The sequence below is a fragment of the Panthera pardus genome, unplaced genomic scaffold (genome assembly GCF_024362965.1).
Source record: "Panthera pardus isolate Hobbes unplaced genomic scaffold, ASM2436296v1 HiC_scaffold_26, whole genome shotgun sequence".
Classification (NCBI taxonomy): Eukaryota; Metazoa; Chordata; class Mammalia; order Carnivora; family Felidae; genus Panthera; species Panthera pardus.
Window position 1 is genome coordinate 25693593 of NW_026526832.1, and position 142870 is coordinate 25836462.

The window sequence follows — 142870 nt, forward strand, 5'->3', positions numbered from 1 at the left end:
CACCCAGTTCAGAGCTGTGCAGGCTGGATGCTGAGCTGCTGAATGTAGTTCCCAGGGGAGGAGCTTGGTAAGGCCCCTCCCGCTGCTTGGGGTGTGCTCGGCCTCTACAACAGCTTGCTGCAATGCAAACACTGGATGCCATTTTTGCTTCTCCCCTTTTTAATTTGCCGGCATCAATAGCAAATATTTGAGTGCTTACTGTATCCTTCCCTCTATTCAAGGCAAATTATTGGTGAATGGTGTAGATACAAACATAAACATAACTTCCTCTCTCTCTCGAGGAGCAGACGTGAATTGGGGGAGTTAAGACATGAAGATGTTATCTGTGTTAATGAACTATAACTGTTACACAGCATTCAGTGAGGAGCTTAGATTAGTGCCCTGTGATGGAGGGGTAGGGAATCCTCTGGGTTGGAGTAAGGTCTGCAAGGAGGTGTGAAGTCCAGATAAATGGAAGTTCATTTCAAAAATGCTGTCGTTAGGAATTTTCTCCCGACTTGGCAGATATCCTGCCTATTGTATCTTGTGTACCACCAAATTTCTTCATTCAGAAAACATTTGGTGGTTGCTGCTTCTGTGCAAGGCATTCTGCTAGGTTCTTGGGATACATCAGTAGAACTCATTTGCTAGTAAAGGGATTGGAAAATTAATTGACAATTACTGCAGTAAAACTGTGAAGGAAAAGTATTGGCTGCGTGAGTGGATATCATACCGATGTCAGACTTGGGCTGGGAAGTGAGACTTGAACTGTGCTCAGGAGTCTAGTAGGAATTAAGATAGGGAAAGTACAGGAGCAAATGTCCCAGGTCAGAGACCCCTTGAGGCAGGAAGGAACATGGTATAGTCAGAAGACTACAAGGGGACCATGGTGGCTGCCACATAGAGAAAGGGAGGGAAGCAGCTTGCTGCAATGCAAACACTGGATGCCATTTTTGCTTCTCCGCTTTTTCTCCCTAGCACGTGATGAGCTAGAGAGAAGGGGTTGGGGGCAGGGCCTGGTGTTCTGGTTGGCCGTGGTCAGAAACTTCCTCATTCTAGATCTCTTGTCATGTCATGTCCTGTCTGGCTGAAAGATTTCAAGCTTTCTGAAAAAAATCTGTAGCGTTCCCCATGAGCTGGTCTCATTCAATTTTTGTCCTTTTATTTATAATAAAGGTTTAAAGAACAGTTTTGTCCCAAGGAGACAGCTGTGTTTGGAGTTGTTGTGTGTGGATGCTTTTTTCTTTTTCAGTCCTTTGGGATTTTTACATGCTGCTTATTTTTGAAAATTATTTGGGCCTTTGTATTTACATTTCTGTTAAAAACAGATATGTTTTTAAAAATTAAATGAGTTTTATAGGAAAACTTTAGGGTGAATTTTTTTTTTACTATTCCTTTTATAGACCCCAGTGGTTTCTCCATTCTGTCGTTATATTCACTTGGTCTCTCAGAGTGGCAATACTTTCTTTTTTGGCCAGCTTATAAATCCTAAATTATTCCTTTGTAGTACCCTTCTCCTGGAACCTAGCTTAATGAGTAAATAAAGTTGAACCCTTCACAATGGAACATAGTAAGTCTGCAGTAAGCCACAGAATCTTACCTGCCTTTATAACCAGGGGCATGCCTTCTTTTTGCCCCTTTCTGATGAGCATTGAGACTGACAGTTGGCTCTTAGAAAAATTAATTTCCCCACGTAGGACTAAATGACCCCTGAAACTTAGGTAAGCCTTAGCACTTCGTAACTTAGCAACTCAGGGACAAGTCTGCAGTCGCATACAGGAGATCATCTTTTTCCAAAGGCCAGAAAAATGTAAAACAGGGAAGAGGAAAGATGAGCTCAGCTCATACAGCAGAATTCAAATGCATTTTAGGTGTTCAGTAGCATGCATTCATGATGATGAGGCTTAAAGGTACAGTGAGTTCAATTCTGTTTACTAGTTTTTATTAGAATATCAGTTCTGACTTTGGTGCCTTTCTGTTTGTATTTTTAAGATGCTCTCTAGACTGTCACAACGTGCAGCTGCCATAGCTGAATTATGAGTGAATGTGTATGTGTTTGGTTAATAAACTTAATGGTTTTGAGCAGTTTTAGGTTAACAGCAAAATCGAATAGAAAGCGCGCCCTTCCCTCCCTCACTGTCCACATCCCAGACCGTAGTGGTGCATTTGTTACAATTGATGGACCTACACTGACACATCGTTATCACCGAGAGTTCCTAGTTTACACTGGGTTCACTTCTTACATTCTGCAGATTTGGAAAAGTGTGTAATGATGTGTATTCATCACTGTGCTATCCTAGAGGGTAATGTCCCTGCCCTAAATATCTTCTTTCCTCTGCCTGTTCACCTCTCCACCCCCTTTTTTTATAGCCTGATTTTCCCTACAAAGATGACCTCTTGGCATTGGACTCCAGCTGCCTCCTCTTCATTGTTCTTGTGTTCTTTGCCTTATTCATCATTTTTAAGGTGAGTTGCTGACTAAATATTTGGGCTTTGACACTGTTCATCTAAACCTTTTTGTTGTCTTTTCTCCTCATAGTTCCAACGGTTAAGTGATAGTGTTTATTCGGACATAGTAGTAAAGATAACACCTAGGTGATGTCCTTCTCATTTCCAGAGAGTGATTGGAAATACCAGGATCCTTCCTAAGTGTAAAGAACATCATTATGTTTTTAGAAGTAGCTCATGATTTAATTGAAAATCTGTTCACATTCCAAAGGTTCAGAGACAGAATTTCCTTGGCAGCACAATGGTTATCAGACCTGAATTGAAACCCCAGTTCTGGTTTCTCTGTAAAATGATATTAATAAAACTTGGGATATTTAAGTGGGGGCAAGTAGGCAGAGGGCCTGGCTTCTGCTAGGTCCAAATGGATGTCCATTCCCTTTTCCAGGGAGAAAGTACACGGAAAAGCATTAGCAGTCACCTTAATTTTAGAGCAGGTAGTCTGCTGAGTCTCTGGCATGTATAAATTTTGTTTGCGTTCTTTTAGGCATATCTAATCAACTGTGTTTGGAACTGCTATAAATACATCAACAACAGGAACATGCCGGAGATTGCTGTGTACCCTGCCTTCGAAGCACCTCCACAGGTGAACGATCTTTTAATACATTAAATCTTCAGTAGTTGTTATTGATCATTCTTAATGAGCCTAGGTCTTGACTGCCTCTTCAATGCCATGTATGTGGTTTAGGACACAAATAGCTTAAATCCACAAGATGTAACATTTCCCAGTTGGAAACCTGGCTACATGGGTGAGAGACACCCTGCACTGCTCATTCAATTTGACTGTTAGGTTGGACTCGTAGGTAGTCTTGAAAAGGGTTGCATTTTGCAGAGGAGATCAGACAGGAAACAGCCGTGTGAGCCATGCCAGGCTTGTGGCTTCTGGAACCTCTAAGGATGGGATACTGTCATTTACAGCTTGTGTTGCTTTTAAAAAAACACCCACACGATCAAAAGGGGGAGCTGAATTTTCTGTGGGGAGATGAATGCAATGGGTTCCAGGAGTCTGTGGGGAGGCCTCCTTCCTGGGACCCTTTAGTTGCTGCTGTATTATCTTTCCAGGTTTTCAACATGTGGAATACATGTGGCCCATGTAGGGCCCGCCTCTCACACTTGAGTCACTTAGGTTGGAATGCCACTCTTACATAGATGTGCCCTTTACCCTAGAAGAAATGATACAAAAGTACCTGGCCCTTGAATTACAGATTCTGATGAAATTCAGGATCCAGCATCTTAATGGAGGCTTCCTTTAGCATGGGTCAGTGGTGCCCTTAACTTGGATTTGCAGCCCCTGAGGCACTGGTTCTGTCAGTCACACTGTAGGGAAGAGGGGAGAACGGTGCGACCTACTTCCTGTCAAGATGCCCTGGTGGCCTCCGGTCAGTTCAGAAGCAAAACTCCATCTTCCCTTCCTTTGCCCCTCCCTCTTTAGCAGTCTTGGATCACCTCAGTTACGCTCAGGAACTTTTTAGCTAATAGTTTCTTCAGCTAAACTCGGAAAGCATTTGAATTATTCCAGACAGGAATTTTTCAAGGTGATTTAAGTCTGATACAATTTTTTTCTCTCTTCAGTATGTTTTGCCAACCTATGAAATGGCAGTGAAGATGCCTGAGAAAGAGCCACCGCCTCCTTACATACCTGCCTGAAGAAGTTCTGCCTTTGTCAATAAACCCTATACCAGCTTGTCGTCTTGTTTATTTTACAGAATGCTGCAATACAGGGCTCTTCAAACTTGTTTGATATAAAATACACTTTCCTTTGTTTCAGCATTTATTTTCAAACACTAACAAGCTTTTTTGACATCTATTCAAAGTCAGTTTTATTTTGTTGTTTTTTTTTTATCGTTATGTCTATTACATTTTAATAGTGTTTTTGAAGACAATCTAGGTTAAGCAAGAGCAAAGTGCCATTGTTTGCCTTGAATGGGGGGAGGGATGGGGCTGTTCTCTACACATTTTCTTTTGTAACTTTGCACTTTCTTTATATAATAGTTTGCATTTTGGTTATTTGCTGCCCTGGATACTTTCAGGAAGAATGACTAAAATATTCAGGGTGAGTAAGTTGGGTATAAGATCTGAAGTTTTCGGCTATGAAAACAGGAAAAATCTATACCATTTTAACTTGACTGTGGAAGATGACGGTTGCACGTTTCTAATTTGTATGTGTTTCCATCTTTGTGATAAGATGCTTTAATAAATCTCTTAAATATTTACTGTTGTCATTTTTAAAAAAAAGATTTGTTACCCTGTTTTGGTAGCTAGAACCTCACATTTTCCTTTACAATAAAGTCAAGACTATTGGGATCTTTTGGTACTTTGAGAACACAATGCTAGATTTCACTTGAAAGCATTTCTTTAGTTCAGTAACACAAATATTATTTAAAGTTAATATATTACTGGACTCACTGGCCAGGAATTAATATTATGGCTTGTTAGAAAAGTTATATGATGAGGGTAGCAAGCTGTGGGGTTTTTTTTAATGTTAAGAATTTTTTTCATTTTGGTGTATTTTTGAGAGAAAGCGTGAGTGGGGGAAGGGCAGAGAGGGAGACACAGAATCCAAAGCAGGTTCCTGACTCTTGAGTTGTCAGCACGGAGTCAGACGCACAGGCCTTGAACCCACCAACTGCGAGATCATGACCTGAGCCAAAGTCAGACGCTTAACCGACTGAGCCACCCAGGTGCCCTGCAAGCTCTGTTTTTTTTTGTTTTTAATTTTTTTTTTTTTAACGTTTATTTTTGAGACAGAGACAGAGCATGAACGGGGGAGGGGCAGAGAGAGAGGGAGACACAGAATCGGAAGCAGGCTCCAGGCTCTGAGCCATCAGCCCAGAGCCCGACGCGGGGCTCGAACTCACGAATGGCAAGATCGTGACCTGAGCTGAAGTCGGACGCTTAACCGACTGCGCCACCCAGGCGCCCCCCTGCAAGGTCTGTTTTTATGTAAAGATCATTTAGTAGTTCAGTAATGAGTTCATCAAGAATAATTCATAGGGGAGGGGGAGAAAAAGAATAATTCAAGGTAAGATGTGTCTGTTGACCTTCGGAGGGGAACCAAAGAGCACATAAACCACACGGCTTATAAACCACATGACTAAAAATTTTCTCCTGAAAATACACCACTCTGCATCTTGCTGAGAATGTAGCAGTAGTGACCATGTACACATACATCATATAGACCTAACAACCAAAAAACATACTTTACACGTTTTTTAAAGGGAGAACAATTGTTTGGTTGCAATCTCACTTATAAACACCCACCACCAAAATAAAGCGTAAACTAGGAAAGTACAGTTGTGTTTGGGGTATGCCCAGTTTGGGGTAGTAGAGGGTATTTTACTGATATCTTTATCGTTTTAGAAGATTTCCAAATCAAGGATAACTTCTCTGAGCTAGGCCTCACTTTGTTTCTGTATAAAAACTGAAATAGAGGGCCACCTGGGTGGCTCAGTTAAGCATCCCACTTCAACTCAGGTCGTGATCTTGCGTTTGTGAGTTCTAGCCCTGCACCAGGCTCCGTGCTGACAACTCAGAGCTGGAGCCTACTTCAGTTTCTGCGACTCCCTCTCTCTCTGCCCCTGCCCTGCTCACACTCTGTCTCTCTCTCTGTCTCTCAAAAAATAAATGTTAAAAAATAAATAGAGGGGTGCCTGGGTGGCCCAGTTGGTTAAGCATCCAACTCCTGATTTTGGCTCAGGTCATGATCTCATGGTTCCTGGGATCAAGCTTCGTGTCAGGCTCTGTGACAGCATGGAGGCTGCTGGGGATTCTCTTTGCCTCTCCCCTAGCTTGTGTGCGCACTTGCCTGCGCGCGCTCTCTCTCTCTCTCTCAAACTTAAAAAAAAAATTGAACTTTTGCAAGAGAGCCATTGTTTCCTTAGTTGGTTTAATTCTGTTCTCTGTTGAAGGTCATGCTAAGGTGTATTTAGATATTAACCAAACTTAATAGCTATTTTTCAGTAGTGAGATTACATCAAAATGTGAACACATTAGGTCCCTGACTTGGTGGGGCCCATTTTAGGGGTGGGGGTGGTGTTTGCCTGCAATCCACAGCCAAGCTTTGTGGGCCCGACTGGGCATTGTTCCTCCTGGAGTGGAAATGGGCCATAATGACCTTTAATCACAACTTCATTTGAAGCAGCTTTATCTTGTGGAAAAGGACACTGGCCTTGGAGTTTATAGAGAACAGTAACAATGTGTTAATCCCAATCATTTCCCCTAAGGAAGGGGAAAAAAGATTGTTAAGGGGTCATGTTTCCAGTAAAGGGAAATCTGTTGTCACAGAACAGTTAAATATCCTAGTGAATATATGCTAAAATTGTTTGCCTTAAAAGGTAATTTTTTTTTTCTTCTGTCTGCTAGTTCTGGAGAAAAACAGTAGTAGTTTAGTATATTTGATTCTAAAATTCAGGTAGAGATAAATTTGAAGATAAACGTTTAAACATTTGGCCTTGTTTTTTTTTTTTTCTAAATAGGAAGCAACTTTGCCTTAATTAAGTAGCTCATAAATGTCAGCATTCTGACTTATAAGTTTGGCACTCCCTCTGAAATTCCCACAAAAAAGTCTCTTGAGATCCTGATGCTGGCCTAAATCCCAAAGTCCTGTTATGCTTTTTAACTTCAGTTTTGGTTTTTGTCATCCAACATTGTTGACTACCCAACCTCTTGGCTTTCACAACTTTTTGTGGGGGTTCACCTGTCTTCATCATCTGCAATTTGCTTCTATCGCTTTTCCACTTCCATCTGCTTCTGTCCACTCTGCTCTGGTTTTGGCCTTCTACACATTCTCAGCACTTACTGCTATGAATGTGGCTGTAGAAGCTCCATAAAGTTCCAAGTGTTTCTGAGGCCTATCAAACAAAATTCAGGTCCTGTGAGGCCCTTGTTCCCAAAACCGAGCTCACTGGAACATGTGTTTTCCTGGCATCATTAGCACGTTTTATGCAATGGAAAGAGCATGGTCTTAGGGATCATCTGCTGAGTTCAGTACCCAGTTCACACTCTGTGGCCTTGAGCAAATGTTTAATTCAACCGATAAATTTTGAGTGTATATTTTGTCCCAGGTACAAGAGACATAGAGATGGGCATAGTAGTAAAAATCCCCTGGTCTCCTTTGAGTGGGGAAAGGCAATTTAAAAGTACATAGTAAATTAGTGATAGAACTATGGGGTGGGTACAATTTTTGTGGATGTCATGAAAGGCCACACTTAGAATAATGTGATATGTGAATGAAACCTGAAGGAGGAACAACATCTTAGAGGGACCTGCAGGAGAACCCTTGGAGTGTTCAAGGAATAGCCAGCTTGAGTGAAGAGAGTAGAAAGGGAGCAGCACGGAGAGCAGTGGGCCGTGAGCTCAGGGAGGTTTTGGGTTGGCCGCTGTATGTAGTTCATCATGAAGACTTAGTAGGAGGGGAGCCTACTGGAGGGTTCCAAACAGATGAGAGTCCTAAAATGACATGTGGTATAGCTTCTCTGAATCTTCTCTAGGAAAAGTCTCTGATGGCTCAGATTTGTAAATAATAAGTGATACAATTCATGTGCAGAATCTAGAGTGCCTGGCACATAAAAAAATCAGTAGTTCTTATAAAACAGGTTGGGTTACATACAGGAGTTGTTGAGAAATCAGATACTGGATTCAGACAGGCTTGGTTTTCAATTTCAGTTCTGCCACTGATACACCGTGAGTCTGGCCAAGTCACTTAGCCTCTGTGAGCTTGAGTAGCACCATATGACTTCATAAGAGAAGGCAGTGTGTACAGTGCTTAGCACAACAGCAGACTTACAGCAAGTCCTCAATACATCCATATATGTTGAAAAATTTTTAAATATTAGACGGTTTTAGTAAATTAGGTAGATTTTGTAAACTGGCCATTCTCTCTTCCAATCATTTGGCAAATGGGCTGCCAATGAATTAGCTTTGAAAAATGATTTGTTGGGAGGTTCGTTCAATCCCACAACCCTGGGATCATAACCTGAGCTGAAATGAGGAGTCAGACCCTCAACTGACTGAGCATTTCCATCTGGTATCATTTTTTCACACTGAGTGGAGCCTGCTTAAGATTCTCTCTCTCTAGGGAAAATGGGTGATGGGCATTGAGAAGGGCACTTGTTGTGATGAGCCCTGGGTGTTTTATGTAAGTAATGAATCACGGGAATCTACCCCCAAGACCAAGAGCACACTGTACTTACTGTATGTTAGTCAACTTGACAATAAATTATATATATATTTAAAAAAAAAAAAAAGGATTCTCTCTCTCTCTCCTGCTCCATGCTCTGCGTAGAGACTTCTTGAGATTCTCTCTCTCTAAAACAACATTGAAAAACATTATCTTTTTTAAAAGATAATTAACTGTTAACCAAAAATAAGTGTCACAGAGAGTCGACACAAGGAATCTAGTCAGCCACTTACGTGCAAGTGAGTTACTTAACCGTCATTCATCTGGCAGGAGGGCCAGGGAATATAAATCAGGTTTCCTGATGCCTTGTCCAGATTTTGCGCTACCTAACTGAATGACAACAGACACAAAACTCCGTTCAAACAGACCGGAAACTCTTACTCTTTCTGGTTTCCAGGTCAGAAACTCTTCTTCCTTTTCAGTCCTTCCTCTCCCCGTTCCTTGCTCACACACCCCCTCGTGACAATATTTACACAGCGCTCTATAGCTGCCAACTCTTCCGTGTCTGTTACCTCACTTGATCCTAAGAACAACTCCAAGAAATGCCTAGGTCAGGGGTTTGCATCTTCTTGATTTTATGGATGCAGAAACTGAATCTCGGACCGGAGTTAAATTCCCCGGGATGAGGGATTCATAGCTTGGTGAAGGCAGGGCTGATCTAGCGTGTGTGCTCATTCCATCAGCCCTAAGTTGCATCTCTCGTGTGCCTGAATCCCATGTTGCTTGGGCATTCATTTACTTCTCAATTATTTTCTCACACAGGTCGATTTTGTCCCTCAATATAGAATTCTAGATTGTCAGGTTTTTGTTTTTCATTCAGTACCTTGAAGATGTTGCTGCACTGTCTTTTTGTACACGTCTCTACTGAGAAATTTTCTGTCATCCTTAACTTTTTTTTTTTTTTTTTTTTTTTGAGGGGTGGGGAGGGTCAGAGGAAGAGAGTGAATCTTTTTTTTTTTTTTTAAAGTTTTTCTTTTTTAATGTTTATTTTTGAGACAGAGCATGAATGGGGGAGGGGCAGAGAGAGAGGGAGACACAGAATAGGAAGCAGGCTCCAGGCTCCGAGCCATCAGCCCAGAGCCCGACGCGGGGCTCAAACTCACAAACGTGAGTTCGTGACCTGAGCTGAAGTCGGACGCTCAACCGACTGAGCCACCCAGGCGCCCCAAGAGAGAGTGAATCTTAAGTAGGCTCCACACCCAGCATGGAGCCCAACATCAACACGGGGCTCAAATTCACAAACCATGAGATCATGACCTGAGCCGAAATCAAGAGTTGGACGCTTAACCGACTGAGCCACCCAGGTACCTCTTGTTCATTTTTTTTTTTTTTTAACTTTTGGTGATTAAAAGTTTTGCTCTGTCACTGGTTTCAAGCAATTTTTAAATAATGTTCCTTGATTTTTTTAAAATGTACAATGTACATTAAAAAATGTAAGGTTTTACGTGTGTGTGTTTCTTGTGCTTGAAGCTCATTGGGCTTATAGGTTTCATCAAGTTTCAATTTTTTTTCGGCCATTATTTCTTCACATATTACTTCTGTCTTCTCCTTCTCCTTCAGGGATTATGTACATCTGGAAAGATAAGGATAAGCTTCCTATAATGAAGTGATTTGAGATAGGCTTTGAGAATTGGCCAGGATTTGAACTGGTGGAGATGTGGGTAGAACACTTGATAACTTATTATTTTGAGAGACAGCAGAGCAAGCACGAAGTGGGGAGAGGAAGAGATTCCCAAGCAGGCTCTGCACTGCCCCATGTGGAGCTTGAACCCAGGAACCATAAGACTGTGACCTGAGCTGAAGTCAAGAGTCAGACGCTTAACCGACTGAGCCAGCCAGGTGCCCCTTGATAACGCATTTAATACAAGGGGATCAAGAGAGGAAAGAGGACACCAATCTCAGCCCGTGTGGCTGGGAGAATACTGTTTCCACAGGCAGAAATGAGGACTAACGGAGTTTATTAAAGAGGAAGATGTTGAGGGGCGCCTGGCTGGCTCAGTCGGTAGAGCATGTGACTCTTAATCTCAGGGTTATGAGTTCAACCCCCATGTTGGGTGTAGAGATTACTTAAAAATAATTCTTTTTTAAAAAGGAGGAAGTTGAGTTCATTCTATGGTTGAGCCTGAGGTGCTTTTGTGACCTGTGACTAGAGAGTACAGCAGGCAGAGTTATTAATGTAAATCTATTGCTCAGGAACAGGATTGGGAAAAGAGACCCGGATTTGGGAATTACCAGTAGAGACGTGGCAGCTGAAACCATAATGGGTGGAATTCTTAACATGATGGCCAAAGAAGAGGCCAAAGAAGGCCTGGTCATTGAGACATTCTACTTCTAGCAATTTATTATGGGAAAAGATTAATAGTTCACAACAATTCATAAAAGGAGATTCATTGAAGCACTCTTTATAATCAAAAACAAACTAGAAATGACATGTCCCCCAACGGAGAATTGCTTAAATAAGTGGAATATACGATAGGATACAATATACCCATTAAAAATGATGCATTAGAAGAATATAACAAAAAAAGTTCACTTTACAAACAAAAAGCAAGTAAGAAGATCGCAATATACAGTGTGATGCCATTTTTAATAAAAAATATATGGCTATACAAGCAGAGAAAAAGAGACAATACCACATAGCTTATCTTTGGACGGTAGTGTTACCTATGGTCTTTATTTTCTTTTTGCTTATCTACATTTGCTAACCTCTCCACAGTAAGTAGCATGACTTCTACAGCTAGGAAAAAATCTATGACAGTTTCTTAAAAACTGACCTAGAAGAGCTCTTGTGGATTTCGAGACTGTGTAGAGGATGGCCAGCAGGAAAGGGAGCGGGAAAGGAAGCAGACAATTCATGGAGAATCAGGATTACATACCAGCTTGGCCAGAGGGGCTGACACTGGGACACTTACCAAAGTAGAGCTGTCTGAACTCCTGGAAGAGGTTTTGGATTTGGTGCTCTGAGTTTTTGTGACTGCTCTTAAGAAGTGTGATGGAGAGAGTGGTCACTCCCTGGCCCAAGAGGTCTTATGATCATACAGTCAGTCCCTCAGAGGCCTGTCTTGCATGGGGATCTGGCCTCACCATGCACCTTCTGGGCTGGGTGGCCACTTCCTTGCACTTGCCCTTGCATTGGATTCCTGTCCAGGCCTGTTGTCGAGACCATTAGAACCAGGGTGTTGCAAAGCCCCTCAGGTAGCAGTTTCCTACAGAGGTTGTTAAATGCATATTCCTAGGCCCAGTCCCGAACCATCTGAATAAGAGTATCTGGCTATCTGCCTTGTGAATCCTGAGTATTAGGAATCTGCCTTTTAATAAGCCTCTTAGGGATTCAAGTTGCAGAACCTCTGCATTCAGGCCTGTGCAATAAACCTCCTTCCCTTAGGTTTCTGGCACACAGAGTCAGAGAGAACTGAATCTGGACGTTTCTGTAAATTAGCACAACTAAGTCTTTTGGTCACGCATCAGAAATTCCAGGATATGAGAAAATATCTTTTTGAATTCAACAGACACCATGGCCTTGCATATGTCCTAGGAGCCTTTTGGAGCTGGGCCTCAGTACACAACCGGAAGGGAAGAATGGGCGTGGCTCTCCCTGGTGACAACTTGTCAGGAGAGGCTTTCAGAGACTTTTCCCAATCGGTCTGAGCTGAGAGCTAGTGCAGCTCCGTTCTCAAAGGCCTAAGCAGCCAGAACACAGAAATCAATCCACTGAGGCACTCCACCTGTGAAGCTGGAAAGCTGTTAGATAGTGGTCAGGAGTAGGGGTGCCTGGCTGTCCCAGTCGGTGGAGCGTGTGCCTCTTGATCTCGGGGTTGAGTGTAGAGATTACCTGAAAATAAAATCCTAAAAAAAAAAAAAAAAAAAGGTCAGAGTTAGATGGGCCAAAGGGAGGGGCCTCTGACAAAAAGCTGATCAGGATTCAGAGGCCTAAGATTATTCCCGAATCTAGACAGGAGACCTCAGGGGGCACCCATCCATCCCATTATAAAAGGTATATAAAAGGTATATGCTAGATTGTATTATGGTTTCCAAGGATTTGATGTAAAATCCTATTCCTCACACGCTGACACTGGCTTGCCCACATGACTTGCTTTGGCCAAGCACATGTGAGCGGGATTGATGTAAGCCACTTACTTGCAGCAACATTAAGATCTGTCATCTGGTTCTGCCATCTCCCATTTCCTTCCTTTGCCGCAAGACCAGCATGTTTCAGATCGGGTCTGCCTCTTGTCTGGGTGCCAGAATGAAGAAGAAATGGAGAGGGTGCCTGGGTGGCTCAGTCAGTTAAACCAGCCAACTCTTGATTTTGGCTCAGGTCATGATCCCAGGGTGGTGGGATCATGCCCCAGGTAGGGCTCTGTGCTGAGCATGGAGCCGGCTTAAGATTCTCTCTCTCTCTCTCTCTCTCTCTCTCTCCCACTTGCATGTGATCTCTCCCTAAAAAAAAAAGAAAGAAAGAAAAGAAAAGAGGTGGAGAAGAATTGCAGTCAACCTCTGAAGGACACATAACAGAGCAAGAAATGAACCCCTGAGATTTTGGGGTCATTATTACCATAGCCCAACCTAGTCAGAGTTGACCAGTAAAGAAATAGTTTTTTTAGGGTTGTGAAAACAAAACAGTAGTATTCCAATGAATTTTTAAGGAAAACTACCCATATTTATTCCTTAGCCTAACCAAATAGTTTTAATGTTTACATATGCCTACATGGAAATGTGCTGAAACAGACCATTGCACTTATGTTGCTTGTACACTTGGATTTCTTCAGAGAAGGAGCCTGGTGGTGGAGGAGGATCAACTCCCCACTAGAGGAGGCCAGAGGAAAGGGCTGTCCGTGGAGCCAGTGACCAGCACAGAGCCATCTGTTGTGAGGCAGGGAAGTGAAACTGAGCAAATCTATTTCCTTGGCATCGTTAGACCGCTGGAGAAAGTAATGCCAAGTTCTTTCTTTTCTTACAGTCTGTCGTGCCTGTTTACTGTCCTGCCAAGGCAGGGGTGGATTTCAGCCCTGTTCTCTGATCTTCCATTTCCTAAAGCCTCAGTCCCACCACAGGCTGGGACCCTGCAGGCCGTAAGGTGGAGTTTACAGAATTCAGCACCGAACAATGCGGGCATCAGCTCTGCCCTCCTGGGGCCTACAGTCTGATGGCATAGAGAAATAAACTTTTTTTTTTAAAGTTTATTTATTTATTTTGAGAGAGACAGAGACAGCCTGAGGGGAGGGGCAGAGATAGAGGGAGACAGAAAGTCCCCAGCAGGCTCTGCACTGTCAGCACAGACCCTGACAAGGGGCTTGAACTCACGAAACCGTGAGATCATGACCTGAGCCGAAACCGAGAGTCGGATGCTTAATCGACTGAGTCACCCAGATACCCCCAGAAATAAATAAATTTATTATGTATCGAATAATTACAAATTGGGTAAGTCCTCCAAATGAGACACAGAGGATGCTGTGATGGATTGGAAAAGTAGTGATGGTAAGCAAGAATCTATTTAAAACAGAATTTTAAAACTGCCAACTGGGGAACATTAGTCAATCACGAACTCTATTTAGATGTTCATGATCACATCTTTAAAAAAAATGAGACAGAACTGAATGTGGAGGTGAATAAAATAGCATCACATGTGGTAAGTGTAAATATTGTTTCATGCAACTGTCATTTTTGTTGTGTGTATATTATCTATGTAGTTCTTGGCTCATAATCTAAAATGTAGTTGTTACAATGGATGGTGGTAAAAATAAATTTGAAAAACTAATTAAGATATGGCCTCAGGGAAGGCTGCTTTTTTTTTTTTTTAATTTTTTTTAACATTTATTTATTTTTGAGACAGAGAGAGACAGAGCATGAACAGGGGAGGGTCAGAGAGAGGGAGACACAGAATCGGAAGCAGGCTCCAGGCTCTAAGCTGTCAGCACAGAGCCCGATGCGGGGCTCGAACCCACGGACCGTGAGATCACGAACTGAGCCGAAGTCAGACGCTTAACTGACTGAGCCACCCAGGCGCCCCGGGGAAGGCTGCTTTAAGGAAGACATCGTGCTGATAAGCAAGGTGGGAACATGCTTGGCGTCCTCCAGGACAGGGGGAAGGTTGGCTTGTTTGAAGCATGGAGAACAGGAATACAGTTCTGGATATGGTCAGTGCTGCAGAGGAGGAGGGACTGAATCCCTCTTTTTGCCATGAAAAAGAATTTGGATTTTTCTTTTCATAAGTTCATTTATTCGAGAGGTGAGGGAGGGGCAGAGAGAGAGAAAGGGAGAGAGAGAATCCTAAGTGCTATCATTGCAGAGCCCTACTGCGTGCGTGTGTGTGTGTGTGTGTGTGTGTGTGTGTGAGTGTGCACTCCATCTCACCAACCCAAACCATGAGATCTGACCTGAGCTAAAACCAAGGGTCCAGCACTTAAGGGACTGAGTCACCAAGGCACCAGCCACCCCCACCCCACCCCACCTCCAATTTGGATTTTTCTAGAAGCGAAGTTGCAAGGTTTAAGAAAAGAAGTGATTTAGGGGCACCTGGATGGCTCCCACTTTGGCTCAGGTCATGACCTCACAGTTAGTGAGTTCGTGCCCCACATGGGGCTCTGTGCTGACAGCTTAGAGCCTGGGGCCTGCTTGGGATTCTGTGTCTCCCTCTCCTCCCCCCTACTCCCTCCCTCTCTCTCTCTCTCAAAAATAAATAAATAATAAAAATTACAAAAAGAAAAGAAGTGATTTTAAGGTTACTGCGCAGAGTGTGGATTTTAGAGGGCTAATAGTCTGGAAGCAGGAAGACCAGATAGGATCTGCTGGAATTCATGTTCATTGTTTCATTTTAGGATCCAGCTCAAATCTCACCTGTTTTTAGAAGCCTGTCTGGTTCCTTCAGGGATATTCAGTCTCTTTTTCCTAAATTCACCATGTTCCTTTAGACAGGTAGACCATTTATGCCTTTTTTCTTCCAGGAGACTGAGTTCCTGGAGGGTCCCCTGGGTGGCCTCCAGCCCTGCACCGCCACCATCTCCCTTCCGGAGAGGAAATGCGATATAGGAGCGCCTTCGAAGCTTCTGTGGGTACAGGCGGTCCTTCCAAGCGGGCAGGGGGCTCCCTGGGGAATGTATGTTTGACTTTCTATTCCTGGTAATATAAGTTCAAATGTTTATGGATGTTTGAAGCTGGGATGAAAGCATTTCTATTCATGCTGCTAGAATCTGAGGCTTTTTTTTTTCTTTTTACCGAGAGTCCATAGCAAAAACTTGGGTTACTTGGCTGGGGAAAGGAATGCAGTGTGAGGAGCGAGATGAAACCTCGCCGCAGGCACCCCTGGCCGGAGCGGGAAGGCAGAGCCCTGGGCCTCCTGGGCTGGGGCCGAGGGTCAGGCCTTGCAGGGGCGGGAGGAGGGCGCAGGGCGGCGGGGCTGCGGCGGGGAGGGGGTTCGCAGGCCAGGACCCAGGTTTCAGGAGAGGCGGGGCGCGGGCAGGAGGCGCCCGGACGAGCCCACCCAGACGAGGCCCGGCGGGGGCCTCCGCGGGCCGGGCTCCAGGCACCGCGCCGCCGCCGGCTCGCCCAGACATTCCGTTTCTGCCGCCGGAATGCGCGCACAGGCTCCCGCGGCGCCCGGCCGCTCCTCCCGGGCGCGGCGCCCGGTGGCGGCCCGGCAGGCGGAGTGGGCGGGGCCACGGGGTGGGCGGGGCGCGGGGCGGCGGGACCTTTAAATTGGCCTCCTTGGCGCGGGGCTCAGGCCCGCAGCTGCAGGAACGAGCGAGCCCTCGACGACAGACCCCTGCAGGAGTACAGAGCCCGCCATGCTGCGCCACCTCCCGGGACTGCTCCTGCTGCTCTGGCCGCTGCTGCTGCTGCCGCCGCCGACCCCCGCCGCCCCCGGCCCCCTGGCCCGCCCGGGCTCGCGGAGGCTGGGGATGCGCGGCCCAGCGGGCAGCCCCGGGCGCCGCCCTGCCCCCGCTGCCCCCACCGGCGCGCCCTATTCCGGGACCGGCCAGCCCGGCGGGGCCCGCGGCGCAGGTACGGGGGCGGCAGTGGGACCCCGGCTCGGGAGGGACGCGAGCGGCCACCAGGGAGGGACAGCCGGCAGAAGGGAGGGAGGGAAGGAGGGAGGCCCAGGCGGGAAGGATGAGTGGTAAGGGAAGCGGAGCATCGACCTGGAGAAGCCCCGTGCAGCCGCCAAGTGTTCCGTCCATCCCAGCCTGAGCCAGACTGCGATGCGAGACAAAGAATCCCGTTTCCCGATGAAGCCTGTGGGGAAACCGGTCCAGAAAGGGGAAGGGCGATGCCCAAAGTCACTCCTAGTGGGGACTAGAATTTGGGTCACCTGAAGCTCAAAGTCCAGGCCCTTCCGTCTGCAATTTGGGCCTGGAGGATGGGGCAGCGCGGGAACGCCTCTCAGCGTTCTGGTGCCAGTCCCTACCTCTGAACAAACCTTTTCTTCCTGAGATTCTGCCTTTAGTTCTCTGGAAATCACTTCATCGATAGCCCCACTTCTGTGTGTGTGAACCTTCCTCCCCTGGCCACAGCCTTCAGGCTGTCTTGGTCCAGTCTAAGATCTGGACCAGAATTCAAACTGGACTTCACACGGGGTGGAGGCAGGGGAGGGGGGGATATCGGGGGTGGGGGTGGGGTGGGGGTGTGAGTCTAAGAAGGAAACCTGAGAGGCCCCCTGGATGGCCCCAGACCTGTCTTGTAACCATCCTGGTCTCCATGTCTTCTGCCAAGACCAGGTGTCATGCTCCAACTGACTGGGTCCCAATCCCAACCTTTACTCACTTAGATCCTCAAACACCAGGACGCTGGGTCTTTGGCGAACAATTCCGTTTCCCTGATTGGTCAGTAGTTGGTTCCTCTGGCAGAGGTTCCTAGTACAGCAGAGCTGGAAGAGCATCTGACACAACCTCTAAAAGCACATAAACAGAGGTTTATCAAATGGCTGAGCAAATCAGTGTCAGAGCCCAGAATAAAACTCCTGAGGGCTCTAAAATCCTACACAAGGGTCTTTCCACTGCTACAGCCTACCAAGCTCTTAAAATGGTTTACATACAACTTTATCTTCATTACCAAAATGTCCAGTTTCAGTCTTGCTGAAGATGGGCTGCATCAAACCATTTTCTGGGTCTCCAGTCTCATTCACCCAGTGACGCTTTATGCCTCAGGTTGATTTGTTTCATCTCTCCCCTTCTGCACCTTTCTGGATAATGTTGAGAAGGAGCCAAAGGACTCATTCCTGCATCAGCCCCAGTGGGCTGGATTTGAAATGGTGACAGCATTGGAACCAGGGAGTACCAGGGTTCACAAAGGTTAATTTCAGTGGTAACCTACTGGTTGCTCCAGGATGGGAGGAAGGGTGGGGTTGGGAGTGTAGGGAAGCCTTTCTTCTAAAAGGTAACCTTACCTCTTGGTCCTGACCCACCTCCCTTGGGGATGGGACTGGGAGAGGGAGGAGGGATTCTGCATGGGGTGTTCATGTTCCTCCAAAGCAGCACTGGTCCTGCATTACTTGAAATCCAAACTGATCTTGAATGCAAAGCCTTTAATAAACATTACATGTCACCCTTTTTCAAATTGCCTTCTTTCTGCACCCAGAAATTGCTACGCTTTGCTATAGGCTTTTATTTCTAGCAGGACTATCAGAAATCAGCAAAATTGGAAGTATGGAAATCTTTTAGGAAATTCGGATTCTCACTTTCTTGGTTTCTGAGAATCAAAGCGCTGCCATCTATCTAGTAAAGGGGAGTGAGATTCAAAACCAGTGATATTGCAGAGGGCGTCCAATCAGGAAGTAACCAGATGTTCACAGAATGTCTTGCCATCGACGTTGAGTCTCCCTGTATTAGTTTTCTATTGATACTGTTATGAATTAGCACAAACTTAGTGACTTAAAAACAGCACATATGTATTAAGTAAGTGTTCTGTAGATCAGAAGTCTCACACTAGTCTCAAAGGGCTAAAATTGTGTCAGCAGGGCTGTTTCCCTTTGGGGAAGGTCTAGGGGAGACTGTTTCCTTGCCCGGTTCAGCATGTAGAGGCTGCCTTCACTCTTTGGCTCATGGCCTTTTCCCTATTTTCAAAGCCACCAAAGGCAGGCTGAGTCTCCTCTCCTGCCTCTCTTCCACTTTTAGGGGCCTCTGTAATTACATCAGACCCATCCCAATAGTTCAGGATGAACTCCCTTCTTAAGGTCATTAACTTAATCACATCTGCAAAGTCTTTCTCCCAGATAAAGTAACATACTTATAGGTTCCGGGGATTAGGGCATAGACATCTTTGGGGGGAGGGAGCATGATTCTGTCCACCATATCCCTCTGACACAGGATTCCATGTGAGAAGGAAGGAATCATGCATATTTACTAAAAGAACACAACCTTGGCGTTAGTAAGGACACCATTTGGGTGTTAGTGAAATCATTGTCAAATATGGGCTCACCATGTATTTATCCTTTTACTCCAGTTATGCAGAAATACCTATATCTATGTCCATGGAGGATTTTCAGTATGATTCTTCTTCCTTGTTCCTGATGCATGGTAATCAAGGGATGAAATGAAATTCTGGGGTTTTTTGTTTTTTTTTTAAAAGAATTAATTCCTTTTGACTTAACTAAATATATGACATACAGCATATTTCAGGGTGGTGACTCAGAGACAACAAGCAGGATGTTTACTAGGTACATGAGATAATGTTGATTTTTTTGTGGTGGAAAATACTGCCTCAGAAAGAGAAAGCCATGCAGTGAAAAGCCCCTTTAGGCTGGGAGTCAGGAAACTTGGAATCTAGTCCATGATCTGCTGTTTTCTGACTCCTACACCTCCCTGAACCTCAGTCGTCTCACCTGTAAAATGGGTATAAAAACAACTTCTGCACCTCTGAAGGTTGTTCACAGAGTTACTGTGTTGGTACAATAACTGTGATCTCTAAGATGTTATTGAAATAAGGTATGGTTTATTTTTTTAATTGAATACCTCCAGGAAGCTGGGTAAAACCAAGAGGATAATTTTCAGTTTTTATTTATTTATTTAAAAAAATTTTTTTAACGTTTATTTATTTTTGAGATAGAGAGAGAGACAGAGCATGAATGGGGGAGGGTCAGAGAGAGGGAGACACAGAATCCGAAACAGGCTCCAGGCTCTGAGCTGTCAGCACAGAGCCTGACGCGGGGCTCGAACTCACAGATCGCGAGACCATGACCTGAGCTGAAGTCGGCCCCCCAACCAACTGAGCCACCCAAGAGCCCCGATAATTTTCAGTTTTTAAAGAAAACTATATAAAGGCATCAATCCTGTTCCAGATTGGGCTTTTTCTGTCACAACCTGTCTTGCCTAGGAGTTTGTTTTGAATCCATCTTTTCCCCTGGATCACTGTGTAAATTGCCTTCTTTTTTTTTTACATTTTTTTTTTTTACGTTTATTTATTTTTGAGACAGAGAGAGACAGAGCGTGAACAGGGGAGGGGCAGAGAGAGAGGGAGACAGAGAATCCGAAACAGGCTCCAGGCTCTGAGCTGTCAGCACAGAGCCCGACGTGGGGCTCGAACTCACAGACCGCGAGATCATGACCTGAGCCGAAGTCGGACACTTAACCGACCGAGCCACCCAGGCGCCCCTAAATTGCCTTCTTACAGTAGCATCACCTTCCAGCCCCCTGCTAAGAAAGGCAAGAACCCTGGTTGATGCTTCATGCTCAAGCATCAGTTACATTTCCATTTAGGACTTGGTGTGTATGATGAGTGGTGTGTGTGTGTGTGTGTGTGTGTGTGTAGAGGAGGAGGAGGAGGAATGAATTGAAAAAGATGTTTAATACCTGGCTTTTCTCTCAGCCAGTCCTGACTTTATGACTTGATTTTGGTGGCTGGGAGAGGGAGGAGTGTAGAATGAGATTGGGGGAGAAGGAGAAGAAGGCAGAGACGGAAACAAAGCTTTGCGGTGTTACTGCAACTTGCTTGGTACTTTTAAGTAGGAAAGATACAAGCTCCTTTGCTTCTGTAGCCCCAGGGCTTAATATGTGGGAGGCCCTCAAGAAAGTATCTGGTGGATGAAAAAAGTGAAAAGGGGGTGACCATGAGAGGTTGGTGGGGGCAGAGGGTGGGCACCAGTGGACGTCTCTGCTTCTGAAAACCAGACACATGCACAGAGTTGGAAGCACAGCGGACGTGGGTCAGATTTAAAAAAAATTTTTTTTATGTTTATTTATTTTTGAGAGAGAGAGAGAGAGAGAGAGAGAGAGAGACCGAGCGAGCAGGGGAAGGGCAGAGAGGGAGGGAGACAGAATCCCAAGTAGTCTCCGTACCATCAGCACAGAGCCCAATGCAGGGCTTGAACCCATGAACCGTGAGATCATGACCCGAGCTGAAACCAAGAGTTGGACACTTACCCGACTGAGCCACCCAGGCATCCCACACGGGTCAGATTAAGTTGTTGTCATTCTTCTTCCCACTCTCAGGCTTGTGGGGCCCCAGAGTTCGCTAAACCTGATGAATGATGAGAAGGAGGGGGCATTTAGGGCTTCCCTTGGGTCAGTTTTTCCTTAGCACTGGAGTAGGAGAAGGAAATCTCCAGAAAAGCAGTAGTGTGCTTGCCTTGAACTGCAACATTGCCTGAGGTGTCTGTGAGGCCTGGACAGTGTGCAGGTAGGCTGTCCTGAGCTCACCTTTCACACCATTTGGGGACACTGTCCCATTGGCTCATGGCCAAGGTGCCTGAGAAAGATCTGGAATCCATTCATTCCTGGGAGTCAAGAGGAATCTTGGGAACAAAACTTGAAGCAGAGGGATGAGGTTCTAGGTGAAATTTTGGGGTTCAGCCAGCCTGTAGGTGAGATATTTGGAGAAACTTCACCCCCCGATGTGAATTCTTAGTAAGGAATTTGGACGGCCTTGGAGTTTTCAACATCTAAAGGGAGGATGGTCTTGGGGGAAGATAACAGACAGTGGGGTCTCCAACACCAGGGCTCTCTGGGTGTGAGGATGACTCCATTGCTGATTGGGATCAGATTATTGGTTAGTCATGCCTGTTTTCCCACACCCTCCTTTGCAGGTGTTTGCAAGAGCAAGCCCTTGGACTTGGTGTTCATCATTGATAGCTCTCGCAGTGTGCGGCCCCTGGAGTTCACCAAGGTGAAAACCTTTGTCTCCCAGATAATCGACACTCTGGACATTGGGGCAGCGGACACACGGGTGGCGGTGGTGAACTATGCTAGCACCGTGAAGATTGAGTTCCATCTCCAGACCCACTCGGATAAGCAGTCGCTGAAGCGGGCTGTGGCCAGGATCACACCCTTGTCTACAGGCACCATGTCGGGTCTGGCTATCCAGACAGCGATGGATGAGGCCTTCACGGTGGAGGCAGGAGCCCGGGGGCCCACATCCAACATCCCTAAGGTGGCCATCATTGTGACAGACGGAAGACCTCAGGACCAGGTGAATGAGGTGGCCGCTCGGGCCCGGGCATCTGGTATTGAGCTCTATGCCGTGGGCGTGGACCGGGCAGACATGGAGTCCCTCAAGATGATCGCCAGTGAGCCCCTAGATGAGCATGTTTTCTATGTGGAGACCTATGGGGTCATCGAGAAACTTTCCTCTAGATTCCAGGAGACCTTTTGTGGTAAGTCTTTGCTCCCAAATAGAAAAGATGTTGTATTCAGACACTGTGTATCCAAAGAAAAAGAAATAAAAGATTTATTCTTTTTTTTTGGGGGGGGGGGTGGAAACTGGAAAACCAAAATATAAGCAGTGCTTTTCTTGTTTTTTTTTTTTTTTTTTTTTTTACCAACATAAACACACTTTGTTGGTTGAGGAATATAGAGTTGCTTTATATGTAACTTGGTTTGCTCATAAAATCTTCATGTTTGCATTAGAAAAGTGAAGGTCTAGAAATATCCAGGATAAATGATCCTGCTGTTCCCTGACTGGGTCAGAGAAAAATAAAAATAAAAAACTCAAGACACCTCTTTTCTCCCCTCTGCCCACAACTCCATTTTCCCCAGATATTTTCTTTAGCTTTACCATCTCTGAATGTCACAGAATTCTACCTGTTTTCCTGCAGAAAACAAGGAGCAGCAGCTGTCTGTCTGTCCATGGAAGGATCAGCTGGCCTGTTTTCCAGTGTAACTGGCAGTCAGGGTTCTGCTTATTCCCTAGATACACTAGTTTTCAGATTTTGTTCTTCCTCTGACTATTCTTCATGGAGGGATGGGATTAGGAATTAGGGAGGTTGGGATTTCAGCTCACTTGTGAGGTAGCAAGAAGCAGATTAAAAAAAATCATTGTTACTGTCCTTCTGTCTTTTTCCCTTTAGGATGGAGTTTGAATATGAGTATGTTAATTAAAAAAATTTTTTAAAATGTTTATTTATTTATTTTTGAGAGAGAGACACAGAGACAGAGCATGAGCAGGGGAGGGGCAGAGAGAGACGAAGACACAGAATCTGAAGCAGGCTCCAGGCTCCGAGCTGTCAGCACAGAGCCTGCCTGACCCAGGGCTCAAACTCACGAACCGGGAGATCATGACCTGAGCCAAAGTTGGATGCTCAACAGACTGAGCCACCCAGGCACCCCTGAGCATGCTAATTTAATTGGAACTTTTAGCAGTCAAATCCATGAATATGAATTTACTTAAGGCTGGGCTTTATTTTTAGTCACTGATCAGAGTTATGGATGTGTGAGACTCATACTTTTTTAAGTTTCTTTTTTCTACTATCTATCCATCTGCCTGTCTGTCTATCTTTCTCTATCTATATTCATGCTTTAGTTTTTAAAATCATTTAGAGGTATAGTCTTTCAAAGCCCTCCATGGAGTTATCCAAACAGGTATGGGCAAATTTTTAGTTCAGGTGAATTTTATTATTTTTATTTTTTATTTTTAGTTTTTTAATTTATTTTGAGAGAACGAGTGCATGCATGTATGTGTGTGCGTGCGTGCACATGAACAGAGGGGGTGGTGTAGAGAGAGGGAGAGAGAGAATCCCAAGCAGACTCCGTGCTGTCAGAACAGAGCCCCACATGGGACTCGATCTCACAAACCATGAGATCATGACCTGAGCCGAAATCAAGAGTTGAATGTTTAACCAACTGAGCCACCCAGGTGCCCCTGGTTCAGGTGAATTTTAAAATGTAGATACCGTTTGCTATGTAATCTATTCCCCATCTCTTTATTTGATGTATATTAATTAATCACTGATGATATGAAGATAAAGATATTCCTTCCCTACTATCAAGCAATAAAAATAGTTTGGGGGTGGTGATGAGACAAACAAGTGAATCAATAATTACAATTGCAAATTTTAAGGAGTCTTTATATCAGAATTAATGTGGAACTCAGCAATCACCAGTTTGTCAGGAAATGGGAGATGAAGTCTTGGTCTGGAGCTAAGTTTGGCCTCATCTCAACCAGACCTGGCTGGTGGCCCCTTGTCTTTCCTGTCCCAAGACACTGGGCCTTCACAAGCTATCCTTGGCTTTGGTGGCATCTACTTAGTATTCATTGGTTTCTCAAAAGAACATGGCTTTCTTTCTCCCAGGAAAACCCCTTATGCTTGTGGGTGAGAGCTTTTCCATAAAGATGCTGGTCTGTGGCAGAGTTGGGTCTCACAGCTAGCACCTGGGTTTGGGCTTGAAGGCCATAAAGTAGCAAGTGGTGAGTGGCAATCTTTTCCTTCTGGTACAAAAGGCCTGCTTGTTCTGGGGGAAAAAATCCCCTCTCTATGGAAAAAAGACTGAGGGCCAGCTTGTTGTAGTCAACGGGTTGGAAAGATCATCCCATGAAAAGGCCCTTCTTGGGCAAATATTAGCCTTGACCTGTTGCCAAAGCAGTCGAGGCTGGGTTACCTGCCCAGGGATGCCAGCCTCCTCCAACAGTCCTCCTTGGTTTCTCAGAAATGACTAAATTCATTGATTCTTCTTCAAGGTGTGTCACTAGGGGAAAAAAAAAAATCCAATGAGATATTAACAACTCCGGGAGCGAAACGATGGGTATGCAGTTTAGCTAACATAATCTCATTTATTCTGGTCTTCCTTTTCTTTTCACCTGCTTGCATCAAGCATGTGAGTTTATTCTCCTTGCAGATATTAGAGGCCCTGAAGTTTCATACATAAACATTTGGGCTCAAGCGCCATGCTGCACATTCAGGCATTGCCCTCCACCATTTGCATGTTCAAATATGTATTGCCGCCCAAGAGTGAGAGAGTTCCAGGCCCAGAGGGATGCCTGCCTGTGACTTCTGTTTTGACACAAATGATAGAGCCCTTGGAAACCAGATCTCTGGCTGCAATAGGCCAGCTAGCTCGTAGACCTTCAAGAAGTACATTGTAGTTCTCCCCATGTCTTGCAGTTGGGAAGTAAAAAGTCTTTTTTCCTGAACAGGTGGATAAATTGAAGACCTGACCCATGTAAGTGCTTGGCTTTGGTTCCCAATTCAAAATTTCCTTTCTCTTTGAGAGAGTTGACAATAAAATCTGTAATTTTAAATTCATAACATTATTAGTTGAAGAGTGGTATTTCTAATAAGCCAGAGGCCAAAAACAAATACCCAGTGTTTATAGTGAACTATAATTGGAGAGGAACCCAGAGAGTGATGTCTCTCTGACATGGAAGAGAGTTATCTGGAATGTGTCTTATGTGTCGATACTGACTATTGTAAACTTCCTGTGCACAGCCCTGGACCCGTGTGCACTTGGCACACACCAGTGCCAGCACGTGTGCATCAGTGATGGGGAAGGCAGATACCACTGTGAGTGTAGCCAAGGATATTCCCTGAACGCCGATATGAAGACATGCTCAGGTGAGGCTTGCTCAGGGATGGTGTCTGACTGCTACTTACCTGGGGACCTACTCTCTAGGGTTTGGACTGGCCGTATGCTTTTCTCCTGACTGCCTTTTGGTTGGCTTATTCTTGCTTATCCACGTTTTTCCTCCAAAATTGTTGCAGAAAAGTGAGAGGAGAAAAGTGAGGTAATATCTAAATCAGCTTATTTATAGTACTTATTATTAGTTTTAGAGAAAAGGGTTAGTAGGGAAATGGGTTAGGAAGGAAGGGGGCCAACACTTTTGGTCCTTTTGAGGATTTGGAACTTTTCCTGGATTTTACTTAATTAAATACAAGCTTCCCCTTTGTCCCTGTGACCAAAGCTGCTTATTGAATTTAGACACAGAAGAAACTTTAGGGAGCTTCTCACTCATCTAGTATATGAATACTCACATATAATCAATAAAGATGGGAATTAGGTGTATTTTTTTTTTAATCCTAGAAAAAAGTTTTTGAGAGGAAGGAAACTTAGAGATTATTTAATTCAACATACTCATTTTATAGACGATGAAATGGAGACACAACAGAGGAAGAAGACTTACCCATGTCATAGGGTCTGTTAGTGAAAGAGCTAACACAGGACTTTAGTTCCCAACCTCCTGTCCTGTAGTCTTCCTGTTGTGCTGAGCTGCCTTGTTTCAGTAGCAGTGTGTGTGTGTGTGTGTGTGTGTGTGTGTGTGTGTGTGTGTGTAGTGGCTCAATTAATTTACCACGTTTTCTGTGTGTTTACATTTGTCCCGATCATCTTTTGATAGCTACCAATAAGTGTGCTCTTAACACTCATGGATGTGAACACATCTGTGTGAATGATAGAACTGGCTCTTATCACTGTGAGTGCTATGAAGGTTACACCTTGAATGAAGACAAGAAAACATGTTCAGGTAAGTGGGAGAGGAGGGTTTACTTTTGCTACCTCCCTATCTATATGCCTCCCTAGCTGGTGTTGGAGGCATAGGTCATGCTGACAAGACACTTGGTTGGTTTTTCTCTCTTGGGGTTTTCCCATTTCTGACTTGTCTAGTAAGTCAGACCAGTCTTATTAGACAAGTCAGAAATGGCAGGATGTATGTATCATGGGCCACACGCATGAGTGTGTTGTTCATTTCCATCTCTGTACCAAGCCCTTTCAGTGCTTTCCAGATGCTGAAGACAGTTTAGTAGGTTAAAATCAAAGAACGCTCCACAAGGTATTTATTACCTACCATGGGAAAAACAGTTACTTCATAGCGGAGAAACCTGGCAGGCATTACTTGAACCAAGTGGTCAGAGTGAACACCTCCAGTAATGCCCTGCGGTGACATCATGCATCTCCTGACATGATGTCCTGAGGGCACCATAGTACTTCTGTTGTATTCTTGCTAAACATCCAGAATCATGAGGAAACTTCAAACAAACCTAAACTTGGAGACATTCTACAAAGTGATTTTCCACCGTTTCTCGGAAGTGTCAAGGTCATGAAAGATAAAGACTGAGCTAGGGACATGTGACAATGAAATGCAATGTGGGTCCTAGATCGGATCCTGGACCAGGAAAAGGACATTAGTGGCGGAACAAATGGCAAAATTTGAATGAGGGTCTGTAGATTAGTTAATAGTACTGTGTCAGCGTTAATTTCCCAGTTTTGATAATTGTACCATGGTTGTGTGGGATGCTAACATTTGGGGAGATGGGTGAGTACAGGAATTTTTGTACTATTTTTGGAACTTTTTCATATGCCTTGCGATGATTTCAAAGTGAAAAGTTTAAAGATAAAAAGTAGTTGAAAAGTATCCTGTCTGCATACAGAAAAGTGCGCTGAGTTTGGGTCTTGAGTTCTGATGCTGCTCTGAGTCAGTTGGTTTCCTTTGGATTCAGCTTCCTCACTTATTTATTTATTTATTTTTACTGTTTATTTATTGTTGAGAGAGAGACAGAGTGTAAGCGGGGGAGGGGCAGAGAGAGAGGGAGACACAGAATACGAAGCAGGCTCCAGGCTCTGAGCTGTCAGCACAGAGCCTGACATGGGGCTCAAACCCACGAATCGTGAGATCATGACCTGAGCTGAAGTCAGACGCTTAACTGACTGAGCCACCCAGGCGCCCCTCAGCTTCCTCACTTATAACAGGAGAGGGCTGAATTACACTTTCTTCAGATTCAAATTTGATGTCTTTCTAAATCTAGTGTAATTAGCCACATATTTGCTGGTATCCCTCTGATTCAGCGTAAATACAATAAGTCCTGAAGGAATGCTTTAGAAAGTATTTATGAGATACTTAGATTATAAAAACTCCTTCTTGGTGATTTTGAAGATCAGTTGGGGAAAGATGAAGAATAAGCACTGTGTGTGCAGGATTTTGTTTAACTCAGCCAACGTCCAGTATGAGCCAATAGTACGGATGGCTGTGGAAAGTTTGTAATAGGAAAGTTTGCCTCTTATATATTTCTAGCTGCAAGTAAGAAGATTGTTATATACGGGTAATACAAAAATTTTCTACTTTTCATTTCTCTTCTCCTGGACTTCTGTTTGGCAGCTCAAGATCAATGTGCTTTTGGTACACATGGCTGTCAGCACATTTGTGTGAATGACAGAGGTGGGTCTCATCACTGTGAATGCTACGAAGGCTACACTCTGAACGCAGATAATAAAACGTGTTCCGGTAAGGTCCACTGAACAAATTCTTTCGTTGTTGGCTCTTTGTATGGCAGGAAACCAAGTTCCAATTCACGTAGTGAGCGGTTCTTAAAGACAGTTTAAAGAGTCGGACTTTAGACCGTCCACGGTACTTATAGACAAAGACACACATAGCTCAGACAGCAGTGAGCTCGCTTCATTTTGCAAATACAGCTCACTTCAGAAATGGGTAGGGAGCGGGGGAGATGAGAAGAGCTAATTGAATGTAGGGTCTTGATCCAGGAAAATTTTATAGCTCTGTATACTGGGGACTTGTAAAGCAAATGGGAACTTTAAAGGAAGTCAGTTGGACAGTAACTATTTGGTGTGATAGGCTGAACTGATCTTTTTCCAATTAAAACTTGGCCAGGAACTTTTCTGTAGCGTTAATCTTAAAGCTGGATCCTTTTAGTAAAGGAGACTTTGTCAATGACTAAATTAGACCCACACAGATCTTCCAGTAAGTTTGAAGTAAGTTGTTCCCTGACAGTTTCTAGATGATCAATCTTCAGTGAATCTGAGCCTTATGACTTGGCCAATCCTCATTAATTTGATTTAAACTCACTGGCAGAACAGGGTGGCATTTATAATGTAAAAACACTTTCTAAGAGAAATTTGTGCCTCTCAAGGCGGTGTTTAATTTTGGCATATTCAAACTTTTAAATAAGATTTTTATGTATATGTTCCTATCCCTTGAGGAGAGATATTATGTGACCTTTTGAAGAGAGAATAAGGGAAATGGCAAATCACCAATTCCCTTTAAAAAAAAAAAAAAAGAGGGGCGCCTGGGTGGCTGAGTTGGTTAAGCATTCGACTTCAGCTCAGGTCATAATCTCCCTGCTCGTGAGTTCGAGCTCTGCATCGGGCTCTTTGCTGTCAGCCTGGAGCCTGATTCGGATCTTCTGTCCCCCTCTCTCTGCCCCTCTCTGGTTCTCTCTCTTTCTCTCTCTCAAAATAAATAAATAAACTTAAAAAAAATAAGAAAAATAGGGGTGCCTGGGTGGCTCAGTCAGTTAAGCGTCTGATTCTTGATCTCAGCTCAGGTCTTGAGATCAGCGTCCTGAGTTCAAGCCCCATGTTGGTCTCCACACTGGGCATCCAGCCTACTTAAAAAAAAAAAAATAAAAGAAAAAGAAAACAAAACAAATCAATTAAAGAATACTGAGTACCTATTTTTTTTCCAGGACTGTGCAAAATGCTGTGGGGATGTAAAGAAATGCATTTTGTGTCTCTGAGCAACTTCTAGACTGGGTGCAAAGAGAACCAACACCTTGAGAAAGCAGAGACTAGCCAGGAAGAGGGGTAGACAGTAACCGAGGGCTGTGGATGCTGGGGAGGTGGGCTGCCTGGAGAAGGGTATGGAGTGGGTAGGGCAGTAGGTGAGCCGTGAGGATGGTGAAGGTTTAGACAGAGGACTGGAGAGCCAGATGGCCAAGGGGAGTGGCTTGTGTTGGTTTGCTCAGTGATAGGACTAAGTCCATTGGGGTGGAGAAGCCTCATGGCTGTACTTCTCAAACTGGTTACAAATATCCCACTTGGTACCTTAAGCCACCAGGAACACTGAAGACCTCGAAAAAGGAAACTAAAACAAATGTACACTTAAATTAACAGATATTATGGAATAAAGTAGAACATTTTATTTTGAAAAAATCAAAGAAAGTGTTCAGTTAGGGCAGACTACCCCAGGCAATACTCGCAGGTCACAATATCCAACATTCTTCAGTGCCTGCTGTATGCTGTGCATGGTTCTAGGCATTTGCTGTGAGCAACTTTATGAGGAAACAAGGCACAGACAGGTTGAATAACTTGGCCCTGGTCACTCAGCTAGTGAGTAGCAGAGTGAGGATTTGAACCCAGGCCCTTACTCTGGTGGTTACACATGCTCTCAAACACCAAGCCATACTGTTTCATGGTTGCAAAGGTAGCTAGAAGAGCAAGGCCAGGTTATGGAAAGTTAGTGTTTATATATTTTAAAGTAATGATGGATACTGTTCTAAAGCTGGGGTACGTAACCTGGGTCACATCCCCTCCAATGGCCTGCTTTCCCCTGCTGGCCGGTAGCAAGGCTTGTAGATTAAATGTGGAGCCCCGGATTGGGGGGGTTGGGGGTGGAGGCATGGCCCGTTGTTGTCGGTAGAGCCGTTGGTAGCCTGGGATGAGGGGAAAAACGAAACATTCTGCTATTTGGCATTTTGCTAGAAAAATCTGAAGTAATGAAGGGGAATATCAATGTTAAAGCTGGAAAGATGATCTATGAATAAATTATGTAGAGACTTGCATTTCACTCAAAGCTCTTTTATTAAAAAAATTGTTTTTAATGTTCATTTATTTTTGAGAGAGAGAGACAGAGACAGAGTGTGAGTGGGGGAGGAGCAGAGAGAAAGGGAGGAAGACACAGAATCGGAAGCAGGCTCCAGGCTCTGAGCTGTCAGCACAGAGCCGGATGCAGGGCTTGAACTCATGAACGGTGAGATCATGATCTGAGCTGAAGTCGGACGCTTAACCAACTGAGCCACCCAGGTGCCCCAAAGCTCTTTTATAGGCAATAGTGAGCCATGGAAGTTTCCTGAGTGTGGAGGAACACTTAAGAGTTAGAGGGGGACAAACCAGTTAGGTTGGTCTCCTGTGATGTTGGACGAAGAACCTGTGTTTCCATGAAAGACTTTCTGGGTTTATTAAGGGAGACCTGCTGTTTTCATTTGTCCTGGGCCAGTGTGGACATGGGACCAGACAAGCACAGCACTTTTGTCTGCTCTCCACTCAAATCTGGGCAAACCATCTACCTCCTTGTAATATATTTACTGTGACAGATAATAAACGCCTCACTATCCAAACATACACATCTCCTCACCATCATCACTGTTATTGCTATCTCTTTGTGTATATGTGCATATGTGCTCAGGCTCGTGTTTTCTCTCCCACTTTGTACACTTTTTTTTTTTTAATGTTTATTTTTTGAAAGAGAGAGTGCAAGCCAGGGAGAGGCAGAGAGAGAGAGAGAGAGGGAGAGAGAAATCGCAGATTCCATACTGTCCATGCAGAGCCTGTCGCGGGGCTCGAACACACAAACTATGAGATCATGACCTGAGCCGAAACCCAGAACTGGACGCTTAACTGACTGAGCCACCCAGGCACCCTTTTCCCACTTTGTACACCCTTAAGGCCAGGCCGTTGGTCAACACAGCATCAAATTTAGCTCCATGCGCAAGTGGGTCTCTAATACCTTATTTTTGGTGATGGTGATGATGATCCACGTGTGGCTGGAGATGTTGGAGGCATTCGTGGTCATCACGAAAAGCCAAAGGTAAGGTCTGATCCATATAATCAAAGTCAGAACTGGCCAGGAGCAAGGCAGGAAAGAAAGAGAAGGCACCCCCTAGATATCTGCAAGAAATGAAAGGGAAAAGGGGGGAGCCAGGAAAAGGCGAGGCTAGAGGCATGTAAGATGTAGAACAGGAAAACAGGCTTTCTCCTGAAAAGTGGGAGATTTGTTGCTGACAACTGAAGGGTTCATCCTCAGCATCTGTTGCCTCCATACCGAAGCTTTTCTTACCCAGAAATCTGCATTTGGTTTCCTGCTGTAACTTGGGAATATTTTCTTTCCTGCCGCGCTCCCGGCCAGTTCTCAGCAAGTGTGCTCTGGGCTCTCACGGCTGCCAGCACATCTGTGTGGACGACGGGGCAGCGGCCTATCACTGCGAGTGTTATGCCGGCTACACCTTGAATGAAGACAGGAAGACGTGCTCAGGTAAAGACTGGACTTCAAGCCTATGTCATTTGGAAGGACAATCTTCCAGGAGGAAGCCTTCCTCTCCAAGTCTGAAGCACAGTCGTGATTGTTCCTCCCAGTCCGAATCCTCCAGTGGCTCTCAGTTGTCTTCAGAATGAAACCATTCTGCCCACGGCCATTCGTCCCTCGTGGGTCCTTCCTCTGTCTTTGTTTCTCTTTCTAATCAAAGTCCTGTCCTAAGTTAGAGTTTCTGTTGTGGTGGTGGTAAGACACATAACGTACAACTTCACATTTTAAACATTTTTAAGATGTTTTAAAAGCATAGTTAAGTGGAGTGCATTCCTATTGTGCAACCATCCCACACTCCATCCATAGCATTTGATCATTGCAAACTGAAGCTCTGTACCTGTCCCCTCTCTCCCTGCCCCTGGTGACCTCTCTTCTTCACCCGGTCACTCCCTTTATCCCCAGATTCGTTCCTTTCCACGTCCTGTGCTCCACCACGTGGATGTTCCGGAAACATGCCCTGCCCGTTTCCACCCTCTGCTGGGATCCCCTTCCCTTGCCACTTTTGCTCGTCAAAATCCAAGAACTGCATCCTTGCCAACATTTGGTTTTGTTGCATTAATTTTTTGCCAGTCTCATCGATGCAAAAAAGTATCTCCCCGTGGTCTTTATTTCTTTCATTTCCTGGTTGCTAGAGAGGTTAAGCACCTCTTCCTGTATTTTTTGGTCATTTCAGTTTCTTATTGGGAAATGCTATTTATGCCCTTATTTTTCTATCTGGTTATTTGTATTTTTCTTACTGACTCAAAGGAACTTTTCACATCTCTGGATATAAATTTTTGTGTGTGTGTGTGTTGGAAATATCTTCTAGACTGTGTTTATATTTTTACTAAAGGATGTGTCTACAGCAGTATTCATAATATTTTCATTAGTGCAGTAACTTTATTAGTGTTTATTTTCAATATGCTTCATTACCTGCATAAGTGTTCTCTAAATTACCTTGTGTGAATCGAATACTGCAAAAGAGTGTTTGTTTGTTTCTTTAATTTCCAGGCCTAGTTTTAATTTTATCCCCTCTACCAGGGTTCCCCTTCTACTTCTGTTGAGCTCTGCCCTCTTTCAACGCAGGATGCCTTGTGTTGTGGTTACTTGTGTGTTCCTTCAACCATTCCTTCATCCATTCGGCAAATAGAGTGCCTACTATGTGCTAGGCACTAGGTATATAATTGTGAACAAAGTAAGTATGGTCTTCGATAATAGTCTAAGGGGAAAAGACAAGGAAGTGACAATTTATAAATGAAATAAGAGCCAGGGGTAAAGAACAGGGTCCTCAGACAGTGTGGGTTGGGGGAGTGCCTGGATGAGGAAGTGACATCTGAGACCCGAGCATCAGCCATAGTTAGGTTGGGATTGGGGGGCTGGCAGATGGAGGGAGAGCAATGCCACAGTCTGTGCTTGTGCGGTGGTGGCTTTGGTGGGAGAGGAGGGGAGAAAAGCCAGTGTGAGGGAAGCATGACCAGCCAGAAGAAGCGTGGTATTAGATAGCTGGGAGAGTGAGGCAGGGGCCAAGTCCTGCTGATCTACTGGGGTGAGGGCAAGGAGTTTATATTTTATTCTATGGGAAATGGGAAGTCACTGGAGAGTTTTAAGCAGCAGAGGCATTCTGTTTATATTTTCACAAGTCACCCTACCTGCTGTGTGGATTGCAGGGGATGAAAAGCAGAAGACGGGACCAGTCGGAGGCTGTTGCAGTGGTCCCAGTTTGGGCGAGGAGGGTGGCAGTGGTGACAGAAGCAAGATGATTTCAGATACTTTTCAGAGGCAGAATGAACAGGAACCAGGGAATAGGGCAGGAGAGGAATAAGGATGATTTTCCTATTTCAGCCTTGAGCAGCTGGGAGGAGGATGAGGTATCTCGGTTGAGGTGAGGAAGACTGAGGCTGAAGCAGATTTTGGGAGCAAAGTCAGAGTTTGGGACTTGTATGTTTATGCTCCTGTAGACTGTGAATTCCAATCCCTGAAGGTAGTAGATGTCTGTATTCCTAGCCTCCTCCACGGCCCCTGACAGTTACTTGGTAATTACTTCTTCATTTGAAGTACGGATGGATCAGCTTCTTGAGGAGGGCGAGGGTAATAGGGAGCAGCTTGCTTCTAGAATTTGAATATGTCAGGGTACTGTCACCCTATCTAGGTGTTTAATCCTCAGAAACCTCAGTCTTGGGCATTTTTTCTTCTCCTGGAAAATGGGGATTCCAGTATAATTTATGACGGGTTAGGTAACGACCTCACTTGTCTAGCCATTCACTTATTTTCTCAGCAAGTGTTTGTGGAGCTACTCATATATCTAGTACCCTGTCAGGTCCTGAGGAAGGAATGGGAGACAAATCAATGTTTTTGTAGTTTGCAGTGTATAAGTCTTGTACTTCTTTTGTTAATTTTTTCCTAAAGATTTTATTCTTTTTGATGATATTGTGAATGGATCTCTCTCTCAACTTTCAATTGTGCTATATCCTAGTTTTAAATTTTCTGTGGAGTGTTTTAATTAGAATACCCCGCTAAGCCCTTGCTCTCATAGAGCTTATAGTCTATCAGGCGAGATAACACTGGAAAAGTATTCTAAGTGCCAACTATATGCTCTGTACAGGAATGATGGGCATGTACTTAATTTCAGTAGCTACTTTCTGGCTTACTGACTGACTGGTTTGGACTGGCTATCCCTAAAAGTCAGCAGGATTTGGACAGGTAGGTAGATTATATTTAATCAAGTGAATTTATGGTCCCCTCAATAGCCTATCTTTGTAGAATGTAGGAGAAAATGTGGGAGCAAAGGACCACTCCCTGTCCTCAGACGGTGGTACCACCCGACTGCAAGATTGTATACCAGTCTTCAGACCTGGGAAGTTACTCTTACTTCTGTTAGGCAACTTTGGGGGCTGTGATACTGAGTAGGAATAGCTGCCTCACTGTATTTCAGAAAGAACTAGAAGTTAGCGTTATCATTCTCCCAGGTTCTTTGCTTAAATGTTGATACCAACCTGAATTTTTTAGTTCCAAAGTATTTATGGGTAAGAACTAGAACTCTCAATTCAGACCATCCAATAGAATAAGAGTCTGTATAGGACATCAGGAATTATCCTTGAATTTAATCCCTTTATTTCATTTTATTCATTTAATCCTTGAATATTTTGGCCAAAGAGAGAACTGTTTTCCTCATTTTCATGTCTTAATAAGGACACAGTATCATAATAAGATTAATTATCTTAGCTCTGTATGTTTGGCTTGCGCCTACATCAACTTTTTAAAATTTTCCTTCATATCACAGAAAGTTTCCAATGATCACAAAAGTATAGAGAATATAGTGAACTCTCATATAACCAACACCCAGCTTTGGCAACTGTAAGCACTTCCCAACATCTAATTCAATTTCTTCTGTGACATTAGCATTCCAAAGTATTTTCTCCTCTTTCTGTGTGCTTATACCCTTTTACCTCCTGGAAAATGCATTTAGGTAAGTCTTAAAAATGGAAGTATTGAATTATAGATTTCTTGACTTGCTATGATTTCTAATTAGCTGTAACATTTTGTATACTGTCATCATCAGCCATTCAAGAAGCACGAAGACTCATCTCCACAGAAGATGCTTGTGGATGTGAAGCCACTCTGGCATTCCAGGATAAGGTCAACTCCTATCTGCAGAGACTGAACGCCAAACATATCCTTTCTGGAAGGTTTTCTGCTTCTGCTTTAAGCCACCCTCGGTAGTACAACTGAGCCAAACATTTTAGGACATTCCATGGGATAAGGGCCCTATTCATTACATTTTAAGATGAGCAATAGTAATACAGTGTTTATTTTTTTAGAGTTCTTTTAAAATATTTTAATAGACTGTTTTCCCCAGTTAGTATTTACATGTTAAAAGCTGCCTATTTGTTTCTCTAGTGCTTTTCCAGTAGTATATGCTAATTGAGTTCTTATTAACAGATGGAGCTATTATGCTAGGATCCCTTAATATGGCTCAGTTCAGAATCTGTGCATGTACAGAATGAGTTAGCTGACTAGTGAGGCAATAGCTCAGACAGCACATATACTGGCTAGCCAAGTGGTCAAAAGCAGATTTCAAAATGTAACATGTAAGAAATGTGTAAGATTTCAAAATGTACCATCTAAGAAACTGTAAAAATCAGTTATTTTATTTTTAATTTTTTAAAATATTTATTTATTTTTGACAGAGACAGAGAGAGAGAGAGAGAGACAGAGCATGAGTGGGGGAGGAGCAGAGAGAGAGGGAGACACAGAATCCAAAGCAGGCCCCAGGCTTTGAGCTGTCAGCACAGAGCCCAACACGGGGCTTGAACTCACAAACCTTGAGATCATGACCTGAGCCGAAGTCGGACGCTCAACCGACTGAGCCACCCAGGTACCCCTAAAAATCAGTTCTTTAACCAAAGGAGTAATTCAGGAAAAGTACTTTTTCTTAGACAGCTCAAGTTAACAACACTGTCCCTAGGGATCTTAGAGGAATGGTATTCAAATGGTGATAGGGACATGGGGGTGGTGCACAGAAAGTTGTACCAATTCATTTGCAAATCCTTAAGTTGACCTGCCTAAAATGCTACAGGGACTCAGTTGGCATTCTCTGTTCCCATTTCTCACTTCACATCGCTGTTCTCCTGACTTTACACCAGGAAGGCATATCTCTTACCCAGCCTCAATCTTCTAAGGTGAACTTCTTGGAAAAGTAAAATCTCCAGAGAGCCAAACAAAGGGATGGATGGTTCAACAGTTTTTAAATCAAGGCCTCATAAACACCACTCCCCCAATTTATTCCATTAAGAGATACTTTTCCAATTAAAGTTTGCCTTTCATCTTTCATTTTTAGTAATTTTATGCCAAAATTTGTAATTTATTTGTTGTTTGATCAATTACATGCTTATATTAGTTGTAATGATAACTCAATCCAGATGATTAAAAATACTGGAGGCCTTATGGTCAAAGAAAATTAATTTAAAGGTAATTTCAATATCAATGTTTATGTGCTTGTTGTTTGTGTTAAGTTTATTTCAAAGAAGTGTTAATAGAGATCAAGAAAAGATTTCCAAGATTCAAAGTAGAATAAAATTCTGTGGAGAAAGTAGAAAGTAAATGTAAAGTCAAGGAAATACAAATTCCTTTATTTTAAATATTTTATTTTGGAAGAATGATAGTAGGTATTGATTCAGTATGGTATTAATATTACATAGGACATTTGGAAAACTAATTTAGATTTTATTTTAAAAAATCAGTATTTTTAATATGGCAGAAATTACATATTTTGTAACTAAAATTTATGATGAAAATTTTCATCTAATTTAAATATGCACAAGGCAGCATTTATTTGTCAAAATTATTTTAGGGGATCGGAGCAAAAAGTTTGAAGACAAGGGCTCTGTATCATCTCTGAAGACCACTGCTTTGTAACAGGACTCTAAAGAACAGAACTTAGGAGTTTTAGGTTAAATTAGATTTTGCTGAGAAAATAATTTCACTCTTTTTCTTCTTTATTTACAATAGAATGTAATTATTCTCATTTATCTTGTATTTAAGTGTATGAAACTGTGTTTCTGTTTTCTGATGTTTAAAAATGAGGGTACCTTGGCTCAGTTGGTTGAACGTCAGACTTCAGCTCAGGTCACGATCTCATGGTTTGTGGGTTCAAGCCCCGTGTTGGGCTCTGTGCTGACAGCTCAGAGCCCAGAGCCTGCTTCGGATCCTGTGTCTCCCTCTCTCTGTGTCCCTCCCCTGCTCATGCTCTGTCTCTCTCTCTCTCAAAAATAAATAAAAAACATTAAAAAAAAAAAAAAGGCATTGGCCTTAACAACTAGTCACTTGATGACATTTTAGGGAAGCTGCAAGAAAATGAATCTGGACAAATACATCATTAAATTACTCAAAATTTTCACCTGGAAATACGGAGAGCTTGGTGTGTTTGATACTTTTGCATACTTCCATGTTCCTGCTAATATCTGCCCTTGCAATTGCCTGAATATTACTGGATAAACAGTATGAGGATCTTCTAGAGAATCGGTGTCATTTTTTAAAGGAAATAAACATTCACATCCTTAAGAGCAAACTTTAGTGTCTCTAAGCTATGACTGTGAAACGATTGGTAGGAAATAGAATGAAAAGTTTAATATTTCTTTATTTACCAATTGAGCCATTTAATTTTTAAATGTTTATATTAGTAAGATAACCATACTTACAATGGGAACTTTTGACCTATTTTCTCTTGATAGTATTTATAGTATAAACCAGACTTACTACACAGAGTGTAAATTGTATGGAGTATTTACACATAAAAAAGTTCATATAACTAAATTGAGGTGAATATAATTTAGCACTGTTTAACACTTTATTTTTTGCTCTTTTTTTGCTAGAGTATTACTGAAGCTGTGATCAGGGGATTGTAATACACATCTCTAAAAATAGATCAAGTGAACATTACATGAAACATTATAAGAAACATGTAACTAAAGATTTTAGTTTTGAATTAAGAGTGTTATAACTTTATACCAAGGAAAAACTATCCTACTTTATCTTTACTGTTTTACCTTAGGATCCAATCAATAAAATTATATTTTTATAAATATCACTCTAACAAGTAACAAAAGTAATGTTGTCTTTTTAAATTTTAGTGATAAGCGTAACCATTCTTCACTTATACATTTGATATATGTATTTTATTTTTCAGCTTGAAAGCTTATAGTTTTTAGAGAAACAGTCCTTTAAATTGTGTATTACTGAATTTTTTTTGTTTGTTTGTTTGTATTGTCTTCAGTATAATAAAACGTTAATATCTTTACATATTATTGTCATGACTTTTTCTGGCGACCCATATCAATTTTGTCTATTAACATATTTCCTTAAATTAAACTGAATTAACAATTATTTTGAATACATAACAATTTCTTATCAAAGGACACAATGTGGTAACTCTTCCTATAATCTCATAACTTTTAAGGTTAAAAACGTAAATTCAGGTTAAATAAGCTTTAATTGAGAATATTTTGGGAGAGGGAATAGAACAAAATTACCTAAATTTGGATAAAATAATGAAGGTATATTGACATAAGCACCTGAAAAATAAATATCACCTACAGATGTAAGCCCAAAATCAGTCAAAAATCTAAAACAGAAACTTTAAAAGAAATGAAAAATAAATACATCAAGGCAGTATACAGTATATGAAACACACATGGTTGTTTCTCAACATTTTTGAAAGAGATGACTTAGAGCAGTATTATTTTCCAAACTTATTTCAACACAGAATCCGTAATATCTATTAATATATCATAGAGAAAAGGTGCTATAGAAGGAATAAATGAGAAGTCACGTGCAAGCACTAGGGGAAAGTATTTAAAGAGATGATTTTTCGAGTGTGACCACCAACAACCAGTTTCAACTTACCATCTCTTAAACTTGACCAGTTGATTGGAATCCCCTGACTTAGATAGTTCTGGTTTGTTTCATGAGTCCAGTATAGGGAGCTTGTGCACAGGTGCCAACATATCTTCAGAATTCAGCTTGATGCTGAAAAAACAGATACACACATTTGAAAGCAAATATATCGTCTGAATGGGATGGGGGTTACGTTTGGAAAGAATTTCTCAGGGAGACCTAATTTGTACATTCGGCTAGGCACAATTGGCAGAGAGGACAGGAACATCAGGGGATATGTAAGATGGCCTTGGAGGCAGAAAGCATATGGACTTGCTTAGAATGGGGGCACGATAGTAGACATTTCGGTATCCAAGGAAAATCTAATTTTAGCTGGGATTTAGATTTGATAGGAAAGGCACTGTGACCATTGTCAATTCTTGAATGTGCTGGGTGAGGCAACAGACTCCCTTCAAAGGATCTGAACATTATTTGCCTGAAATTGGGAAAGACTAGGTGGGGAAATTAGCTGCTGCTGCTACTGCTGCTGCTGCATAAAGTACATTCTAGATTATACAACTCAACAGCAGTGGCCGCAGAATATGGTAAAAGGGAAAATCAGATATAAAGTAGAAAATGGGTTAGACTAAGTAATTTCGTGGGATTTTCTACCCCGTGCCCAAATTGCTGTGCTTTGTAACTCTCCAAGCATTCAAAAAGGACAAGGGAGATTGAAGAATTAAGGTAGAAAAAGAAGAGAATACAGAATAGTCGTTCTCAGGCCAGGGATCAAACACCAACTTTAATTACTCAAAAACGGAAGGCTATGCCCAAATGGCAATTACATGCTGCAATGGCCCAAAGCTCATATATATACTCCTTGACATGTACCATTGGGCTGCAGTAACACCTGAAATAAGCTGTTAAAAAGTTCTAAAACAAACAGAATAAACGCAATCTCCCTAAAAACTGCTCCAGAGGGTTCTCCAATCCTCAAAGGAATAAGGGAAGGTTTACAGACTTCAAAAATGTACGTTGGCGCTTCCTTGTGGCCCACGGCGCCAGCCGGCCAAACACAGTAAATGACTTTCCACAATGCTGGATCTCTGGGGCTTACAAAATACCCAATCACCGTGACCTCAGGCGCCTTTGCTTGAGTTGATTTTAACACCCCAGGCAAGTTCCACCGCGACCTACTGAGGTTTAGCCTGCTCTTCGAGCCGCTCGAAAAGCAGACAGCTGAGGTGAAGGCAAGGCGCTGAGGGACACCGAGCTGGCCCCCCAGGCGTAGGGCAAAAAGGCCCAGAAACAAAGCAACCAGCCCCAACCACAAGTGCCGTCTGCTGTCTGCTGCTACTCCAACACCCCGATCTCCGCGCAGGCGCACGACGCTCGGCGGTGCGACGCCGCCGCCGCCGGAAGTGTCTCTCAGCGCCCCGGATGCGCCTGGGCGGCGGTGGTTGCCAGGGCGACAGGCGCTTCCAAGAGCTTCTGGTACTCGCGACTGGAGACTTAGAAAAAGGTTTCCTTTGGCGGGCCTGGACGGCTGGGGTCGTCTTCTCGGGGTTCCCAGGATGTTCTTTTACCTGAGCAAGAAAGTGAGTTTTCCCGCTGACGCCCTAGCTCCTCCTCTGTTCTCGCGTCCTGCAGGCGAATCCCGCATCCTGTCCCGCATCCTTCGCCTTCCCACCTCGCACCTTCCTGCCTCGTCCAGCCTCGGACCTCCTCCTTCGGATCCCGAGTCCCAGATAATTCTCGGCCGAGCCAACAGCCCTTTCGCACGACTCTCTCCCATTCCTGCCCCCTGCCTGAGTCTTTTTGGGGACCTCAGCAGGACAGATCACTGCGTGCTTCCCTACCGCTCCTTCTCCACCTGTTGATCCAGGTGACTTCAATTCACTGGATCGTCATGGGCTGGCGGGCGAGAGAAAAGTAATAACAAAAGGGTATCCTAAGTGTTATGTGTGGAAAGGGAATATGGATCAATGGTATGGATTTATACCTCTTTTCCCCGTTTCCTTCCTTTAAAATTTCTCAGGTGACTCTCCTATTGGGTTCCTCTGCAGTCAGTGTCCTTCTTGTGTGCCCCCCCCCGCCGTCCTTTCGAAAATGGTAGGGCGCGGGGCAGTTCAGGGGATCGTGCCATGCCCATTTTCCTAACAGTACACTCTCTGCAAGGCTGACCATTTTTTATTTCTTGGGGGGATTTCTTCAGCCTGCATCTGTAACTCACTTTCCAACTCCTCCATGAAAAGCTGTGAGAGTGGCTGTGGTTGTTTTTCAGGTCGCCATTCCCGATAACGTAAAGCTGAAATGTGTATCTTGGAACAAGGACCAAGGATTCATAGCATGTGGTGGTGAAGACGGATTACTGAAAGTTTTGAAATTAGAGACACAGACAGGTAAACGAAAGCAAGCCCAAGTGTTTGAACTGGATGGAAAATAGCCTAGTATCGTTTGTTCGGTGAGATTTGCTCTTGGTATTTGTCACTATGCAGTTCTAATTCTTTTAAAATGAAAAACAAACAAGACTCCAAACATTCAGTGCTGTTTTTATAGAGTATTTTTGCAGTAAAGTTCAGAGAACATCGAATGTAAATATCAAATGGCTTTTACTCAAGTTATTGATGGAAAATGAAAAAGAATGAAGAGTGCAAACTAAGTCACTACATTGCCTTGTGCTATGTCTATTTATTCTGCTCTATTATTTAGAGTTTAAGAAAAATGACAATTTGAGGGTTTTTTTTTTAAATTTTTTTAAACATTTATTTATTTTTGAGACAGAGAGAGACAGAGCATGAACAGGGGAGGGGCAGAGAGAGAGGGAGACACAGAATCGGAAACAGGCTCCAGGGTCTGAGCAGTCAGCACAGAGCCCGTTGCGGGGCTCGAACTCACATACCACGAGATGGTGACCTGAGCCGAAGTCGGATGCTTAACCGACTGAGCCACCCAGGCACCCCGACAATTTGAGTTTTAATAAGGTCACAAAATCTCACATTTTGTCACATTTGGAGGCTGGTGTCATCTTTTCTGCTTATCAGATATGTTAATAATTATTCACCTAGTTCCGGAGAACAGAAAATGAGATGTTTAAAAACATTTTTGTTTATAAGTTCCTTGTGTTTACAGCTTGATTTGTCTTTTTTTAGTTCTCTGGAATCATAGCAGCTTCACATTTCTTTAGCATCCCTAGTGTTGCTGTAGAATGGAGAGCTAGACAGTCCCCCGATCTAAGTTGGAGATGTAGGTAAGGTGATTGGAGTTGGAACCTCAGCCCTATCTTTGGGCTTTAGTTCACTCTTCTGTAAGATAAAGGGCTGAAGCAAATTACATTTTGGATTCAGAGCCTCTACACTTGACCCGTGGGGTCTTTGCACTTGGTATTTCTGAGTCTGGACTCCTCCTCCTCCTTTCTCCAGAAAGCCTTCCCTCTCCCTTCCTCCAATCTAAATCAGTCTCCCTCTGTTACTGTCTCTTCTTATGGCTTTATTTTCTCAATTTATGATTTTACATATATGCATATATATTTATGTGGGTGGGTGAGTGTGTGTTTAATATCTGTCCCTTCAGTAGACTACAAACTCTCTTAGGGGAGAGGCCTTAACTATTTTATCATTTTATATTCGGAAGCTTCTACAGTGCGTAACACAATGTAGACATTCATTGAATGAATAAATGTAGTATTCATTTGTAGTAATGTAGTAAATGTAGTAAAAACCAGTTTCCAAAGTCTTTACTTTCTGACCCCTCTTATGCTTTAGAGTTTTCATTCTATATATCGTAAATATTTCTGTTTGTGATCTTCTGGGAAGGAATAGCAGTAATAATAATTACCAGTATATTTCATATACTGGGTAAACAATGTTTTTAAAATACATTTTGCTTTATTTTGTCAGAATAATATCTCTGCAAGGGGGTATATATTACTGTCCATGTTTCCACCATGAGAAAAATAGATCAGAATGAGGCATTCTTAAAAAATTTTTTCTAAAATCATCCAGGAATAGTAACCCCTTTCAAAATAAGCAAGAAATGTCAAAGTCATATAATCTATTACTTTAATGTATTTGCCATGATGTCTTTTTTTCCTAGATGATGCAAAATTGAGAGGTCTTGCAGTCCCTAGTAACCTTTCTATGAATCAGAATCTAGAAGGTCATAGTGGTGAGTCATGTAATTTTTAAAATCCTATCTGAATGGTCTTATTTTTAGACATTGAGAAACCATCTACTTATTGCAGAAATTATATCATTTTTTATAATGATAATATTTAAAGTAATCATTTCTGTTGAGCTATAGTTAATTGAGCTTAGAGTCCTTCAACAACTTTAACATGATCAAACAACATCTTCGATAAATCTAAAACTGAGTAGTTCTTTTATATATTAAAAAATACTGCTGTCTATGGGTAGGACATAATCCTTTTTTAGAATCTATCCCATGTTTCCAGATTAAAGTAGACTAAAGAGACACGACAACTGAATGCATTCTATGATCCGAGATCTTGGAATGAGAAAAACAAGTATCTATAAGGGACAATATTTGGACAGTTGATAAAATTTGAATGTAGACCGGGGTTAGATAATATTATATCAGTGTTAAATTTCCTAATTTGTAATATGGTTATGAAAGAGAATGTCTTCTTATGAAATATACACTAAAGCATTTAGAGATTAAAAAAACTAAAAGAATCAGTTGTTCATATAACCCAGAGGCTTAAGATATGTTCAAGAGTGTGTTACTAATAGAATGGAAAACAAGAGGGAGAAAGAAGAGAAATTAGGGCATATATCAACCACAGACAACCTCTACACCCCTGGAAAGAAACCCCAAGTTCGTAGTATATTGTCCTTTGGGAATTATAATCCTTGGGAATCAGGCCATTTGGGTAAATCTTACTTATATTTGTTTCTGTCATCAGATATATGGCAGCTTTTGCATTTGACCATAATAGGTGCCTTTGCTGGCCTGAAATAGGAACAAACATGAAAATTAGTATCACACATTGTTGTAGAAAATGAGTGATAATAGTGACTGCATCCTGTGAATATTTTGGAATGATATTAAATCCTGTTTAGTTGCACAGGAGCCATATTGATTTTAACATGCTGTTGGTGTTTATTATAAAAATACAAATTTAAAATTGTAGCCTTTTTTTAGTTTCTGAATTGTTTTATGGTTTTTTAGGTTCGGTTCAAGTTGTAACATGGAATGAACAATATCAGAAGTTGACTACCAGTGATCAAAATGGGCTTATCATTGTTTGGATGTTATATAAAGGTACACTAGGAGAGTTTATGTAATCTTTCACAGATTAGAGTCCGGATCACAGTATTTGAATGGGGGAAACAATATATTTGAAATAGACTCCTTTTAACCAGCAGCAGGAATTCATCCTGACCTCACAGGGGTAATATCTCTGGATTTATTGCTGCCTACTTTTCCTTTTAACTTTTTTTTTTTTTTTTTTTTTTGAGCTGTGACCTTGCATGAAGAAAGTGAATTAGATGACTGTTGGTTATCTCCACAATGAATTTACGCCCTTAGCTGGATAGTTTCTACTTGAGATTTTTTTTTGCCAGGTTTCTGATAAGAATTATTTTCTGTGTGATCAGTGGCTAGAGTTGGTCCAGTACATAAAAACATTAAGAAGTCAGAGGCAATAATTCATTCCCCTTATTGAGCCATTTAGCATCCTTTCTTTCATGGATACAGATTTTATCTCTGCTCTACTGGCTCATGATTTGTGCCTTTTGCCTACAAGACAGAGCAAGAGAAGGATTAATTTAGGCACATCACTATTATCAGAAAAATAACTCACAATACATGATCTCTTGGGGTCTCATATTTAGATGAGAAGAGTACCTTAGTTCATGTGTGGTGTTTTGAAAACATTCAGGGTATACCATTTAAAAATTCTTAATTGAAAAATTTGGTACCTGAGTTTTATTTATGTTTCTCAAGGTTTATGTGTGTATATGTGTGTGTAGGGATGGAAGCTGAGAGTATAGGAGATGAGGATAAGCTGTATTTTTACTCTGTGGGTCTTCTCAGGTCCTGAGTTCAGACTCTGATAATGCCTGCTCGACTAGTTCTTCCAAATTACATGGTTATTTGCTTGGCTGCAGGCCAGAGTTCCTGATACCAAAATGGCCTTGTGTTTTGCCTCACATTTGGTTGTACCTTGAGACCTGTCACCCCAGCCCTGTGTACATGAATGTTTTGTCTTTCAGCATTAGTGATGTGAAATCACTAAAGTGATTTGAACTATTGAAAATTTTTGTCAAGCAGGCTTAGAGTTTTTACCTAATATGCTGATATTCAATATACTTGTAATTAATCACTGGAGAGTTTATGCATACATATAAAATTATTGTGGTTATTTTGTTTTTTTCTTTGGTTATCATCTGAAGTTTTTCAAGTGGGAAAAGTTAGGCTTTGAGAAAAGTCAGTTGTTTTGGCCCTTCAAAAGCAAATAAAGTTTTATTTATTTAAAAAAAATTTTTTTTAATGTTTATTTATTTTTGAGAGAGAGACAGAGCATGAGCAGAGGAGGGGAAGAGAGAGAGGGAGACACAGAATCTGAAGCAGGCTCCAGGCTCTGAGCTGCCAGCACAGAGCCCCATCCGGGTCTCGAACCTGCGAACCGTGAGATCATGACCCAGCCGAAGTCGGACGGTCAGCTGACTGAGCCACCCAGGCGTCCTGAGTTTTATTTTTTAATGGACAGAAAGGAAGAAAGAGAGAAAAGATGGGCATTTATTGTGTTTTCTGTGATAATCTTTGAAGCAATTGTTGGTCAAGGCCTCAGCTAATTTTTTTTTTGTTTGTTTATGTTGGATTTGAAGGTTTTATTGTTTAACGTCTCATGTTGTAGAAAATTTTGCACTCATTTATCCCACAGTGTATTTTGTGGAATGTTTTCAACTCAAATGTGAAAGTTTTGACTTGTAATTTTTTTTGTGTGTGTATGTGCAAATAGGCTCTTGGTACGAGGAGATGATCAACAACAGAAATAAATCAGTGGTTCGAAGTATGAGCTGGAATGCTGACGGACAGAAGATCTGCATTGTGTATGAAGACGGGGCTGTGATAGTTGGTTCAGTGGATGGTAATACTTTGTTGCACGCAGAACTGAGATCAGGATTTGGCTGGCATTTTTATCTTTAGAGGTTTAATTAATTATCATATGTTAGTCTTCTGACAGAAAAACACAGAGAAAATGGTTGATATACAATTTAATAACATTCAAGAAACATTTACTTTTAAGTATACTCAAGTAAAAAAACCCCGTTTTTTATTTTATTTTTATTATTTTTTTTAATGTTTTATTTGTTTATTTTGAGAGAGAGAATGCGTGCACGCCGGGAGTGGGGCAGAAAGAGATGGAGGGAGAGAATCCTAAGTAGGCTCGTGCTGTCTGTACAGGGCCTGATGCAGGGGTGGGGGGTGCCGCTTGATCTCATGCACTGTGAGATCATGACCTGAGTCGAAATTAAGAGTTGGATGCTGGGGTACCTGTGTGGCTCAGTCCGTTAATAATGGTCCGGCTTTGGTTCAGGTCATGATCTCATGGTTTGTGGGTTTGAGCCCCGCATCAGGCTGTTTGCTGACAGGTCAGAGACTGGAGCCTGCTTCAGATTCTGTGTCTCCCTCTTTTTCTGCCCCTCCCTTGCTCGCACTGTGTCTATCTCTCTCAAAAATAAATAAACGTTAAAAAACAATTAAAAAAAAAAAGTTGGATGTTTAGCTGACTGAGCCACCCAGGTGTTCCAAGTAAAAATTCTGTTTTTAAAAAATTTCCTACAGTGACACAGGAAAAAGGTAAATTAATTTTTCAGGATTATTTTAAATATGTCTGCCTAATTATGTAACTTATTTTGTATGTATTAGACTGTATTATAAATACATAGATTTACTTTCAAGTATATAGAGATATAACAATCTATGGTTATTTTGAAAAAATTGAACTGTTAAGTATAATTGACATATAACAGTTTTAGGTGTACAGCATAATCATTTGATATTTTTATATGTTGTGAAATGATCATCTGGTCATTTTTTAATAGAACTGAATCTGTTATTGCTACATGTGTTTTGTAGCTTTAAAACTTAGGTCTTTCAAATTTTAATTCATAGCTAACACTGGGGCTTCCGAGGGTCTGTACCTTTGTTTTAATGTGAAATTTTCTCTATAGAGAAATAATTTATTTCAAAATGATTTTCATTTTTCCATTTGTTTTTTTTTTCTGTTGTAACTTCATTTATTCCCCAAATGTTTCTGAGAATTCATAAAGTGACAGCTGTAGTTCTAGGCACTAGGTATGATAAAAGTATTTCAGATCTAGAGCAGGAGAGGTGGATTGGTAACCAAGCAGTTACAGTGCCTTGTGATAAGTGCTGAGATGGGAAAATACAGCAAACATGTAGTAGAAGTATCTAAGCCAGACTTGGAGGGATCAGGGAAGGCATCCTGGAGGAAGTGATGTCTGCTGAGGCATTAGCCACCAGGAATGTGGGTTTGTAGAATGTCCTAGGCCTAAGGAATAGCACTTGAGGAGGTCCACAGGGGTTGAACTTAGCCATGTTTAGGGTATTGAAAAAAATTTGAGAGTCAGTGTACTATAATACTAAAAGGAAAAGAGTTGTATGTGATGAAATTAGAGACATTAGTAAAGACAGATCATGTAGATTGTAAGTTATCTAAGAAGTTTGAACTTAACTTTAAGGGCATAATGAAAGGTTTTAAGAATGGGAGCAGGGTGATCAGGTTTGTTCTTTGGAAGCATCTCTGTGATTGCAGAGGAAGGAAAGAAAGATGGGGCAGGTGTACCACTTAGGAAATTGATATGGTAATTCAGGTGAGAGGTGATGGTGGATGGTAGCTGAACCAGGGAAATGACAAAGAGGGTGGAAGTAAGTGGACATATGCTAGAGATATTTAGGAGGTAAAATAGATGGGGTCTCATTATTGATGAGTTTGGGGCTGAGGGGATGGAAGTGTCCAGAGGAATAGCCAGGTTTTTAACTTTGACAGCTGGGTGGATGGTGATGCCATTGAAATAAGGGATGTGGGAGAAAGACTGGTTTTGAAGGAAGATTTCAGTTATGGACATGTTGACTTTGTTATTGAACAAACACATGGTTCTGTGAAGAATGTGAGAGCTCTTTAGAGAAACACAGTTTTAGAGCAGTTGTTGGAGAATCATGACCTTGAACTTTTAATGAAATAATTTTGTTTTATGTTTTACTTTAGGGAATCGCATTTGGGGAAAAGACTTGAAGGGTGTACAGTTATGCCATGTAGCATGGTCTGCAGATAGTAAAATCCTACTTTTTGGAATGACAAGTGGAGAAATACACATTTATGATAATCAAGGGAATTTTATAGTAAGTATATATATATTCGTAGTTTTAATTACCCAACTTTATATGGTTATGTTATATATTATATATGTATATGTGCATTTATTTATTATGATGGTTTGTGTAATCAAGAAAGTTTTCAATTCATGTTTTTTCCCAATTATTTAGATTTTTTTTAATTAAAAAAAATACTGGGTCTCTTCAAGGTAAATTAATGCTTTTAGTTCTGAATTCCTGGTAACTGGGAAGGACAAGATTTCAGTGTATTGAAGTTGAGGGATAATGAGTCAGATGATATGCAATTTAATCTTTGTGTCGTCGTTGTTGTCGTCGTCTTCTTCTTCTTCTTCTTTTTAAAGTTTATTTATTTATTTTGAGAGAGAACACAAGCAGGGGAGGGGCAGAGAGAGAGGGAGACAGGGAATCCCAAGCAGGCTCTGTGCTGTCAATGCAGAGCCAGACGCAGGGCTCCAACCCATGAACCGTGAGATCATGGCCTAAGCCAAAATCCAGAATCGAATGCTGAACTGACAGAGCCACGCAGGCACCCCAAATCTTTGTGTGTTCTGATAGCAGAAGCCAAAGTTTATATGAGATACCAATGCTATATTTTTTTTTCCAATGATATTTTTATAGCAAGTTACTCAAGATTATAAAAGGAATGGAAGACTTAAACAGTAAGGGATAAGAGTCAGGTCCCGGAAAGAAGGCAAAATAGAATAGGCTCAGATAGCATGATCTCAAGGAAAACTCTAGCTTTGTGAGACTGAGCTATGTCAGATCTCTGATCTTACTTATGGGGCAGTTTTGTTTGTAGTGAGGTTGAGGGCATTATACAAATGCACTTAACCGGTGTTAAGTGATAATAGCCGACTTCTCCTTGACACTGCTGTTCTTGAGGTTCTTTCATTTACCTCTTGTCATTTGAGTCTCATAAATTCTCTGTGAGTTTTTTTTTTTTAATCCCTATTTTGCAAATAAAGAAAACTGAAACTCTGCTTGAAGTGGTTTGTCCAGGGCTGGTAAACCAGTAAGTGATGGAACTTGCATCTGAAACCAGATTTTTAAATCTCATTTTCAGTGTTCTTTCTATAATAGTCTATACGGATCTGTTTTAAAATATGAAGTATTAACTTAACTGATTTTGTTTAGATGAAAATGAAACTGAACTGTTTGGTGAACGTCACCGGAGCAATCAGTATTGCTGGAATTCACTGGTACCATGGCACAGAAGGCTATGTGGAGCCAGACTGCCCCTGCCTTGCTATTTGTTTTGACAATGGGAGGTGCCAAATCATGAGACATGAGAACGACCAGAGTATGTCATTTTTCTTTCTCTCTTTCTTTTTTAATGTGGAGAATTTAAAAAAATATTTTAAAATTGTTCTTTATAAAGTTCTTAAGGCTAAGTATTTTACCACAGTTACTTCATCTTTCTTTTTGAGTAGATCCCGTTTTAATTGATACTGGCATGTTTGTAGTAAGTATCCAGTGGAACCACACTGGCAGCGTGTTGGCTGTGGCAGGCTCCCAGAAGGTTGTCACTCAGGATAAAGATGTAAACACTGTGCAGTTTTACACTCCATTTGGTGAGGTAAATGTCTTTTTTTCTTTCCATTTAAATATGTAGTGAGTGTGGTAGGGGAAAAAAGAATGGGGGAAAACGTATAAACTTCTCACATTGTTGAAAAGGGACATTTTGAGTAAAAATGATGAAAAATATCAGGCATCTTGCTTTAAATAATATTCTCACTATAAGTCTTAATAGTTGTATTTTATCATGGAATTTAGTTTATACTCTGAACATTTAGAAAATCAGCTGTTTCACATAAGAAATCACTATGCAGTACCTATTTAGGGTATTTTTTCTGTGATCTGAATGCATATCTCTTTTCCCAGCTGTTTTCTTGAGTTGTTTTTAATGTGACTTAGTTGTTTCAGATTAATATTTTGGATTTTTAATGTGACGTATTAAACATACATAGATATCAAACACCCATAACTGTCTCTCCTTACCACGAACTTCTAACAGTTTTAATTTGTGCAGTAATCAACTATTTTAAGAAAATCTATCTTGGGGCGCCTGGGTGGCTCAGTCGGTTGAGCGTCCAACTTCAGCTTGGGTCATGATCTCACGGCTGGTGAGTTCGAGCCCCACGTCAGGTGCTGTGCTGACAGCTCAGAGCCTAGAGCCTGCTTCGGATTCTGTCTCCCTCTCTCTCTGCCCCTAACCCACTTGCATTCTGTCTCTGTCTCTCTGAAAAATAAATAAACATTAAAAAAAAATTTAAGAAAATCTATTTTAATAACTAATCTTAGGTGACGCTACATTAAAATACAAGCATTGTTTTCATAAATGCATGGGTTATCCTTCTCAATAGTGTTATTAATAAATTTTAATTTTTAAGGAGAATTTTGTTGAAGTCATAATGGAAAATATCAAAAGGAGAATTAGTATATTGTGAAATTTTTTTAAATGTTTTATTTATTTTTGAGACAGAGACAGAGCATGAGCAGGAGAGGGGCAGAGAGAGAGGGAGACACAGAATCCGAAGCAGGCTCCAGGCTCTGAGCTGTCAGCACAGAGCCCGACGCGGGGCTTGAACTCACCAACCGCGAGATCATGACCTGAGCCAAAGTCAGACGCCTAACTGACTGAGCCACCCAGGCTCCCCAATATATTGTGAATTTTAAAGAATTTAGGAAACGAAAACTTAATATTAACTAAGCTTAATAACTTTATACTTGTTTTATTTTCTAACTCTAGGTTCCATTTAGTACCTGTTGGATTTTATAAATTCACCATAGATTTCAATAATGTGTGTTTTTGTTGTACAAAAGCCTTCCCCAGTTGTTTTAATATTTTTATGTAATATTTAAAAATATATTTTAATAATTTCTGTGAAAGAAAAAAATGGTGTCAGCTCATGCTTTTGTATCAGTATCTCAAAATACGCAGTAGAGTGTGATGTAGAGAGTAGGTACTCTCCCTACGTTGCTACCTGATAATATTTCTGGTAGATGTTAAAAGCTAAGGAAAACAGAAGTATAGTTCTCAAGGTTCCTAACTATTAAAAATCTGAATTCCAGTTATTTCAATGGTTGCAGCCTCCTTTTTAATTGATGTTCTTTATTGGTTGTTTTTGTCGCATTGGCTTATTGTTATATTGTTTCATCTGCTTATTTTTGTTAGCTCGGCCTTCTCTAAGTAGAAAAACATGGATCCTAAGGCCTGTTTGTTTTACCTTGCAAAACAGTGTGCTATGTGTTCATGTGAAAAGTGTAAGTTGGTTTGGTATGGTTGTAATTAAAAGTATCTAGCATAGTTCCTTGAGGTATATTAGTCACTTAGTATTTTTTTGAATGAGTGAATATATGGGGGACTTATTGTGGATTTATGTTATGAAGATAACTTGGAAGGAGGTTATCTAAAGATTTAAACTTAAGGAAACTTCAAGAAGCAATTTGCTTTTGATCCTGAAGGCCACAGTCTTCTGGTTTTTATACTGTGGTCTCAGCCGTGGAAAGGGCTAATAGAGCATGCGATTTGTAGTCAAGTTGGCCTGGCTTTGGCTTTGAATTCCATTTCTGCAGTGTAGTTTTACTTAGCGAACTTATTTAACCTCTGAGACTCAATTTACTTATGTTCTGAAATAAAGGTAATACTTCATGGCACTGTTGCAAAAATTAAAGGAGGTAACAACGAGAAAATGCCTAGCACTGTGCTTACTACAAGTCAGCTTATCTCTCCTTGCTGCTGCCATCACCTGGCTGGTTTGCAGAGTGGGGAGATAGCCTTATTCTTCCAGTGCAGGCTGTCAGTACAAAGAGTGCTGTCATGAGAGCCTGCTTTCTCCCTTTGGTTTCCTACAGGCAGCAGGACAGATAGAGTGGATCTTTCTAGGTTAAAACATCTTTACCCTTATCCGTTTTCCTGACAAAATGGAGTTTAATACATTAAATTTGACTTTCGAGCATATCTGCTTAAGAACAAAGGATACCGTTGGGGCACCCTGGGTGACTCAGTTGGTTAAGTGTCTGGCTTTAGCTTGGGTCATAATCTCACAGTTCGTGAGTTTGAGCCCTGCATCGGGCTCTGTCCTGACAGCTCAGAGCCTGGAGCCTGCCTCACATTCTGTGTCTCCTTCTTTCTCTGCCCCTCCCCTGCTCATGCTCTGTCTCTCTCTCAAAAATAAATAAACATTAAGAAAATTTTTTTTTAAAAAAAAGAACAGAGGATACTGATACAACTTATTAAAATTCTTAGGTCAAAAAAGCATAGATTTAAAATATTTTCTTTTTTTATGACCACCTGAAAATGTCTTTGTATTCATTTATTCACTGTTAACTTAGCCATAAAATGTGCTATGTTAAATTGAAAACTGTAAGTTTGGTATAGTTGTAATTAAAAGTATCAAGCATGTTGTCATATTTGAAGACATTAATTTGGATGCATGATACATTTATATACTTAACAGATATTTATTGAGTACCTGTTTACCAACCAGTCCATTAAGGGGTAGGGACATAGATATAAGCATGATGAAGTTAGGGCTCTCAGGTCGCTCACTATCTGAATTCTCTGGACCCACAGAAGGAGGGAGAAGGCAGGAAGCAGTATTAAAGTTGTGTCTTGGAGGATGGAGAGCGGTGCTCCAGTAGGGCAAGGGAGAGTAAGGATGGGGGAGGAAAGGGAGATTTCAGGCAGAAGAGATATTATCTGGGCCAAAGGTCTGGAGGCATAGTGGTCCTCTCATGAGTGAGAACACAAGCATTATGGCCAGACAGTGGGGTACTGAACCCAAGAGTATGGTTTTGGGCCAGATGGGAAGAGGCATTGCATACTCTGCTAAAGAATGTGATGGTGGGGAGCTATTGATTTTTAAAAATTATTAAACATTTTTTAAAGCAGGGTAGGACATGATTGGATTTGTGTCCCAGAAAGGTAATTATGACAGTAAAATGAAGAATTGAATTTGGGGGATGGAGGCTGGGAATGAGGAAGGAGGTGAGAGGTAAAAATTGCAGTTCGACTGTTACCATCATTCACTCAGGAAAAGAGGCCGTGGCAGTGGAGGATGGATGTGAGCGGAAGCGATGGGACTGCTGACCCACTGGCTGTGGGGGGTGAAAGAGAGCCCAGCCTTAAGCATTGTGTTTACTGCCACAATTCATTGATTCCAAGAAGCACAGTTTTTTAAAAAATATTTTATTTTTAAGTATCTCTACACCCAACGTGGGGCTCAAAGCACGACCCTGAGATCAAGAGTCGCGTGTTCCACTGACTGAGCCAGCCAGGCACCCCCAGGAGGCGCGGTTGTTTTTTTTTTTTAACAACTTCAAAATTGGGGTGCATTGTATAGTCAGAGTTTCTATTTTAATTAACAATGTATTTTTTTCTTTCCTGAGTTGTACATAAAAGTAAAGATGCATATTTAAATCTCTGGATTTCAAATCTTAGATTTGATGAAATTTGATACTGAATTCTTTGGTTATTGTTCATAAATTTCTCCTATCGTATGTATGTTTTTCATTATAAAAATTCAAGGAAAATGATTATGAAGTGAGTGGTAACCTTTCACAAAATAATTTTTATGCCACTCTTGATGTCTGTGAAGTGGTGTGGGTGGTAATTTATATTTTATTTAATTGCAATACTTTAGGTTAAATATAATCATTTTTTTCAGCATTTGGGTACTTTGAAGGTTCCTGGAAAGCAGATGTCTGCACTATCTTGGGAAGGAGGAGGACTGAAAATTGCACTAGCTGTTGATTCTTTTATATATTTTGCAAACATTCGACCTGATTATAAGGTGAGTATTATGAGCAGTTGTAAAAAAAAAAAAAAAAAAAAAAGGCTGTTTTTACTAAATAGTTTTGTTGTAGCTTGAAGTATAATATGTTTCTTGCATGTATTCACAGCCACTTTATTTTAGAAACCAGATGAAAGGAGGTGTTTTTAGTGTGGAGACTTTAGAACCAGAAAGCTTTTCTAGAATACTATATATAATTAATAAAATACTCCCAACAGTCAGGGTCTCAGCAGGAAACGCATGGCACACACAAAAGAATAATTGAAAACAGATTGATGAAGGGTTTATTACAGAGGTGTGGGCAAGGTTAAGGGGTTCAGTAAGGGTTGACAAGGCAAGCATCCAGGTATTAGCAATGGTGGGCAAGATAGGGAAGTATTATAGTTTCTGGAACCCACTGGGGCTGTGGTTATACAAGACAGACTGTCCTGTGGGAGCGCAGCTTCTGCTGACTGGCTGGACAGAGACAGCTTTGGGGAGGGAGTACTTCAGCCATCTCTCCACCTGCTGGTGCCTTCTATTGGCCAGACCCAGCTGGAAACTAGAAGGCAAGGCAGCCCACATGATGGAGTTCATAGAAGATAGTTTCCAGGGCATAGTGTAGGGTAAAGAAGGGGAGAGGATGGATCGGAAGAGGAAAATGAAAATAAGCAGCATGATACTAACCAGTACTTTATCTTAAATTTAACATTTGACCCCAAACAAATTCAGAAGTATGAGATTAATTGAGCTGCAAAATGCTAAGAATATTTGTTATGTGTGAAAAACTTAATCCATTTTTTAGAAGACAAAGCACCTTGGAGAGCTGTCTGATTCTAGGACTAGGGTGGGAAAAATGCAAGATGAACCTGGAGCCTCTGATAGTGGCAGAAAGTAAGGAAGTCTCAAACAAAAGGATGGGGGCATGCCAAAGAGACAAAGGAGCCAACCTGAAAGAGCTCCCAATGGCCAAAACTGGAACAATTTGAGCAACAAAATAAATGATGTAACATTGGATTGTAACCCAAATTATAAAAATAAGTGTCCACAAGCAAAACCTGATCTAAAATAGATTATTTAAATACATAAATGGGGGAGAAGAAACAAATCTTCCTTACAGAAGTATTTGAATTACTTAGACACTACCCCGGCTGGTCCCCCGCCCCCCTAACTTGAATGTGAGTTGCATTTAGTGACTCACTTCCAAAGAGTAGACTATGGAAAGGGTGAAAAGCAAAGTCACTTTACAGTGGAGGAACCTGGCAGACACCACATTGTCTAGGTGATCAAGGCTAGCATCATCACCGGTGTCACATAGATATCACGTACCCCTAATGTGGCACATGAGAAGAGGTCATCACTTCTCTGATGGTCTTTCTGAAAATCCCAGTCTGAGCAGGAGAAAAACATCACACAAACCCACATTGAAGGACATTCTGCAAAATACCTGACCAGTACTCCTCAAAACTGTCTAGGTCATTAAAAATGGGGAAAGACTGAGAAATCATCACAGACCAGAGGAGCCTAAGGAAACAAGATGACTAAACATAATGTATTCCAAGTAGGATTCTGAGATAGAAAAAGAACATTGGAGAAAAACTCATGAAATCTAAATAAGGTGTGGAGTTTAGTTAATAGTACTGGATCTGTGCTGGCTTCTTAGTTGTGATGAATGTACCACAGCAATGTAAGGTACTCACAGCAGGGGGAAATGGAGAGGACTATAGGGAACTCTGTATTATCTTTGTGACTTCTATATAAATCTAAAATTATTTTAAAGTAAAAAGCTTATTTTAAAAACTAACCATCCTATAAAAAGTAAATATGCCTTAATTTTGAATAGTAAACATAGTCATAATATTAACTTTGAATATTGCTTTATTCAAAATTACATTATGAATATATTGGGAGAGTTAGCCCAAGAGAAAGACATTCCATAAGCCATAATCAATACATACGTGATATGGAGGTAGATAACAAGAGTCAAAGCTCAGAGTTACAAATGGCTACCACTGGGAGGAAATTAGTCAGTGGGGTCTGCATTCTATTTTTGTTTTAAATTAGCTATGTAGAATTATTTGACTCTACACTATGTGCATATGTTACTCTGGTAAAAACAAATGTAGAAAATGTAGATAGAGGAGAAAAAGCAAAGCATCTGTTTTTGAAATTTGGCTTGGGGACCCAGAAGTTAAGCTTTTGACAGGGGTCACTCCTCCTGTTGTCCCTCATGCAGCTGTTACGGACTACTGAAAAATCCGAGATTTTCACCACCGAAGCGTGAATCTTACAAATGGAAATAAGGAAAGTTAAACTAAACTTATTTTTGCAGTACATTCTTTGTTTGATAACTGTGTTTCTCTTAGATTTTTTGTTATTTTAGTGAGAAAAGGTATTGTGCTGAATGTTCAGTCTTTCTGTCTTTTATTCCTGAAGAATATATTTTGTCAGCACCAAAAAACCACGTATCTGCAGTACATAATAAGATTTTTTGTTCCCAGTGTTAAATGTTCTTTTCCTCTTTGTCTCTCCCTCTCTTCTTCCCTCCTGTTCTGGCCCTTTGCTCCTTCCTTTCTTCCTAGTGGGGTTATTGTTCCAATACTGTAGTATATGCTTATACCAGACCTGATCGTCCAGAGTATTGTGTTATCTTTTGGGATACAAAAAACAATGAGAAATATGTTAAATATGTGAAGAGTCTCATTTCTATTACTACCTGTGGAGATTTCTGCATTTTGGCTACGAAAGCTGATGAAAATCATCCTCAGGTAAGTGTTCCTTCATATGTTAAAGCTAAGATGGGTATGGGTTAACCTCTCCTTCTCAGGTATAGCCTCTCTGCTGGCAGTACAGCAAAGTGTTGGGTCTATTCGCCATGTCTGTCTGGACCTCTGTTTTGGAAAATTATGTGATTCCATTGTGACTCTATTTTTTTTTTTTCCAATTAGCTAATCCATTAGCATTTCATACTCACCAGTTCAGTATGGAAGCTTTTTGTCTCTGAAACATATTTAAAATACTACCGTCTTTTTCCAAGTTAAAATTCCACGAGGAAAAATGAATATCCAGATGTCTAGTATAAATGCTCAAGAAGTTATGTAACTATGATCATTATAACACTTTGGGTAGTTTTGACATTGAGAAGTATACTTTCATTTGGAGTTACATTGCTTTAAAAATAACCGTCTCATAGTGTAAAATAAATAATATAAATAATGCCTTAAAAAGTATGAAACAATTTAAATATTTGCAGAAGCATATACATTTTTCAAAAAAGGATTATCATTATCTTTGGCTGTGTTATAAATTATTTTATTCCATTAAAAAGCATAAAGTTTTTGGTTTAAGGTGGCCATTTGAACAGCCACCTTTGGCTCTGTTCTCTCTTGAAACTTACTAAAATAACAGTAAAGGTATTTTTTGAAAAGTCATAAGCCCATAGGGACCAGAAAGAGAAAGGAAATGGTAACATAGTTTTGGGGGTTAAAGAGTGGGTGGATTAGTGGTGATTACCTTAGCAGACCTAAGAAAGCTGAATCCTAAGTCATCAATGGAGAAAGCAAAGAAGTAACCAGTTTTCATCCCAGAATCCTGAAGAGACACAGGACTTAATGGTACCTGGTAGGAGAAAGAAACAAATGGAAAAACAATTTGGAAGTACCAGAGATTATGCAGGAAGGAGAAAATTAAAAAGGCATATAAAGAGTCCTGTCTGGAGAATCTGACCAGTTCAAAAGAAAGACCTCTAAAAGTTCTCCTATGGGGAGTTCCCAAGGAAATATCCCTGCCTCGTCACCTTACTGTGAAGACCAGTCATGAGGCTCACCCATAAACCAATAGATTACAAGCAGCTTTCAGTGTCATACTCTGAAATAGAAGCAGATAGACAAGGATTGTCAGACGTTTGAGGAAAGCATCTCATTTAACAGACACACACAAAAATAAACACAAGGAGAAAAGAATGGGGAGGAAGCAGAGATTCGGCAGGGAGAAGAACAATTCAGAAGAGTCATTTCAAATTATTAGAGTTAAGGGATACTACAGCCATAAAACAAGGAAGGGATACTATAGAAAAAGTTTTTGGAAATTACAAATATGATAATAGCAATGAAAAATTTGGTAGAAGAGTTAGAAGATAAAATCAAGGAAAACTCCTATAAAGTGGAGCAGAAAGACAAGGAAATGGAAAACAGGAGTGAATAAGAAAATCAGAGGACCAGCCCTGGAAGTTCAGTGAATAGGTAGGCAAAGAGGAGGGAAGTAATCCAAAGAGAGAAGAGACTATTCAAGAAAATTTCCCTTCGGTTTTGAGATTGAAAGTGTCTACCTCAGTGAATAAAAATATTTCCAAATCAAAACACATCATTGTGAAGTTTCAGAACATGGGATAAAAAGAAGATCCTATAAGCTTTCAGAAAGACTTCATTCGGTCAGGCATCATAACGGCATTCATCTTGTCAACAGCAATACTTTGGAGAATTGCTTTCAAAATTTTGAGGGAAAATGATTTCCCGTCTTGAATTCCATATCTGAAGCAGACTAATTAAAATGAAGGAAGGAGACTGATTGCACAGTGCTTCCAGCGTGAAGGTTATGGACGAGATTGTGCTGCTGGTGCAGGTCTGACTGCTCCTCGAGCTCGGCTGCTCCTCGGCCCTGCTCCTTGGTGTGGCCTACAGAACCAAGTGCTATAGGTACCTGAAACCTTGGGCAGAAGAGGAAAAGAGGATAGCAGCCGAGGAGAAAAAGAAGCAGGTTGAGCGGAAATGGATGGAGAGAGAACCGGCAGGAAACCAAGACAACAGCATACTAAACAGCATACCTGCCTTTCTCTGGACTAGTGTGGATGAATAGAGCTTTCTGTGTTGTGTGGAAAAAAGATAAAATGAAGGTAGGACAAAGACATTTTTAGATGTACAAGGTCACCAAAAACTTACCTCCCAAGCTTTCTTAGTTACTTCAGAATATGGCCTACCAAAACGAGGAAAAGACCAAGAGGAAGAAACTGGATAACCTGACAGCAGTGGTGCATAGTGGTACCAGTTGACAGTGTGCGGCATGCCTAGGGAGTCATCAGATGACAGCAGATCACGTGGCTCCAGAGGAAACTCAAGATGAAATTAATAGAACGCTTAATGTGGTTGAACTCTTGAGAGAAGATGTACATAACTGGGAGGTAATTGGGGACTATACCCAATTGGGTAATTGGGTATAGAGAAACCAAGCAAAGAGAAAAAAGAAAGGCAGTTACCAACTACAGGGAAAGCAAAATGCGCTTGAGAATAAATCGTGACGTACTTACAGCTCAGCCGTGGATAGCGTTTACATAATCAAAATGATGCTTTTTAAATTAATTTTGTAATTAAATGGATATTGTAATTAAAAAACTTTTAATTAAAGTATAATCATATTAACCCCTAAAATCCCGATCTAACAAAATTGTAAGTGGAAAGCCGGAATGGTGGAAGTGTACCCCTGTGTGATGGGAGGCTGGAAAGGGGACTGAAAGATAGTGGGAAGTGATAGTGAGAAGTCAGTAGATACTGCTCCAGATCGAAACAGAACAAAATAAGAAGTAGCATTATCAACGTGTTACTTAGGTTTGTGGAGGTAAATATCAAAAGGATGAATTAAAGGAGCTGAAAGTCATTACTCCAGGGAGCAGAAAATGGGAAGTTTTAGGGGAGGACTTCTTCTTACTCTTCAGTAAGAAGAGTTCTTAGGAACTCTTCCAATTCTTTAAGCTATGAGCACGTAGATGATATGTGGATTAACAAATACAAGTTACTTGTGGTATTTTGTGGCAGTAAATCAGCTTATTTTAAGTAGTGGAAAAGTAAATTATATTTTAGTATAATTTTTGTCATTTAGTTTGTTTTTTTAAAAATTAAATTTTTTTCTTTTTTAAATTAAATTTTTATTTTAATTCCAGCATTATTAACATACAGTGTTATGTTAGTTTCAGGTGTACAATATAGTGATTCAACACTTCCATACATTTCTCAGTGCTCATTCTGATGTGTATTCTTGATGTGTAATTCCTGTCACCTGTTTCCCCCATCCCCACTCCTTTTCCCTCTGGTAACCATCAATTTGTTTTCTATAGTTAAGAGCCTGTTTCTTGGTTTGTATCTCTCTCTCTCTCTCTGCCTTTTTTTTCTTTGCTCATTTGTTTTGTTTCTTAAATTCCACATATGAGTGAAATCATGGTATTTGTCTTTGTCTGACTTATTTCACTTAGCATCATACTCTCTAGCTCCATCCATGTTGTTGCAAATGGCAAGATTTAACTTTTTTATGACTGAATAGTGTGTGTGTGTGTGTGTGTGTGTGTGTGTGTGTGTGTGTGTGTATAACACATCTTCTTTATCCATTCATCTATTGATGGACACTTGGGCTGCTTCCATAGCTTGGCTATTGTAAATGATGCTGCAGTAAATATAGGAGAGCATGTATCCCTTTGAATTAGTGTTTTTGTGTTTTTTGGGTAAATACTCAGTAATGTGATTCCTGGATCATAGTGTGGTTCTATTTTTAACTTTTTGAGAAACCTCCATACTGTTTTCCACAATGGCAGCATCAGTTTACAGTCCCACCAACAGTGCACAAGGGTTCATTTAATTTACATTTATGAAATTAAAGAAGTTTTTCTTGAGAAGCTGAGAAAAGAAAGAGAAAGTCTGCATGTAAGTAGTACGTAGAGAATTGGTTTATTTGAAGTTGTTATTCCAATCGGGAGAATATCTAAGTAAAATATTATTCTTAGCACAAGATATAGAAAAGGTGATTAACAATAGAAGAATGAAATTATCACTTTAGTATGGTGTAAAGTGTGCATTATGCTTGATTATTTTACTGAATATTAATTATTGATAATTAATTGTGTACATGTCATTTTTATATTGCTTCAAAGGAGGAGAACGAGATGGAAACATTTGGTGCAATGGTAACAAATTAGTTCTTATATAGCTGATTATAAGATAAAAATGAATTTTGAGGTTAGAGCTGATCAGGAATTTTAGAAGTGTAAATAATGAAACGTAGCCAGTGTACTTGTGTTTCTTAGGTGAACTCTTAAAAATGACAGTGTTCCATTATATTGAGAAATCAGCCTTGGTTTAATTTTAATTCGTATATCTTTATGTTTAATGCCGTAGATTATATTTGTCTGCTATTCTTTGCACTTAACAATTTTGTCAGTTATTTCCCAGTTGTGATACTTTACAGAGATAAGCATGATATGTTAAGCATTATTTCTTTTATTGTACAGAACCAGGAATTCTGATACTCTTTGTTTTATTTGTTCACAGTTTGTGCTAGTTCTTTGTAATTCTATTGGCACACCTTTGGATCCCAAATATATTGATATTGGTAAGGAAATGTTAATGTCTATTCCCTCTTTAATCAAGTTTTATTTGTACAACTAATTTAAAAACCTAGCTATGACATTATTAATTAAAATGGTCTTCTAAACAAGAATGACATTTTGCCTGGTTTGCCAAGTCCAGCACCAGTTTATGCCAATTATCGTAGTCAAATTATTAATAATGCTCCACTTCACCGTATAAATATCCTGTTTAATACAATAAATTATAAGTTTACTCTAAAAGCCACAGTAATCTCATGACTGTTATACTGCCATTATTTGCTTTCAATGGGAAATATACTTGTGTAGGAATTGGTATGCAATGTAATGATTAGCATGTAATAAATGGGATTATAGAAACAATTTTGCTGTTAAACCACTTTTATTATTAATAAGCTTCTTGCAAATACCTCTCTTCTATAAAAACACTTTAGCTGCTTGTAAAAGTGCATTTTCTCTTTCCAGATTTTTCTAATGAAATCAATCTATTAATAGAGACAGCTTTCAAAAATTCCTGATTTTTTTGTTTGTTTGTTTTCAGGAGACATTTGTTACTTTAGAGTTACCATTCCCTCTATCCAACAATTATGAAAGTAACCATTAAAAAATTTCTCATCTAACTCTTAAATTTTTTTGTTAAAAATCATTACCAAATATTTTGCGGCGATTTCACTATAACCTCCAAAAGTAATGTGTTTTAAGTGTGGTAGTTTATTGGATATGGTATTAGAAAAATTATTAGACTTCAGAAATTGAAAACCCACTGAATTTTCTGAATCTGAGAGCTAGTCATTTTTTTTTTTTTTTTCAGATTTCATATTTAACCTTCATCAAATGTTAGTGTCTCCCTTCTAAATATATTTTGCTAAACTGTTTGGGTGATACAAGCAAATGTGAGAAATACTTAATGGGCTTTCAAGATTTTATGCTGTCTGTTTAGAGTTTTGGTAACTCAGTTTTATATATTGACACTTTTCAACTTCATATCTTACGTTCATTGTTATAGAGGTATGTTTATATTTGTACCTGCATATATATGTATATATGTTAGTGTTCCTTGTTAAAAGGCTTAGCTTAAAATTATTACAGACTCTTATCACAGGAATATCTTGTATTGGAAACATAACAGTCTTTAAGGGATGAATTATGTCAGTCTTTAGATTATATGTTTTTTCTTTTGATATCAAAAGTTTTAACAGAATAATGATGGTAGGGTTAGCCTCAAAGTAATTTTAATCATAGGTAGTCTTTTTTTTTTTTTTTTCATAAAGCCAGATGTAAATCCTTCACCTTCATAAAATGGCAAATACTTGAGGGCATGATTATTTGTATTTTTGAGTCTTGAAACTTTTTTTTTTTTTTTGCAGTCTTGCTGGCTGAAATTTTAACAAACAGTTCTTTCATTGGTTTGCAGTAAACCAAGCCAAGGACTCAACATTTTTGTTTCATACATATCCTGTAAAATTCCTTTTTTAAGTTTGTATGCCAAATTTTTGTGAGGACTGGAGGGTAAAACGAAAAAAGTGTGTAACTGATGTTGCTCTGGAAAGTGTAATTTTTGTGCTGCTCTTCCTCCTGCCAATCTCTGTAGAAACTTTTTAAAAGAACTTTATGCATTATTATACAAGTTTAGTCTGTGGGGCTTTTGTACTATGCATGGAGGAGTTATGTGCCCTTTTCCGGTGCTTTTCCTTTGAGCTCTTAAAATACCTTTAAGAGGTATTTTAAAGGTGCACTTCTGTTCAGAGTACTACTTTTTACTCTGCGCTACAATTACTGATTTTCTCGTTTGCCTTCCCCACAAGATTTTGGACTCCTTAGAGATCTATGTCTTATTAATTTCTGTATTCCTCTAACACTGTGCCTGCCCTATAACAAATGCTTATTGAGCATATGGAAAGTACTTATTTCTATCATGAAAATGGAAAATGACACATTTATTTAACAAACCTTCAGTGAGTTTCTGGTACTGTACTGGGTATCTGGAGTTATAAAAAATTGACTATGAAACTTCCTGTAGGATATCTAAACAAATAATGAAATGTAGTTAATCCATTCGACACTGGTGTACTGTTCGCCCGCTGTGTGCTAGGTTGGTATCGTGCTAGGTGTTGGATAAGTGGATATTAGTGAGTAAGGACATCAGACGTATCTTTGCTACTTAGAGATGGTTTCATTTGAGCTGAATTTTGAAGGATAAGTGTTTATTCAGGTGACATTTTAAGGAGAGAAAGAAAGCAGCATTTGCAGAGAAACGAAGGCATGGAAAGTGCCTGGAAAGTACCAGGTGCCTGTGCTTTAGCCATTTTGGTGGGAGCTGGTAGGTGGCTTTCTAATGATGGTCTCTACCACATGCCTGGAGTCATGCATAGATTCTAGAGAAAGGCAGTTTGATGAAAACATGTCAGTGCAATTTCAGTTTACCAGATTTTTTAAGAGGCTGAGAAATTAGTAAGTAGGAAAGTAAGGGAACATTACAGATGTAGCCATTTATTTCAGGCCTCAGCATTAAAATATTACAAGCAAGTTTTACTTATATATGAATTCCTAGGTTGTTTTAGGTTATTTTACATCCTTTGCCTGCCTAGTGACTTCTACCTATAAGTGTTAACAAAGTTCAGCTAATGGAAGCGTAATTATTTCCTTAAAAATTTTTGTTTCCAATAATCATTCTAAATATTTGAAATTTTTCTTTCCAAATAATGAGTAGTTGAGAGGAACATGGAATGCTTTTATCCTGGTTGTGTTCTTTTTCTAAAACGTTCTGTCTGTTAAAATTTGGATTCCTAACTTATTCCTGGGGGCTTAGTTCTAGGAAACTAAGAACTAATCCACCAGGATGGGATGGATCTTTTAATGAAAATCTAGCATAGTTTTTGTAGATAGGATTATCTACCCATATGAATTTGCTGAATTTACTCCCATACTGATCCAAAGAATGTATGTTTTAGATATATTTGTATTTGTATTTTTTTTTTTTTTTTTTGTATTGACTGATGGGTTTATATGTGACTTTATTATAAAAACCTATATAGGGGCGCCGGGGTGGCTCAGTCGGTTAAGCGGCCGACTTCGGCTCAGGTCATGATCTCGCGGTCCATGAGTTCGAGCCCCGCGTCGGGCTCTGTGCTGACAGCTCAGAGCCTGGAGCCTGTTTCAGATTCTGTGTCTCCCTCTCTCTGACCCTCCCCTGTTCATGCTCTGTCTCTCCCTGTCTCAAAAATAAATAAAATGTTAAAAAAAAATAATAATAAAAAAAAACCTATATAGGTAATAAAAATAAAAACAATACTAGTATCCACATCTAATACTATTATTAACCCTTAATTAGAAGCAATATGCCATCGTGGTTAAGAGCACAGATTATGGAGCCAGATTAACTGGGCTTTTGTCTCACCTCCGGCTTTCTAGCCATGCACATCAGCAAGTTATTTAACCCCCCCCTCTTTCAGTTTCTTCATCTGCCCAGTGGGGTAATAATGCTTATCTCATAGAATAGTTGTGAGTGTGAGTGAGAATATATACTATGTAATATTTTCATTATATATTAACACAATTATATATTATATAGAACAAAATAATTATAGTTAATGTATTTATAGTATATGGTATATGTACCTGATGTATATATTTATTAACTTAAATATATAAATAATATATATAATATATGTATATAATATATTATATATATTTAAGTTAATAAATATTGGCTTTGAAATTATTATTGTTTATTCTGTTCCAGAGATTTTGCCATGCTTTGTTATCTCTTTTAATTTTTAAAGCAGCTGTATAAGATATTATCATTTCCAACTGCAGTAAGTAAACTGAGGTTCAGAGAGAATAAGTGATTTATCTAAGGCCACAGAGTTAAGCAATGTAGTTTGAATCCAAAAGTCTGACTCTTTCCATGAACCATTAACATTTTAATTTAACCAGGCTAATGATAAGGTATTGTGATTATTTAGGATGTATCAGAGAGGAACATGAGTATAATTTATAGTTGTATGTAAATGTTGGTTAGAGGAATGCTTTCATATATGCTTAGAAAAAATTGTATTTTATTAGAAAATATTTTTTTTAATGTTTATTTTTGAGAGAGAGAGATGGAGAGAGAGAGCGGGAGAGAGGCAGACAGGTAGAGAGACAGGGAGACAGAGGATCCTAAGCAGCCTCCGTGCTGACAGCAGAGAGAGCCCAATGCGGGGCTCAAGCTCATGGAACCACTAGATCATGACCTAAGCCAAAGTCAGACACTAAACCCACTGAGCCACACAGGTGCCCCATATTAGAAAATAGTTTAAAGTTGTGAACTTATTTCAAATCCCACTAAAGGCATCATACTCATCAGCATTAGAGTGTCTGTGGTAGAATTTACTAAACGTTTAGCAAATGTCTTATGATTTAGTGAGAGTGGGGTCAGAGAAAGCTGAGTAAAGCCTGGGCCTGGCATGCTCATTCTTCTCACTCAGCGCTCCCCAGGCCCTTGCTACTTTTCTAGGATCGCCTTTCGGCCACTTGTTCCCTACAGGAAAGGCTTCTGGCTCCCTCTAGAGTTCAACAATAGTACGTGTTTCAAATAGAAAAACCTTGACAATTGTAATGAAAAAATGTTTTTAGCATGATTCAACTATACTGAATTACTTTGTATATAAAAATTCTTGAATTTGAATCACAAAGTTGGTAATCTACTCAATTACTATTTTATCATTAGCCTGGTTTCTGATTCTTTGTCCATTTTCTCAGTCTTTTAATGCCTTAAAGGTTTACTTGGACCATGGCAAGAACTCCATAAATGGTAGCTGCTGTTAACACCATTCCTTTATTCTGGCCATATGAATAATTAGCTTAATATTTAATAAAACACAAGTTTTATACTATTCTAATTATTTATGAGTTTAGAAAATAGGTACTAAAATGATCTTTTATGATGGAGTTTTGTTTTGTTTTTACATAGTTCGTGTGAATGTGTTTGCTTAGTTTTATGGTATTTAGTTTGTGTTTTGTGACCGTGGACAAGTTATTTTACTTCTTCCTCTATTTTTTAATCTTTAAGCTAGATTTTATAAGGCTATGTCATCAAAGGGTACACAGGTCCTACAAAGGGTAGGAGCTTAAATGTTCTCTAAGAAAAGGAATAGATGAACAAAGTTATATGGTTAGGAGAATATTTTCCTAAATTAGGAAGGAACTTTGGAGAATTTTCTTTTCTTTTTTTTAAACAGACAAAAATTAATTTTAATGATACAGCTGACTCTTGAACAACACAGGTTTGAACTGCGTGGGTCCACTTGTACACAGATTTTACCATACAGTACTCTAAATCTAGCTACTCTTCCTCATGATTTTATTTTTTTTAATCTCTAATAGTTCTTTTTTTTAATCAAATTTATTTATTTAAATTCAAGTTAGTTAACATACAGGGTAGTATTGGTTTCAGGCGTAGAACCCAGTGATTCGTACTTAACATGTAACGCTCCATACGCATCCTAACAAGTGCCCTCCTTAATGCCCATCACCCATTTAGCCCATCCCTCCACCCACCTCCCCTCCAGCAACCCTCAGTTTGATCTCTGTATTTAAGAGTCTCTTATGGTTTGCCTCCCTCTCTGTTTTTAATCTTATTTTTCCTTCCCTTCCTCTATGTTCATCTGTTTTGTTTCTTAAATTCTATATATGAGTAAAATCATAGGATATTTGCCTTTTTCTGACTAACGTATTTCACGTAGCATAATACACTCCAGTTCCATTCATTTTGTTGCAAATGGCAAGATTTCATTCTTTTTGATCGCTGGGTAGTATTCCATTGTGTATATAATTTGGCTATTGTGATAGTGTTGCTATAAACACTGGGGTGCGTGTACCCCTTCAAATCAGCCTTTTTGTATACTTTGGATAAATACCTAGTAGTGTAATTCTATTTTTAATGTTTTAAGGAGCCTCCACATTGTTTTCCAGAGTGGCTGAACCAGTTTGCATTCCCACCAGCAGTGTATCTGTTGTCTCCTGAGTTGTTAATTTTAGCCATTCTGACAGGTGTGAGGTGGTATCTCACTGTGGTTTTGATTTGTATTTTCCTGATGATGAGTGATGTTGAGCGTTTTTTCCTGTGTTTGTTAGCCATCTAGAATTTTCTTTTATAACTTAATGAGGAATTATAAGATGTGAGGTCAGAGGGAAGGATAAAGGCCCAAACCAAGCAGTAATAATAATGGGGATGGGAGGAGGTAGTGGGATTTGATTTATCTCTTCATCAGTTAATTGGACATTTGGGCTATTTCAACTTTTTGGCTATTATGAACAATGCTGTTCTGAACATTTGTGTGTGAGCTTCTGTGTGGACATTTGTTTTCATTTCTCTTGGGTATATGCCTAGGAGTGGAGTTGGTGGGGCCTGTGGTAACTCTATATTTAGCAAATGGAGAAACTGCCAAACTATTTTTCAAAGTGGATGCACCACTATTTCCCTACCATTTCTTTACATCCTTGGCAATACTTGTTATTGGCTGACTTTTTGATTGTAGCCATTATAGTGGGTTTGAAGTGGTATGTCACTGTGGTTTTGATTTGCATTTGCTTGATGGCTAATGATATTGGACATCTTTTTCCTTTGCTTAGTGACTGTATATCTTCATTGGAAAAATGTCTATTCAGATCCTTTGACCATTTTTTAATTGGGTTTTTTGTCTTTTTATTATTGAGTTGTAAGAGATCTTTATATATTCTAGAAATAATTCCTTATCACATATACGATTTACAAACATTTTCTTCCATTCTGTGGGTTGTCTTTTCACTTTTTTGATGGTGTCCTTTGAAGCACAAATGTTTTAAATTTGATGAAGTCCAGTTTATCTACTTTTTCTTTTGTTGCTTGTGCTTTTGGTGTCATATCTAAGAAACTCTTGCCTAATCCAAGGTCACAAAGATTTATTTCTAAGGTTCCCCCCACCGCCCCCCTAAGATTTCTACAGTAATTTTAGTTCTTACATTTAGGTCTTTGATCCATTTTCATGTAATATTTTTGTATGGTCCTACAAGCTTTTGATTATGTTTTTTGATTTTAGAGACTGCATGTTGGGTATATTGTCTGAAATGAGGAGTTGAATACAGTGGTCACTGAATTCCTTTGCAGCACAAACATTCTGTGATTCTGTGTAACTGTAACCTAATTGTTTTAATGCTCTTTTAAATAGTACCATTATTTGTTGCAATGACCAAAACCCATGTGATAGCAGCTTCAAAAGAAGCATTTTATACCTGGCAATATCGTGTGGCAAAGAAGCTCACAGCATTGGAAATTAATCAGATCACGCGGTCTCGGAAAGAAGGGAGAGAAAGGTATATCTTTTGATACATGGTTTTTAGTAGCTCAGCCGTATCACATTTAAACCAGACATAGTTAATTCTAAATTGTCATGCTTGAGAACTGTAAATTGTTTTGATTACTAGAAATAATACTTTCCCATTCAAAATCTTTCAAAATCTTTCAAATTATTTGTTTAAATTGATCAAAATAAATAAGAAGGGGTGTGGTATAATAAAAGAAAGCCCTTAGAGATTAAAACTGGACGTCTGTGGGTTTTTTTGGTTTTTTTTTATGATTTTTTTTTAACGTTTTATTTATTTTTGAGACAGAGAGAGACAGTATGAATGGGGAAGAGTCAGAGAGAGAGGGAGACACAGAATCTGAAACAGGCTCCAGGCTCTGAGCTGTCAGCACAGAGCCCGACGCGGGGCTCGAACTCACAGACTGCGAGATCATGACCTGAGCCGAAGTCGGCCGCCCAACTGACTGAGCCACCCAGCCGCCCCAGAAGTCTGTGTTTTTATAAGGAAATAGCTATTCTCCCGAACCTACTCTCACCATGTTAGGGTTATTATGCTATACTTGAAATATGATTATTCAACTGAATGTCTGACCAAAGCTTCATTCTTATGGGTTAGTGGCACAGGTTGTTCTGGGAGAGTGGGGGTGATCCTAGTATCAGCCACCATAGGATAGGCAGGTTCTTAGACACAGATAAGGAGGAGGTCTTCAGGTAGGGTGAACTGGTTACTTGGGCTTCTTTTTCTTGCCCTGGATTCCAGGGAGTTGGGTTAAGTGATAGAGAGGGCTCTACTACATAGAGAAGTTAGGACTAGGATGGGGGGATTCCTGTGATAAGTTTCAAGGTGTAGATGTGTTTACTGAGTTTTTGTAAGTTATATTATCTCTGTTGGTGATATTCTGTATTTTACCCACTTGTTGTTACCCTAAGCCTGCCTTTATGTATGTATGTATGTATGTATGTATGTATGTATTTTAACGTTTATTTATTTTGAGAGAGAGAGTGCGAGCAGGGGAGAGGCAGAGAGGGAGAGGGAGAGAGAGAGAATCCCAAGCAGGCTATGCACTGCCAACACAGAGCCCTACACAAGCTGGAACCATGACCCTTGAGATCACAACCTGAGCCAAAGTCAGAGGCTTAACTGACTGAGCCACCCAGATGCCCCACCCTAAACCTTTAAATAAAGCATTTTGTTGAGTGCTTTACTCTAATAATTCTTAATCAGGGCTTAGACCTCTGTTGGGAGTGGGCACTGGGGGTTATGTCAGAAACCCTGGGTTGCTTTTTCAGATCATCTTCCCTCACACATGCTTGTTGTCTTAATGCAATCTTCCCTTTCCTTTAAGATTCACTCAGGTACTAAGATAGGAGAAATGTCCCTAGTAAAAATATTCTGGATGCATGAATTCATGTGGAAGCAAAACAAATAAAAAAAAATTGAAAAATACTATATCTTCTCAGTAGTTCTGAAAGTCTAGATAGGAAGAATCTTTGGTCTTTTTCAGGACAGCATGTGGCAGTGGTAGCAATAATAAGAGAACTGCCATCTGCAGGGAGAAGGTAGATCTAAGGACAAAGTTGGGACAGAAAAATCTAGCCTCTCCATAGAGTGAGTGTCCTGGGAGACAGCTGAAGATATTCTGGCTTTAAGATGGCAGCATTTCCTTGTATTTCTATGTAGGATATGACTGGGCAGGTTCTCTCTGGACCTCACTTTCCTCATCTGTAAAATGTCTTTGATGATAGTGATAACAGCCAACACTGAATACTTCTTACCTGCCAGATACTCCAGTAAGCCTAGTGAGTACTCTCATTAATCCTGTTTCACAGAGAAGAGACTAAGACACGTGAGCTTAAATTATTTGCCAAAGGTCACTAGCTGATAAGTAGAGATGGGACATAAAGCCAGGTTGATCTGGCTCTGAAGCACTTCACTCAGATTGGCCTTTCTTGTAGTACCCTACTTGTTTTAAGAGGGGGAAGGGGGTCACGTGATCTCTTGAGAGCCCTCCTATTCTAACCGTTGACTTTTATTTTGTGATAACTAGTAGAAATAGTGGCTGGATATACTTAATAGAAATGTAGTAAAATACAGAAGCACAGCACCTCTAAATTATTTCTTTTTAAAATATATTTTCTTTCTGTCTTTAATACATTTCTGTTAAATTTAACATTTAATCTCCTTATTGATCAAAGTACAATTATGATTTCAGTTTAACAATGATAAAATCTCATGATATTTTCGAGATAGAAAATGGCTTGATTTTCTTATGATTATATTACATTTATGATTTCTTGATGATCAGGCTTTGCATATGTACTTTACAAACATCATTTTATTTATGCCTCTTAAAAAAACCCTGCAAAAGGTTGCCCTTATTTCCACATGGAGAAATTGAGGATCAGAGAAGTTAAGTGACTTGCCCAGGGCCTCATAGCTACTCTATGTTGTATCTTCCCTATTCACCTCCACTAGTTTTAATATTTTTCCAGCAGACATAGAGCACCTGGCAGTATATGGCACTGTGCTAGGCACTAGAGATACAGCCTTTGGTTCTGGGAAACCCACCAACTAGAGAGAGAGGTAAACTAGTGGAGATACTATGGTGTGAATAGTATTATAATGAAGGTATCAGAGAGATGGGCAGAGTCTAAAAGTAGTCATCATCATCACACAGGGAACACAGGGAACAATTCTTTAGTTCAGAACAAAAATTCCATTAATTAGAGCTTCCCAAATACATTTAGGCTTTACCTTTATGTATTTTTAAAAAATTTTATTAATTTTTTTAATGTTTTATTTTATTTTTTGAGAGATGGAGAGAGAGAGCACGAGCAGGGGAGGGGCAGACAGAGAGGGGACCTATAATCCGAAGCAGACTCCAAGCTCTGAGCTGTTAGCACAGAGCCCGATGGGGACTTGAACCCACGAATGCGAGATCATGACCTGAGCCTAAGTTGGACACTCAGCCAGCTAAGCCACCCAGGCAGCCCTAATTTTTTTTTAACATTTATTTATTTTTGAGAGACAGAGACAGAGACAGAGCAAGCAGGGGAAGGGCAGAGAGACAGAGACAGAATCCGAAGCAGGCTCCAGGCTCTGTGCTGATAGCTCAGAGCCTGATGCGGAGCTTGAACCCACGGCATTGTGAGGTCATGACCTGAGCCGAAGTCAGACACTTAACTGACTGAACCACCCAGACGCCCCTAGGCTTCACCTTTATTGAGCACATTATTAGACAGGAAATTACGGAGAAACAACAGAGAAACTTACTTAGTGTATCAGAAGTTATTCTTGACATTCATTTGGAGAATAAGGTAAAATAGCTGTTGGGTCTTAATGAAATTCATTGAAAATATGTGATTCAATGTTCAAAGATATTTTCGACCTAGCTTTCAGGAACATATTACTTGCATAACTAGGAAACACCTGGTAGGTAGTTTCTACCTTTATATGATTGAGTTGTGTCAAGAACTCTTTTTTTAAAAAAAATTTTTTTTAATGTTTTTATTTATTTTTGAAGGAGAGAGAGACAGGATGAGACGGGGAGGAGCAGAGAGAGAGGGAGACATAGAATTTGAAGACTGGAGCAGGCTCTAAGCTGTCAGCACAGAGCCCTATGCGGGGCTCGAACTCACGAACTGTGAGATCATGACCTGAGCCGAAGTCAGACGCTTAACTGAATGAGTCACCCAGGCGCCCCAAGTTGTGTCAAGAACTCTTTAAAATAATCAGAACATTTATGTTACATAACAGTATTCATTGGTGACATTCAACCTAATTATTCTAGAGGTTATGAAATGGTATAACCTGTACTTAGGCTATCTTTGAAATTCTGACTTTTTTTTTTCCCAGAATTTATCATGTGGATGATACTCCTTCTGGATCAGTGGATGGGGTGCTTGACTATAGTAAAGCCATTCAAGTAAGTGATCTTATTGCCAGCAAATGTTAATATCTGTAGATTTGGAAGTACTGTAATTTTAGTTTAAGATCTGAAAAAGAATTTGTTTTTAGTGAATAGCATCATATTCTGGTAATTCTTAAAAAAAATTTCTGTTCTGAAAACCTTTTTCTAGGTGTGCTGTGATTTTTCCTTCTTTTGATTTTTAAAAACATTTTTGTTTTTTTTCTTACCCTTTTTTAAAATTTTAGAGAGAGAGAGCATGAGAGGGGGAGAGGGGCAGAGGGAGAGAGACAGAGAATCTTAAGCAGGCTCCACGCTGAGTGTGGAGCTCCAATCCATGATGCTGGGCTCAATCCCATAACCATGAGATCATGACCTGAGCTAAAATCAAGAGTCGGACACTCAACTGACTTGAGCCACCAGAGGCCCCTAAAAACATTTTTGAAATAATTATAGGCTCATGGGAGGTTGTACAGATAGCTTAGAACATTTTTACCCCACTTCCCAATGGTGACATCTTCTATAACTGTAGTATAATATCAAAAACAGGAAATTGACATTGATAATGACACCATTAACTGGACTCCCACTGGATTCCTTACTCAGTTTTCACTAGTTTATACATGTACATGTGTGCGTGTGGTTTTATGGAATCTTACCATCATGAAAGAACTTGCCTCATGCTATTTCTTCATTTTCACACTTGTTCTCCACCCCATCCCTGCTCCACTGGCAACCACTCATCTGTTTCCGTTTCTGGTTTTGTCACTCTGAGAATTCTTTAAATGAATGGAATCATGTGGCATGTAACCTTTTGAGATTGGCTTTTTCTCACTAAGCATAAGCTCTTGAGACTCGTCCAGCTTGTTGCTGTGCCATGCTGTTTCCTCTTCCTCATTCTGGCACGGTCTGGCCCTTCTGTCATCTGTTCATCTTTTATGACTGAGCTCAGGTTTCCATCTCCCTGCGTACTTCTGTGTAAATGAGATGTTCCTTCCTCTGTTGCTCTCCTAGATCCTGAGCGCTACTTTTATTAATTAGGTGTTCAGCTCGCTTTCTTCCCCAGTAGGCTTTTGAGTAATCCCTGAGGGGAAAGATTTTATTCGAGTGTCTTCGGTGCTTAGTTCAGCATCTTGCACATAGTAGGTGCTCAGTAAGTGAATGTTTAAGTTAATAAATATATTGAAGTATTCTTCTTAGTGAATTGCATACTACCTTATACCAGGTTAGTCACTCAATAAATATTTGTTAAAGAATAATAATTGATTTATTTTAGGGCACCCGGGATCCAATTTGTGCCATAACTGCATCTGATAAGACACTGATCGTGGTAAGTTCTTAAAAAACTGATTTTATTAATAATAATTGTTTAAATTATAAAAATAGAGTAAAGTAATATGTTTTGGATTTGAATATCATCTTGTGGGCATCAAGTTTTCTAAGCCAAAGTAGTAAATAAATTTTTAAAGACTGCCTCACAAATTGTTAATTATTTGCAAAAATAACTATTAATAAATGCAGTAGAATAGTGGCCAACTGGGGAGAGTTTGACACCGGCTTGCATGAGCCACACAAGGGTTGGCAGGTGTCGAGTGGATTGGATAGCAATAGTAGGTCTTAGAAAGCTTCCTTCTGTATGTGGCCCACTATTTGGTGTTGGAGAAAGTGCTTTGGCTCAGCTATTTTCATAAGACTTAAAATGAAGAGGTGGTGTGTTTGCTAACCAGTAAAAAAAAAAAAAAAAAAAAAAGTCTAGGGCAAATTTTTGCTGAATTTTTCAAATAAAATGAATGTAATGTGGCTTTTCTTGAGCTCTGGCATTTGAAAATACTAATTTTAGAACTAAATGTTTACTTTAATATAATGGTGGTGGAATCATTGAATTTCAGTTGTGTAAACATAGCCTTAGTGGTGTATATTTACAGTTCTAGTTATGTTCTTTAGCCATTAGATAATTTTTGGGGGGACAAAATCTTAAGAATGTATTATTGTTTTTCCTCATCAAGTGAATTTGGTGTATTTTTGAAGCAGTTTGTCTTATGGAGCCTCTTTTTTCTTTTTAGAGTCTTTGCTCAATGGCAGGGGTTTTTGGTTATGCTAGTGGTGTTTCTGACATTAGCAAAAATAAAATAACATGTAACTCATATCAATCACGAAAATTGACATAATTCCCAAATGACAGTCTACCTATAACATACACACTTGAATGGTTTTAATACCAGTCAGAAAGTTTAATGGAGAAAATATCTTCTGCATTTAAAATTTCACTGTTGAAATGTAAAAGGTTTTAGAATCATTACTTTTTCAAACCTTTAAAGCCAAAGGGCCCCTTTTTCAAAAACAAAATCTTATTTCTTACCCCAATATGGTAAATCTTCCAAAACCCATACCTCCCTTTTATACACTAAACAATATTCTCCCCCTCCTCCTTCCACCCTTTCTGATAGGCCCCTCTTGAGAATCCACTAAGTGGTGGTGCTCCACTGATTAAAAAGGGGAGAGGGAAAGATGGCCTGAGCCGAGCCTTCCGCTTTGTCCCATTGCCATGGCCAGAGGAACAGAAGGGTTTGGAAACCAGAGTTCACTCTTGTCTGTTATACCAACTATTGATCTGTCAGCATTAAGGTTTGCACAGAGTTACACTGAAACTTCTATTCTTTTATTTTTTATTTTTGTTTTTGAGTATTTTTTTTTTAATTTTATTTTTTATTTTTTAAAAATTTACATCCAAATTAGTTAGCATATAGTGCAACAATGATTTCAGGAGTAGATTCTTTAGTGCCCCTTACCCATTTAGCCCATATCCCCTCCCCCAACCCCTCCAGTGACCCTTAGTTTGTTCTCCATATTTATGAGTCTCTTCTGTTTTGTCCCCCTCCCTGTTTTTATATTATTTTTGTTTCCCTTCCCTTAGGTTCATCTGTTTTGTCTCTTAAAGTCCTCATATGAGTGAAGTCATATGATTTTTGTCTTTCTCTGACTAATTTCACTTAGCATAATACCCTCCAGTTCCATCCACATAGTTGCAAATGGCAAGATTTCATTCTTTTTGATTGCCAAGTAATACTCCATTGTATATATATACCACATCTTCTTTATCCATTCATCCATCGATGGACATTTGGGCTCTTTCCATAATTTGGCTATTGTTGATAGTACTGCTATAAACATGGGGGTGCATGTGTCCCTTTGAAACAGCACACCTGTATCCCGTGGATAAATGGCTAGTAGTGCAATTGCTGGGTCATAGGGTAGTTCTATTTTTAGTTTTTTTGAGGAACCTCCATACTGTTTTCCAGAGTGGCTGCACCAGCTTGCATTCCCGACTGTTTTATTTTTAAACATATTTTTTTGGAATCTTTAATCAGCTTTTAATGTAATATTTTATGTCTTGAGACTTCCTTACATATTCTAGAGAGATGCCCACTTTGTTAGGTACATGATTTGCAAATATTCTTCCAATTTGTACTTTGTCTTTTTTCTTCTCCTAACAAGGTCATTCACAGAGAAAAAATTTTGATTTTTGTGAATTCCGGTGTATCAGTTTTCTCTTTTAAGGAATATGCTTTTGGTGTGTCAGTTCTAATCTTCTGCCTAGCCTCATTTATATTCTTTTTTAAAAAAATTTTATTTAGGGGAACCTGGGTGGCTTAGTCTGTTGAGTGTCTGACTTCGGCTCAGGTCATGATCTCACTGTTCATGGGTTCGAGCTTCGCGTTGGGCTCTGTGCGGACAGCTCGGAACCTGGAGCCTGCTTCAGATTCTGTGTCTCCTTGTCCCTCTGCCCTCCCCCACTCATACTCTGTCTCTCTTTCTCTCTTTCAAAAATAAATATCAAAAAAAATTTTTTAAATTTTATTTAAATCCAGGTCAGTTAACATAATTGTAATAGTGGTTTTGGGAGTAGAACCCAGTGATTCATCACTTACATATAACACCCAGTGCTCATTCCAACAAGTGTCCTCTTTAATGGCCATCACCTACTTAGCCTACCTCCCACCAACCTCCTCCATCAACCCTGTTTGTTCTTTGTATTTAAGAGTCTCTTATGGTTTTTCTCCCTCTGTTTTTATCTTATTTTCCTTCCCTACCCTTATGTATATCTGTTGTGTTTCTTGAATTCCACATATGAATCAAATCATGCAATGTCTTTCTCTCACTGACTTATTTCGCTTAGCTTTATACATTCTAGTTACCTCCACATTGTTGCAAATGGCAAGATTTTAGTCTTTCTGATCACCAGGTAATATTCCATTGTATATATATACACCACATCTTTTTTTTTTTTTTTTTCTCCACTATTCATAGAACAGTTTATTGACCTACCTCATCTGGCAGGCCGTGGGCCCCTTCTGACCAGAAGTGTCAGTCTTATAACACATCTACTTTATCCATTCATCAGTAGATGGACATTTGGGCTCTTTCCATAATTGGCTATTGTTGATAGCGCTGCTATAAACATTGGGGTGCATGTGCCCCTTAAAATCAGTCTTTTTGTATCCTTTGGATAAATACCTAGTAGTGCAATTGGTGGGTTGTAGGGTAGCTCTATTTTTAATCTTTAAAAAATTTTTGAGGAAGCTCCATACTGTTTTCCAGAGTGGCTGCACCAGTTTGCATTCCCCCCAGCAGCACAAAAGAGTTCCCCTTTCTCTGCAGCCTCACCACATCTGTTTTTTCCTGAGTTAATTTTAGCCATTCTAACACATTTAAACTAATACTCATTGTATCACTGCTTCTGATCATCTCCATTTGCCACTAACTAGTATCAGGTAGATGGCTATAGGATAAAAACGTGGACTTTCAGAAACCACTGTTTCATATGGTGATCTTATATTGATTTTTCATTCATGGTGAAATTTAATGCAATAAGTGCTTTATATTTTAGCTTTTAATGTACCTTAAATATTAACCTAGACAACAACTGTAAGTCACCCTTGTTATTTCTTCCTTGGGATATAAGGAGTTATGTATTACTGAACAGCTCAGTTTCTGACTTCTTTCTTGAATGCTGCATGAAAAAAAATTACATCACCTTCAACCACTTTTAAAGGGGTTTAATTAAATTAGGAGATAAATATGTACTCGGTAACGTGATTTAGTATCAGAATTGGGAATTAGTTATGACACATTCACTTTGGTTTGGAAACAAATGTATGAACATATAGAGAGACCTGTAGTTGTAATTTAATGTTATTTTGTAAATATGCTTTAGTAATCAAAAGTAATTTCCACAGGGTCGTGAATCTGGCACCATTCAGAGATACAGTCTTCCTAATGTTGGTTTGATTCAAAAGTATTCCCTTAACTGTCGATCCTACCAGTTATCCTTGAATTGCAATTCTAGGTAAGTCTGAAAATTCTCTTCATATAGATGCTGGGCTTAGAAGTTATCAATTCGGATTGTTGGATTTATGTAATAAATACAAAGATGTGTATTTGTTTTAAACTTGTCTTATGGTTCAGTGTGGTTTTACTGTACTATATTTATATTTAAATGTTTATTTATTATACGGTATTTAGATGTTTTTCTCTAATTGGCAAAATATAGAAATTCAAATGTAATACTTTAAATTGTTTGCGTGCCAGTTGCTTTAATTCCTTTGGATACTTTTTCCTCACAAGGAAGCAAAATGGAGAGTAGTCTATGTCTTCTATCAAATTTAAGAAATTTTTAAAACCAGTTATTTTTTTAAAGCCATTTCTTTTTTCTTTTTCTTTTTTTATTAATTTTTTAAAAATGTTTACTTATTTTTGAGAGAGAGAGACAGACAGACAGAGAATGAGCAGGGGAGGGTCAGAGAGAGAGGGAGACACAGAATTTGAAGCAGGCTCCAGGCTCTGAGCTGTCAGCACAGAGCCCGATGTGGGACTCACGAACCATGAGATCATGACCTGAGCCGAAGTCGGACGCTTAACTGACTGAGCCACCCAGGTGCCCCTTAAAGTCATTTCTGCCTTCTTCCCAGATTTGGATGAACTGATTTTGCACAAGAAGGGTAATAGGTAATTATGTTCGTGATTGCTGATTGTCATTTTACCATCTTGTTTCCTTTCTCCAATTTCAATATTTGTAGTCGTCTTGCTATCATAGATATCTCAGGAGTTCTAACTTTCTTCGACTTGGACGCTCGGGTAACAGACAGCACAGGACAGCAGGTCATTGGCGAGTTGTTAAAATTGGAGCGTAAAGATGTCTGGGATATGAAGTGGGCCAAGGATAATCCAGATTTGTTTGCGATGATGGAGAAGACAAGAATGTATGTTTTCAGAAACTTGGATCCTGAGGTAAACACAAGAAATGAGCATTAGCAGTACATAAATAATGAGCCAGATGTGAAAACCTGGCTATTTCCCTTTTGTTTCCTTAAGAGGTTTGTTGGTGTTGGAGGCGTAAATTTCTGAAAATAAATAGAAACATATCTGTGGATTTGTAAAATATTTGGTCATAAGTGGGAATAATACTCATCCTTTAAAAAGTCTCTGCTTTCTCTGAAAGGCACTTCCTAAGCATTTATCTGTACTTTTTAAAAGACGGAACCATGGTCTCTAATACATAGTCTTTATTTTTTCCTTGTCAAAGTTAAGAAAAAAAGAAAATCAGTAGTAATATTTACCAAAATTGCTTAAAACAACCTAACCAAAAAAGTGTAGGCTTTTATTCTCCTTTGCCTCCCTGTCCACCTTAATCTGTGCTTCCTTATTTATGTTCACATGACCTCTATCAGCCACTAATCCTGGTCTTTCTCACTCTGATGATTTTATGAATATGCAAGTGTGGACTGATTAATCTGCCCTCTCTGGAGTATCAGGAAGCCACTTGCTCACTAATTTTAAAGTTATATTTTGATTTTCTACTTGCGGCTCACATCAGCTAATTGTTTTTTTTTTAAGTTTATTTATTTTGACAGAGAGAGCAGGGGAGGGGCAGAGAGAGAATCCCAAGCAGGCTCCACACTGCCAGCGCAGATCCCGATACAGGGCTCGAACCTACAAACTGTGAGATCATGACTTGAGCTGAAGTCAAGAGTCGGACACTCAGCCGACTGAGCCACTGGGGTGCCCCACATCAGCTAATTTTTAAGTTTGGAACTTCCCTGTCAGTCTGCTCTGGACAAACTGTTAGCATTTGTGTTTAGGAAATTCAATGTAATTTGAGTGGTAGCCTAATCAAAGCATCATTGAGATAAATTTTTATGTAATTTTTGAATAATTAATGATTTCCAGTTGGGAATTTTCTGTATGGTTGTTGCACCCAACAAATGTAAATAATAATAAATAAGTTGATAGATATCATTAATTGATGTATGGGTTTGCGGTTTCCTTTTTGGAAAGAAATTGCATGCTTGGACCACTGAGCTGCCAAAAATCTTCTAGAGTGATTTATTTAGTGGTGAACTATTAAACTGTCCCTTTAATATCTTAAATTATTTTCACATTTCCCCATTTTAGTGCTACTCAGGATCTTTGGGCTGGGAAATGACCTCATGTGAATTGTTCTCAAAGGCTTTGTCAGGAATTTTAAGGATCTTTGTAGTTTTTAGCCCCTGAGTAGGGTTTAAAGGAAAGGCATTCAGGGCTGCTGCATTTAACTTGTAAGCAGGGGCTTCTTTCAAGGCTCCAAGGGAAATTTGACACTTGCCACAAAGTAAGTGTAAAAATTTGACAGGTAACCACAGGCTAACCTTGAGGATGGGAGAATACTTTTTGAATGTTAGGGCCCTTTTTCCACCCGTGTCCCCATGCGTACTAAGTCAGAAATCATATGCCTGGGCGAGTGTTGTTCCTGGCTGTTTGTAATGTGTGTGTAGCACACACGCTCAGTCTAGCACCAGGGGACGTCTTGGCTTGGTGCAAAGTGCTTCTTAAGTAGTTTTAACAGAATAGCCTTCCCCTCCCCTCCTTTTTTAGAGTCATTTTCAGGCTTGGCAAGTAGTTCAATTTCTATTGGATTTAAAGCTAGATGGATTTCTTTCAACCTCACCACTGACTGGATTTCTTTATAAGTCATGCTGTGCTGTTCTGTTCATTCATGAGGACACTGGCTGGCTGTTGTCCCTGCTTGGTTAGTTATTGGTTAGTTACTCTGCTGTTCATTTCTTTGGCTGCTCATTGACTGATTATGTAAGGACGTACTCTTTAAAACAGGATTTACTGGAGCTCCTTTAGGGCATAGTATTCTTTTACTATTCAGGAGATAAGCTGTTATTTGACAGTTAATACTGAATCCATTTTTGTCCATTTGAGTGTTAGGAATTCTAGATTCATACCTTCCTTTAAGTTGTAAACCTTTCTTCAGATTATAGATGAAAAACGGGTGCCATTTGTGTGTGAAGTTGTAGTTCACTGATAAAGCACACTTTCTGAGAATTTGGAAATGAGTATTTAATGTTGATATTCCCTGCTTGGTCATTTTTATCTCCAGTGACCCCCTAAAGGTACCAATTCAGCTTTTCTAGTCTTTTTCTTGGATCTTCCCTTCCATTGGTACTACTTCATATTCATATTCCTTTCTATCTCATATTTTTATCACTTAGCTCATTTTTATACACTTCTTTACCAAACAAGAAGTTTCCAAATTTTTGAATCCGTATCTTCATCTATGCATAATTATTCATTTAGAAATGATAATACGTGACTTACCATTATTAATACAAGTACTTTACGAATCATGTCCCTAAAATAGAAATTCTGAAAGAATGAGGAAAAAAATACATTTAAGAGGCTGAAGTGAACTTTATTTTGAAATGTCAGGGTGCTGTAGTTCTCACTGCCATTAGCTAGTGTCTGAGCATCGTGCACACTTGAATTATTAACTTCGTAAAGTCTTGTGTTTCAAATCGTCTTCTTGATAATTTTCAATTGTTTAGCTGACTTTCTGTCAGATCTGATTCGAATGTGATTGTTTTCACTTTCTAATGTGGCTAACCCCAGAGTTTGTGCCAGGAGTAAAGGGGGTGACTGTTCCGCCTCGTCTTGTTTGCTTGTGCTTGCGTTCCAATATTCCACTTCATTCACGTATTCTTTCCAGGGAGATTTTTAAACCGCTTGTCCAATTTATGAGAGTTAGCTCAAAATTAGAGACTGTAATCCCCGAATCCGCTTAACTAGGTATATACAAACTTCGGTATGTCACAATATGCTGCAATTAAATGGATAAGCGCTCAAGATACCTGTTATACTGTACATGTTCTGAGACCTTCTGATGTATGTACTGGGTAAGACTACTTAATACAGTATAGATTAGTGAAGTTTAAAATAGTTTCTTAATAAAAATAAATTTCTTATGTACTGAGTAGGAGAGTGTATCCTGCTTTTGTTGACCACTGGTCTAAAACTTCATATTCAATGGAAATATGGATGGATATCTAGTGAGTTTTGGAAAATAATGAGAATTAGATGAGATAATTCAAGTAGAAGTTGACTTTTTAAAATCCGAATAATATAAATATATTTGCATATTTACTTGTGTGCCAATAATCATAGATTATTTTGGAAACTCTTAGTTTTTAACCTTCCTTCCAATCTTTATTTTCTCCCTTTCTCTTTATTTTTGGTATAACTTTTTATCCACACATCATCTTTTATGACTTTATTTTTTGGCTACCTTGCTTTGTTTTTTGTCTAGTCAAAAATAAAGCAATTTTCTAATGATAAACATTTTTATACAGGTATATTTGGATACATATTGTATCCAAATAATTAAAATATATGAAAGGCCTCTATAATTTACAAGAAGTATGTTATTATATGCTTAATTCTTGAATTAAATTTTATCCTTGATTCTTTCTGTGTGATCATTGCTCATACTTGCCTTTACATAATACAACTTTTTTTGAGGAAATAAAGAAATTTGGTAAAATTTTCTCATATAATCAACAATTTTTACTTAAAAAAATTTCTTTTATGTTTACTTATCTTTGAGAGACAGAGACAGAGCGTGAACAGGGGAGGCAGCAGAGAGAGAGGGAGACACAGAATCTGAAGCAGGGTCCAGGCTGAGCTGTCAGCACAGAGCTGGACGTAGTGCTTGTACTCATGAATGGTGAGATCATGACCTGAGCTAAAGTTGGATGCTTAACCGACTGAACCACCCAGGTGCCCCAACAATTTTTACTTTTTAAGAGAAAATGTCACTTTAAGACTCAAATGCATATAATGTGCACACAGAGCCCCATTCTTAAACTTTGACATACTAAAACTAAATATGATTCAGTTTTTAAAAATCTGATTCAATTTTTACCTCTAATTTCCATGTTTTTAAGTATCTTCCTGTAGTTTCTATCACATGAAGAACTAAGTATCAGAGTTATAAATTTGATACATTATTTCCTTTGAATTTTGCTTACTTTCTATTTCATGATACACACACACACACACACACACACACACACACACACACACATTAAAAACACATTCCAGCGGTGCCTGGGTGGCTCAGTCAGTTGAACGTTCGACTTTGGCTTATGTCATGATCTTGCGGTTCATGGGCTGGAGTCCCGTGTCGGGCTCTGTGCTGACAGCTCAGAGCCTGGAGCCTGTTTCGGATTCTGTGTCTCCCTCTCTCTCTGCCCCTCCCTGACTCAGCTTGGTCTTTCTCTCTCTCAAAAAACAAATAAACATTAAAAATTACATTCTGGTATTATTTCCATTACCAGACATTATCTTATCCTTTTCATAGTGCTCTTGGAGGTAGTAAGTATAGTGAGAGTTTATTTCTTGTTATTTATATAATATTTATATCTCCTTTTTCTACTAGAGATTTAGGGCAGCTACTTTACATTATAATATGCATTTGCTACCCTTTATTTCTATAAGCTTGCGTAATACTAAGAAAAGAGACAGACCTGTAACAGACTTGTGTATTTACATCTTGGCAAATTAAATCTTATGTAGAAAATCTATCAGGAATGCTCTCTGGCTAATTTTATAGAGGATGGACTTTGCAGTATGGGGTAAGATTTCTTTGATATATGTACTTACATACGACTATAGTGTTTGTTGGTTTTATTAAGAATTAAATTTAATGTTGCATTGCATGAGTAAGAATTATCAAGTGGTATAAGGCATTTTTGGATTGAGAAAAATTGGACTGATGTTAGATGCTATTAGGGAATTAATATTAATTATATGAGGTGTAATAATAGTAATGAGGCCATTTAAAGAACATCCTTATCTTTTAGAGATATGTACTGAAATATTTAGGGGTGAAATGTCATGATGTCTATACAGTTTACTTGATTTACTTTAAAAGACTTCATCCAAAAAATCGACTGAAGCATATTTAGCAAAATGTTAATAATATTTAGGTGATGGACATATGGATGTTAATGACATTCTGTCTAATTTTCTGTTGATTTGAAAATGTTGAAAATAAAATACAAAGTCATATGTTAAAGGAAGGAAAATTTTGTACAATTAAGCATAACATTTGTCTTTATCTTTAAAGGAGCCCATTCAGACTTCTGGATATATTTGTATCTTTGAGGATTTAGAAATTAAATCTGTTCTTTTGGATGAGATATTGAAGGTAATTCTTAAAAAACAATTGTATTTTTGTTGCTGGCTTGACTGGGATTTGTTTTATTTTATGCCCAGGCAGTGTGGTGTTCCTGTTAGGAATGTGGATTGACCCTCCTTGGTCACTTGTACCGCTTTTAGACAGGTTCCTTCATCTTTTTTGAACTTCATTTTCCTTTCTTGTTTATAAGCCTCAATTATTTTTTTCAATTTTTTCCTCTATAAAATGTGGATAATAATGGCTCCTATCTCACAGGATTGTTATTGTATAAAGTAATCTGTGAAAAGCACTTACCACAGTGTTTGGATCAAGAGCTCAAAAAATGGTGGCTAGTTGTGGTTGTCATTGTTTTTATGTTAATAACAAAGAGAAGAAATATTTGACAATTTACTTTGTTCTTTTGAGCTCTAAGACAGGTAACTTTTTGTTTGCAGGGCCACTATCCTCCTATTTTTTTTTCAGGCTTTATAAAATAATCCAGTTCTGATTCCAGCTATCTTTTTGAACCCCTACTTTGGCCTTCATTGACTATCTTTTGAGAATTTCTTTCTCTAAGAATATATTAAAAACATTTTTACTTTCATTTTATACAAAGCATTTACTTTTTTCTGTATACTTCATATATTTTTTGGAATTGGGTTAATAGAGTTTTACATTTCTGAAGTTAGTTGCAATTTGTAGCACGGTTTCATGTTTTGGTTTGATATGTAAATTGTAGCCCTTTAAAGCCCTTTGTTTGTGAGCCTGTTTTTTTTTTTCCCCCATGAGAAATTTATTGGAGCACTAGAGCTGAAGGAATACGAAAGGAAAAGGAAGGGAATTTACTAAATTTACATTCACTAAAGTGCCTTCATAGGAGGTGTTCAATTGTCATTTGTCATTGCATGTCACTCTTCATTTGTCATTACAACTGTGCCCGGTAGATAATACAGAGACCTCATTTTTAGTGGAGAAAGCTCTTCGTGAGTAAAATGATTTACCAAAAGTCTGTCTGTTCACTGACTCAGCAGATGTTTATTGGCAGTCAGCAAGGCAAGTTCCTGGCCTCCAGTAGAGGGGTTGGGGAGGTAGACAAGAAATTCAGCAACCAGCAAAGGGGCGGGGCTGGCGCAGTTCAGTGGGCAGGTGCGTCTTTCAGAGGTCTGTGGGGAGAGAGCGCTGGTACAGTTCTGAGACTGTGAACCACGTGAGTAGTACAAGGCTGGCATTGTGCTAAACGTTTGATACGTGTTATCTCATTTAATCCTCACAATTCTAGGAAGTCAGTCTGATTATTATCTTCATTTGTTCAGATGAAGAATCTGAGGCTTGGAGAGAGAAACTCATTTGCCAGTGACACCCAGTTGGCAGTAGGCAGAGACGTGAATGATTTCACTCCAAGCCGTCTGGCTTCAAAGCTGGTGTATGTAATTGGTAGCACTGGCGGAACTGAAGGGGAACAGTCGTGGGGGAGGTTGGCCCCAGTCATACGAGGCCTTGTGTGCCTTCTGTGGAGTTTGGACTGCCTCCTGGAGTCACTGGGGGAGTAAAGCAGGAGAGTGATGTGATTGGGTTTATATTTGGGGAAGATGGCCTTGGCTTCCTGGGTGGGCACAGGACGGGGGTACAGCAGGTTTTAGAAAGAGTTGTTACATAGCCAGTAGGCTGAGGAATTAGGATCTAAGCTTAGATCTGTTTGAATCCAAACCTCATGCATTTTCCATACTACTTTCTACTTTGTGCCAGGGATTTCTGGGAGAACTTTTCAGTTTCTAAGTGCAGTGGTTTAGTTGCAGGTGGGGAGGGCCAGATGCAGCTTAGTTCTGGGAGCCATTGCTGTTTTCTGTATGTGGGGGCGGGGGGCTCTAATTTTCTCCTGGGCTTCACTTTTTCTTTACTTGGAATATGTAGGATATTGGTGAGTTCATTATAACTGTTTTCTTTTCTTGGCCATTAGCTAGCTATTTCCTGCAAGACTGGCCTTCAGAAAAAAAAATTTTGGAGGGGTCATCTAGCTAAATTAACAAAAGGAAAGAGATAATGAAAACTAGCTCTTCCTTTTATTTGCTTGTCTGCTGCCCAACAGCACAGGGGACAACTGTCTCATTTCCCCCCGGCAAGGAGAGAGTAGATTAAGGAGTGAGCTGGTAGAGGCCCCTGCACATGTCTTTTCTCAGCACTTTGGGCGAGAAGAGAATAGTAGCTCCTGGGAACATGAGAGTTAAGCTGAGGGAAACAAGGCTGTATGATTGTAAGACAACCCTTCTTCCACTGTCCTCTTTTCCCTGTGGGCAGCCTAGTAACCTCAGGAGGAACTTCACCTGTGGATTGTGGCTGTTTTCCAGATAACTCAAAGACCCACACATTGGAATATCTTTTCTTCCCATTTTGGTTTACAACATGATACAGTTGTTTGTGTGTGTGCATGTGTTTTACTGTAAAAAAGAAACACATACTCTAACGGCAGGTATTTGCATTTCTTTTCATCTTTACTTTTAGAATCCAGAACACCCAAACAAGGATTATATAATTAACTTTGAGATCCGGTCCTTGCGAGATAGTCGAGCATTGATTGAGAAGGTTGGAATTGAAGATGCATCTCAATTCATCGAGGACAATCCACACCCCCGACTTTGGTATTTAAAAATAAAAAATCCTCCCAAAATGTCTGGTGTATGCATTTAAAGTTTCAGCTCTATTGTCTCCCACTCTCATGGTAGCCTTCATGGGGGTAGACTTGCATTCTTGTTCTTTTTATTTAAAAAAACAATTTATTGTTTTTTATTTATTTTTTGAGAGAGAAACAGAGAGTGAGTGGGGAAGAGGCAGAAAGAGAGGGAGACACAGAATCCGAAGCATGCCCCAGGCTCTGAGCTGTGAGCACAGAGCCCAACGCAGGGATGGAATCCATGAACCGTGAGATCATGACCTGAGCCGAAGTGATGCTTAAGTAACTGAGCCACCCAGGCGCGCCCCTTTGCTCTTCTTTTTAAAATACAGAAATTAAATTCAGATTTGGAAGTACTCAAAATAAGCATAATATTAAGTAAAAAATACATAAATATGTTAAAGTAATCACTTCCCACCATGTTTAACTAGAAACAACAGGTATAATAATTAAATTCGGGTTCAAGACTTGTTTATCAGTAATGGCAATAAGCTTTTCTGTTTCTTGTTTTAATAAAGGCGCCTACTGGCTGAAGCAGCTCTTCAGAAACTCGATCTGCACACGGCAGAGCAAGCGTTTGTGCGCTGTAAAGATTACCAAGGCATTAAGTTCGTGAAGCGCCTGGGCAATCTACAGAGTGAGTCCATGAAGCAGGCTGAAGTTGCTGCCTACTTCAGCAGGTTTGAAGAGGCAGAAAGAATGTATCTTGATATGGACAGAAGGTGAGTAATGAAGGTACAGGCATTCTGGAGTACTTCTGGCATTCATGCTTTTCTTCTGTACAAATGAGGAATGTACAGTAGACTAAATGTGTCATACCACTTCTTTCAGAAAATAATCTCAGTTTAGTTACAACCTGGATATTCCACGTGGCCCTTACATTAATTTATGTATTGAAGTTTGGAGGCAGTTTCCTTTTTCTTTTTTTCTTTCTTTTTTTTTTTTTTTTACATATATTAATGGCTGGCCATGTGAGGTTTTCTATTTGGTAGAAAAAAAAAACATAAGACTGCAGAGACTGGGGGCTTTTATCATTTATTATGCAGTTCAACGTTTGGGTTTTCTTTTTTGATTTAGACCTTTATTTAATTTTTTGTCGTCAAGGACCATGAAATAAAAATGAACAGTATATAGGATTGAGTTTTATTCTTTATGTTCATTTTAGATTTGCATAAAATAATGTATGTATTTCAGCTATAAACATTATGTCTAAATTTTGTTAATATTATTTGTACTTCAAGGAGATCCCTAATACTGCTTAAGCCCTGAAAAGAAAGATAAAACCAAATATGTGTTTATATGTATGGGTTTTTTTTTTTTTAATGTTTATTTATTTTTCAGACAGAGAGAAACAGAGCATGAACGGGGGGAGGGCCAGAGAGAGGGAGACACAGAATCTGAAACAGGCTCCAGGCTCTGAGCGGTCAGCACAGAGCCTGACATGGGGCTCGAACTCGCGACCACAAGATCGTGACCTGAGCTGAAGTCGGGCGCCTAACCGACTGAGCCACCCAGGTGCCCCAGTATATGTATGATTTTTAAATAAGCCTGATCATGTCTCAATAATTGATGAAAAGAAGTTATTATTATTTAAATCATTATTTTGCTAGGAAAATTGGAAGGCTAGGAAAATAAAAGGCAGGAAGTTATTTCCTTTTCCTGATTTCAAGTTCTCCCCATTGCCTCTTTCCTGGTCAAATTTCTAAAATGTTTGGGGAGGTAACTTGTCCGTCTGTTCACTGCTGGGTATTCTCAGTACCCCGGAATTGACCCTAGCATGGGGTAGGCACTTCACAAGTATTTGTCAGGTGAATGAATGTATGCTGTTGTTTACAGAGATCTTGCTATTGGCCTCCGGCTGAAATTGGGAGATTGGTTTAGAGTACTCCAGCTCTTGAAAACTGGATCTGGTGATGCAGATGACAGTCTCCTTGAACAAGCCCACAATGCCATCGGAGACTACTTTGCTGATCGGCAAAAGTGGTAGGCGACCTATGTGAACCTCTTCATCTGTTCATGTAGCACTTGATATGCTGCCTGAGTACTTCCCATTGGCACAAAGCTGGGGACATTGAAGGCCGTCCCCCTGGATTCTTAAATTCAAGCAGATTTAAATTCACAATGGGGAGCAAGAGATCCTTGATAAGTGTTATAAAACTTCAGAGTTTCCAAACTCACAAACGTGTGCTTAGTTTCAGGCAGGTTTCTACTGTTTAAGACCACAGTGTGCATTTCAAAGACATATGATTTATTTCTGAAAAAAGGAAAAGTATTTTATGTTTTCTTGTAGATTATTTTCAGAAGTCATTGGCTTTTATTCTTAGGTTTTCATTTGATCAATACACTTATTTATGTCCGTATTTGGAAGCACAACTGTATATCCAGTTACAACAATTTTTCTTAATAGCCAAAGAATGTTGCAACTAAAATGTGCTTCAGAGTCTTTAGATTTTATCCCCCCAGTTTATACACTTCAAAGACATGCTGTAACTGAAGATGGTAACTAGAGTAATACTAGTAATTCTAATGAGCATTTTTAATGAGAGTGTTTATTTATCAGGAGATTCACATTAGTTTTAGAAATTGTTCTTTTTTTTTCCCCCATAGGTTGAATGCTGTACAATATTATGTACAAGGCCGGAACCAGGAACGCTTAGCTGAATGCTATTATATGTTGGAAGATTATGAGGGATTGGAGAATCTTGCCAGTTCACTTCCAGAAAACCACAAGTTGCTTCCAGTGGGTATTAAAAATTTTAGTTTTTAGATTTGTTAGGTTATTTTTATTAGGTTTTGTGTTATAGTCAGGAAATATCTTCTGTCAGAAAGAAAATTTAAAATCTATAATCTCATAGTTTCTTAAATGTGGAATGATACTTTTAATTGTTAAAACAATATATCAATATTACAGACTGCTTGAAAATAGAGGGAAAATTAGTCATATTCCCACTACTTTAACATGTTCACAATCTCCTATAGTATTGTCAGTTTTATAAAATTGCTTTTAAAAGTTAGCTGACACATGAAATATTTACAGTTAAAATCTCTTGTCAGAGGTTTGCTTCAAAATTATCTGAGCTGGGTCTGGGGATTAGTGTGTGTGTATGTATGTTTGAAATTTGCTGTAATAAAGGTTTAAAAAGATAGCTTGACTTTTATTAGGTTATGTTAACAAAGTATTTAGTGTTAAAAAAGAAAAAACAGAGTTCTCTGGAAATTTGTTTTGAATGTCCTTTTTAAGCCTCTTAATTCTTGAATGACGTTAATGGGTTTATATTTTATTTGTTTTATGTAAAATGTAAGTCATTGAGCTGTATAGTACCTGTAGAGTTAGCATCTCTCAACTGCAGGGTCGGGACATGTTATCGGTTGTGAGTTCTACCACAAAATTTTTGTTTGTTAATTAGTAGATGATAGAATTCTGATAATTCAGTTTTGTCTCTTGTGAATTAGAGCCATTATCCCTGTTATAATGGCATTTTCATGTACTTTATTCTCAGTCCTGTGTTTTCTTGAGTAGGAAAGAAACTGAAATTAGTTACAACCTTGGATATCGGGACAGTGTATCCTGCATTAATGTCATCTGTTCGGTGTGTCTGATGATGCAGAAAAGAGTATTGCTGTAGGATATCCAGAATAGTATTATTACTGAGTAAATATTAAGTTATTATAGCTATAGTAATAATTAAATAATTAAAATGCTTAAAAATTTTTAGTAGTGCAAATGTTTTTTTTAGTATTGCAAATTTTAAATCAAGTTTTTGAAGGAGTTTTTAATAATACGGTAAAATTTACATAATGTTTAATTGAAAAATACAGAGAACGGAACTATATATAGTATGAACACAATACATACACCAACTCACACATACATATAGATTCCTAAGACACAGATGTTAGGAAATGACATCAGACTATTGAGAGAGATTTCCTATGGGTAGTAAGATTGTAAGTAACTTTACATTTTTTGTGCTTTCTAATTTTTATTTACCATTACAGTCTATTACTTTGTAACCAGAAAAATATAAACATTACTTTAATTAATTAATTAAATGCTTAGTTTTATTTTAGAGAGAGAGAGAGAGAGAATGTGAATGGGGAGGGGCAGAGAGGAGGGGGGTACAGAGGATCCAAAGCAGGCTCTGTGCTGAGAGCAGAGAGCCTGATATTGGGCTCAAACCCATGAACTATGAGATCATAACCTGAGCCAAAGTTAGACACTCACTGAGCCATCTAGGTGCCCCTAAACATTACTTTTAAAAAGATGGTTGGATCTAAAACATACTTTTATGATTTTCCCAAAATATTTTATTATTTTTTTTAATGTTTATTTATTTTGAGAGAGAGAGAGAGAGACAGCACAAACAGAGGAGGGGCAGAAACAGAGGGGGAGACACAGAATCAGAAGCAGGCTTCAGGCTCTGAGCTGTCAGCACAGAGCCCGACATGGGGCTTGAACCCACAAACTGTGAGATTATGACCTGATCACAGGCTCTGTGCTGATAGCTCAGAGCCTGGAGCCTGCTTCCGATTCTATGTCTCCCTCTCTCTCTACCCCTCCCCTGCTTGTGCTCTGTCTTTCTCTCTCTCTCAAAAAATAAATAAATGTTTAAAAAATTAAAAAAAAAAAAAGAAGAAGTAAGGGTAGGGAGAGGAAAACTCTTGCCAATTAGATATCCAGAAGGAAAAAAAAATTGATTTTCTGAAAATGGAGAGTGAGCCAGATGGGTATGGTGGGTTTGTGTTGTGGTTCTCCTTCCTTCCCACCACCCTTGGAGGGAGCTCTGTTTGGGATCTGGCTTCCTGAATTAATGAATGGCCTATCTGGGGCATTTCTTCAGAGAGGTATTAGAGAGCTCTGTGAGTGTGAGATTTTCCTTAAGCCTCTAACATTACCATTGTTATACCATCAGTTGCCTTAAATGTTTTTTTCACACACTAGTATGGGGTTTGTTTCCCACCTTGACGTTTCTGTGCCCTAGCTACTAGAGGAGCAGTGTGCAGGATGTTCCGGACCTGGTTAAAAAGTAGATCTGCAGCCGGAGCCAGTGAAGCCCCGGTTTCGTAGACAGTGATGCCTTAGCCTCCTTTCTGGTTTGTAGCCTCTGCCCCTGTGTATGTTGCAACGAAAAATTACTGTAACCACCAGTAAATTTAATATTCGTATGTCCCTATGGAGTTTTGTAAATTAAACTATAAGTGATTTCCTTGGTCTGTGAGATCTGATAATATTGTTCTGTCCTCACAGGAAATAGCACAAATGTTTGTGAGGGTTGGAATGTGTGAACAAGCAGTGACCGCATTTTTGAAATGTAATCAGCCAAAGGCAGCAGTAGATACCTGTGTACATCTCAACCAAGTAAGGAACTGAAAATTAAGGTCCCTAGTCATCCTTTTAGACTGTTGCCACTGTAGGGTTGAGGTGGATTTTGTGAAAGGAGCTAGATGCTTTCTTACTTTGTTGAGGACCTAGAAAATACTGGAATTTGCATTTACCTCTTGAAGTGCTACCGTTAAGGGTGACCCACTCGTAACTAAGTCAATATGGGGACAAACCCTGTGCTTTTTAGTCAGGCAACTTGTTGTCTGGAAGTAATTTCATAATTTTCTGCATTTTATTAGGGTTTTGTTTCCAAAGAAGGACTAGTTAATGGTCATTGCAAGAGGAAGGAATTGAGTTACCTTATCAGTATTTATTTTGGCAATCTATTTTCCTGTCTCTTTAGAGAAAACATATATTTGATATTCTTGGGAGCTGGAATTTAACTAAAATTAAAGTGCAGAATTGTGGAAATTGTTGAATATCAGTATATTCCTTTAAGTGTTTTCTTGAAGTATTTTATAAAGCTCCATTTGCTTTTTAAAAATAACTTTTAAATGTTAAATCTGATAGGACATTTTCTTAACCGAAATGGCATATTTTGTTCTACTATAAGCAAGTATAGCTTTTCCTCACTTCTAGCTGGTGCAAAATTGAATTATAATATTGTAATTATAAACTTTGAAGCTTTCCTTTTCTGATGTCCTTCTTAAGCAAATCACAGTCTTGGGCCATTTAATCATTTTGACATGTTTGACTTATAGAACTTATAATTGCTCTGATTTTAATTAAAGTTACTGTAAACTGCCTGGCAGGCTCAGTTGGTAGAACATGAGACTCTTAATTAAAGTTACTGTATTAAAATATATATATACTGGTTTTTAATTTTAATATAGTGTTATTTATTACTATAAACTTAAATCTTTATTGTGTGAATTTTATGACATGTATGACTATAAATGCTTCAGTAGCTGAATGGCATATTTTTCCCCCTCAGTGGAACAAAGCTGTTGAGTTGGCTAAAAATCACAGTATGAAAGAAATTGGATCCCTGTTAGCGAGGTATGCATCTCATTTATTGGAAAAGAATAAAACTCTTGATGCCATAGAACTCTATCGGAAAGCCAATTACTTTTATGATGCTGCTAAACTGATGTTTAAGGTAATACAATAATCTTGGTGAGTATTTGCTATGTTCTAGTTACCAATGTTTTCTTATGTACTGAAGAACACATTTTCCATTTTCTTGGAGAACAAGTACTTGCTATAGCAAAAGCCCTCTTGTTTTATTACTGCTATAACTATGCATTATCTTAGTATTATTACCTTTTACTAAAAAAGCTATTCATTAGTGTTAGCACCTTACTGATCCCTAAACAATTGAATATTTACTTAATACTGAAGTTAACAAAGAGTTATAGAATTTTCAGGGACCATAAAATACAAATTCCCTTAATAATGGGAATTAAATCCTGTTGATAATAGAATTTTGTCCTTTTAAATGTATACATTTTAAGGGGCATCTGGGTGGCTTAGTTAAGTGTCTGACTCTTGGTTTTGGTTCAGGTCATGATCTTGTGTTTCGTGAGTTCAGGCCCCACGTGGAGCTCTTGCGCTGACAGAGCAAAGCCTGCTTAGGATTCTGTCTCCCTAGCTCTCTCTCTCTGCCCCTCCCTCACATATGCATGTGTGCACGCGAGTTCTCTCTCCTTCTCTCTCAAAATGAATAAAAAAACTTAAAAAAAATAAATGTACACATTTTAAATACATTACTGTTTCATAATATGCATTTGGAAGGAAAAGGACTAATACAGTATTAATGTATATACATTTTATATTCTGTTCTATTTTTTTCCCGTTGATTTAATAAAAAAGGGAATATTCCCCTCAATCATTTAGATAAATCCTTCTTTCTGAAGTCTGTACCATGTTAAAGTCCTCTTATCTCAGTATACTTGGAACACTGTTTTTTAAAATCTCCTTATGGAAAATGCTACCTCTTCCACGAAAACTTTCTTCATTTTGACTTACTTATTTAAGAGCATTTGTTATGAGTTGTAACTCCAAGGGCTAATGCCAAGGAAAGAACTGAGTACTTATAAGCTAAGGAAAAGGAAATGGGCTTAAAAAGATTTATCATAAATGGGTGGTATTTATGTTCCATCCTACTGGTTTTTTTCTTTTTATTAAAGAATCAAATTTTAGAGATGATTGTATGTGTACAAATAAAGATTAAGAAATATCTTCCCCAAGTTCTTTAAATGTTTAAAGATTGCAGATGAAGAGGCAAAGAAAAGAACCAAACCTTTACGTGTCAAGAAGCTGTATGTACTGTCCGCTTTGCTTATTGAGCAGTACCATGAGCAAGTGAGAAATGCCCAAAGAGGAAAAGTGAAAGGAAAGAGCTCAGAGGTAAGGTAGAACATTACAGAACATGAAGTCATCTCAGGTGTTTAAGGAAAAAAGACTATCAAACTTCTCTTTAGGGACAGGCCATTTAATTTGCTTGTCTGCATTTATTTTCTTAAATGATATGAGGAAAAGGAGTCACTGACTTGGAATTAGTACTCAAATTTAGAAATTTCTGCTGAAGAATATTGGAAACTTTTCCTGCAAGACTAATTTGTAGACTTTGCTTTAATTTTTTTTACTTGGTAAACCCTTTCTAACCAGTGAGTTTTAAAAACCTTGCTAGAATATGTATATTACTTTATGTGTAAATGAATCTCTTACTAACTTAAAGTTTATAATGAGTTCTATTAAAAAATTTGACCACACCATGGGGAGAATTGTTTCACAGCATGTATGTTTGTCAGATCACATCAAGGTGCACTTGAAATAATTTACAGTTTTATTGGTCAATTATAGTTTAATAAAGCGGAAAGAAATTTTTGATTACAGCAGCTTAACAAAATACGAATTCTAATGGAGAAATGAAGTCTGTAATGACAGTTTTGTAATGATCAAATCTACTTTCCTTAGTTTAATGTATAAACCGTCTCAGAAGTTGTCTTCGTTAGGGTGACTCATGGTTGCACTGACAGAAAACGTGGCTCTGCTTGACTCATAGGCCACATCTGCTTTGGCTGGTTTGCTGGAAGAGGAAGTTCTGTCTACAACTAGTCGTTTCACAGATAATGCTTGGAGAGGGGCTGAGGCTTACCACTTCTTCACACTTGCCCAGAGGCAGCTCTATGAGGGATATGTTGACACTGCATTGAAGACAGGTGGGCCTTTGACCCAACGGGTACAGTGTGTTTAAATTGAATGTGAAGAGCCAGCTCCTTCAGATTGCCCATATATTAACTTCAGTAACACTTTTATCCATGGGTTTATTTTCGTGTTTGAGATTTGCTGTCTATAGTCTATTTTGCACATTCTCCTTTGTTTTGAAGTTCTTTTGATTTTTTTAAATACATACGGTTCACATTAAAGTCAGAGGTTTGAGATAAGCAAAAAGAATGTCTATAGCATTCACTATTCTTTTCATTAAAAGTTAAAGTTTTGAATATATGTAAAAGTTTGTGTTTTTTATAATATCAGGAGTATAACATATGTCCTTTTTAAAAAACATAATGTGTTGTAAAATATTTCCATATTAATAGATTTCTATAGTATTTAACTTGTTTTTTTGTTAAAATGACATTGTAAAAAATATAATGTCACTTCTGTAATGATTACAGTCAAAACAGAAAAAAATAAAATAATCTAATAACTTGTAAAATAATCTTATAACTCAGAAGTAATGATTACTAACATTTGGGCGAACTTCATTTTAGACATTTCTCCATGCCTATAAAATTGTGGACAGTTTTCCTTAAGCTAGTATCATACAATATATGTTGTTCAGGGGCTTGCTTGCTTTATGCCCTCCGTTGTATATTGCAGTCATGTTTCCATGTTGGTAAACATAGATCCATGTTATCCCTTGTATTAGCAAGGGGACTGTAACAGTTTTTTTTCTAATTGGTTATTATACATAAGAATTATTTTTATTTTTACGTGTTTACAACTGACCTTTATTTAATTTTAACTGATTAATATGTGGTATAAATTATGCAGTTAGGTTTAAGATAGTTCTATTTCATATAACTTATACACAGTTTCTAAACTTGAAAGATAAATTAGAATTTTAACTTGAGAGTTTTCATCTACTGGGTGAAGAAATCCAATATACAATCTATTAATTCTACAGTACATTTTAAAGAAAGATTATAGGGGTGCCTGGGTGGCTCAGTCGGTTAAGCGGCCGACTTCGGCTCAGGTCATGATCTTGCGGTCCGTGAGTTTGAGCCCCGCGTCGGGCTCTGGGCTGATGGCTCAGAGCCCGGAGGCTGTTTCCGATTCTGTGTCTCCCTCTCTCTCTGCCCCTCCCCCGTTCATGCTCTGTCTCTCTGTCTCAAAAATAAAATAAATGTTAAAAAAAAAAATTTAAAAAAAAATAAAGATTATATCTCTAGTATAGAAAAAGTAAAAATAAGATATGGCAGCTATCAAACGAAATGTCTGAACTGACAACTTAAGAGGCACATTGTCACTTCTCTTTTCTCAAAGTTCTGTTTCATTCAGTAAGACAAAAAAATCTCTTCAAAGAGATGCAAAGAAAAAACACGATTTTGTACTGCTTTGCTTTTTTATCAAAAAGAAACCTGATGTTATTTTGAGTATTATGACTAACAGTATAATATTAATTTACTTTTTTCTGGAATGCCACAGAAATTTTTAATATATTAACATGAAACAAAAGATGTGGGTTTTGATACCAATTTTTATTTTTATTTTGTCTTTGTGTGTGTTTCTGAATGGCAGAGCTTGCACATCATTTGATGGTGGTTGTTTTGTAGGACCTGAGCTGTTAGCTAGCGTTACAGAACTGGGAACTCATGTAACCTGCTTCCTTCTACCAGTGCTTCGATCTCCCACTGTTATTTTAAGTTTGTAAGAGTTCATGTAGGTTAAACTAAAGCAGCTTAACATAGACTCTTTTCCATGCACGATCATACTAATGATTTCTTTTCAAAATCTAAGTTGTCCTCTTTTCTCTAGCTCTTCACCTGAGAGACTATGAAGACATCATCCCTGCCGTCGAGATCTACTCTCTGCTAGCACTCTGTGCGTGTGCCGGTAGAGCTTTTGGTACTTGTTCAAAAGCTTTTATTAAACTTGAATCTTTAGAGACCCTCAGTTCAGAGCAGAAACAGCAATATGAAGATCTCGCTTTGGAAATCTTCACCAAACATACTCCAAAAGATAATAGAAAATCTGAATTGGACAGCCTTCTTGAAGGGTAGGCTAATTGTCATTAGTATATGTTATACACCCTATTAGAAGCTGAGATTTCTATAAGTGTAGTAGTGTGATATAATAATTTAAGCACTAAATTTTGAAGTAATTTACCTTAATATTACAACCTATTTTATTTAGTCTTGTGAGTATATTAATGCTTTATTTTCTTATTGTAAGAAAAGTTTTTAATCGAAAGTTGCCTTGAGATGTTTTTCATTCCTTAATTTTTTAATTGTGATAAGTAGTTTAAGTAATTAGAAGTTTTAAAGTATAATTCATTGTTTTTCCTCTTGTTTTTACAGAGGGGAAGGGAAATTGCCAACATGTGTTGCCACGGGAAGCCCAATCACAGAATATCAGTTCTGGGTGTGCAGTGTGTGCAAGCACTGTGTTCTGGCTCAGGAAATCAGTAACTACAACTTCTGTCCCTTATGCCATAGTTCAGTGGGATGAAGAAATGACAGATTGTATCTAACTGTAACATACATGTAGCATGTATACATAGCTGTAACTGGATATACAATAAAGTTGACTTTCATACATTTTATATAAAAATCAGCACCATTATTTCATAGTTGTATATTTACACAAAGTTACAAATTATGTGTATATAACATCTATATTATATATACATATATGTATTATGTATACATACAATTTTGTGTAAAAATACAACTATGAAATAATGATGCTGATTTTCATATAAAATGTATGGAAATCAGCCTTATTTCCTACCTGCCTATATCTATCTCTCTGTCTATAAGTTATGGTTACATAATACTATGAAAAAATTCCAAATAAGAAATTTTTCTCACAGTTTCAAGGTTACTAATTCATTAAGAAACCTTGGCAGGGGGCAGGTGGGGGAAGCATGGGAGTGGGGCAAAGTTGAATTTAGGGAGTTGACATAACTTGTATTAGAAGAATGTTAAACGATTGTGATACTAAAATTAGCTCTATTGCTAGCTGTATTTAATTAAATAAGTATTGAATGTCTTCTGTATTTTATTTTCAGAAATGAGAAGACACTTAAAGATATTTTTTATAATTTGAATTGTTTCTAATAGCCTTATTTTTTTATATAGCTTTTCCTTTTTTATCTACCCTTTTAGCCTCATCTGAAAGATGGCATTTGGCATTACTCTTTATATTGTGGAGAAAAATTGGCTGTATTTATAATGATATAAATTTATACAAAAACATCCATTTTATAGTTATAGTTTTATTTGAAACATTGTCTCCAAGCAGGGCCCTTCATTTAAACAGCTCTGGGGCTGTGGGGAATGATCCTTTCTTAATAATGTGTCTGTTTTATCATTAATTTAAAAAGAAAAAATTGCAAGCATTACAATGGGTAATTGCTTACCTGTTTTATATAGCTAGAAGTGTTCTCCACTTCTTTCTCATGAATTTATGTCCTTTCATTTTGTGGCTGCAGGCCAGACTCTAGCACTGTTTCATCACAGTTATTTGCTCAAGTTTGGCTGTTTAGTAGAGGCAATAAATAAAGAGAAATATGCCACGCTACTATTGCAGCTATAATACTTAGGTTAGTTACCACAATGTCTGAAAACAACCATTATACCTTGTAGACCTAGTTATCACATATGTCTACATGTGTATACATACATATATACATACCTGTGTAAACATACATATATATAGAGAGAGAGACATATCTTTTCTACTATTGTAAAATCTTATGCCTGTTTGGGATTTATATCTCGGAAAGTTTTAGTGATCTTCCATAATGTCTTAAGGACCTTTGTTTTGCATAAAATAGTACTAGAGACTAAAGACCCACAGTATGAACGGACTTAATTTGGTTTATTCAGCATGAAGGAAATTTCAGAATAACAACACCAAAAAACTCTCCCCTGATGAAAGGAGCAAAGAGAAGCAAAATTGTCTATATGTAACAAGTACTTGGAGAGAAGTTGGACAGAATGAAGCATATAATGAAAACAGTATAATGAAGCAGTTATGTTTCTCTTCCTGTAATAAGCATGTACTGACTCCATTTAATTAATGCTGAGTTGTTCTTTATCATAAAACTTGGCCTGAATTATGTGAGGTTTCAAAGTATAATTGTATTACATTTCAAAGTTTGAAAATACTTTGGTAGGCCAAAGTATTGAGATGATGGGACCAACTGATAAAATTTATGGTGATAAGCAGTGTGCTTAACAAGCAACAAAGATTGTTGACCTGCTATCATGCCACAAATGCTAATTTTATTACACACGTTGGTTTTTGTTTTTGTTTTTTTGCTAAATACACTTGGAAATGATCTTTTGTATTCCAAGAGCTGAGATTTTAGGTTTTACATGGCATTAAAAAAAAAAAAAAAAGGAAAGACTAAATATTGGCTTGTATTTATTCCTAGTTTCCTCTATGTATAACAAGGGTAACGTGGTATTTGTTTTGTTTTGATTTAAATTTTTCAGTGGGGGTTGTTTAGGAGGGTGTTGGGCTCCAGAGTGGATAAGAGGAGAAAGGGACAGGAGGTACAATAGATGTAGAATATCATTTTTACTACCAAACAGAAAAAACAACTTTGACAGGTACTAGGCAAATGTCCGATGATTGGAGGTTGCAGTGAATTACTCTAGAGGTCATATAGAGTTCTCATTTAGAAATGGGGGAAATTTTTACCAGATTTTTAAGAGAAAATCAGAAGTACTTATTTGATAATTTATAGCTCTAAGATATTGCTACTGAGTTTCTAAAATGAAAATGACAATATTATGTTGCCCCCTACTGTCTATTCTTAGGATTAATTCATTTTTAAAAATAAATTAATGCTTTTTTTTTAAATAAACATATTTTTAGAAAAGTAACATATATCCCTGGTAGAAAACTACAAAAATACATAAAGGGTATTTATGAGAGATGGGAAATGAAAATGGTCTTAATAACCTTTTTAAAATTAGAGACATTAATTTATATTTTAGTAGAATTTGAAGAAAAAACGGGTGAAACTGAAGAAATCACTGTATTGTAAGTTCTCTTCATAAGAACTACTTGTTCTTAAGAAATTTCTCTAAAATTAAGAGAAAAAGTAGACATTAAGAGGCTTGGAGTTAATATTTTATTTAACTACTAATTATTTGGCATAGCTTATATTTCTAGTAAGTAAAATTTAGAGGAAAAATGAGATACCTCTCACAGATACCATAATAGCCAAAATTAAAACTGCCAAGTATTGGTCAGGATATGGAACAACTGAAACCCCTATATATTGCTGGTGCAAATGCAAAATAGTACACTCGTTTGGGAAGAGTTGAGTTTCCTAAGTTCTCTATATATTTTGGGGGGGAAATATGTATGTGTATGTGTGTATGCATGTATACATATGTATTTGTGTGTATGTATATATATTTTTAACTGCTCCAGTCAGTAAAAGTGAAGCTTTACTGAGGCCCCAGGATCATAGGGTCAGGCAAGAGGCTGCCCTGTAGGGGAAGGAGGAGCTCATTGAGGGACCTTATTTGACTTTTCTTCTCAGGGCTTGGGTTGTTGGTGTGGCCATACTTTTTTCAACAGTTGACAGTATGAAGCGGCAGGGGAACATAACACATTCAGCAGATTATCGTGTTGCAGTTGTATTTCTGGGTGAGGAGGCTCGTTGATGCCACCCCACAGGCAAAGCACCGCATGCAGGTGGACTCTGTGGAAGACGCACTTGAGCGTCAGAGAGGGACAGCAACTGAGCCTAGCGCCAGCAATGAAATTACAGGGCAGGCCCTCCAGTGTCATGTAGACCAGAGCTTCTCAAGTGTGACAGAGACACCAACTCAGAATCTTGTGTGTCCTATCAGTAGATGGACACATCAGCCCAGCATCTCTCACAGAACACGATTTGCGGATATTTTCTCCCATTCTCTGGGTTGTCTTTTTACTCTGTATAGTCTTTTAATGCACAAAAGTTTTAAATTTTCATGAAGTCCAATTTATGTTTTGTCTTTGGGGTCACATCCAAGAAGATGCCAAATCCAATGTCACAAAGCTTTTGCTTTATATTTTCTTCTAAACATTTTATATTTTAGCTCTTACGTTTAGGTTTTTAATCCATTTGGAGTTAATTTTTTTATATGGTGTTTCAGTCCAACTTCATTCTTTTGCATGTGGATATCCAGTTTTTTCAGCAACATTTATTGAAAAGGCTGTCTTTATGCTAATACCACAGTGTTTTGATTACTATAACTTTGTAGTTGAATTTTGAAAACAGGAAGTGAGTACTCCGACTTTGTTATTTTCAAGATTGTTTTTGGCTATTTGGGATCCCTTGAAATCCCGTTATTAATCTTAGGATGGATTTTTTCTATTTCTACAAAAGTATCATCGGCATTTTGAAATGCATTCCATTGTATCTGTAGGTCCTTTTAACTTGAACATGGGATGTCCTTCCATTTATTTATGTGAAATTTCTTTCAGCAGTGTTTTATAGTTTACATTGGACAAGTCTTTAACTTCTTGGTTAATTCCTAAATATTTTATCCATTTTTGATGCCATTATAAATGGAACTGTTTTCTTAGTCTCCTCTCTGGAGTGTTCACTTTACATAATTCTTACTTGAACTAAACATCTACTGTACTTAATCAATTACAATCTGGGTCTCCCTTTGGCATTAACAGCCAGAGAATGTAAACTAACATAACAGACCAAATTTTTAGCACAACATATTACTTAATGAATTCTTACACTATTCCACAGATATGAGAAGTTTGCAATCTAGGATCTTGGAGCTAATAAATGGTAGTTTGAATCCGGACACCTTCTCGACAGTGTCTCCGAATGGCCGCAGCCTATTCAGATCATCCTCTACCGGGTGTTTGGCTAAGAGTGGTCGCTGGAACCCCAAAGGCGTGCTACAATAAATCTGCTGGCCAGTTAGCCATTCGTAAAGCAAACCAAGGTTTCTTCTGCTTCCGGCACAGTGAGGCTCTCTCCCCCCATAACTCGCTGTAACAAAGGACAAGCTCCTCGCAACATAAGTCCACGGATTTGGAAACCAGTTTGGAACCATCTGTCTACTGCTTTCTAGAAAAAAAGGCAGGCAGGACCAGCAGTAACAGCAGAACCGCACTTCACCGTAATCGGTCCAAACTTTACCGGTACGACTGAGCTCCCCGCCAGCACCGGGTCATCGATCTCGCGAGATGATGGGTCCTCGAAAGGCACAAACTTCCCCCTTTGCGAGCACCGAGGTTTTGCTGTCAAATTCCGGGAGTGCGGAAGTGGCCCCGTGGTGCTGCCTCTAACCGTTCAGAAGTCAACTCCTTTTCTACACGAAAAGCTAGGCCTCAGACCGCTATGGATGGGCAGCAAGGGCAACCAAGCCAAGCATCGCTGGCACTCGCCCAAGCTCACTTCAACAAGGGCGAATACGCGGAAGCCGAGACGCTATACTCCGCTTACATTCGCCAGTGCGCCTGTGCAGGCTCCGAGGGAGCTGCGCCCGGGAGGTAACTATCGCGAGAGGTTGGGTAGCTGCACCTCGGGGAGGTGCGAAGCAGGGGTCGTCAAAGCCCGGCGCTCAGCCGCCTGAGTTTGGGGTACCGAGGATGCTGGGGGCGGATGCTTGCCTTTTCAGAAGGGCAGCAAGGGGCGCGTTCTTCTGGGACACCCGGGGCACCCGCTGCCTTCTCCCCCCGCCCCTGGGAGTTCTGTGTTACTCACTCTGACCCAGAGCGGCAGCTACGCTTTTCCGCCTGTCATTTTAACAGGCGGATATCGGAGACCCTGTGATGGCGATTGGACACGACTGGGTAGTGCCACGCGAGTACGTGGGACTGCGACTCCAACCGCCACCTCCCAGCGAGGGTGTTTCCTTTTTCACGTGTGTGTGTGTGTTGCGTGGGGGGGGGGGGGGGGGGGGTTGGAGATCACTCGGCCTAAATATTATTTCACCCACACATCATTCATCCATCGATATTTCAAAATGCATTTCTAAATATTAAGGATTCTTAAACAACCATAATATCATTATTGTCACAAAATTCCTTAATGTGAAATACACAATTAGTGTTGTGTCCTGATTAATAACGTCTGTTGTTGTTTGTTTGTTTGATTTCTTGGTTTGTTTTTTATAGCATTTGGTTCAAGTCAGGATGCACCAGGTCTCAATCTATAAGGCTCCCCTTCTTTTTTTCCCTCAAAGTCTGTCGAGGAAGCCATCGTGTGTTTTGAGTGTTTACTGAATTCATCTCCCTGATGTCTCCCGCACTGTTTGTGAGTTGGCATTTAAATCCCGAGGCTCGATCCAATTCAGATCCTGTATTATGGCAAGACTATGTCACAGGTGGTGGTGTGGACTTCTGTCAGAAAGCATATAATGTTTTTCTTTTTGTGATGTTAGCATCCTCACCTGCTAATACCTGCTTGCCCGAAGTACTTTGGGTTTATACCTGGATGTGTAGCTTTTGTTGTTATTCCAAATTTTGTCTGTGTTCTTATTGATGGAGTGGGGTGGACGAGGATGAGAAAAGAAAGAACAGAGACGGGTGGAATGAACAGCTTTTTGCCAGTTTTGTGTCTTCTGCACCATCACTCTTCTCTCCCTTCAGGGATTTGGTTTTTCTTGACAGGATGCCAGTTTGTTTTTTGAATGAGCCTTATGATTCTTCTCCAGGTTGTTAAACTCATATGGAATGAAACCAGAAAAAATAAATTTGCTTTCTTGTTTTGATAACACACCAAGGTAATAGTTAATAGAAATTTCTGAACAGGCAGGAAGACAGTAGCACCATTCCCTGAGCTCCCCCGACCCCTCCAGCCAAGGAAAAAAAAAAAAAAAAGATTAGTAAACATAGAAAATGTAGTTTTCTATCATTGTTTCAAGCTCAAAGAATAGACTTACCTAGTAGGTTTCAAAAAGTATTCATCAGCAACATAAATATTGGGCCATCTAGTCTCCTTTGCACATCCAGCCTGAAAGCACTGACTATGTTTGTAGCAAATGTAGTATCTGCGTCTTAACGAAGGCAGGACAGAACATCTGCCAACATTTGGTAGAAGGTGGTCAGTGTGCCTGAATGAAGCTTACTTCCTTACAGTTCTGAAAATCTTCTAGGATCTCATGAATTTACAATGAATTCTGTCATTTCAGATTTTTTCCATCAAATATATCTTTTAGCTTCAATTTATTTTTTAAAATAGTAGGTCACTGAACCATTTTGCAAAAGTATTTGCAATTTTTGCATTCCTATCACTCTGAATGGTTTACAACATTTTGTTTTCATATCCCAAAGTGCAGTGTTAGCCATAAACCTAACTTCCAAATGTATTATTATTATTTTTTTTATTTTTTGCTAAAGTGTGCAAATGCAAAAAATCCACATTTGTGTTAGGTAATTAAATTCTAGTATGATAAATACTATCATTACTAAAATCTCAATATTGTGAAAATAAATTTCGGCTTCAACTGTTAGCCCGTGTGTTTAAAATATGAAGCGATTTCCACATGAAAAGTACATTTTTAGAATTTGTTGTAATGAGATCTAATTCTGAACTAAACATTTTACGGACCTCTGAATATAAGAAATTTGTAACAAAGTTTTAAAGCTTAAAAATGGAATGACTAAAACCTTCCTGGAGTCCTGAGGCTGCATTTTTAAAAAGAAACCCTTTACTGGACGGCAGGTCACTGAGTATCGTAACAGAGATAGTTGTAGGGAGCGTGCCCTCCTGTTCCCCAGGTTTCAGCGATGGTGCTGGTGGCATCCAGAGTATTCTCGCACTCAGTCTCTGTCATAGTTCACGGAAACAGAAGTTTTCTCATGTTGCAGTGTTTCTGTCCATAGTTAGTGAACTTAGACTTTGAAGGAGACCCCCGTGAGGACCTCTGGTGGAAGCCGTGGTTGCAGTGCCTGTCGGATCTCAAGGATCTCGATATTAAGAGAATGTCACTTTTTAATTTTTTTTTTTTCAACGTTTTTTTAAATTTATTTGTGGGACAGAGAGAGACAGAGCATGAACGGGGGAGGGGCAGAGAGAGAGGGAGACACAGAATCGGAAACAGGCTCCAGGCTCTGAGCCATCAGCCCAGAGCCTGACGCGGGGCTCGAACTCACGGACCGTGAGATCGTGACCTGGCTGAAGTCGGACGCTTAACCGACTGCGCCACCCAGGCGCCCCAAGAGAATGTCACTTTTAATATCACTGACTGCAGTCACAGTGTTTTCTGAGGACTGTACTTTGCACCGTGGGGCATCACAAAGAAAGAGAGCTGAGTGTAGCCTGTGCCTTTTCTATTTGGCTCAAATTTGAGAATTCCCTTGGAAAAAAAGAAAGGAAAACAGAATTGTCTTGGACACGGAGCAGCGTCCATTAATGTTCTCTGTGCAAGTGACTCCTCTGGCAGGGGTGGGGTGACCCGCTGAGTTGGTGGCTGGTCTGGCTGCCTCGGCTAAGCCCTTAAAGAAAGTCTGCTCACTCAGAGCCCCTTGGGCAGCCTCTGGAGGCTTCAGAAGCAGAGCCGATTCTGCACACAGGACCCCCAGAGCCCTGGGGGCTGATGCCCTCCTAGCAGAAGGCCCGTGTGGCCTTGGGGGCGATCCCACCTAAGATGGGAGGGAAGGCAGCTTTGTCCTGAGAAGCCCTCCCTGGGGGACAGCATACTGAATTTCCAGTCAGGGTCAACTTGTATTTCTTTATTGGTGAAAAATGATTAGAAATCTCATTTTTGGGGGGATCACTTAAAAATTTGAGAGTAACACTGATGATTCAATCTGCCATATGTCTGTTGCAGACTGGAACTTTAGGCTGGCTTTTCCTCCTTGCTCAGCATGTCGTCTTTGCCCTGCTGGTATGTGCTGAGAAAATGAACAACGATTTTAATATTACATTCTGCAAAACAAGTAGTCAATGAACAGGGTCTCTGAACATACTATGAAATTAACGTGTTTTTTCAGACTGACCAGGTAGCGCTACCTCCCTACAACGTAGATAACGGGATTAAACAAAAACTGATTCCGCTGCTTTATTTCTTCGCATTTCCTTTCTTCAGCGTGGTGTTCCAGTGTAGATACTGCATGTTATAGGCGATGAAGTTTGACAATACCCAAAAGACAGTGAAAGTGGAAGCGGGAGGCGTTTGCTAACACACGTTTTTAATGCGAACTTTTTGTTTAAAGCAAATGCAGCCCCGAGGATTTGGCTACTGCGTATAACAACAGGGGGCAAATCAAGTACTTGAGGGTTGATTTTTATGAAGCCATGGATGACTACACATCTGCCATACGAGTCCAGCCCACGTTTGAAGTTCCGTATTACAACAGAGGGTTGATATTGTATAGGCTGGGTAAGAATTTTTTCCCCCTTTTGTCTTTGACTATATTCTGTGAATTCAGAGCTCTCAGATGCTGTGAAACTAATGTAGTAATCACCAAGTCTCCAATTTATGTTAAAGTTGAGGCTTAGAGCCTGGAACAAAGAAAGCATTTATTCTGGGCTTTTGGTGGGCTTTACAGACCGCAGTGGAGCCCTGTGGTGGGGTTTGGACCTAGCGCCGGGTGAGGGTGAGCCTGTCACTGGGCGCCTGTGCCTTCCCAACTGCTACTTGAGGGCAGTGCTGACGGCCACCTGGGAAACTTGTCTGAGTTAAAATCTATTTTTTTTTAATGTTTATTTATTTTTGAGAGAGAGAGAGAGAGAGCAAGTGACGCAGGGGCAGAGAGGAGGGGACAGAGGATCCAAAGCAGGCTGTGCGCCACGGACAGCAGAGCCCGATGTGGGGCTCAAACTGGTGAACTGCGAGATCATGACCTGAGGTGACACTCAATCGACTGAGCCTCTGAGTTAAAGTCTTTAAAGGCACCTGAGACAATATAAAGTGAAAGGGTTTTAGATCCTTGCATTAATGGGACTGTAGGTACTGTTTCTCTTTTAAAGTGTTAAAAAGAATACGAATTTCCTGTTTTTAATTTTACTGTCATTGTGTAAAATTGGTGTTAGGATTTTGTTGAGATTTTATGATGATTTATGCTATAAATAAATAAACCCAGAGCTAATTTTAAGTGTTAATTTAAATTGAATTTAAAATTTTAATTTTAATGATGGCGTAAGGGCATGCAAAATTACTTTGATATACACATATGTATGTCATTACTAAGAGAAAAACAATCCTTTACTAGGAGTGGTTGAAAGGTCGTAAATATAAAAGCCAAAGTGTGTGTTATCTGAACTCTGCTATGAATAATGTATAGAAATACTCAGTTTTATTACTCTTTTTCATTTTTTGCGTTCTGGTACAGGATACTTTGATGATGCTTTGGAAGATTTCAAGAAGGTATTAGACTTAAATCCTGGATTCCAAGATGCTACTTTGAGCTTAAAACAGACTATTCTAGACAAAGAAGAAAAACAAAGAAGAATTAATGAAAAAAATTATTGAAAGTTTTAGCATAATTGAAATATTAACTCATGATCCTTATACCTGGCATCTCGTTGCTTGTAATGTCAAATTAGGTGTTGAGCTATTTCGATTTATATTTAAGGTAGAGATTCATTATTAGCACTGAAAGTTAAGTGATGTATTTAAAGTAGTTAATTTCAGATTGAGTAACTATGTTGAATAAGTTGCTTTTTATAAAGTGTAAATAAATAATACCAAGGTATAGTGTGTTATTACAGTAAAATATTTAAAGAAGAGTGTGGCATTTTCTTCAGTAAAACTATATTTTTTGTTGTTTTCTATTCCCAACTTTGTATTTAAAAAATTTGGCATCTACAGAAAAGTTGAAGTACAATACAACGAACATCTATAAACTCTTCACTGGGATTCGCTAGTTGTTACCATTGGACCACATTTGCTTTCTCTCTGTATTTAAATATATAAATTTTGCTGGACCATTTGAAAAGAAGTTGCAGATATCCCAATACTTTACCCCTAAATGTTTCAGTCTGCAGCTTCTAAGAATCGAGACATCCTCCACTGCAGCTGCAATACCATTATAGTACCTCATAAAATTAATCATTCTATAATATCGTCCATACCCAGCCCATGTTCGAATTTCCCTGATTGCTTCCACCGTGTCTCACGTAGCTTTTTATTTCTGGACCTGGAATGAATAAAGTTACATTGCCTTTTGTTGTTGTATCTCTTTGAGTTCTTCTAATCTAGAATAGTTCCCTGCCATTTTCTCCCCGTGGCATTCACCTGGCGAGCAAAGCTTTTTTATACAGCTAAGCTAAAGAGATGCCACATTGGGGCTTAAAAACAAACACATGTTCTACATGCGAACGATTTGAAACCAGTCTAGATTTTCTCCAGAAATCATTGATAAGATAGGTTGATATTTAAATACGTAAGTCTTCTGTCTCTGGATAATGACAGGAGTTATCGTCATCAACATTTATTGACTACTCACTACAAGCCAAGTACTCTTCAGACTCTGTGTAATGAATTAGGAATTGGAAGGGGGTGGATAGAGAGGTGAGGAACTGAGAAAAGCACTTCATGAACATAAGGCTTAAAAAAAATCTGATTTATTTGGGTGCTGTCAATAAACAGGCTGATAAAGCTGTCTAGAATGGGCAAGAAGGGGGAGACAAGACAATGCCGTATCTCCTCTACGTTTTTTGTTTGTTTTTATTGTTGAGGTTTGACTTTCAAAGATACATATCCTCCATCTTGGGATCGCCCGCACCGTTTTACTGTTGCCGTGGGAAAAACCGTTTTGGGGTGGCAGTGACCCTTGGGAGGAGAAAGGCCAGGGCAGTTGCCCGGTGGCTTTCGAGGAAGATGTGCTGTTAGTTCTCCGGCCGGCCCAGAGGCAAGCACCGGATAGGCCTTAAGGGTTGTTTCGAGTTCAAGAGGTCTCGTGAAGCAGAAGTAATTGCCCAGCTTGTAGTTCATAAACAATATCTGGCAAAATACATGGAGAATTTGGGCTGCAGGTGAATGAGTATTTTTGCAAAGAAGTTTGAAAGGAAACTGAAAGTATCCGTATCTCTGGAATTCTTCACATTTTCCAGCGTGGCTTCTCTTTCCATTTGTTGGAAATGTCTTTAAAACAATTTGTAAAGTTGCATTAAAATGTGAAAAAAAAAATCTCTCTTAAAACTTTTATTTAAAAAGCAAAGTCCGTAGGCCTTGGGAGAACTTCAAGCCCTTCTATCCAGAATATCAAATATTTATATAACGCTCCAGTAACTTTGTTTTCTCTTGGCTTCTATTCTCTTTTCCCTACTGTTGACTGGGGTCAGAAGTAATATGAAAAACAAAAACCAATCCCCCCACCCCACCCCGCCCAACTCCGTAAAAGAATTTATTTGGTTTTTTAGATTCAACATTTCTTCATCCTTTATCGGAAGAAAAGAAAGTCACTGAAGGTCTGAATCAGCACTTGCTAATTAGAACCCAGGCACGGCTTTTTCTCTTGATACTGGAAATAACTGAAGAATAATGTATTTTTATCACTTCAAAACTTCAGGCATTATGCATCCAGATTGTAAATTTCTAATTGACAAAATAATACCTTTGCTATGTGCCTTAAAGATATTCTTTTTTGTGTGCTATTACTCAGATTTCTCGTATTTTAGTATTTCTACTAGAAAAGTACCCAAACGATGTCATTTTCCAGTTTTTCTCTCTGCAAAAACAAGGCAGAAAATTGTGATTTGTTACAAAGTACGGTAAGATAGAATAAATGGACGTAAGTTACTTTTGAGCTTAGAAAATAACTCTTCCACCAGTTGAAAGCCGGGAACTATTTATTTTTGCTGAAATCTAGAACTGAATGAAGCCTGAGGACTTAACTCTCCGACAACAAACTACAGTCTGCTCGTGGAACAGCAAACTAAATTTCCAGGTCAGCTTTTAATCATTATCTCTTTGCCCTCTCTTGGCTCTTCTCTGGTGTTTCCTTCTTTCACTGGCCTCTCTACCCTTCCCCCACTCTCAACCTAAATCTTGGCCCCCTGTCACCGTCCAGGTCTTAAGTCTCTTCTCAGTGGGTGTGATAGATGTCAACCTGCCTTCAGGGCAAACCAATTTGGCATTTACACTGATCTTCATCTCAGTACCAAGTCTAATCCCCCTTAAAATTTTAACTCAGTTTCAAGTAATTAATTAAGCCTCTTTCTTGCTTAACAGTGTTTATTTGTCCCTGAAAATGTTTCTAGTTGAAAAGCTATTATTAAAAAAAAAATCCATTCCATTAAGTTTAACTGGAAAAATTATGAATTCCATTTTAGCCCAAGATACCCAAATAGTTTTCACAGGTAGAAAAATATATTAATTGAGCAATGAAGACAAGTTTGTATAAGTAATAGGAATTTGAAATCACATAATTACATTTACAACAATTACATCAAGTGTTGTGTCATGAATGTTGACTTGTACTCATTTTTTTCTTCCTGTACTATTAAAAAAAAAGCTTTATTGAGACATAACTCACATAGCATACAAATCACCCCCTTAAAGTGTACAATTCAATGTTTTTGTTTTTTTTTTTTTGAATATATTCAGTTTCTGTCCCGCTTTTAAAAGCAAGTTTTCAGCATTTTTGGGTTTCATGGTCCTCTTGTAAACTACACTTACTGAAGTTATAACAGAAAAACACTTTTGGGCAAATGAAGGGCTAAACAGTACCTAAGAGCTTACACACAAAACAGATGGGGAGTCCTGAAGGATCGTCTCATCCCCTAAGTAGCACAATGCCAACTGAGTACACGGGAGGCTGTGGCTCTGCCCGAAGCTGACATCGGAATTTCACTTCTGCAGCACATTTACCTTGTTTGAGTGAACAGGTTGTTATTTTTAAAAAGTGCTGACAAACACATGGTATAACTTTTCAAGACTCTAGTGAAAAGCCAACAGTCGCTACATGAGCTAAGTGTGTTATTATAACAGCTTCTAGATGAATTCATGTTTTGGTGTTTTCCATACTTCTCAAAAATGTGACAATAAATTACGGGAAAGGGATTCCAGTTAAAATGGCATTTGGTCAGAGACAGAGAGATTTATTGAATTTCACATCTGATGTCAGAGGGCTTAAAAACAAACGCCATTACATTCTTTACAAAAAGGAAAGAAGATGAGAAATACAATTGTGTTTTTTTGAGAAGCAAAGCAATTGGTAAGATTTAAAAACAGTTTGTATCTTTTAAAATCACAAGCAGATGAAAGGACACATCCAAAAGGCAAATGATAAAAGATGTAGCAAAAGACAAATGATAAAAGAAACCCAAAAGGGAAGCCCACAAAGAAATTCTGACCTGAGAATATGCATGAACAGAGTGAACTCAGAGCACAGCAGTGTCCTCCCAGGTTTGTGTGTCTGTCAGCATATAATCTCACGTGCAACAACACAATGAAGGAGGTCTTGTTTTTCATAAAGGGTGAAGCTGGGGCTGAGAAATTCAGTAACTTGCTCAAAATGATGTTCCAAAATCCATGTAAACGTTCGAAACTGCAGTTAGTTATCAACTGATTTTTGTTGCTAGCATCAACTCAAAGCAGACATGAGAATTTGTTTTCTTTGTTGTTTTTTTTTTTTTGCCTGCTACAAAATTTAAATCGCTGCTAAATTGTTTTCGTGTCCATCAAGGTGAGTACCAAACCAATATTAAAATTGGTTTTTACAATGGAACATTACTGCAATTCTAAAGTTCCTTGTTGGTAATTTTCCTTCTTGATTGAAAACAGACACAAAAGATGGTGAAAAGCAGATTAATATTATGAGCAAACTGCATTTGGAAAATGGAAAGCCACAGCTGCCAATATGTAAACTTGTATCTTATGTTAAGAAAAAGTATCCAACATCTATAAATAAGGCAAAAGGAAGATTGCATGTCCTTTCAATAGCACACTGAGCACAGCCTAACAGACCCACCCAGGGACTATTTAATTCTCTGGGATACATGTAATTTACAGATCTCTGTCCAGAGGAGAAGTAAATGATTTCTGTCTGGTAGAAATGATAACCCTAAAGATCATGGTTTTATCGCCCTGGCGGACATTAACCAGTTTTGATTCCAACCTAGTAACTTTATTCCCCAATTCTTTCTTCATTGACTGTAAATACTCAGTTCCTCAAATGCTCTTTTACTATCTTGGTGTTTCTCTCATTCATGAGTTAAAAAGACATTTGTCACGTGTTCATTCTGTTTTCTTAGAAGAGTCATGCATAGTTATAAAAAAATTTTTTTTTTAACGTTTATTTATTTTTGAGAGAGACAGAGCACGAAGAATAGAAGAAGACACAGAATCGGAAGCAGGCTCCAGGCTCTTGAGCTGTCAGCACAGAGCCCGACGACACCGGGCTTGAACTCACAAATTATGAGATCATGACCTGAGCCCAAGTTGGTCACTCAACCGACTGAGCCACCCGGTCACCCCAAGTTGTGCGTAGATTTAAACAATTTATATTTTTGCACTTCTATTGAAAAAACAATACCAACTTTAATAGAGTTTGCCATTATATAGTCTCTTAAGTTATTTCTCGCAGGACTACGAGAAAGGAGGGACTGGAAATTTCTACTGCCTGCTTATTTGAAATTTCAATAATTCTTGTTTGGATTATGTTGAGGTTTAATTGAGCTCCGAATGAAGTGGAGTATAGGGAAGGCCCTAACCTTAACTCACATACATGTAAGTACTCCCTTTAAAGGTAGGCAAAAGCTGCAGAGAATGTGTTGTAAAAAAAAGGAAAGCGCCCCCCCCATCCCAACCCCCAGGCCCTTTCCTGCTCTCACCCTGCAGAAGGAGCCACTGTTACATTGTATCTATCCTTCCAGACCTTTCTGGTTGTACAAATAAATACACAGACACACGTATGCATATGCATGTACAGAATTACGGCTTACGTATCATTATAAGGTAATTTAAATTATTGATTGTCTTGGACATTCTTCTTTGTAAGAACAGAGATCTGCCTCATTCTGCTTGGACCCATGATTTTAAAAAATCACATTAAGAATGCTTGCCAATTTTTTGTTATAAAATTAATAATGCATATGGTAATAAAAATTAAAAGCGCACCGGAGGGATAAAAGGAGAGTAAGACCCTCTCCTCCGCATTCCCCTCCAGAGGTGACCGCCTTAACCAGAACAACGGGAAAGTGTTGAACAGCTCACTTTCCTGTTCCTGCCGCTCACATCTTTAAAACATTTGTTTTAGTTCTTTTCACCACCTTTATGGATCTGTGCCCTCGAGGCGGTTTTGGCCAGTTTGTACCAAGAATACCTCTGAGTATATATCCTTTTGACACCACATCTGCCGGAACCTATTTCCACTTCTTCAGAGCGCTCTTTTTAAGGTTACAGTTGCCACAGCGCAACCTGAGCTTGTGCGAGTCTGAGCTCCTGGGCCTCCCCACTCCGCTCCCCGCTGCTGCTGGAGCCAGACCCCAGCCCCAGACTCCCCCGCCCTTATCCCCGCTCCAGACCCCTGCCCCAGACCTCCCCCGACCCCAGAACGCCCCCACCCCCCCAACCCCAGACTCCCCTGCTCCCGACTCCTGCCCCAGACCTCGACCCCAGAACGCCCCCACCCCCCCCAACCCCAGACTCCCCTGCTCCGGACCCCTGCCCCAGACCTCCACCGACCCCAGAACGCCCTCACCCCCCCACCCCCTCACCCCAGACTCCCCTTCTCCAGACCCCTGCCCCAGACCTCGACCCCAGAACTCCCCCACCCCCCCCCACCCCAGACTCCCCTGCTCCGGACCCCTGCCCCAGACCTCCACCGACCCCAGAACGCCCCCACCCCGCCCACCCCCTCACCTCACCCCCTCACCCCCTCACCCCCTCACCCCCTCACCCCAGACTCCTCTGCTCCGGACCCCTGCCCCAGACCCCTCCTTCCCCAGGACGCCCCAGCCCCAGACCCCGCCCCACAACGCCCCTGCCCTAAAACCCGTGCTCGGAACCGTCCCCCGCTCCAGACTCCCCCGCCCCAGACCCCGCCCCATACCCCAGATCCCTCACCCCAGAACCCCCCGCTCCAGCAGCAGCACAGACCCTGAGCCACGTGATTCCCGCCTCCTCCTCTGCTACCACCCCAGGCCCCCTTACTGCCCCCTCTTTCTGTGCAGGTCTCCCAACTGGTCTGCCTTGGCTCTCACCCCATAGTGGCTTGTCTGTAGAAAAGCAGGTTTCTCCCAAAGGCACTTTGTGCTTGCGGCTCCCTCCCGCCCCTCCTCCTGAGGCCCTCCCCTCCTAAAGGCCTTTGATCACTTCACCTCAAGGTGGCCCGCATCTGCCCTGCAAGTCCAACTGACCCCCTCATCTCACTTTCTCTGCCGGCACCGGCACCGTGTGTGGACTCCTTGTGCCTCCCAGTCTTCTCCCACTGGAAGGTAAGTCTCCTCCAGGGTAGGGGTGTTTGTCTGCCCTGCCCACTGCTCCATCACCAGCACCTACAACAGAGCCTGGCACACGGAAGGATCTCCAATGTGTTGAATGGATGAATGCGTTACTTATCAAATCTGCTAATTCACTTGCTGTTTAGCTCTCGCAGATTCGTTGGTGGCTACTAGGTGTGGCATGAGCAAGTGTTCCATCCCTTGTTTCTCGATCTTGGAAAGGGCCTGATTTATAGTTGTTTCTATTTTATTTAAAACAGCTCACTGTTCTAGTTTAGAGGAAGAAGTCCTCTAGAAGGCAAGGTTAATTCAGCAGGGACTTTATGTTTTAATATGGCTTTATAACAGGTACCTGTTATGGGTTGAATTGTGTCCCCCAAGAAGATATGCAGAAGTCTTAACCATCAGTACCTTAGAATGTGAGGCTATTTGGGAAGTGGGCTATTGCACATGTAACTAGTTAAGGTGAGGTCATATTGGAGCTGGGTGGGCCCTTAATCCAATATGATTGATGTTCATAGAAGAAGGAATTTGGACACAGACACAGGGGAGAAGGCCATGTGAATATGGGAGCAGAGACCACAAGCCAAGGACCGCCTGGGGCCACCATAAGCTGGGGGAGGGCAAGAAAAGATCCTCTCCTAGGGTGTCCAGAGGGAGCATGGCCCTGGTGAACCTTGATTTCAGACGTTGAATCTCCAGAACTGGGAGAGAATACATTTCCGTTGTTATCAGCCACCCAGCCACCAAAACCCTGGGAAACTAAGCCAGCACCTAATGACTGTTAGTTCAGTTTCCAAATGATCTGTGTTTTGCACATATGCCTTTGTGTTCTACTCTGTAGAAGGAGCAGCAAACATTTTGTTGGAATGAACCTGTAAAGTAAAGATTTCCAAGGGAGGGGAGGGAAGAAAGGGACCTTCCTTCCCTTTCTTCAGGCTGAATCAGGACAGGGGCTCGTGACTAAGCACCCTCCAAAACATTCTGGGTTTTCCTGGCTGTCTGCTGAGAAGTCCATAACCACCCCGTGTGCCTTCAAGACACTCAACTCTTGGAGGACAGAGGCTCCTCTGGATTGAGGCTGAACAGAAAAGTGGGAGTCCTTTCAGGCTGCCAAGCAACAAGCCATTACAACAAGCCAGGTGAGACGCCATCCAAGTTGGCTGAGCCGGCAGGATTGGGAGCGGTCAGTGGGGCTCGCAGAATGATAATCATTTCCATTATGAAGACCAGCTGCCAGTAGACTTCTTGGAATTGGAGCAGCCTCTTGAATGGGGAGGAGAGGCGGAGGGAGAATGGAGTGAGGTGTCTGCATGCGGAGCCCAAGCCTGTTTCTGTCGCGGATGCCAGCATGTGGCAATGGCCCGTGTCTACTTCTCTCCCCTTGTTATTCCCACTCCCACCTGTCTGTCTCTGCTCACAGTGTTCTCTCTTAGTGTTGCTTCCCTCATTTATTCAAACCCTGCCCATTCTTTAAGCTTCAAGAACTACCATTAGCCCTTCCCTGCCAAGATCAGCTCAGACTCCTCTCCTTATTCTCCAATGTTTCATTATGGTCTAGACGGAGCATCATTGCCACTGAATGTGGCCCACACAGCCGTGGTGTTGGCATCAACTGGGTCTGTGTCTCAGGGTTCCCAGAGTGTGCTCGCCGGACCAGCAGCACCAAGGAACCTGTCAGAGAGCAAACATCTGGACCCCACCCCAGGCCCACTGAACCCGACTCTCTTGGTCAGGGGGTAGGCAGCCTTCTGCGTTTCACTGGCACCCCCAGAAGAGGCTGATGCCCACTCAAGGTGAGAGCCACTTGCCTATCCTTCAGCTCAGCATTTAATTTTGCTCTTTCATGTTCTGGGTGTTTCTCTCCCCCTTCAAGCAGAGGACCCTGAGGACGGGAACTGTATTTGTGTGTGTGTCTCTGGCACTTGGCCCAGGTGTGAGCATGGACGCCTGATGTCCAGAGGTGACTGATCAGTGTCGCCTCCCCCATCTGTTCTATTCAAGCATGTGGAGAAGGGGAGAGGAGGAGAGTACAGAGGAGGGAGACTTCCCTTTGTTCTGCTGAGTCTCTCAAGGGTTTCAGGTTTTTGGAGAGGGTGGGGTGTTGTTTCCTCTCTCCAACTGGAGACCAAATCGGTACCACAGAATCTTGCACAATGGGTAATATTGAGTTATCACGTCGGGGCCTGCCTTGATCCAAAATTTTGTCTCCAATAGTTTTATGTGGGATTTCCTCTCTGGAAAAAAGGTCATTGCTATTGACCAAATAAAGCAATGCTGGCTAACTGTTCCTTTTACTGGATCAATAAGTCCTTCCTCTGGGCAAGTACCAGTGGCTAGTTCTGCTGGCTTCCAGCATCAGCGAGAAGGATTTTCAGACATGACTAATGTATAGCCTCCTCAGGCTCCCTACTCACGGGCTCTCATAAAACACTGCTGTGTTCCATCATCATCAATTAAGGCCACAGCCAGCAGTCCCGGGCTTGGGGGGGGGGGGGGAGGTGGGCCTTGCCTCGAGTGCTCTTCCTCCTCCGTCTGCTAGCTTTCACATTTCTAGACATCATTCCTTTTGAGTTGCTTAATGGGCATATAATTTTAATCGGAGTCATATGACACTTGAGCTGGAAGGAACTTGAGAAATCATCTACTCCTTTATTTTTATTTACGTATCATTTGCTTATTTAAAAGACTTTATTTTGTAGAGTTTTAGCTTTGCAACAAAATTAAGAGGAAACTACAGAGATGATGCATAGACCTTCTACCCCGACACATACACAGCATCCCTCGTGACTGACATCACTCACCAGGATGGTGCCTTTTTAAATTTTAAATTTTAAATTTTTTTTTTTTTTTTTTTTTTTTTTTTTTACCAAGCATGAACCTAGCTCATGCTCTGCTCTGCTAAAAAAAACGTTAACAATTTTTTAACGTTTATTTATTTTTGAAGGAAAGAGAGACAGAGCGTGAGTGGGGGAGGGGCAGAGAGAGAGACACACACAGAGTCCGAAGCAGGTCCCGGGCTCCGAGCTGTCAGCACAGAGCCCGACGCGGGGCTGGAACTCACGAACCGCGAGATCATGACCTGAGCCCAAGTGGGTGGCTTAACCGACTGAGCCACCCGGGCGCCCACGTTAAAATTTGTTTTAAAAGAGTAACAGTGACTTGTAGTTAGTGAAGCACCTCCGTTTATACTTGCTTTCATTGATCCCGACGCCAGCTGTAGACTGCTTCAAGATGCAATTCTTTGCCCGGGGCCCTCCCCAGAGTGGGAGCCCGTAGGCCCGGCCCTGTGATGAGTTGTGCAAGAGTTCAGAAACGCGATGCAAAGAAGCATTATGTACACAGGGACCCAGCTCACACCCCTGAGTAGAAAGGATGCCCCAAGACCCGGGTAAGTTGTGGGGCCCTAGCTGGGGACTGCGGGAAAGGAAGCTGCTATAAAGAACTTCGGGAGGGTAGAAGAGAAAGGGTAATAGAGACTTAATGGTGTTTCCACCCATGTAAATGTGGGTTATAATTTTACCTGTGAACATGGGAAGGAGAATGGAAATTCACATAAAACTGGAGGTGCAAGAGGAGGAATGCTACTGGGATTAGGGTCAAGGACTAGTTAGAGAAACTTCTAGTAAACAGATGTCTGTCATCTTCCATTGGTTCTCACTTAAGCCTCATGATATCCCTTCCAAACTGACGGTATTTCTATTTTACCAAAAAGGGAAGAGTCCTGACTTAACTTAGGTTTCAATTAGCCTTTAATTAGGCAGGGGTCAACGTTTTAGAAAGTCCCAGGTTCTTCCTCTCCTTGCACCTGAGCTGCCTCTGGGGCGACCAGCTTGTGCTGCTTTGCCCAGGACTTTCTTGATTTTGAGACGGGAAGTCCAGCATCCTTGGAACCCCCTCAATCTGAGCAAAACTACTCCTCCTCTTTTTGCTCCTCCTCCTCCCAGGGTACAGGCACCACTTGACAGGAACCACTCTGGCTGCCACAAGGCCTGAGTCAGGCCTGCTTTGCTCAGCTGACTGTGTTGGCCCCAGGGCAGGTGGCTGGCTCCCTGATTCTTTGGTGACATGGGATGGAGTCCACAGCCCCAAGCTGCCTGCTCATGGCCAGCTCCTATCACACTGCCTTCATCCATCCATCAATCTATCTATTTATTTATAATACAATTTATTGTCAAGTTAGCTAACATACAGAGTATACAGTGTACTCTTGGTTTCAGGAGTAGATTCCCACGATTCATTACTTCTGTTCAACACCCAGTGCTCATCCCAACAAGTGCCCTCCTCAATGCCCATCACCCATTTTCTCCTCTCCCCGGCACCCCCATCAATGCTCAATTTGTTCTCTGAATTTTTTTTTAATGTTTATTTATTATTGAGAGATAGAGCGCGAACAGGGGAGGGGCAAAGAGAGAGGGAGACACAGAATTGGAAGCAGGCTCCAGGCTCTGAGCTGTCAGCACAGTGCCTGATGCGGGGCTCGAACTCACAAACCGCAGGATCATGACCTGAGCTGAAGTCAGACGCTCAACCGACTGAGCCACCCAGGCGCCCTGTTCTCTGAATTTAAGAGTCTCTTATGGTTTGATTCCCTCTCAGTTTGTAACTTTTTTTTTTCCTTCCCTCCCTCCACGGTCTTCCGTTAAGTTTCTCAAATTCCACATATGAATGGGAACATATGATATCTTTCACTGACTGACTTATTTCACTTAGCATAATACCCTCCAGTTCCATCCATGTTGCTGCAAATGGCAAGATTTCATCCTTTCTCATTGCCGAGTAGTATTCCGTTGTATATATAAACCACATGTTCTTTACCCATTCATCAGTAGATGGACATTTGGGCTCTTTCCATAATTTGGCAATTGTTGACAGTGCTGCCTTAAACATTGGGGTACATGTGCCCTTATGAGTCAGCACTCCTGTAGCCTTTGGATAAATTCCTAGCAGTGCTATTGCTGGGTCCTAGGGTAGATCTATTTTTAAGTTTTTGAGGAGCCTCCACACTGTTTTCCAGAGCGGCTGCACCAGTTTGCATTCACACCAGTAGTGCAAGAGGGTCCCCATTTCTCTACATCCTCACCAACATCTGTTGTTTCCTAAGTTCTTAATTTTAGACACTCTGATCAGTGTAAGATGGTATCTCAATGTGGTTTTGATTTGTATTTCCCTGATGATGAGCAATGTTGAGCATCTTTTCATGTGTTGGCCATCTGGATGTCTTCTTTGGAAAAGTGTCTATTTGTGTCTTCTGCCCATTTCTTCACTGGATTATTTGTTTTTCAGGTGTTGATTTTGGTAAGTTCTTTATAGATTTTGGATACTAATCCTTTATCCGATATGTCATTTGCAAATATCTTCTCCCATTCCACTGGTTGCCTTTTAGTTTTGTTGATTGTTTCTGTTGCAGTGCAGAAGCTTTTTATCTTGATGAGGTCCCAGTAGTTCATTTATGCTTTTATTTCTCTTGCCTTCAGAGACGTGTCAAGTAATAAGTTGCTGTGGCTGAGGTCAAAGAGGTTGTTGCCTGCTTTCTTCTCTAGGATTTTGATGGTTTCCTGTCACACATTTAGGTCTTTCATCCATTTTGAGTTTGTCTCTGTGCATGGTGTAAGAAAGTGGTCCAGTTTCATTCTTCTGCATATTGCTGTCCAGTTCTCCCAGCACCATTTGCTAAAGAGACTGCCTTTTTTTCCATTGGATACTCTTTCCTGCTATAGAAAACTTATGAAAGAAATTGAAGAAGACACAAAGAGTTGGAAAAACATTCCATGCTCATGGATTGGAAAAACAAATATTGTTAAAATGTCGTTACTACCCAAAGCAATCTACACATTCAATGCAATCCCAATCAAAATAGCACCAGCATTCTTCTCAGAGCTAGAACAAACAATCCTAAAATTTGTATGGAACCACAAAAGACCCTGAATAGCCAAAGTAATGTTGAAAAAGAAAACCAAAGCTGGAAGCATCAGAATCCTGGACTTCAGCCTGTACTGCAAAGCTGTAATCATCAAGACAGTATGGTATTGGCACAAAAACAGACACATAGACCAATAGAATTGAATAGAGAACCTAGAATTGGACCCACAAATGTATGGGCAACTAATCTTTGCCATCACCCTGCATTTTAATGCAGAACACTGGTCTCCAAGAGTAGAGTGCTGCCTGGTTGTGCTTTAGCCCAGACTAAGAGGTTGACAAACAAGAAGACAAGTAACTCAGCCACTGGGGAAGACAACCCCTGCTGTTTCCACCTTGGGACAAATTTAGGTGCAAGGATCAAAACTTATTCAGATTCAGCTTAAGTCAAAAGGGACTTTATTTTAAGGATACAAGTTTCACAGGGTCCAAGAACAAGCTGCCTGAGTGGGCCTGGGGAAGGGGAGGTGTGGGAGTAGCCTGCCTGCCTTCCAGTTCTCTCAGCCCAGCATCCCTGGTGTCCCGAAGGGCCCAGTAAATAGCGCTGGGGTTTGAATCAGACAGACAGGCACATTCAGAGGGGATGCTGGGCTTCTTTGGAAGAGGGACTAGGTTGGAGGATTTAGTTTAGAGAGAGTGGAATGCTTTTCCGACAATGGAGCCTTAGAGCTAGGATGCCTCACCTGCCCACACCGCACTGCCAGGCTGTGGTGGGGAGGTTGCTATGGTCCCAGGTGAGACTCACAGTGAGGAGGGGACGAGAGAAGCACAGGCTGAACGTGGGCTTCTCCCGAGAGAGTGAGGGAAGGGAAGACATGGCTGGGCTCTAGACGCCGCTGCTCAGGGAGGTGGCTGAGGGGTGGGGGCACTGCACGAGATTAGGGGGGATAGGGATGTGAGGAGGGCACTGCTAGGCGGGCCCCACCCACCTGGGAGGAGGGCTCAGGAGCCAGGGAGTAAGCCTCTTCTGTCCCTCCCAGCAGTCTGGCTGCAACAGCCTTGGGTCATGGCCACCGTCCACACACCAGGAACAGGGTGTGCTTCACCTGGCCCTCCTCAGGCTTAGAGCCCCCTTCCCTCCTCCCCCCCCCCCCGCCCCCCCGAGAAGGCTCTGGATTACTACTTCTTTGCTGAAGCCTTTCTCGTGCTCCTCAGAGCTCTTCTCCCTTCTCTGAGTTCTTATACCCGTCAGTTTATCCCCGCTACTTAGGGCCTTTTGCTTTTCAAAGCACTTCAAGTGTTAGTGATCACATGCAAATCCTGTCTTCTTAGGGCCCCTGTAAGAATCTCCTTTATATAAACTAATATTTGTACTTAAACTGTCTTCTTCCTCTTCTTCAATGCTTTTGGTGTTTCTAAAACTTTGATCATGACCTGGGGGCCTGAGGTCCTCACCGGGGAGAAGCCAGCCTCTTAAAGCCCTTATGGCCCAGCAGGGGTTGCAGCCCCAATAGGGACTTCTGAGGTCAGGGCTCTTAGTCGCCAAGGCTAAGAGCTGCCCCCCAGCCATCCCACCTTGGCCCTTATAGCTAACCAACACATGATGCTCAGCTGGGTTAACAAAATGGACCACCCATTTTTACAGTGAGAAACATTGCCCTCCTGAGAAAGTTACGTGGGCCAGGAAGCAGAGTGGGGGCCGGGTTGAGGGCTCAGTCCATTACAGCATCATCTGGAAGTGGAACAAGCTCTGGAATGGGCCCCAGAGAGACGTTCTTACCACTCTCTTCTGAGACTGCTCCAGGACCTGGCCAGCAAGGGCCCCAGAAACAATAGGCCCACATTTCAGGCACCAGATCACATGTTCAGGAAGCAAGATGCATGCCAAAGGTAATCTCCAGAGCGAGACTGTGTGCTGTGAACTCCCAGAGTTGAGTTAAATATTGACCCTAGGGGTTGAGGATGGTCGTGTGGGCACCCCTGGCAAACACTCATGTGGAACAGTGGGATAGTTGGACTTATAAGTAGTCTCTATAGGACATGACTGTCCCTCACAGGTGGGCAGAGTCATGAGAAAGTGGGGTCAGGCTGACCAAGCTGCTGAAAACTCTCATCGGAAGCTATGTTTCCTGGGCAGTTCTCTCCCCTGCTGATGGCCTCTAGGCCATGAGCCCCACTTGGAGGGCCTCTGCTATGGAGCACGGAGAGCTCTCCTTTGTTAAGGAAGGAGGCAAGATCCCTATGGTGTAGTGGGGCCACTGTGTGCTTGGATAAATATGTTTATCATACTTAAAATCAGTTGTCATCCATGGAATGACTTACAGGCCATCCTGGATAGGTTCAGCACAGTGGCCACCACTGTGTTGAGGAAGCAGATAGCCAGCCAGGACCACGGCCAGGACTTTTGGGTGCTGCTCTGTGAAGAGGCAAAAGACAGGGTCTCAGGGTTGGCAGGGGTCTCAGGTGACATGCTTTCTAAAGTCTCCCCCTCAGATCTTGACCATCTGGCTAGCAGGCACATTGCCCCCACAGTCACTGAACCCAGGATGGATAGTCAAGTACATTTTCCTGGCCTGAGTTCAAGGTGGATGTGGGGTGGGGCTGTCACTGAGGCAGGAAGACTGAGATTTTGGACTCATGTGGACTTTCTTGCAGGACTTCCTTCTCCTAGATGGATAACCAGACTTGTTAAACGTCTCATAAAATGCCTGAAAATTAGCATAGCCAGACACTAGACAAGCTTGATGGGTGCAAGCCAAGTGGTTTTGGCCAAAGAGTCTTTAGAACTCACCCGGATCAGCATGCAAGCCCCCTTCAAGCAGGAGTTCCTTGGGCTGATAGAACAAAATGGGCCTGCCCAGATGCAGCGTTGATGCAGAGTGCTATTCAGAGAGCTCTGAAGAAAGGTTAGTTCAGAGTTCAGTCAGGGCTCGAGGCAGCTCTCAGAAGGTTGGGCTCATCTGGGAGGATGGAAGGGAGAGGGGGAGATGTTTGTGGGAGGACTGTGGACAGAACTTCTCAGTGTCACCACTGTACAACATGAGAGGGCTTTGCTCTCACCTCTTCTTCTCCCCTGAGGAGAGCACTGGCCCGGAAAATGCCCCCATAGGGTTCAGGTATAGGCAGACTGGGGCCAGGCAGTGTAGACATATGCGAGAACAAGAGTGAAGAACAGTGGAGACTCCCTAACAGAAAGTCAATGTATTGAATGCTTTACCAACACTTCTAAAGTCTTCAGTAACCTTAATGAGGTTCAAGTTACTATTTTGCAGAAGGAGGTGGTAAGGTTCAAAGTGGAGAAATGACTGTTCCAGGTCACACAGGTAGTAGCTGGGTAAGCAGATCTCCTAGAAGTCCAACTTATGGCAGACTGCCTCCCACCGTGCTTAATCCTAGTTACTAGTTACCTACCATCTGTTGGACCTGACCTCTGGACATTGATGCCAAATCACAAGCAGGATGTGTGAGCCAGATCTTTTACAGAAAACCTAGAAAGTACATGGGACCTGGGGCTCCACAGGGACTTTCCTCAGTGTTACCTAACTGTCCATATAACTGGGAGTCTAGATTCTTGGTTGGCCCTTTGTGGTTTTCCCAGAATTCCCCTTTCTGGGTCCAGATGCCACATGCTTTACCACCAGCCTCCTGACCAAGGAGGGGTGTAGGACTCTCACTCTGGGAAAGAGGGTAAAAGTCTACCTCCAACAGGTCACTCTCTGCAGCTGCCAGGAAGAATTTGGAGACAAGGTGTGGGGCACTCTGGAGAAATCTTGCATCCATCAGCATTTGCCTTCAGTCCATCCTGGCCCCTTCTTTTCACTCAAGGAAGCCTGCACAGGGCTGGAGGGAACTACTTGGAAGTCAGGGGAAGATCTTGATTGAGAAATTGCTCAGAAGGAATGGATACATCTTTTGGTAGGCTCAGGTGGCACTGAGATTCACTGGAAGATTGGGGGTCTCACTCTGACACATGACATGTCCTTACGGAATCTTGGGCTATCATATCCATTAGGATTGGCTTTCTGGTTCTGCTCCCCTCAGCTTTTAGGTGAGTGTGTTGCCCATTTACAATGATGCTCCACTTGGGGCTCCTGTCAAATTCTGGTGACACTGACAGCACTTGTCCAGGAGTAATTCTGCCATGGCATCCACAAAGTTCATTAGTTCCACCTCAAAGAATACCAACTCCAATGACTGACTCATGGTGTCATTTCCCCACTGTAGAACTTGGTAAAGAGAAGCATTTGGTATATTCATGGAGAACTTTCTTTTTCTGCCATCTTGCCTCCAGGATACCCTTACCTTTGGCTACTCTTGTGTGGATCTCCAGTGTCTGTTGGCCCCTCCTGGGCCCTGCTGAATGAGTGTCAAACCAAGGGCAACTGGGTGGAAATGCTCAAGGGAAGTTCTACCTCAGTCCTCCAGCCATCCACTGACCTCTGATCTGGGACTGCAACCTCACTGAGCCATCTCCTGGTGGCAGAACAGTTTTCATCCCTGGCCTGTCCTCATGCCTGCCCACTTGGGTTAGTGTTTCTTTAACTGAGTAGTAGCAGAATAGCATTAATCTAGGATGAGAGTGAAACCAAGAGCAAGTTCTTTGGTTTATGGAATTGCAGAACAAAAGAGGACTCAAGGTAACTTGCTTCATGGTCAGGGGGACCTGAGGACCATACAGGGTTAGAGATGTCACCAAGGTCTCAGCTTATAAATGACAAAGATGACAGAGTTGGGGTTTGAGCCCAGTACAGACAGCTTACTGCAGAGATTTATTCTACTGGTCTTTTCCATTGGGTGATTGGCTATATTCTTGATGGATCATGATCTAGTCATGTGATAATTTGTTTTTAGCAACATCACTTAATCTTCTAAAGGAGAGGGTCACTCAATATTTTTCCAATTTACATTATACCTCCAACATGAATAAGTATCTGATGAGGAAATAAGATAAAATAATAGCTCAAAAATAAAAAGAAAATCAACCATGGAATCTAAAGCATTCTGACATTTTGAGTTCCTTCCACAAACTCTTCTTCAGTGTTCCCTTCCATAATCAGGTGGATTCACTTTAGATGGAGGTGGGGATAACAGTGGGGCTAAGCTTAGGGATACAACTGACCTTCATGCAGAGAGTGGCCATCTTACCTGTAGTCAGGGTCTCTGGTATTGTGGGCCATCCCTTTACATTAAGAGCTTTCTTCTCATAGATGACTTCATTTTCATATAAAACATAGTCACCTTCACAGTAAATAATACAAGGTGTTAGGGTATACTGAGAACATGGGACTGAGAAGGAATACCATCTAAGCTGTTCCAAGAACTGGAAAGAATAGGTGACCCTTGCCTTACCTCCACAGAGATACTGTAACAGTGATATGAACTGGAAGAAGGCTTGGTTTCTGCTAGACTCTCTTGGTTTGCAGGTGTGGTCCTTCATGTGCCCTTGCTCATGTCAGTGGAAGAGTCAGAGGCCATCATAGTGGAGATGGCCACATTCCCGTTGGGGAAACACACTAGTTCCCATGGCCATTTCTGCTCCCCAACCATGCTCTCACCAAGGCCTTTCCCACTTTATCCGGGACTGTGTGGACAAGATCTGGACTGAACCTCTTTGCTGCTGTCATATAGGATTGGCTCCCTACCTGAAGTCTTATCACAACTGACCTCAGGCATACTGATTTAGGTTGTATCCTTAGGCCCTTGAGTTTGGTGAACAAACAAGGCACTTGACTCATTTCCACACACATTTTAGGAGTGGAATGCCAAGGCTAAATGTTATCAGAGGCAGAGATCATGGCCCTACCTTCAAAGAAATCCATATGAAAGGGAAAATAATGATAAACAATTAAGGACAAATAATCAACCAAGGTAGAATACGGCTGTGACTCTGTGATTACAAGAGTTTAAAGGGAAAAGAGTTGGGAGTGAGGGAAGGAAGAGGAAAAATTTGTGGAAGAGGCAGAATATGAGAATTCACCTAGGAAGAGAGGGGGGTACTTTTCACAAAGAAGGTATGGAAATGATGTAAAGTGAGTTTGAGATGTGACGGTCTAGTTCATCTTCATCAGTGGGGCAGAGAGACCAGTGAGTCTGCAAATAGATTCCACCAAGGCAGATGCTCAAAACATCCTTCATCCAGCATGGAAGCTGATGCTGTGGCTTATGAAGGTGAGCAAGCAACGGTTCTGAAGACAGTGTTGGAAGATGGAACAGGCAGTGTGAAGATCATGGATCTAACAGGACACAATGATGTTGGAGGCCAAGGAGTCCTCTTGAAACACCAAGCAGGAGGCCACATGAGTGGAGAGCCAGAGGCCTATCTACTTAAGAATGAGGTCTGAAGAGGGATAGACATACTCCATAGGGAAGGCTTCTAGGGTCTCTAGTGTATCTGCTTTCTTCAGAGCCACCTCAAATTGGGCCTGCATCCTCTGGAGGAAAAGACCCTGGGACCCTCCCCACAGCTGGGTCCAGCTTCTTCATCAGAGGGAGACCCAGAAGTCCTCACCACAAGGGCAGATTATGCCCATTGGGCCCAGGGCTTCCAAGAGTTGCCTGCTTGTCTGAGGGGTCCAGGATCTAGAAGCCACTTCTAGTTCTAGGGGTTAGAATGGCACACCATGCACCCAAACACAGGCCATTCCTCATGATCCTGACCCTGGCTTATCTTAGAGACACAGGACGCTCTCTCCATGAGAGCACCCAGACAGAGATGGCTCAAGCCTGCACCTTGCTGCTTGGACACATGCTTCAGATTCTGGCGACTGCCTTGTGGCCTGCCAACACATCCCTTTATGATTGATGGCCCCAGACCCTGCCGGCACACCTTCTCCTTGCCCTCTTTGGCCCACCAGCTCAATCGCTCTCAGGACTCACCGATAGCACCTCTGGGGAAAAGAGTTGTACTGTCAACAGCAGACACGGGGAGTTATTCCTCAGGAGGCCTGAGGTCCCAGCCCAGGACTCAGGTCCAGGTAGAGCTCCCCATAGCAGACCAAGCCAGTCACTGGGATGGTCACACACAGGTTCTCAAGACTGCAGTGCTAGTAGCCCAGGTAGCTCTGTGGAATGTGCAGAATGGGTACAGCAGACTCAGATTAGGGTCATTCTCCTTGTTTATTATCTAGTCCTGGCCCTCTGAGGCTAAGGTGTTAAGTATTCATTTGTCATCATGCTCTTTGGTCTTCCTTCTCCCACTAACGCTAGTGAGAGGGCCCTCAAGTGATAGGGTTTGGTCTTAACAAAGAGGATTTATCTTGTGGGAAATCTGTAGGAGAGCCGGAGGTGGGGACATGGCAATCTGTGAGAAATCCATGCTCAGCCCGGGGTTCTGAAATGCCAGTGGGGAATCAGGGGGCGGGGGCTCTGGTGCCAGCTGCACCCCACACCAGCTACGTGATGAAGCCCCTCTTAGTCCATTGCCACCACAGCTTCTGCTTGTCTTGCAGAACCGTGGGGGCAGAGGAAGGAGAATCAATTTCAAGGGTGCATCTTGGTGCTCAGCATGCATTTGCTTTCTCCTAAAGCCCCTCGGGGGAACTGGTAGTAGAGAATTGGGGTTGGGAGAAGTGAGGTTCCTGAGTTCTATGCACTCAGAGCTCTCAAAAGCCAACTACAAAGTCTTTCCCAGAACTACCCCCTCCCTTGCTCTGCGAGGGTCAGAGGAAGCTCACCCAGGTTACTCCAGACTCATTCCTGGAGTCGGGCATTTCAGGAAGGCTTGAGTGTCCTTGGAGCTGTAGCCCAGTTTGGCTGCACTGCTCACCAGTACCATCTTCCTCCCAGCAGGGGCTCACACCCCATCTGCCATAGCTTGTAACAGCTTCCAGAGCCTGGCAGACAGAAGTGGTGTTGACCGTGTCATTGGATTTAAGAGCTAAAAGCTGAATGCAAGGCAGGAAATGGGCACTGGTTACTCACGTCAAGTGAGTATGAGCCCATATGTGTTCTTCCTAAAGAGGTGGTGATGCCCACTTCTCCCACTTCTTTCAAACTCAAGGCAACTACTCGATGTTTTACTAAGTCAATGAGGCAGAGCACTATATAGCCTAAAACTTGTGACTGTAATCCCCCCTAGGGAATACTGGGCACAGGGCCACACTTGGAGTCCTATATCCTATATGAGCTGCACAGCTACACTCTGCAGCTCTTGCTACCCTAGCTTGAGCAGAGCTCAGAGGAGAGGTCTGGTGAAAGCGGCCTGCATGTGGAACTTTCTGGCCCAAATGGCAGTTTCCTAATTGGAGGGAAGACTGGTAAAGGTGAGGACCTCCCAGGTGGGCAAGGTGAAATAGGTGTGGCTCCCTTCTCCAGGATTTCAGAAGACCACAGGAGAAGTGATGTGGTTTACATCTGGGTTTTGAACGTGCCCTCTGGAGTGGGGCCATCTATATCTTGTATTGGAAAGAGGTAAGTAGATTAAACCAAGCTGGACGAGGATTGCCCAGCCAGTCCTTGGTCCTCCCTCTGAGAGTGCAGCCGGCCAGTGCTCTGGCATCCACTGCTCTGGGTCCTGAGCTTCAGAGGCCATGGACACATAGCTCTTCATAGACACCTGACACTCAGTAGAGTTCTTTATATGGTAGATACACACAAGTATGTTCTTCCATCTCTGCCCAAACAGCATCCACCCTTCAAGGCTCAGAGAGCCTATCTCTGTACCTCATGAGCCTCCCTTGCCCACAGTCATGTGCATTTGGCCTCTCCTTTGGGTCACCTCCTCTGCAGGTCCTCTGCAGTTCACTCACATTCCCTGGACCTTGCCCAGAAAATGCCTACAATGATCCTGTTACATCTTCCAGAGTAGGAAATCTGCCCAATGTGACAGTTCATTCATGTGAATGGCCTTTTCTGTTGGGACCTAGATTCTCCCAAGACATCCTAAGGGAGGAGGGCCTGGTTGGGGCACCATCTTTGACACTACTTTTGTGCCCAAGGGAACAGTGGGAAGCCACCTGGTGGGTAGAGATTGCATACAGCTCTAGTAGGCCTGTGACCCTTCACCTTAAATACTCTCTTTTCTTCTAACACAATCAGCTGTTGCTTCCAGGAAAAGATCTAGTTCAATGGCTGATCAGGCCTAAATACTTAGGGACTCTGTTCCATGGAAATATCATATTCATTCCATGGAATGAATGAAGTAATTTCAGTCCCTGGAGACATGGCATTCTGGCTGGCACTCCTCGAGCTTACTGTACCCCACTCTGCTCTGCTCACCTCCACGTAGTTCTCTTCTCAGAGAATCTCCCTTGGGGTCCATGTGAAATAGGAACCAGACACGGTGTAGCTAATAGATGGTCGCGTCACCAGGTTCTACAAACCCACACTTTTATGTTCAGTGAGTGAGAATCATTTATCAACGTTCAAGAAGAGCAAGAAAGCACTTAAGTCCCAGGGTCAGGGAAGACTTGGTGAGAGTTGAGTAGAGAGGTCTGACCAAGTCCTACATGTGTTCGTGGGACTGGGGTCCTAGTGTCTTGTTAGTAGATAGACAGGCGGAAGTGTGCAGGGAAGGAACATACGATAGAACAGAGCAGGTAGAGAAGCACAGAACAGGCTCAGGATTTAAAGATCTAATTTCTGGGGGCACCCGGATGGCTCAGTCGTTAAGCGTCTGACTTCAGCTCAGGTCATGATCTCATGGTTTGTGAGTTTGAGCCCTGTGTTGGGCTCTGTGTTGGTGGTGCAGAGCCTGCTTTGGATTCTTGCTCTCTCCCTCCCTCTCTCCTCTCTCTCTGTTCCTCCCCCACTTGTGCTTTCTCTCGCTCTCAAATAAATGAGCTGACAAGAAATAAAGATCTAATTTCTGGCTGCCTGGCTGGCTCAGTCAGTAGAGCCGGTGACCCTTGATCTCGGGGTCGTGAGTTTGAGCCCCACATTGGGCATAGAGATTACTTTAAAAAAAAGATCTAATTTCTAATCTCACCTGCTCTGTTTAAGAACTGCCAGCAGCTCCCTGTGTCCTCAAATCCCCAGACCCCACATCCAGGCCATGCTGGGGCTCCGGTTGGGCTTCCCACCCCCCCTTACGTTGCAGCCAGGCCAACGGCTTCGCCATCCCACCTCGATCGCTGTCACCTAGAAGATCAGCACCCCTAAGCCTCACCTGAGTGCCAGCCTCCTGTGGGCTGCCTCACCTGAACTCCTGTAGCGGTCTTGGGGCTGTGTAAGTCACAGCCACTAGAGGTGGGACCCAGCTTTTCTTGGTGCATCCTACAGAGCTGCTGGGCTCGTTAAGTCGGCCCCGTCAGGGCGAAGATGGAGCCATGCATGCTCTCTGCTCTTAAAACACAAGAGGACTCTGCAGCTGGGAAATCAGCCTGTGTGGAGCTGAGGCAGAACGTGCCCAGGAGGGAATGCCGGATTCCCCAGACGTCCTCAGCAACAAGGGCAGGGCCTGGGTGTTCTTCCACGTTGTTATGTGGGACTCGCCTTGGCTATTGTTTGAGTTTGGGACTTGGGCTCCTGTTTCTTGGGGCAGTTGAACGAGAGCCCCTCGGAAGTCCCCTCAGCTGGTCGATCACGTGAGAGCCCAGCACAGAGGCCAGGAACACAGGGTTTCCCCGGGTGTGTTCACACAGCACACAGCCACGGCGGGAGGACAGCTGGGCCTCTGGGGGGAGAGCAGCCCCCAGAGGGGTCTGAAATGGGAGAAGTAGGGTCACCTTCCAGCATGGGGGAATGTGGCAGCCCTCAACGCCCCTGGTACCAGGATCACTTAGGGCAACACTCCAGGCTGATCCTGGGAGCAGATTCCCTGCAGGTGGCCCAGCCTCTCTCCTGAATGGGGGGTGGGCAGATGGATGGAAGGACAGGTGCTGCCCAGCTGGAAGGTGGGTTGTGGTGGGGGCCCTTTATTCACCATCCCACCTCCCCCTTGCCACGCCAGTCTGGCCCAGTTGGTTGGGGGCAGAGAACTCTGCTGAAGCGGGGGACAGGAGGCTGCCTTGGGTACAGCTGGCTCTAAGAACCCACAAGAGCTCTTCCCTTCTCATCCACAAGCTCTAGGTGGAAGGTTTTGCTTTTCAGAAAGCTTGGGGGTAGATGCATACAGAAGATCCTGGCCACTCAGCTGCTCTCCAGGAAGCCTGGGAAGATCCTGTGAGAGCGTCCCCTCGTGGCTACCCGTGTGGAAACTTCGCAAGGGCACTTCCATCCCATCGTTGATGGACCTGGGGGCAGTGAAAGGCTGGCTTGGGTGCCCCCCCGCCGGAGCCCTGGTGAGAATAGGAGCAGCAATAGTGAGCCTGGGGCAGAGGAGCAGGGGGGTGGTGGGGCGGGCACTTGCCCTGAGAGCAATGGTGACTTGGGCGGGGCCATCCAGGCCATCCAGGCCATCCAGGTGGGAGGGTGGGCCACCTGCAGGGGGTCGGCTCCAGGTGCGCTGGTGGGCTGCAGACCATTTTTACTTATAAGGACCTAAGACCTAGGGACTTCCTTCCATTCATCCTCATCAGGACCGTGTTGTGTCAAGGGCCACAGACTTCATGGAAGTTCGGAGAAGAAATAGCTACAGTGAATCATGTAGAGGTTCTGGGGGCCCTTCAAGGCTCTGCCCCAGATGGGGTTCGTGCTTCTGGGGCAGTTGGTGTGTCCTAACAGTTCTTGAATCTACCTTTTAAAAAGAAAAAAAATAATCTCTCTCTCGCCATCCATACATCTATTGTAAAACATAAGTGTAAAAATGCATGCAATAAATGCACAGTTTAAGATAATTGTAAAGCAAACACATCACGCTCTGGATTACCCACGATAAAACACTGCTTACTTTCCAGAAGCCTCCCCTTCCTCCTCCACAGTGATCCTGATTTATTTACTCCATCTTATCTGTTTTCCTGGTTTTATTATTGCTTTCGTGGTTACAGGGTGTTTGTGCAAAACTGTGCCTCTTTTTGAGTTTGCAGTGTTTAGATGTTATATATAAATAAGGTGGAGAGAAACATTTGCTCGTAAGGATGCTTTCCTTAAGATGAATTCACAACAGTGACATTTTTAGCCAATTATTTATTTTCAAGGTCCTTGGAATACGTTGCCACAATTCCCCACTCCCCCAAAGAGTTTTGCGAATTTACACATCCATGAGCAATTCCATTTAATAAGTGCCCACAGTGATCCAGTCCCTGGGAAGAAAGGGGAGTCTATGTATTAATTGCCAGGTTCATCGCACCCTTGCCAGCACAGGGTTTAAGTTTTCTTAGACCATCAGATCGAAGGTTCATCTTAGTTTGCAATTTTTCTGACACTGGAAAGCAGAACATCCCTGTGTGTCTGTTTACTAATTAGAGCATCTTCCAATTGTATGTAAAAATCGTCCATTTAGCTCTTGGGATGTTGATATTTTTACCTACCTGGATGCATTCTTTATGTAATAGAAATAGCTGCCCTTTGGCATTCTGTGTCAGAGACTATTAGAGCTGAGGTCTGGAGTTCATTTGGTCCAGGCAGCTCCCCTAAAGATATGTCTATGACCTAACCCGCAGAACCCATGAATGTGACCTTAGTTGGAAGGAGAATCTTTACAGATGTAAGTAAGTTAAGGATTTTGAGATGAGGAGATTATCCTGGATTATTTGGGTGGACCCCAAATCCAACAACAAGTTGGATTTTTTTTTTAACGTTTATTTATTTTTGAGACAGAGAGAGACAAAGCATGAACGGGGGAGGGTCAGAGAGAGGGAGACACAGAATCTGAAACAGGCTCCAGGCTCTGAGCTGTCAGCACAGAGCCCAATGCGGGGCTCTAACTCACGGACCGCGAGATCATGACCTGAGCCGAAGTCAGCCGCTTAACGGACTGAGCCACCCAGGCGCCCCAAGTTGGATTTTTTAAAATCAAGAGACAGAGAAGAGAAGGCCACATGCAGTCAGGGGCAGAGAATGGAGTGATACGGCCACAGCTAAGGTGTGCCAGGAGCCAGCAGAAGCTGGAGGAGGCCAGGAGGATTATCCCCAAGAGCCTCCAGAGGGAATGCAGCCCTCCCAACACCTTGATTTCAGATTTCTGACCTCCAGAACTGTGACAGAATAAGTTTCTGTTGTCTTAGGCCACCAAGTTTGTGGTACTTCGTTACAGCAGCCCGAGGAAATTAACACATCCTTCATTTTACAGATGAGAATAGTATGGGTGGCAGGACTTGCTGAGGGTCAGGTCCAGGGAGAGACTGGCTGGGACATTTGCCCTTGGGTGCCCTGTGGCATAGGACCTGGCCTTCCTAGGAAAAGCTCACGCTGTAGGAAATGGAGTTGGTGATGTTATCTCACATGTTAGGTCAGAACATACAAGAAGCTAGGCTCCAGTCCCGCTCAGAATCATCTGTGGTCTGGACAAGTGTTACTCCTCCAGATGGGCCTCTGTTCCCTCACAGCTGTCTGAATACCACAGTGGCAGCTGGATGGGTCCCTTGAGTCTGTGAGATGAGCAGACAGGCTTTACCTTAATTCTTTACAAGTACGGACTCTTTGGGATAGCGGCTTCTTGCTCAGAATTTGCACTATGTTTTCTTTCCTGTTCTCTGAATACTTTTCTTTATGCTTGATTCTTGATTGCTGCTCGTACTTGTGGGTCATAAAAAGGGACCTGGGACACACTATAGCCAGCCCTATATGTAAGAAGCCCAAACACACTGACTTCTTGGACAGGGCAAGAACAAAAGACATGGGTTTTTAAGTTCTTTGTCTCTGAGTGTGATCTTATTTAAGAAGTACTCAAAGGATCTAGAGCTAAAGTGGATAAATTGGTAGACACTAGAACATGTGACTTTTAACACTTGAAATGTCTTCTACTGCTGCTGAAGAATTAACTTTTAAATTTTGTTTGAATTAAGTAAAAAAAATAATCGGTTTAATTCCTGGAAAAATTTAAAGGATTTTTGGAGCAACAAATGCAGTCTGTGAATCTAATAAATCTAATAATCTAGTAATAAAATATGTGAATCTAATCAGGTATGAAAATGAATTGGAGATGTAAAAATGTAAAACATAAAATGTAAAAAATAAAATTGTAAAATAAGTAAAAAAATAAAGTATGTGAATCTACTTTTCCAGCTGCAAAGTTTATGAAATCTAAATACAGATCCAGTATTTTCGATGAGAATTTAGTGTCCACATTGAGATACACTGTGTTATATTTATATATACATCAGATATTGAAGAGTTAGTACCAATGAGAGAACATAAAATAATCTCATTAATAATTTTTGTACTATGTGTCAAAATTATAGCATATTTGGATATGTTGGGTCAAATTAAATAATATTAAATTTAGTTGCACCTGCTTCTGTTACTTCTGAAGCTCTTGAGGGTAAGTTGCTCATAGTGACTCAGAGCATGTGAGCTGCCAATGTTCTTGGAAGTGGTTTACTATAACTCCATCATCTCTCCCTCTTCAGGGATAAGGTGCATCAGGTGAGGCGAGGCGGGGGGGGGGGGTGGTTTATACACATCCGGGTGCAGAGCCTGGGCTAGAACCCAGGTCGTTAATGAGTTCCCGCCACCACCTGATGCTGGGCCTGCTGGAGACACCAGGAGTCCGGCTGTGGGTTTCCCCTCAGGGGAAGAACCCTGTGAAAGATCAGCCCCACTGTCCACACTCAGCGTGACAGGTCTGAACCTCAGGGCTCAGCTGCCCCACTTTTATACATGGTTTGTTTCTTTTAAATAGCTGTGCACGCCATTAGCTGGTTCTGTGAAAGTAGAGGAGTGCTTGTTGTCTCTCCTAGGATCTGGAGTCCCAACTTGGAGCCCAGAGGATGTGGGACTCAAATCTGACGCTGCCACTTCTATTTATGCATGGCCAGAGGCCATGAGACCTCTGTTTTCCTGCCCAGCACCGCCCCACCCCCGCTCCCGGGGCCCGAGCATGTCATTTCCCATACGGCCACTAGGTGTCGCCATTGCCCCACAAGTGGGCCTTCCTTTCCGCAGTCTAAGGCTCCTTGAGGGCGTACTAGGTGCTGACCTGAGGTAGGGGCCGGGAAGGTGGGTCCCTCCTCCGGCTGTGAGCTCAAGGCGGTGGGCCTGACTTTGATCTCCGGTGATCACACTTTAATAGCGATGTTGCTCCCTGAAAGCACAAGCTGTTTGTAGGCAACATCAGGAGTTTATTGGTCTGGTTCAATAGAATGCTTGCTCTCTGTGGAAGTCTCAATCACGTGGTGTCAGAGGCTTGCCCATGGGTGGTGTACCCTGCAGTGTCCCAGCTCCCTGTCCCTGGAGCTTGGGAGCGTTGGTGACTTGGCTCATGTCATTATTTGAGCAGGGATGGAAGGTCCTGCAGGATCTACTCAGGGGAGGTCCTGCTGAGACACTGCCCAGGTGCCTGCAGAATGCAGGCCTGTCCTCGTGGACACTCTGTGCATGCAGGGGTCAGGTGGAAAGGGACCGTCACCCACTTTCCCTGGGCCACAGATGAGTAAATGACAGTCAGACTGAAGGATGTCTTGCTCAAGGTCACTTAGCTAGTCAGGGTTGAGCTGTCTTCTGTCCCAGCTCTATCCCAGAAAAGCTGCCTGTTATGGGTTGAATCTGTTCCCTGCACCAATTCATGTGTCCATACCCTAACTCCCAGTACCTCAGAAGTGACCTTACTTGGAAATACGGCTACTGCGGATGTACTCAGTTAAGACGAGGTCATACTGGACTGGTCTGTGTCCCAATCCAATATGAAGGTGTCCTTGTAAAAGGGGGACATTTGCACATAGACAAGCACACAGAGAGAACACCATGTCAAGGTGAAGGCAGAGGTTGGGGTGATACTTCACCATTGCCATGTTGCCAACGGTCCCTAAAGTTGCCAACACACCAGCAGAAGCTAGGGCAGGTGCCTGGAACAGATTGTACCCCATAGTCCCCAGAAAGAAGTGGCCTCGCTGACACCTTGATCTCAGACTTCTGGCCTCAAGATCTGTGAGACAATAAATGTTTGCTGTTTCAGCTGCTGGTCTGTGGTACTTTGTTATGGTGGCTCTAGCACACTAAAGCAGTGCCCAAGTCTGAGAGGCCCTTTTGGATCCTCAATTCTTCCCCGCAGGGCCTCTGATGTGATCACAGTCTCCTCTCCTTTTTCTCCTTGTTTGGCCTTCTGAACAAGTCCTCTTTCTCTCCCCCATTCTTCCAGCTTCATAATATGCCCCTTGCTCCAAAATGACCCACCCTGTGTCAGTCCCCAACGGAATCCGTTCTTTTCGGAAGTTGAATTCTACCAGAAGGTACAGGAAAGCAATCTGATTAAGCTGATTCATACTAACAGGTGAGTGACTAACACCTAAGTGATGTGATTGATTCTAGGGAAAGGTCTCACTTAGTTTTCCCAAGGGCAATTATGTGTTCGAGAGGAGTTTGCTAATTATTGAAGAAGACACTTTGTCGAGTGAAGAATACTTTTGTTATGTGAGTGCCCCTAAGTAATCCATTAAACATGTCATACGTTTTCCTTATGATGAGGGCAGAACCCTGGAGCCTGTGTATGTGCTGCTATCCTGGAAGTCCAGGACTGTTCTGGCTTCTTCACAGTGGAGGCTCTCTATGCGGATCCACCCCTAAGCCCAGCCCAAGAGGCGAGAGCCAGTCTTCCTACCTCCCTCTGCAGTGGAAAGGACCAAGACCTGAGTTCTGCTCAGGCTTACATACCTCTTATCCCTACGTCCCACAGCTCTGCTCTGCCCCTCTAAAAGTGGTTTGCTCACAGGGCTAGGGCTGTTTCAGTTGCTCTGACCAGACAGGTTGCTCCTGGGGATGGATGGTGCTGGCAGCCAGGCCCAGTTGGTCTCCTGGGAGTGGAGCTGACTGGGTATGATGATGCCAGCCGCAGGCCACCCTGCCTGGCTTCAATGAGTGGTGGCCTATGGTCTTTATCTGAGAAGGGCTGGCATGGAGTGGGAGCCAAGGGCTTCTGGGAGGAGGCAAGAGGTGGGGCTGCCTTCTGAACTGGGTGCAGGAACCCCTTTCTCCAGGAGCCTTGAAGAAGGACCTAGAAGCTCTGGTCCCTAGGCCAAAGGCTGGGAACATGAGCAGAGTCCCTGGTGGGTAGAGAACTGGGTAGGTAGGTGCTGCGGTGGCTGAACGGTCCCCTCCCATGCCGTTCTCCCTCAGGATTGGCAGTCTCTTCCGCAGTCCTGGTGTGCCCTGGGGTAAGCCACACTTACACCATAGTGGAAGAAGTGGTCCTTCTTCCAGTAGAATGCGGTCCACTGTGGTGATGCTGTGAACCCATGAGATGTTTGCCCCACCTTGTCATGGCCCTCAAAAGGTGGCTGGGCTGGGCAGAACAGTAGTAATTGGAGTGAAGGGAATTCAGGGAAAGCTTCCTGGAGGAGATGGAGTTTGAGAAGGGCCTTGAAAGATAAATGGATTTGTCCTTGAGAAAGGAGCAGAGAGGCCATGCTGACCAGGAAACCCTTGAGTGTGGATCCTGTGGGCAGCAGGCTGCCCCTCCAGGACCTTCTGGAGCCCTTCTGGCACAGGCAACATCACCGTGGATTTACTTATCCTAACTGCTGCACCCACTTCTGGATTCCCTTCTCATCTCCAAAGTGCTCATCACATTGAACCCCTGCTCTTCCCTCCGCACACTCCCACCCCTGCCCGCTTAGCTTTGCCATAGATTCCCTCCACCTTCATGCTTTCCTGCCCTTGCTGAAATCCTGCTGTCGTGTCCAGGCTCCACCCCCAGCTTGTTGGTGAAACTTTCCCCAGTTTCTTTCAGCCCATTCTCCACATCGGAAAGCATTCCTTTGCCCCCATGACCTCCCACAGTCACCATTCAGCAAACATCGGCTGGGCCTCTAGCTTGCTGGGCTTTGGGGCTCCGTGCCCCCAGCCCGCAGAAGGTCACAGTCAGGGGACAGGCAGACACACAAATCAGTCCCCATGCAGCATGGCCAGGCCTGGATCGTTGTAGACCTGGCCATCTGAAAGACTGGGTCCTTGCTGAAGCCTTGGCCACCTCTCCCGGCATCTCTTGGGAAGCCACCGTGGGGGGGGGGGGGCATCCCAATTAGCAAGTCCCTGTTGCTTGGGTATGTTCCCTGAGGTATTAGGTCACTCAGGTTTTAGCAGGGACCTTATTTGGAAAGCCTGGCTTCCTGGTATGAAATGGGAAGCCAAGGAGCGTCAAGCCTGCTGCTCTCAAGGGCAACACCATCAGGAACGAGATCACGTTTCTGTTTCCCCACAAGCCTTGGGAATTGAAGTATGTGCAGAAATACAATTCATAAATCGATGGACTTTATTTTCACTGTTCCCAGGCTTTAATTTCCAGAAACAAAATGTGAGTGTTATGGCTGAAATTCTCCTAGTTTTAGGAACCCCACCATAACCCAGATTGTTTATGCATAGTTCACATATTATATGACAGGACTGGTTTGAGGAGTAAGGAAGGGTCACGGGATTGCGGTCACACTGGAACAAGACGATCTGAGTGTGGTGACCTGTTATTTATACTATTTAGACCGCAAACCCTGCCCTTACACTCCTCCCCCCACACTCCGGGGAACACGCAGGGAGCCAGGGAGCGGGGCCTCTCCCGGAAGTCGAGGTTGCAGGTGACTGACCGCCAGGGCACGTCAGGGTCTGTCACTCACGGAGAGCCGCGCATGCGCGCGTGCGCACGCGCATGCGTGCGAGCACGTGTGCTGAGTGGGAGGAAGGAGATGGCTGCGTGCGGGAGAGGGCTTCTTAGCGGCGCCAGCCCTCACCTCAGTCTCCCCGTCTGGAATATGGGTGCGTCACAGGGAATCCCCTGGGGATTTTGATACCTGTGTGTAAAGAGGGCAGGAGAAGGGCTCCCAGGTCTGCCTGCGGATTCCCAAAGTGCTTCCTGGGAGCCGACGGGTGTTAGGCGCTGAGCCTTTCAAATGACACTATGACCCGGGGGTTACTCAGGCACTAGGGCCTCTTTACCTCCCTCTGTTCCATCACCCCGATTTTCAGGAGGCTGCTCCGTGTGCACACCCGCCAGGCAGGTGGGGTGAGTGCTGCCGTCGCTTCTGCTCCTGGCATGAGACCCATTGCCCAGGGCACCTTCTCTAGCTCCGCTTTTTAACGTTTATTTGTTTTTGAGAGAGACAGAAACAGAGCGTTAGCAGGAGAGGGGCAGAGAGAGAGGGAGACACAGAATCCGAAGCAGGTTCCAGGCCCTGAGCTGTCAGCACAGGGCCCGACAAGGGGCTGGAACTGGTGAACCCTGAGATCTTGACCTTGCGGTGGTTTAACCGACTGGGCCCCCCAGGCGCCCCCTAGCTTCGCTTTTGAGCAGCGCCTCAGTTTTCTCCCATCCTTTAACACCTGCCCCCAAATGAACACTGCGCATCAGCTCAGTTCATTTTAGTAGAGTGCTCAGCCTTGCTGCATGCCTTTTGTGAGGAGGGGCCACTGCTTCTCAGGAAATCCGGGCCTCTGTAGTGCGAGGCAGGTGCCTCTCAAGAGAGAGGGCACCTTCTCTCCTGAGGCTATGGCAGGGATCTCGTGTGCTCTGCCTGAAGGTGTGCTCTGGACAGGTGGTGGTGGGGGCTGGGGACCTCTGGCCAGGACCCCTCCCCAGGTGTAGAGCCCCCAGTGCGTCTGCCTCTGCCAGGATCCTCAGCTCCCCACTCCAGCCTTTCTTCAGACCCCAGAAGAGGGTTTTCAAATGGCAGAAACTGGCTGAAGCACTCAAGATCGTAATATGGGTTGTTTTGACTTAGTTTTTGCTTTCCCTTAACAGAACTCCCAGTGTGCTGCCCTCAGTGGAACTTCGCCTATGTCTCCGAGGTGTGCAGGGCACCTTTCCGGGAGGATGGAGCCTGTTGTTCTGGAGGATGGCTTTCTGTTGACGCTTGCAGCTGTCCCCACTCACCATTGCATCCCTGTGAGGTGCAGGGACAGCACAGGGGACTCCACTCTTCAGAACTGAAGAGGGCACCTTCCAATGATAAGAATCCGCCTTGGCCTCTGGCAGATGTGCTCTGGATGTGATTGATTGATACACTGGTGTCCTTCTGGGACAGTGTCCCATCTTGACCAGGTACATGCCCATCCTTTGGAACCGAGGGCCAGACCGGCCTGGCTGGCTGAGATAGATAAGGAAAGGACTCAAGGTCTGTCTGAGCCCCCTCTCCCTGCTAATCACAAGCTGTCTGGGATCACAGTTGGAAAATCAGGCAAATAAGAAGGGGTCGAACATCATCTGCAGCAGACTGGATCAGGAAGGAGGAAGAAGGAGAAACTTGGAAGTCACCAGGCTGCTTCTCACTAGCCCTGTGTCCGCACCCTTGACGACTCAGGTGTCACTGCTTTGACAAATGGACTGTGAGCTCAGTCCTTGTATGTGAGCGGGTGTGGAAAGCCTCTCCCTTCCAGACGCGGCAGCTCAGTACTTGCCTTGTGCACAGGCACGGCTTTCTTCTTGGAGAAGGAAAAAAGGCCGTCCTCACAGTGAAACTTGCTTCATTTGTCTCAGGAGTAATGGTGAGCCTCTCTCTGAAAGCCACTTAATTATGTGGCGAGGGTCCTGCTGTGGTGAGCACTGCAGAGGCCGTCCAGCCAGGCACGCTCCCCTTGTAAGTGGTAAAATATACAGTACGATTAAGTAGCATGAGAAACCCGAGTGTTGTTTCTGAAGACATCAGTCCGTGTTTGGACTGTTTTGATTTACTGTTAATTTGGGGAGGCTGGCTTCTCCTTGAAAAGCATGGAATGTGCACTTTTAAAATAATTGCAATCAAATCTCGCCCTGATAGGGGCTTTCTGGTTCCCTGGACACTGGGCACTAGTACTCTGGGGGCGGGATATATTCATTCTGCAAAACATTTTCCCGAGTGTTCTTTCACCCGATTCCCCCACACACTTGTCAGGAGCAGGGTTGCATTGCTTCCCACCCCCAGATTCCTTCTTCATCTTTAAAGACTTCCTGGGGTCTGAAGAAGGGAGCTGGGGGCCTGGTGGTGCCTAATCTAGGCACCTAATCTAGGTTGTGGAGCCTGCCCTCCTAGTGCTGTTCTTGTAGGATTTCCTTTAGTTGGAGTGAACAGGGAGGTGGGAGCACATCTGTGTTCTATGAAAACTGACCCAGCACTCCTCATGCAGCAGGGTCTGCCTTAACTTCCCTCTTGCGGTTGGAATTGATAAAATGGGTTATTGAGTCATCCTCTTGATGGGGCCCACAGCATCGGAACCTGTCCAGGGGCCAAGAGGTGAACTGAGGCAGGATGCATGCTTTACTCCATCTGATTATGTAAACCAGGCACTAGGCAAATCCGGGAGATGTCAGTATGAGGGGCGGCAGGTTTTCGGCTGAATCGTTTAGGGGAGTAAAGTGAGAACCCATATTTTAAAAAGTTAATGCTAGGAGAGGAGACAGAGGAAGCAAAGAAGTTTTACTTATTCATTTTGCCTTACAAGGTAATTTGAAAATAAAAATTACCCTTTGAAATGTTGCCAGCAGTGACTGAGTGAAAACCAGTGAGGGTTCAGAAGTTAGAGTCCTACTCTGGTTTCAAATAAGGTACTTAACGGGCCTTTCCCATCATTGAGCACAAATACATATCCCCAACATTTCTCCAAAATTTGATTTTGTTCTCCATTTCAAGAAAAAAGTGTTGTGAACGGGCTGAGCCTGGTTTCCCTGGCCATGACAAATTCTCATGAAACCAGCATACAGGAACTGGATTTTCACAGCCGTCTTCGGGTGGGGGTGGGTCCCCAGGTGGTGGGGAGCTGCCCCTGATGTGGGTTTCTGGGAGTGGGAGTTGGGGGTGGGGGAAGCTCCATACAAATTGGATGCGAATATAATTGATATTTAAGTCTCTTTCTGGAAACTTAAACTTTGATAGTTTACATCTCTGCTTAATAGCATATTAAATCATTTTATAACCCTTAACAACTGTTTAATCTTTTCATTGTTGAAAAATGAGGTAATTGATCTAAGCCATGTCAGAATATGCCA

General features: G+C 41.4%; 4 protein-coding genes, 3 long non-coding RNA genes and 1 pseudogene across 11 annotated transcripts in view; 5 read left to right on the forward strand and 3 right to left on the reverse strand.

Moving 5' to 3' along the window:
- Positions 1-4695, forward strand: part of LAPTM4A (lysosomal protein transmembrane 4 alpha) — an 18202-nt gene extending 13507 nt beyond the window's left edge. The window contains exons 5-7 of the mRNA XM_019451119.2: positions 2350-2445; positions 2972-3070; positions 4057-4695. Of these exons, the coding sequence (XP_019306664.1) occupies positions 2350-2445; positions 2972-3070; positions 4057-4131 (270 nt within the window). The 3' untranslated portion in view covers positions 4132-4695. The remainder of the gene's footprint in view (positions 1-2349; positions 2446-2971; positions 3071-4056) is intronic.
- An 11667-nt stretch (positions 4696-16362) lies between these two features.
- MATN3 (matrilin 3) lies at positions 16363-38544 on the forward strand. Its single transcript, XM_053891133.1, has 8 exons — positions 16363-16663; positions 21678-22244; positions 25293-25418; positions 26198-26323; positions 27953-28078; positions 31715-31840; positions 35430-35538; positions 37692-38544. The coding sequence occupies exons 1-8, from the start codon at positions 16447-16449 to the stop codon at positions 37747-37749; spliced, it is 1455 nt and encodes a 484-aa protein (XP_053747108.1). The 5' UTR covers positions 16363-16446; the 3' UTR covers positions 37750-38544.
- LOC128773683 (uncharacterized) lies at positions 23774-40640 on the reverse strand. Of its 2 annotated transcripts, none has more exons than XR_008418093.1 (3): positions 40439-40640; positions 39272-39394; positions 23774-24552 (listed from the first exon to the last, which is right to left on the reverse strand). It is a non-coding gene; the product is annotated as an uncharacterized LOC128773683 (long non-coding RNA). The 2 variants fall into 2 exon arrangements; XR_008418092.1 differs by lacking the exon at positions 23774-24552 and adding an exon at positions 33469-34190.
- Positions 40641-40685: 45 nt separating this feature from the next.
- On the forward strand, positions 40686-98979 carry WDR35 (WD repeat domain 35). Of its 4 annotated transcripts, XM_019451130.2 has the most exons (28): positions 40686-40839; positions 41526-41643; positions 43337-43408; positions 44432-44524; positions 46227-46355; positions 48501-48634; positions 49763-49928; positions 50059-50204; positions 54298-54423; positions 56985-57170; positions 61316-61348; positions 61713-61773; positions 68959-69103; positions 72950-73019; positions 74278-74331; positions 78239-78348; positions 79079-79289; positions 84451-84531; positions 87001-87137; positions 87688-87891; positions 89006-89152; positions 89777-89909; positions 92418-92528; positions 93487-93651; positions 94761-94901; positions 95560-95716; positions 97536-97776; positions 98078-98979. In XM_019451130.2, exons 1-28 carry the CDS (start codon positions 40816-40818, stop codon positions 98226-98228), a joined length of 3546 nt encoding a protein of 1181 aa, XP_019306675.1. In that variant the 5' UTR covers positions 40686-40815; the 3' UTR covers positions 98229-98979. The 4 variants fall into 4 exon arrangements, with proteins under 4 accessions (XP_019306675.1, XP_019306685.1, XP_019306706.1 ...); XM_019451140.2 differs by lacking the exon at positions 61316-61348; XM_019451161.2 differs by lacking the exons at positions 97536-97776; positions 98078-98979 and having other exon boundaries at positions 93487-93551; positions 95560-95671.
- On the forward strand, positions 57178-59581 carry LOC128773682 (ATP synthase subunit e, mitochondrial-like; annotated as a pseudogene).
- Positions 98980-102779: 3800 nt separating the features above from the next.
- Positions 102780-108393, forward strand: TTC32 (tetratricopeptide repeat domain 32). The gene is made up of 3 exons (XM_019451173.2): positions 102780-103244; positions 106914-107080; positions 108033-108393. Exons 1-3 carry the CDS (start codon positions 103093-103095, stop codon positions 108170-108172), a joined length of 459 nt encoding a protein of 152 aa, XP_019306718.2. The 5' UTR covers positions 102780-103092; the 3' UTR covers positions 108173-108393.
- LOC109268072 (uncharacterized) lies at positions 106416-106923 on the reverse strand. Its single transcript, XR_002080452.2, has 2 exons — positions 106698-106923; positions 106416-106592 (listed from the first exon to the last, which is right to left on the reverse strand). It is a non-coding gene; the product is annotated as an uncharacterized LOC109268072 (long non-coding RNA).
- An 859-nt stretch (positions 108394-109252) lies between the features above and the next one.
- Positions 109253-110960, reverse strand: LOC109268065 (uncharacterized). Its single transcript, XR_008418094.1, has 2 exons — positions 110445-110960; positions 109253-109645 (listed from the first exon to the last, which is right to left on the reverse strand). It is a non-coding gene; the product is annotated as an uncharacterized LOC109268065 (long non-coding RNA).
- Between the last annotated feature and the right edge of the window lie 31910 nt (positions 110961-142870).

Excerpts from the sequence above, each read along its gene's own strand:
- WDR35 (XM_019451130.2), top strand. The coding sequence starts at position 40,816 with ATGTTCTTTTACCTGAGCAAGAAA. Across the intron at positions 57,171-61,315 it reads CTGATGAAAATCATCCTCAG|GAGGAGAACGAGATGGAAAC; the intron begins GTAAGTGTTCCT and ends ATTGCTTCAAAG. Across the intron at positions 93,652-94,760 it reads CTGCTAAACTGATGTTTAAG|ATTGCAGATGAAGAGGCAAA; the intron begins GTAATACAATAA and ends AAATGTTTAAAG.
- MATN3 (XM_053891133.1), top strand. The coding sequence starts at position 16,447 with ATGCTGCGCCACCTCCCGGGACTGCTCCTGCTGCTCTGGCCGCTGCTG. Across the intron at positions 22,245-25,292 it reads ATTCCAGGAGACCTTTTGTG|CCCTGGACCCGTGTGCACTT; the intron begins GTAAGTCTTTGC and ends TCCTGTGCACAG. Across the intron at positions 28,079-31,714 it reads AGATAATAAAACGTGTTCCG|TTCTCAGCAAGTGTGCTCTG; the intron begins GTAAGGTCCACT and ends GCTCCCGGCCAG.
- TTC32 (XM_019451173.2), top strand. The coding sequence starts at position 103,093 with ATGGATGGGCAGCAAGGGCAACCAAGCCAAGCATCGCTGGCACTCGCC. Across the intron at positions 103,245-106,913 it reads GAGGGAGCTGCGCCCGGGAG|CAAATGCAGCCCCGAGGATT; the intron begins GTAACTATCGCG and ends TTTTGTTTAAAG. Across the intron at positions 107,081-108,032 it reads GTTGATATTGTATAGGCTGG|GATACTTTGATGATGCTTTG; the intron begins GTAAGAATTTTT and ends GTTCTGGTACAG.